The sequence below is a fragment of the Vipera ursinii genome (genome assembly GCF_947247035.1).
Source record: "Vipera ursinii genome assembly, chromosome: 6".
In the NCBI taxonomy this organism is placed as follows: Eukaryota; Metazoa; Chordata; class Lepidosauria; order Squamata; family Viperidae; genus Vipera; species Vipera ursinii.
In genome coordinates this window covers 41107700-41246538 of record NC_139515.1, presented here as the reverse complement: position 1 = coordinate 41246538, position 138839 = coordinate 41107700, and the positions used below count along the sequence as shown (strand labels likewise).

Sequence of the window (138839 nt, the reverse complement as noted above, 5' to 3'; positions counted from 1 at the left end):
TGAGATAATGTACTGCTGGCACGTAATAAATTGATTTTAACTAGAAATACTTTTCCTTGGTCCTCTTTTCTTCCAATAGTGTTCTACTTTTACCAACATAAAGCAAATATAGTTCTTAATACTATCAATACATACAAATTTAAATATAAACATTTTCTGATATTTAACAATAACATCAGTACGTAATGTCTTTTCTAAATCAGTTTATTTTACAGTTGCATTTGCAAAACAATCATCTTATATAAATCATTATAGTCCTGTTTTCAGAACTCTTATTTATGCTTAGTTTCCCCTCAGTAATCAAAACATTTCTTGACAGTTATAGTTTTCCCAAGATTGATTACATTTAAATATCCAAAATATTTCATACGTTTAAATCATTCCAATATTTTTACATTTCCCATATCATAATAAGAAACAAATAAAGAAAAAATACTGTACAACTAATAAATCACATTTCTCTTACTGTAAAACTCCTTCATTTCCAAAATTTAACTATTCTTTTAACCATATTTAGATAAATGTTTGGTCTTATAATACTCCGTCTGGTATGTCAAGTCATCTCTCTTAAGTCTGGTTCTCACCTGTTCTTATTTAAACTTAGGTTCCCTTCAGTATTCAGAACATTTCTAATCAGTTTGTCAGAACCCTCTTCAGCCCACATCTTATCATTCTGAAAAATGAAATGTCTTCCATTTCCAATATTATAACAAAATCTTAATTTTTTCTTTATCTGTGTTAAGTTCTAGTTTTCTTCATTTGTAGCCTCCATCTTTGAATCACTTTTGTCTAGTTTTTGTTCTATTATCTGATTTGTTTGTTCAGAGAGAGCTGTTGGATATCCAGCTGATCCAAATCCGACCGATTGCGACTAAGAACCTATATTAGGTCTTATCTTGCAGCAATAAGGGCAGCGAGGTCTAATCACTTCGCTACCCTTATCACGTCCGCAGATAACCGCCTGGCTGCCCTGTTCAGGGTGACCCGCTCCCTCCTTAATCAGGAGGTGAGGGAGGAACCCTTGAAGGGTCGTGCCGAGGAGTTTAGTCAACATCTGTTGGACAAAATCGCTCGGATTCGGACCGGTCTGGACTCCGACTGGGCAGAGTCGGACGATCAGGACACGGGTGGTCTTGTCGATGTTATCTGGGAGGAGTTTGATCCTGTGACGCCAGAGGAAGTGGACAGGATTATGGGGAGGTTGAGCTCCACCACATGTTTATTGGACCCGTGCCCTTCCTGGCTGGTTTATGCGGCTCAGGAGGGGACACTTGGCTGGTTCCAGGCAGTTATATCTGCCTCTTTGAGTGAGGGCAGTTTCCCCGCCGTCTTGAAGGAGGCGGTGGTGAGACCTCTCCTCAAGAAGCCTGCCTTGGACCCAGCTGTGTTAAATAACTTTCGTCCGGTCTCCAACCTTCGCTTTCTTGCGAAGGTTGTTGAGAGTGTGGTGGCGCATCACCTCCCTCTGGTTCTGGATGAAGCGGATTATCTAGACCCGTACCAATCGGGTTTCAGGCCCGGGTACAGCACGGAGACGGCATTGGTCGCTCTGGTGAATGATCTCTGGAGGGCTCGGGACAGGGGATATTCCTCTGTCCTAGTCCTATTAGACCTCTCAGCAGCTTTCAATACCATCAACCATGGTATTCTGCTGCGGCGTCTCAGGGGATTGGGAGTGGGAGGCACAGTTTTTCAGTGGTTCTCTTATCTCCTGGGACGTTCGCAGTCGGTGTTGGCAGGGGGGCAGAGGTCGACCTCGAGGCCTCTCGCTTTTGGGGTTCCTCAGGGGTTGGTCCTCTCGCCTCTCCTGTTCAACATCTACATGAAACCGCTGGGTGAGATCATTCATGGTTTTGGAGTTGGGTATCATCAGTACGCTGATGATACCCAGCTTTTTATTTTGACCCCAAACCACCCCAGTGATGCCCTCGACATGATGTCCTGTTGCCTGGAAGCGGTTCGGGTCTGGATGGGGAGGAACAGGCTTCAACTCAACCCCGACAAGACTGAGTGGCTGTACGTACCGGCATCTCGGGATATTCAGCATATTCCATCTCTTTCTATGGGGGTGAGCTATTACCCCCCGTAGATAGGGCTCGCAACTTGGGAGTCCTCCTAGATTCACAGCTTACTCTGGAAGACCACATAATAACTGTGACTAGTGGGGCCTTCGCCCAGGTTCGCCTGGTGCGCCAGTTGCGGCCCTATCTAGACCGGGATGCCCTGCGTACGGTCACTCATGCGCTCGTGACCTCTCGTTTAGACTACTGCAACGCTCTCTACATGGGGCTGCCCTTGAGGACCACTCGGAGGCTCCAACTGGTACAGAATGCAGCCGCGAGAGTTGTGTTGGGAGTCTCCCGATACTCCCATGTTACACCTCTGCTCTGTGAGCTGTATTGGCTCCCAGTTGCCTTCCGAGTGAGATTCAAGGTTTTGGTAATGGTTGTCAAGGCCCTACATGGCATGGGTCCGGAGTACCTTAGGGATCACCTGCTGCCGGCGTCAACTTCCCTCCGCCCTGTGCGTTCCCACAGAGAGGGCCTCCTCAGGGTGCCACCGGTCAGAGAATGTCGTCTGGTGGCCCCCAGGGGGAGGTCCTTCTGTGTGGGCACCCCGGATTTATGGAATCGGTTGCCGGTTGAGCTCCGGATGGCGCCCGACCTTCGCTCCTTCCGACGCGATCTGAAGACTTATTTGTTTGAACAAGCCGGCCTGGCCTGATGGGGGATGGGTTGGGATTTTATTGTTTTAAATATATTTAACTTATTGTTGTAGCTTGGGCATTTCGTTTAATTCTTTTTTAACTTTTGTATTTTTGTACTTTTATATGCTTGCCATGTTCACCGCCCTGAGTCCTTCGGGAGAAGGGTGGTATACAAGTAAAATTATTATTATTATTATTATTATTATTATTATTATTATTATTATTATTATTATTATTATTATTATTATTATTCACCATTTTCTGAGAATTTTTTAATTGTGAGCTTAGGTACAAAATGTGTTTATTTATATCATCATATTTATTTTTAATGTCATTATGATTTAAATCCATTGTCTTTTGAATTAGTTGCAACATAGCATACATTTCCTCCTGGAAAATATTTATCTTATCTTGAAGTATTTCTCCTGCAGATCTCTGATGTTCCAGACTGGGGATTTTAGAAAAGAATATTGCATATGGTTTCTTACCACTTTTAGTTGTATATGCAACCTCCAATTTCATCAAACCAACTAGTCTTACATTCCAAACACTATAGTCTTATATATCTCTTATCTTTATAATCAATCCAAAATGTTCAGTCATTTAAAAACAATCCAGTAATTTGCCCCCCCCCCAGGAGAATAGCCAAAATGTCAAAGTTTTTCTTTCTCTGCAGACTATTCTTAAACTTAAATATCACAGCTCAGTAAGTATTTATAATCCAAGAAGGTCAGCAGTTTTAATAAACAATTGTATTTCTCATTCTGTGATAGATAGCACAGTGTGTTTCTTCTATTCCCAACTGTACTCTGTTTGGCTAAGAGTCTTGAGCATCAAAGGGATAAAAGTACTGTTTCTGGGCATCTTGCAAGTTTCTGAGGCAGGGCAACTATAATTCTATATTCTGTTCCACCACTAGATATGTGTCTGTTTATTTTCCAGCTTTTAAAATGAAAATATTATTTTCTTGTAATTCCATCAATATTCTTTAAAGTAGAAAAACTTAACAATTTCCATAATTTTCAGTTTTATCCAAATTAGAGCTTTACATTAGTCCATTTCTGTCCCTCATAAAAATTAATTCGCTGCTTCCATCTATGGAAGGATGGGATTATAGTCCCCTTCCTTCTCACTTTTAGAGGATTTTTTGCTTCTTGGGGATCTTTTCCAGGAAATCAGTTTCAAAATAGAGAAGAGAATGTCAATATTCTTATCCATCTCCAACACGCTGTTCAGTTGTTCTTAGTTGGTGCTTTTGGACTTTGGATGCCAGTAGCTTGGGTTAGTCACCGGAGTGCAGCTAGCCTTTCTCATGTTGGGTTGGAGGGCTTCCCCCAGATCAAACGGATCAACCACCATCATTCCACGATCATTGGGGCAACTTTAAACCCATTTAGGCTTCCCCAGGCTGGGAGAAACCAGCCGTGGGTTGCGAAGCTCTGCAACCCCTTGGCCATGTCGGAACGATGCAAAACTGGAAGCCCCACAACCCATTTTCAATGCCCTGGCTGAGGGAAGGAGGTTCTCACCCAAGATTTGACAGTACATGGCCCCGTCCATCATCCCTTTATGCAGTGAAGTTGTCCTGTCCCATTAGCAGAAAAACACCACCAAAGCATAAAGTTTCCACCTCCATGCTTGATGGTGGGGATGGTATTCTTGGGGTCACAGGCAGTATTCCTTCTCCAAACATGGCAAGTTGAGTTGATGACAAAGAGCTTAATTTTGGTCTCATCTGATCATAACACTTTCACCCAGTTCGCCTCTAAATTATTCAGATGTTCATTGGCAAACTTCAGGCAGGCCTGTACAAGTGCTTCTTAAACACGGGGACCTTGTGGGTGCTGCAGGATTTCAATCCTTCACGGCATAGTGTGTTACCAATTGTTTTCTTGGTAACTATGGTCGGGGCTGACAAGATCCTGCCATGTAGTTCTGGACTGATTCCTCACCGTTCTCATGATGTTTGAAACTCTATGAGGTGAGATCTTACATGGAGTCCCAGACCGAGGGAGACTGACAGTTGTGTTTCTTCCATTTGTGAATAATCACACCAACTGTTGTTACCTTGTCACCAAGCTGCTTGGCGATAGTCTTGTAGCCCATTCCAGCCTTATGTAGGTCTACAATTTTGTCCCTGACCTCCTTGGACCGCTCTTTGGTCTTGGCTATGGTGGAGAGTGTGGAATCTGACTGATTGCTTCTATGGACAGGTGTCTTTTATACAGGTAACAAGCGGAGATTAGGAGCACTCCCTTTAAGAGAGTGCTCCTAATCTCAGCTCATTACCTGTATAATTAATTTAATTTTTAATCTAATATTTTTTTACTAGGAGTTGTATTTTTATGATTTTAAATTTAGGATTTGATAGGATTAGGTTTTAGACTACGAATTCAAACATTTATCAATGAAGTGGAAGTATGTTTTAAAACCCTTTAAACCACCCAAGGATGCCAAAACAAAAGGCAACAGTAAAAGCAAAAAGGGACTCTAAAAGAAAGTCTAAAAGGAGGCATAAACTTGTATGTACAGTCAGTAGGAAACCCTAATCACAACATGGCAGCTACAACACCCAAACAACCAATTTCAGATAATGGACACTGCAACTCTCCTTTTTTCTCTTCACCCCTTGTAACCACTTTAAATAATCTCTGCTCCTTACTGGATTGGGAGGAGGATGACTGCCGTTCTGTGGAAAATGAGGCTCCATTAGGAGACAGAGGGGAGAATAAGGATAATATTAAGAGCAATTTTAAGACAGACTTGGACTTGGTTGCCAAGAATTGCCTCTTAACAGCACAAACAGTTATTGCTATATTTGTTCAGCTCTTGGAAGCAAATAAAAAGATTGAAGAATTAAAGTCTCTAATGGGAAACTATATCTCTAAATTAGATAAGGTAGTAAATTCCAAAGCCCATGCTCCAAAACTTACTTCTAATTCACAAACAGCCCACATGGATCAGGGGCCTCAAGATGGAGGCTAATTCTACAGAGGTATAAGATTCTACTCCATGTTCCTGATATTCCTTTGAATGGGCAGGTAGCATAACAGACAAGTAATACTGAACTCCCTTTCTCAATTTTTACACTGCAGGGTATATCCTAATGAACTAACAGATATTTCTTGGCTCCCCAGCAGACATGGTTGTAAAAGAATATTGTTAAACTTTGGGCAGATAGTTCTTCCATCAATGTTACTTGGATTTGAAACCTTTCTAAGGAAATACTGTATTCGGCCACTATAGGTATTTTATACCACCCAGATTCAGCCTTTGCTAAAATCTGGGCAGAGAGCGAAGACAGCAAGGAAGGCTGACTCCAACCTTGAAAATTCTAAAACATTAATGGCTAAGCAAAGAATGCCTCTATTAATTAACAAGGATAGAACAGCACAAACAGTTATTTCTATATTTGTTCAGCTCTTGGAAGCAAATAAAAGGATTGAAAAAATAAAGAATTAATTAATTTTTAAATTAGATAAGGAAGTAAATAGCAAAGCCCATGCTCCAAAACTTACTTTGAATTCACGGACAGCCTTACATGGACTGGGGACCTCAAGATGGAGAGAGGCTGGTTCTACAGAGACACAGGATACTACTACAAGTTGCAGATGTTCCCTTGAACAGGGGCAGGTGGGATAACACACAAATAATACTGAATTCTTTCCCATCTTTTACACTGCAGGGTATATATTCTAATGAACTAATAGAGATTACATGGTTCCCCAGCAGACATGGTTGTAAAAGAATATTATTAACCTTTGGGCAGATTGTTCTTCCATCTATGCTGTTTAGGTATGACAACTTTCTAAGGAAATACTGTATTCTGCCAATTTGGGTATTTTATGCCACTCAAATTCAGCCTCTGCTAAAGTCTGGACAGAAACTTAGTAAACACTAGAACTCCGCCTCTTTTGGCCTCCAGTCTCAATAAAGGAGATACAATCCATCATTAAAAGCCAATAAAGCCCCAGGTGAGAATTTTTTTACCAGCAGAATTATTTAAGAAATTCCCCAACTGATGGGATCCAGTACTGGCAGGTCTTTTTACACATATAAATAACACCTGCCATATACCAGATGGGTGGAAGACGGCAATAGTTGTCCCCATATATAAAAAAGGGAATAAAAAGGATCCTAGTAATTATAGGCCTATTAGTCTTACTGACCTTGTAGCAAAAATATATGCTAGGCTCCTTTTGAATAGAATTGAAATCTGGGTAGAAGAAAATCATATCCTCGTAGAACAAAAAGGTTTTAGACAAAACAGATTTACCATCAATAACTGCTTTGTCCTGGACCATCTAACTGCCAAATATGCCTGTAAGAGGAGACCCGTTTGCTGCTTTTATAGATCTTACAGCATTTGATACTGTAAACAGAAGTACTATGGAGTAAATTGACATCTCTTAAAATAGAACCTATACAGCTAGCTTTGATTAAAGCCCTTTACATAAGTAACTGGATAAATGGGGTTAATAGGGCCCTCACAGGATTCACACAAATAAAGGGGCAAGACAAGGGTGTATCCTGGCCCTATTATTAATAATAATTATTATTAATCTATACATTAATGACCTGCCAAGGCTAATGAAGGATCTCAAGGTCAATATGCTGATGATCCTAAACACATACTGTAGCAGCTTGCTCTATGCTGATGATATGATCCTATTATCGTATTCACAAGTAGGATTATGCAGGATATTAAGAAGGTTTAGCTCCTATTGCCAGGATAACTCCCTAACTATTAGTAAATCTAAATAAAAAAATCATCGTGTTTGGAAAACATCATGAGAGACATAGATGGCAATTAGATGTTGAACCAATTGAACAGGTTAACACCTTTGTATACTTAGGCATAACATTTTCCAGGACTGGATCTTGGATTTGCCATCATCAATGGAGCACGCTCAGAGCAAAGGTTCATTTGAATCTACTGCTTAAATTAAAGAATCAGTTATCCAGGGTCCCTTGTCCCATTAATCAGAATATATAAAGCTAAGGTTACTCCTCTGCTCATGTATGGAGCAGAGGTTTAGGGTATATACTCAATTACAACACTAGAGCAAATGCAGTCCCAGCACCCGAGATGTATTTTGGGCGTAGATCTAAGAATGTCTGCTGAAGCAGTTAGAGCTGAACTAGGAATCGATACAATTCATGCTCTATCCAAAATCAGAACATATAATAATAATAAAGTTGGAAGGAACCTTGGAGGTCATCTAGTCCAACCCCCTGCTCAGGCAGGAAACCCAATACCATTTCAGACAAATGTCCAATCTCTTCTTAAAGACTTCCAGTGTTGGAGCATTCACTACTTCTGGAGGCAGGTTGTTCCACTGATTAATTGTTCTGAGTGTCAGGAAATTTCTCTTTAGTTCTAGGTTGCTTCTCTCTTTGGTTAGTTTCCATTCATTGCTTCTTGTCTTGCCTTCAGGTGTTTTGGAGAATAGCTTGACTCCCCTTCTTTGTGACAACCCCTGAGATATTGGAAAACTGCTATCATGTCTCCCCTCATCCTTCTCTTCTTTAAACTAGACATACCCAATTCCTGCAACCGTTCCTTGTATGTTTTAGCCTCCAGTCCCCTAATCATCTTTGTTGCTCTTCCCTGTACTCTTTCTAGAGCCTCAACATCTTTTTTACATCGTGGTGACCAAAACTGGATGCAGTATATATAATTACTGGCATAAAATTAATGAAATGGACAGTGATAGACCCCCACGTTATGCCTACTGGAGCAGATAAAATTACAATCGCAAACTTCCTGGTTTGCTAAATTGATAAATTTTTAAGAAGCTGTGGCCTTCCTGTCTCTTGCGTAACAGAGGAATGATCTAAAAAAAGAGATACCCAAAGAATTAAGCACAAAATAAGGTGGGTAACTTGAAATGGCTGAGCAAATACAAACACACTTTTCAAGCAGACAGCTATTTGAAGTTACAACTGCGAAAACATCTTAGGTAAATATTCACATGAGCAAGATTTAAACAGCTTGGCACAATGGTCAGATGTGGGAGATTCTACTCTATACCCTATAATGGATGTCTGTGGAACGACAGAGGTTGAGGACCTGTCTCACATCCTATTTGACTGCTGCCTGTATAAGAGGGTGAGACCATACCTTGGACTATACACTAAACGAATGACCTATTGGGATCCCCATATCAAAATAACTTACCTTATGTGTGGCCAGAATTTGAAAAATACATTTAACACAGCACAGTACCTGAACAAAATGGTTTGGCTGAGATTGGTATATGTGAGACTGATTGGGGTAGATTGTAGGGTGATAATGAAATATAATTTTCTCATATTTTATCCATCTACATACTAAATTGCTGTATTTGATTTTAATTTCATTTTAAAAGGGTATTTTATCCCAACTTCATTTTAAATTGTATTTTATTTCTATTTTATTTTAATTTCTGTTTTAACCAATTCCATTTTGAATTGTTTTTACTGCATTTTAGTAATGTAACTCTGCACCTTGATATGGCCCATAGGCTAATAAAAAAATGCAAATCAATTTATAGCTTTTTTGAAATGCAGTTTTCTGCATTTTTTGTTATTATTCTGTCACTGTTACAATAAACCTACCATTAAAATTACTGATCATTTCTTTGTCAGTGGGCAAACATACAAAATCAGCAGGGGATCAAATACTTTTTTCCCTCACTGTAGCTGTTCAAGCCAGATTCAAATTAAGTTACATGTTGTAATAAATTCCATAGATAATATTATGGCTAAACTAAGGAAAATCTTAACTTTTATGCTAGAATTTATATATAAATATTAAACAAGTAGATTAGCAAAAAATTTTGACATAAAATTGCAAACTGTGCTAATACAGATAGTTATCTATAGAGATTCTCCATAGACAGGTAGTTCTCACTTAACGACTGGTCATTTTAAAACTTCTCAAAGTTACAATGGTTACAGAACCATTATGCACTCTTGATCATTGTAAATGGTTGGGCTGTCACTTGTGGTCATATGAGTTGGAAATGACTAGCACGCATGTGCGGGGGAACCTTTACCTTAAACTGTATATCCAATTCAATTTTTCGGAACGGTGATATTAACATAAGAAAGTTACACCAAATTCTCCACTTACTTTAATGAATATCCATATCCATATCTATACATATACAGAAGGAACTTACCCTATGGAATGAGGCTCCCCCTCCCCCCCCGATTTGAAATTTTCCCCAATGGTATCTCAAAAGACCCTAAAATGTGACTCTTCACACTCTGGCCTGGAAGGTGGAGGGAAAAGGAGGGGTGGTGGTGCAAAGTCTCAGATTGTAGCTTTTTGGCTTCTATTCTAACTTTGCTCAGGGACAAAGAACAAAGATAACTTGTTTAATATAGCTTATCCTTGTCATAAATGTATCATTTTCAGTTTCCCTGCTGCAGTTTGTGTTCAAAGCTTAGAAATGCAGAATCTATAACATCCTGTCAACCTTTTCCTTTTTGCTTGCAAAATGAACCTAACCTGATAATGTAACCCAGACATGTCAAACACAAGGCCTGGGGGCCAGATCCGGCCCGTGAAGTGGTTTCATGCGGCCCGCGGAACCATCCTGGAAACAGTGAGGGAACAGCCCCCACTTCCTTGGTCCTGGCTCAGAGACCCTCCTCCTGCCAAAGACCCTCAGATCTGTCCCACTCCTGCACAGGCCCCCATAGGCACCCTTGATGCGAATGATGTAGAGCTGGCCACGCCCACCCAGGCCATATGCACTTTAGCCACGCCCACCCAGTAGGCCACACCCACCCGGCCCCCTGAGGGCAACCGCAATGCTGATGCGGCCCTCAATGAAATTGAGTTTGACACCCCTGATGTAACCAATGACAACAGAGGTCTCCACTCTTGTTAAAGCTAAATATATTATAAAAGGAAGAACCTTAGAAAAATGATTTTGAATTGTTTTGCTTAGATGTGTAAATATTTTCAAAAAGTTTGATGCTCTAATTTCAGTCTTTCCATACACACATATATTTTCAGTACATTAACGCAGAATAACTTTTTTTCTTTTGTGAAGTTGCACTGAAAAAAAAGTTTTATCTCTTTATAAATGTTGATTCTGGAATAGCAAAAGCTGTGTTGAGCAAAAGGACTGAGCTAAAAAGAAAAAATCAGCTGATTTGAAACCTGCCCAGCTCTTAAGAGCACTGGGCTAATCTGATTAGAACATGAAGATACAGAATTACACATAAAGGTTCAGCCTGATTCTTTATGGATGTACATAGCAAAGTTGATAAGAAAGAGACATGTTGGATGTTGGAGAAGAGAATGTTAGTGGAGGCTGTAATTCTGGGCTCTGAGCCAGGCTAAGAAGGAGAAGACCCTTATGTAAAGTTTTGGAAGTTGGAAAGAAAGATTAAAAGTAAAAGGGAAAAAATTACGTAAAGTTGAGAACGCACATGGGAGGCTGAAATGGGGAAGGCAGGTACACGAAGGAAATGAATGTCGAGGGGGAGGAGTTATGTTTTGTTTCTGGCTGATGTTGTGGATGGTACACAATGGCTGGACAGATTGGGACATCTTAGTGGTGAGGCCACTTCAATACAGGACTCAACTCTAGAAAATTTGCCTTGTCCTGTTTGAAATGATGGATGGGAGACTTTTGTTACATGAGAGTTTAAGAATATCAACGAAGAAGAGAAGAATGTTGCTCAGTATTTAGATAATCTGGTGGAGATTTTGTCTATTTCAGTACAGGCCCAGGCTGCCCTACCACCTGTCTCTGACCATTGTTCTTGGAGAGTGGGTTCAGGTGAAAGAACTGTCACCTATAAATGAAGAGAAGGACTAGGAGTGACATGATAGCAGTGTTCCAATATCTCAGGGGCTGCCACAAGGAAGAGGGAGTCAAGCTATTCTCCAAAGCGCCTGAAGGCAGGACAAGAAACAACTGATGGAAACTAATCAAGGAGAGAAGCAACCTAGAACTAAGGAGAAACTTCCTGACAGAACAATTAACCAGTGGAACGACCTGCCTCCAAAAGCTGTGAATGCTCCAACACTGGAAGTTTTTAAGAAGAGACTGGACAACCATTTGTCTGAAATGGTATAGTTTTTCCTGCCTGAGCAGGGGGTTGGACTAGATGACCTCCAAGGTCCCTTCCAAATTATTATTAACCAGTCCTGAGTGGTCCCAACCAGTCTTCTTGACCTCAACTGCAGTGAGAGTGAATCAAGGTGCGAGTCCATGCAGAGTCCCATCATTCCCTCCTCAGTGACAAGCTCCACAGCTGGACGGCCTGAAAGTGAAATTTTCACCCGCCTCACCTGTTGAACTGTTTCTATCTAACTAGGAGAAAAGCTTCAATGGACTGGACTACCCTGGAACTTTGGTTCGTAATATCTAGACTGTGTATTGCTACATTTTTTTGCTACTGTTTCCCTCACACCTTTCTTCAAACCATGGGTCCAATACTTAAAGGAACAAAAAGGGAGTTGTGTTTATAACAAGACTACGTATTCTACTTGCAAACTAGGGGGCAGGGTCATTTGTTACGCTTCTGTCAATACAGTAAAGCCCTACCAACAACTTCAAATCTAGCCATATGGAAGGACACAGAATATACCTCTTGAGAATAACACGAGACTTATGGATAGTGACAGAGGCTCCTTTGATACATGTTAAACCTATTGACTATAATCAAGCTAAATGGACTAAGTATGGAGACAGGTTTACTTATTTAACGCAAACTACATCCTACCCAACCTGGTACAAACAAAGGAAAATTCAATATGATTAAAGGAGACAGCACTTCTCAGTGCAACGCTGATTCTTGCAACCTGGTGTGCTTTGAGATAACCAGACAAGCAGACTTCTCAGCATCATTTGGACCAGCTATCGATTAAACCAGAAACAAATATGGGTTCAATTTGACACTTTATATCACCATCCTAGAAACATTTTTGAGTTTTTTATTCTTTTTACAATGAACTGGAAACCACAATTGAAATTCTCTCAGCATCAAAGAATCTTTATTGATCTGGTCCAAAAGAATTGTTTCATCTCTGAATGTGACTGTTATATGTCTGTGGGTACTAACATGGGTGAACAATGGCCTTGGGAAGCACATGAAATAAATTTTACTGCTCTGACTAGTCAAAATCTCATTTGAAAAGCCACCAATAGACTCAATATGTGGACTCTAACCACTTTCATAGTGGGAAGTCTGTGTTTTAAAAACAGGTTTTGGTAAAAACCTTAGGGAGACTTAGATGTGAACATGACTTGTAGGTGAGCACTTCAGTATCCTTTTGGTGGATTACCACCAATTTGGCCCAGCCCCAAACTCCCATGGCAAACATTCCCAACTGTCTACCTTATGGACCAATCTAACAGATGCCCCCAACTGAACTGCCCCAGATGGACCTACTATGTGGCAAGAAGATGGAATGTATAAGTTATAGGACTCTTGTTTATATGCTTAATAGAATTGTTAGACTGCAAGCTGTATCAGACATAATTACAAATCAAGGGCATTTAGAATAACATAATGCTGTTTTGCTTCTCTATATTATGCTTGTGCAAGAACCTCCATTAGCCAGAGGCGAGACGTACATGTACAGAAAGATAAAGAAAATTAATTGGTTAAAATAACACTAAAAAAATAAAGTGGGGTATGGCTTTCCTTTTACATGTTGTTGCCTGTGTGTGGAGGAAATCCACCCAGCTTCTTCGGAAACCTGGACAGCTGCCATGGACACAAGCTGATCTTTGGTGATTGGTGAAGGGAAAATTTTCTGGTTATGTTAGCATTTAGAAGTCTTTTGGATTTGCCATCTTTTGATTCCTGTTATCCAAAGAAGAGTTACTTCTACCATCTCGGGGATGAAGGTCATGGCATCCTCTGTAAGTACTGATAAACCCCGTAAAGCCAGCCAAGGTCCTGATTATCACCACAATAACAAAGGAATACATGTCATTGGTCAATAAGTAACACAAAGCATTCTGTTACAAAAATTAAAGGGAGGAATGAAGAGTTCTGAAACAAAAGGAAATTGTTTAGTCTGTTGCTTTCTTGCTTTTTCTAATCGGCTTTTGCACCAGAAAAATTCATGCACGTGGGGAAACATGTACATGGATGAGATATACTGAACGAGGGAATAAGGGAGTGTACAGGAATGATTTATGTCTTTCTTATGATGTAATGGCTTTGTTGTCTGATTTTCATTGGCTAACAAAGTTTATAAAGCAATGCTACCAACTTTCTAATGCGTGGCACTTCTGGACGTAACTTTGCCAGTGTTCCAGACTGTTGGTCACCCAGCTACTTAATTTGATCAAATAAAGTGCTGCTTGATCAAGAAGTCTACGCTTGGGTTATCTGATTAGATTGATATGGTATCTCAAGTTTAAGTAAGGGACTGGGACCTTACATTTCTTTATGATTTATGAATCATGTTTCCTAACAAGAGTTTTACATTTGCACAATTGAATCTCTGTTCCCTTAGACTTCAACAATATTCCTGAATAAGATTAAAAGAGGTAAAGATAATTGAAAACACTTCTGAATACATGTTGAACAATAAAGATACTAAAACTGCATTGCATATTGTCTGCAATGCATACTTAGCTGTTTCATCCATAAACACCTGGTCAATATGCTTGGTTATGTCCAAACAGCCAGTTTTTCAAATTGCTTTTAAAAACATTGGAGATAGCTATAATAAACATGTCAAAAAGACAATTATAATCATATTAGTTCTGTAAAAACACAGCTGAGCATTTAGTGCTCCCCTTCTTTTACAAGTGTTTTATTACTGTTTCTAGCAATCTAGAAAAGTTAAAAGGAGGTTTTAGCAGAATTTAATTTTTTTATAAAGCTATTTAAAGCAGGTGTGGTTTACCTTAAAGCAGGATTTTGCATATACATATACAAAATTTTCTTAAAACTTCACTTCAAAAACCCTGAAAAATATTGCTATTATTTAGATTTTTCTTTACTATTTTACTAGAATCCTTATAATTGAATTATATCTTTAAACAGACTGTTCTACAATTTATAACTTTCTAACTCAATTAAAAATGATCATTTTTAATAAACATGATTATCAGTCCAAATACACTATAATGCACAACTTTTCAGATTTACTTTTATAATTTATGTATTTTACACATCTAAAATAGTATAAAACTAAAAAATATGGAAGAAAATATTATGAGCCATGACCTCTATTATGGTTGGGTAGTGAATCTTCACAAAGAAGTAACCCAATATATGAATTCTTTACTAAAAGCAAGTTGTAGAATTTCTTTAGTATTCATAGGTTAGGTCTTTCAATCAAATTTTCCTATAGTAAGTTTCAAAATGATTTAGAAAATGTTTACATGGTTCTTTTTTTATTTACCAAAGGTGAAAATATAGAGATCTTTATAAATATGGGTTCTGATAATATGCAAAAAGAATTTATTTTATGTTTGAATATAGTTTCAGTAGTTGTTTTAATTATCTTAATACAGTTGTAACTTTTTTATTAGTCTAAACTTTGAAATATAGATGCATGATTTCATGCAATTTTGATGCCATTAAACTTGAAAAAACTTGCAAAATGAAACAAAATCCTGAGCACTAATTTATCATCTCTTAATAGGAAGGCATTCAATATTAAAATATATTAATAAAAATAACTGTAGATCAGTGCAAAGTATGTAGTTTATACAGGACATATAATTAACATCAGAATCATTTAATGTCTATTAAACTACTTTCAATGTTCAGACTTCAGATGCTTTTATCATTCAACTATCTTACAGTCAGAATTAAAATAACATGATTTGAATCCTTTATGGTATGATTAAATATCAAATTTAAGATGTGAGAGAGAAACTATGAGGCTATCTTGTATGTATTCCCAAAGTACAAAAATATTTGCTATTTTAAATTTCTACCTATAATTAATTTAGCCATACTAATTACAATATTTCTCAGCATGTCATATGTATTCTGTTTCTCAAAGGCAATAAAAACTGTCAGGAGACTAGAAGCACCTACTCAGATTAAGATTTTATAAAAGGTTTATAAGCCTTTGTTATAGAATGTTTGTGCTTTTAAATAGTATTACACTGAAAAAATGCTTCTGATTGTTTTGCAACCATAAATTAACATAATTCTCCTAGAATATTCGCTGAAAGAAAATTCTTAAATATTTGTTTTTTCATTAAAGTTCCGGCAAATCTACGCATTCATTAACATTACAAAAGAAAGCCAAGTTGTGTTCCCGTCTTTTCCGAATATAATCCCTGGGAAAACAAAGGGGATTCCTGTTGTTATTGTCTTTATCTGCAGCTGATCATCACCAGCACTAGCAAGGCAGTAGCTTGCGCAGTTATCTCCACAGCGGGCAATATCACAACCCGACGAACAGCACAAACTACTACCTCAGCCAGGGTCGTGGTGCACCCGGCCCATCTTGAATTGGGAAGGGAAGGCGGGGGCGAGAAGGAAGGGGGAAAAGAGAGATAGAAAGCACGCATAACTTTCAATGAAGCTGAAGAAAAAAAGATTTTCGCCCCTTTATCTGCCGCAAACATCAGCCAGGTCTTGTCCTCGCAAAGCTACGAAAACCCCGCCCCGATCGCTGCTCTCCCCACCGGCTTTGCCATTTTCCTCGTCTGATCTGAACACCTCGTTCATTAGACATATTACAGGCCCAGCTGTGACCGTCGCGGGGCGCATAATAGCCAGTCGCCCGCAGCGCCACAGAGGAAAACTCCGAGGAAATCCACGGCGCTGCACCCGCTTTTTCCCCCTCAGCGGTTACTCGCCTTTGTCCGAGCAACGAGAGTACCCTCTTCAGGCATGCATCGCCTCATTTTTGGAAGAAAAGCACGAGTTCACAAAGAGCCACCCAGCGAGGCGCCATTCCGAGCGGTCCACGACTGCAGACACACGACGGCGACTGTCTCCTGCCCCGGCTGAGAGAATGAGAGACAGAAATGGGTGGAGGAGGGATGCCAGAGACCCTGAATTCTTGTTTTGTGAACAGCGGCTGCACCCCTTTTTTTCCTCCCGACTAGAGCTAAATCTTTTCAACGGCATATATGTCTTTGACGCTCCCACTGCTTTCGGTTCCCGTTCCCCTCCTCTCCCCCCCCCACGCGGCTTTCTCGAAAAGGATGAGAAAACTCGCTTCCGATGGCTGCCTCTCGCGCCCAACCGGCTGAACCATAGAGAACACGGGAGGTGAAGGGCTCGCAAATTACCACGTGACTAGACCTGTGTCATACAAGCTGTTGCCGGCGCCATTTTGAGCAAGGAGGAGGGGGGGGGGAATAAAGCAAGCCAGAGTCCTTTTTCTTGCTTATCTTGTCGAGAAGCAATGTGAAGATCGAACCTTTACGAATCGGAACCAAGAAGAATGTTGGAATTTTTATGGATTTCCATTGCAACCCACTTTTCCGTTCTGTCGTCACGTTAAGGGCCACTCAGCAGAAAACCAAAATCAGCGGGAAACTTGAAAGGCTACCCTTTTCGCGCTCTTGGTGAGGAATAGTGGGAATTGTAGTTCAGAACTCGCTAACTCGAACCAGTGGCTACAGTTTACGTGAAATAAGAACAAAGATTTGCCTGCAGAGTACACGCATTCTGAATAGCAGAGAAAGGTCGCGTTGCAACTAAGTTGCGGTCTGAATTGAGAGGAAACGCATTACCCAGAAAAATGCATAAAGCGTGCACGTTATTTTGTATGTAATGCAGAAATAGTGGCTTTCAGTTAAATAGGAACTATCGCTAGCTGTAATCCAAGCTTTTGTTCACCTGTTCAAGAACTTTTGTCTGTCCTCCCCTTTATCCTACTGTTTTAAATACTTGAAAGGAATAAAAGTATTATTCGGAAATTTCTAATGAGTCTAAAGGTTGAAGCAGAAGCCAACTGAAGATCAGAAATAATATTTTATCTAAGTATTGACAAGTACAAATGTGAAAAGCAGAAGTTACAAATTGTAAGAAGAAATATCGAAACAACTATAGGAGACAGACTGTGGTAACAGAAAATTAGATCAGCGTTTCCCAACCTTAGGAACTTGAAGATGCGTGGACTTCAACTCCCAGAATTCCCCAGCCTGCATAGCTGGCTGGGGAATTCTGGGAGTTGAAGTCCACGCATCTTCAAGTTCCTAAGGTTGGAAAACGCTGAATTAGATGATGAAAGATAGGATATGGACCAAGGGGCTTCCTGGAACACGGGAAGGACAGTGGTTTTAGGTGGTCTGGAAAGTTTATCAGATGATTAGGGAAGGGGCGTTGAGTGCAATAGGGGAGTGGGAATCTGCGTCGGGGTTAGGATATAAAAATGTGTCAAACAGCTCTGTAAGGTGTGGCTAAACTCCTTTGTGTGTTTCAGTCCACCAAGCCTTCGCAAACTGTTCTTTTGAAATAAAACTTTGTTGCTGGAATTCCAAGTGAGTTTGTTTTGTTTTGGATCTTGAGCCACGTTCCAAACAACTTGGGGGCTCATCTTGGGATATCCAAACGGTCCCTGGATCACCGGGAGTGGCCATCCCTAAGGGGACAGGCGCCATGTCTATTTTGACAGTTTCTTGAAAGGTGACCACCCCTGGCCCAGTACCCGTGAAGAACCAGATGCTAAATAGTGGATTCCAGGAACAAAGGAAGTCAGGTCAAATTTTTTGGGGGGTGTCTTGGAAGACTGGCAAGACATACATACACTAGGTGTGAATGTCCTGAGGGTCCGAAGGACTGGCAAGGCAAGGAAGTGGGTCAAGTACCAACTGCCAGGAAACTGTGCACAGACCCAGGTAAGAAAATCAGGGCATTTTTAGTTACCTGGGCGGCTGAGTGGGTAGGCTGGTGTGAATCTGAGAGCTGTGAAAAGGAGGAAGTGAGGTGATCTCACTAGGTTGGTAAGGAAGGATAAGAGAACCAGATGGTAACCACTGATGGGTAAGATCCAAAAGGCCACAAAAGGATCAAAGAGGGGAATCACAAGATCAGGGAAAAGGAGATAAAGATGTGGGAAAGGGAGAGAATGTTTTCATCCCTTCTCACAGTACCCTGGGAAAGATCCTGGCTGGATGGAATCATCCTCCTTGTAGTAGAATGGTAAAAGATTTAGATAAATACATGTTTCAGTACTTCAGTACTGTTATTTTATTTGGGGACAAAAACAAATAGATGAGGGAACTCAGTGGCCACAGTTAGGTAGTTTTAATTACTTCATTTGAGGGCAAGGTTGGCAGAATAAACTATATACTTGAGGTAAAAGTAAAAGTATTATGATAAAGTATTGCTGTTTTAAATGTTAGCAGGATGGGATGGAGTCATCTGGAAAATACACCTGGGATAAGAGTAAAGGTACCATGACTCAATATTGTTATTTTGAGTGGCCAAGAAATCCTATTAAAAGCACTAGTGCATTTTGCTCAAAATATGGAAGTTTTAAAAATTGGCTATGTCAAGCACTAAACATATAGGTTAATAAAAGTTTATATGCCTGTTGGATCTAAGGCAATATATAGTGCATTTTTTAGAGGAGTGTGGAGGTAGTGTCTGTGCTGTGTCTAATACTAATAATTAATAAAAAGGCCTTATTTACAAACAAAGAGATTAAAAAAACCAAAGGAGCTCATTGGCTTGTGAACAGCTCCTTGTAATTATAATAATAGTTATCTAAAGAGAATTGAAGGACTTTTAATTCAACCCTTGTTTAAAACGAAGGAGTTGAGAAAAAATTTGGGATTATAAATGAGCTATGTTGTTTTAAGTAAAGATTTGTGTGCAAACAAACTCAAGCAGAGTTTGGTGAGCATTCCTTTGTTGGCTCTTTACTAAGCAATTTGTTTGTAAATACAGACAAAGGAATGGCTAGAGGAAGGGGGTTTTACCTAGAAGTGGAGGAAAACAGGCATTTTTGTCTAAAATTGACATTTGGGGAAGTCTTGATGGTTAGCATTGTTGAATAAAGCAATAACTCGGACACAGAAGCAGCCACTGAAGGAGGGATGGTTGATACTTTTCTATGGTTATTATATGGTTGGTTATATGATAAGTATGATATGTAAACAAATGCATAAAATGCTCTATAATATCTAATGGTGAGGCTATTTCAATGCATTCAAGTTGATTTTAAATTACCTAAAGTGGGAAATTCCACATTATTATCATTATTATTATTATTATTATTATTATTATTATTATTATTATTATTGTTTATTTATTTATTTGACTTATATACCGCCCTATTCCCATAGGACTCAGGGCGGTTTACAGGGCAATTAAAACCATACAATACAAAAGTTAAAATAAATTTAAAACAATTAAATTTAAGCCCAAAAGTTAAAACTTTAAAACCCAATTAAAAACCCCTCAGTCTAGGCCAGACAGCTCAAAGAGCCAAGTTTTTAGGTCCCGGCGAAATGAACAGAGGTCGGGGGCAGTCCTAAGTTCCATAGGAAGTTGGTTCCAAAGGGCAGGCGCACCCACAGAGAAAGCCGTCTCTCTGGGAGCCACCCGCTGGCAATCCTTCACCGGCGGTACACTAAGAAGGCCCTCCCTGTGGGAGCGCACAGCATGATGGGGAGTTGTCGGCAGCAGGTGTTCCCCAACTAATGACATGTTTATAAAAAAAATAGATACTGGGGCTGTTTTCTGATTTGTCTTTTCTCAGCAAGCAAGAATTGTTAGCCCAGACACCTCCATTGGAGTTTGCTGTCCACAAGTTTCAGCCTGGTGATTGGGTCCTGATAAAAAGCTGGTGCGAAGAAAAACTTACAAGTCCTCTTAACAACTGAAACAGCAGTTCGAAAAAAAGGGTGGACCAAAAGAGTGGAAAATAATTCCTGGAGAAGACCCTCTTGGAATAAAAATTTACAGAAACCTGATGTGGTCATTGTGGAGTGAAGAAATAATAGCCTGGGTTTGTTTGTGATTTTTCTCATTGCAGGAGTAGCAGCTTTCTGGCTTTTTCAATCTGAGTGGTGGCCTATGTTATTCCATCCAAGGATTCCAGAAGAAGCTGTGGACCTCTGCATTCTACAAACTTCTACATAATGTGTTGGTTCTGTGATTGCAATGGTGTCACTGAATGTTCTTATCACTGTTGTGATTGTGGACAGTCTGTCCCTGTGAAGAAATTTGTGACATAGTAATAGTGGAGGATTGGTTAAAAATATGTAAAGGTCTGACATCAACAGACTCTTTAGCCCACATACCCAATTATAGGAGAAATTGAAATTTAGGCAGCAGAAACACAACCTAACTTAAATTCAGTTATATTGGGAGACAGTGATATTCAAATTCCACAGAATATAGAATGGATAGATTTAAGGTGTATACAGGCTAATCAAACATAAGAGGACTGGTACAGAGATTAATAGAAACTGCCATTACTAAAAGAATGTCTTTAGGAGAAACCGCCCCTACACCACATAAAAATGAGGAAATGTGTTTGAGGGATAACAAGGAAAAACAACATCCCAGACCTTTTTATAACTGGGATCATTATACCAACATATAAGTATATAACGTAGCTCATATATGCAAAGTGTATATTTTTGTTTGTTTATAAATTTCTGAAAGGATAAAGAAAGGGTGGATTGAAAGGAATAAAAGTATTATTCAGAAATTTCTAATGAGTCTAAAGGTTGAAGCAGAAGCCAACTGAAGATCAGAAATAATATTTTATCTAAGTATTGACAAGTACAATGTGAAAAGCAGAAGTTAAAAATTGTAAGAGGAAATATCGAAACAACTATAGGAGACAGACTGTGGTAACAGAAAATTAGATGATGAAAGATAGGATATGGACCAAGGGGCTTCCTGGAACATGGAAAGGACTGGTTTTAGGTGGTCTGGAAAGTTTATCGGATGATTAGGGAAGGGGCATTGAGTGCGATAGGGGACTGGGAATCTGCGTCGGGGATAGGATATAAAAATGTGTCATACAGCTCTGTAAGGTGTGGCTGAACTTCCTTTGTGTGTTTCAGTCCACCAAGCCTTTGCAAATTCTTCTTTTGAAATAAAACTTTGTTGCTGGAATTCCAAGTAAGTTTGTTTTGTTTTGGATCTTGAGCCATGTTCCATACATACTGAAACTAGGATCAAACATATTTTTCGTCTTTGGGAAACTATCTTCTAATGGTCATTGTAACTTATTCTACTACAAAGCTTGGAATATATAAAGCAGGGCTTTTCAAATTTGGCCCTTTTATGACTTGTGGACTTCAACTCCCAGAATTCCTCAGACAGGCACACTGGCTGAGGAATTCTGGGAGATTAAGTCCACAAATCATAAAAGGACCAAGTTTGAAGACTCCTGATATAAAGGTTGCTGTTTTTTTAACTTAAGCTTTTTAGTCATACAAGTGGACTACACATCATATAACATAAATAACAAGAAAAAAAGTCAAAGAAACAATCAGTCCACTACAGAGAGAACATGGCAAGGAAGTAACATGCAGTAGAAAGAAAGCAGAGGAGCTTAACTCATTCTTTGCATCAGTCTTCATGCAAAAAGAAACTAGCCCAACCTACCAAAAACATAACTGTAAAAAACAAACTAGAAATAAAAATTAAAATAAGCAAAGAAACGGTAAGAGAATACCTGTCTGATCTTGATGAATATAAATTACCGGGACCTGACAGAGTACATCCCAGGGTTCTGAAGAAGCTGGCAGATGTTATCTCAGAACCTCAAAAATCCTGGAGCATTGGGGAACTACCAGAGGATTGGAAAAGAGCTGATGTGGTTTCCATCTTTAAAAGGGGGGGGGGAGACCCAGAACCAGGAAGCTACAACTAATTAGCATAATATCAATACTTGGGAAGTAGGGGGGGGGAAACAGATCTGTGAACATCTACAAACAAAGTTAAAACAAGAAGCCAACACAGGTTTGTTAAAAACAGATCATGCCAAACCAATCTTATTTCATTCTTTGACAAAGTGGCTAAATTAGTAGAGAAATGCTGTGGACATAGTATACTTAGACCTCAGCAAGGCATTTGACAAAGTAGACCACAACCTACTTGGTAAACTTTAAAAATGTGGGATAGCATCATCACCAGGTGGATTTGTAACTGGCTGACAAACTACTCAACAAGTTGTCCTTAATGGTACTACACCTACATGAAGGGAAGTAAGAAGTGGGGTACCACAAGGTTCTGTCTTAGGCCCAGTACTCTTCAATATCTTCATAAATGACTTAGATGAGGAAATAGAAGGGGATCTCATTGCATTTGCATATGACACTAAGCCGCCAGGAATAGCCAACACCCCAGAAGAGAAGCTCAGGATCCAAAAAGATCTTGACAGACTTGAACAATAGGCCCTACTCAACAAACAACATGAAATCTAATGTGGAGATTTTATACCTAGGCAGGAAAAATCAAAGTTCCAAATTAGGTGAAAATAGAGGGACCTTGGAGTCCTAGTGAATGATCACTTAAACATGAGCTAGCAGTGTGCGGCAGCAGCCAAAAAAGCTAATAAAATCCTTGGTTGTATAAACAGAGGCATAAAATCAAAATCACATGAAGTATTAGTACTGCTTTATAAAGTCTTAGTAAGGCCACATGTGAAATACTATATCCAATTTTGGTCACCTGATAGCAATATTCCACTATTTGAGGGGCTGCCACAAAGAAGGGGGGGATTAGCTTATTTTCCAAAGCACCAGAAGGCAAGACAATGGGTGGAATCTGTAATGTTTAATACTACAGTACTACTTCTACCAAAGGCTTGCTATGATTATGGAAGTAGGCCTTCAAAAAAATTGAATCTATGGGACTATATAATTTCACAAACAAAAATTGAAGAGACCCAATTGGGTATAATAAAGCCTAGAAACTATGAGTTATTGTTGTGCCTTAGGCATGAAAGTTGGGTGGATGACTTTGGGCCAATCATTCTCTAAGCCTAACCCACCTCAGAGTTGTTTTCCTCTGTTTGACATTGGGTTGATAGTAAAAGATGACTTTAGACAATCTTGGCTGGTACTCATTGATCATTTGAGTTTAAAACTTTGTTCGTTTTGTTTGCTTCCCATTTCTCCATGCATTGCCCATCTCTAGCCTGCTGCTTCATCCACCATGAGCTTGCAACCAGAAGTCAGGAAAGCAGATCACAACATATGAGAGAAGCATAGCAGAGATTAATTTTTGTGTTCCAAAAGCCATCTGGCCTCCAGTTTGCTTGTGAAGGAGTGTCATCTCGATCTGTCCTTCTTCCAGATGGCTTACAAATCTCGATCTGGAGCATGGGCATTTTTTTTTTGCAAAGGGGTGTTTAGATGAGTTGGACTCCAAGAGAATTTTGGCAAGCTGCTTAAGGACTGTTTTGGCTTTTTTTATCCTGTAACTGAAGCTCAGCCTGGCCCATTGACAGTGGGCCCATGTCATCAGCAGTGGAAGAAAACAACAAAGATGAGCTAGGGTGGTAGAGTGCAGGCTAGAAAGGGTCCTATATAAGGCAACTGCAACTTTCTGAAGCATGGCAAGCAGCCCTAGATATTGGAGCTGTTTGCCATTCTGCAAAGGAGGGTGCAGGGTGGTCAAAGAGTTGGGGTGGGTGGGAGCTGGAGCATACCTGGGTCATGTGGGTAGGCTGCCAAGCATCCATATTTTAAATACATTTGGGCAAGGATTGTAAATCCATTTTTCAGCGTTGTTACAACTTTGAATAGTTGCTGAACAAATGGTTGTAAACTGAGGATCACTTGTTGAGACTGCCCCAATTGTGAGCTCTGTTCCAGATTAAGATTTAATATAATCTGATTAGCATGCTAACAGAATATATACTATAGCTATCAAACCTGTAACTTCAACTCCCTTCCAATTAACCAGACTGAGGGGAAGGATGGTGGTTTTACTCTTCCACAAAAAATGGGCAACATCAATTAAATAATGACCCTGAAATAATTCAACCTATTTGTTCACACAGAGACCTGGATTTGTTATTTTCATGGAATGTAGTTTACTATTAAAGAAAACATACCAAAATTGTTACATTTGAACAAAGAATTTGCATAATTTACACTTCACCATATTCAGAACTAAAATTATTTGAAAATACTAACATTTCCATTGTGACTTAATCAGCAGAATGTGAACCAATCAGTATCTGTACAACCAAAGTCTGTTGTCAACGTTGTGACAAACTGAACTGAAGCCATTTTTCATTTTGTCTTTGTTGCCAGTTTTAGTTTAGAGATTTTAGTTGAAGGAGGGGGAGGAGGGATGTTATGTTTCTCAGTTAGCCATAACAATACTTATGTGTAAGAATCAAGGTCAGTCCTGATATGAGTTTTGGCCGGCTGAAAAGCTGGGAGAGCCCACATTTTCATCTATCGGAACCATGACATTTGTTCTATTACTAACTATCATGGAGCATGTGCTATAAGTTGTGTCTAAAGATATCCTGAAAGATAGCCTATTTTTAATAGAAATATTGCCAATAATTCCGGAGTTTTTCCTTCTATCCCAGATCTTAAAGAGGGCTCAATTAGCTGAGGGAGACCTCTATGATGGCCCGCATGGGGATTGGCATTTGAAGGAAAATGGGAGAAAACAGGCTAATCTTGTTGGTTATCAGGAGACGCTGAATGGTCATGAGGCAATATAGTTAGAAGCAGGGTGTGGAATCTGCATCTTCTGAGTCTTCTGGCAAAGTTGCTTCAGGAGCCACATTTGTTATCAGTGCTACCAGGATTATTTTTCATATTCTCTTGTTCTAAATTCAGGGCACTTCGAAATATTTTAGGGAACTTAAAAGGCTCATTGAAATAATTTTTGAAGGTATATTGCTATAAAAAGATTTTTATTTATACATCTTTGCCTTTTCACCAAAACTCTTAAGAGGAAAAAAGAACAGCTCAATCTTATAAATGTACCTACTCATGCAATATTTGTAACAATATCCAGAGTACTCTATTACAAAAGTGAGCGACTTGAAATATCTGCTTGGTTTGAAATAGTTACTGCTTTAAGCAGGTCAAGCAACTGAAGTGATATGGTTAGGATCTCAAACAATTTATAGTAAAATGTATATCATATTAACATAATAATTTTATGACAAAATTATTCTATTAAAAATAACCTTGGGGTTGTTGTTTAGTTCCTAAGTGGTGTTGCTCTTCGCAACTCCATGGACTTTAACACGCCAGGCCCCCTTGGACTCTAAAGGGAAACAAGAATTGTACTTTGACAATTTACTGTATCACTAAATTATCTTCAAAAATGCACTTCTTTCCTTGTATCAAACACACATCATACCCAAAAAGATATTTTAGTTTGAAAAGATATTACAAAACAAAAGACTTAAGACAGCTAAAATCGTGACAATGACACACAGTTAAAATATTGCTGATACTTGAAAATACGTTGCTTTAGTTATAATTAATGGTGTTCAAAGCTGTTTAGGACCAAAACAAAGAAAACATACATTTCAAATGCAAGATTTTTTAAAAGTGTAGCATGAAAAGGTTAACAATTAGTTTGTGAAATGAGGTATGTTTCATACCACAGTATGATAGTGTTTTGAGTGTTACACAGCAATGTTCTGCCTATGCAGATCAATTTAACATAGCAGCTCACAGGCAACCTGTTTGCCACTATCTTTATTCACATGAGCTGTTAGTAAAATTATTATTCAATGGCCACAGAAAATATACATTTAAATATGCTAAAAAAGAAAGAAAAACCCTGTATGTTCAGATATGAATGTGCTTATTAAGTAAAAATGCATATAACTTAATGTTCATAATAAATATATTTTCAACCTTAAGCATTATATTTAAAAATAATTTAAATAATAAATGCAGGTTTTTTTACAGAACTGTACGATTTATTTTACACAGAAATACACATTCCCTTTGTTTACAAAGGCTGGTTACAGATAATATGGAATGTTACAGTACCATCTTGCATAAAATTGTAGTACAGTTTGTACTTGAAAAAAAGAGTGTAAAACTCCTGCCTAATAAATTGAACAAATCAGTTTCTTTCTTAATTACATCATTAAGTCATCCACAACAAGCTATACATAAGTCCACTTTTCAATCACCACTTCAAGTTACTGTAGCAAGTACTGTACTTTAAAATGGATTCTTCTCAAAGGCTTGTACTTTTTACCTCCACTCACCAGATTCAGATGCGAGCTTGATATGAATCAGAGTTCTGGTTATAAAGTTTAGAGGCCGTCAATGCTGCTTACTAAGTACAAGTCATGTCAGATTTATTAGAGATGTGTCAAATCGTAATAAACATTTTATTAGATGAATTTTTTTCTTGGTCATGACTCTCCATTCTGTACCTTGGATACTGGTGGATGCATGAAGTCCTTAAAGGGCACTAATGCTTCTTTGAGAGCAGAGCAGACTTCTGAAGATGAACAGGTGATACATTCTACTAATGTTGGGTACAGAGCAATAACCTGTGCCCATGTGTTATCATCAACTGTAACAATAAGTAAATTTATGAGATTTTTAGAACCTTTTTCACTGCCACAAGAATATTAATATTGCTTAAATTTGGGGAAAACTTTGGAGGACTTTTTAGTGCTTTTTACTTCTTGCAATTCTTAAGTGTAAGATTGGTCAAATTAACAAAGCAAGTAGGAAGTACTGGAGATTATCTTGACAGAAGACAGCTCTTGTTGTGTAGGGAACATGCTACTATACCTGATGGGAACCAGATAACATTTGGGCATTTGAATCTTGCCTGAATATATGTGTGAATGCATCTTACACTAAAGAACTCCTGTGATTACATTCCGCAGAAACCTATTTTGATGCCAGTCATGGCAATGTCTTTAGCCATTAAAGGAATTGAGTCATTCTGTCTAGATTTTTCTCTTCTTCTATTAAGAAATTAAATCAGAGTTATACTTTCAAGGAATAACGAAGTTCAGAATGCAAAACTATTACAACAGTCTTTCTCAAATGAGATGGGATGGATAGACAAATAAGCTATGTAAGGCAATGAAGGAGGCACGGGGAATCCTTCCTTAGCATGAGATTGCTTGCTCAGCAACACAAATCTCCAAACAATGCGGAAGAGTCTGCTGTTCCCAGCATTCTGTCTTCTAGGCTTTCAGTAGCCATGTGCTTACCTACTCTTAAGCTAATAAGATTCAGTCAATCTGTTTCTAGCATTATGGGTAAAACCGTAGTGATATTTGAAAAAAAAGTGTTTAAATTATTTGGTATTGGTTAATGCTACCAGAAATACAAGACTGTACAGAATTAGAGGTTATAAATAGATATTAAATAAATTGGCAGACAATTTCAAAATGTGAATTGGTTTTATGGGAAAATGATTCAAATGGGTACCAAGACTGAAATATAAAGTATTTTGTGCTAAATTTATTTCAGGACACATAAAACTAACATAACTTTCATACATGTTACAAGCAGCTCAAAAGCACATTAAGTACAGGTACTCCTCAAGGCACAATGGTAATAGGGACTTGAATTTCCATTGCTAAGCAGTGTAGCCATAAAGTCCAATGTCACAACTGTGGCTCAAGGACTTTTTGGCATGCCATGACTTTGGGGCTGCAAGAAGCCCCTGACCCACAGTGTAGTATGAAGCCTCAACAGCCTCTGTTAGCTGCAGCTGCCCTATCAACATGGTGCAAAGCTGCAGCACCTTGGAAAGCCCCAGATGCCCCATTGCATTCCCAGACAGTCACCAACCTGGACTCCTCAGCTGACTTCACCATCTTCTTGCTACCACTGTGACAACACATGTCCGTCCTGGTCCTTTTGAGGCAGTTGCTGACCATGAGACTGTCTTCCTCACGTTTCATGAAAAACTGCCATATGTGACTCTGGGAAGAAAGCCTTGTGTGGCCAGCAGCTGCTTCGTAAAGGACCAGGCTAGACCAGCAGCAGTAGCAAGAAGACAGCAAAGGTGAACACAGAGAATGAAGGGCCAAAAGGGGAAAAATTTGAGGAGAGGGGTGGATGGGGGCAACTGAAGCATCCCTTCGATTGTAAGAGTGGGCAGCTACCAAGTGCCCAATTTTGATCACAAGACTGCAGGGGTGCTGAAATGGCCTGATGTTTCAAGATTTGGCTGTAACTGCCTTCGTTATGCAATGCTGTAACCCTGAATGGTCACTGAACGATGATTGTAACTTAAGGACTACCTGTAGAACATCTGCATTTAGGCACTCTATTCGTGTGCCAGTTTTGAAGTGAGTATGATTATCCTTCATAATCCAACCCATTATATAAATATTCTTAAAAGAATCAAAATGTATTTCACACTTAAATCAAAAGATTTCACTTGCTTTTTTAAAGATTTTTTTTAAAAAAACGTAAGAGTATATTTTTCAAATTGCATCTTAGAAACATTTAAAATAATACCCAACTCTCTCTCAAATTATTTAGGATAAATACTTTAATCTTCCAAAAATTTATAGTAGATACATACTGCAGTAGGAACAAAATTGCTAACTTATATAACTTTATTTTAAAGCATTTATGTCTTAATAACTGCAAATTATGACTCATTGTGAAAGTCTTTACAATGTCAGATTTATACTATCAGAGCCAAATTTAACAGTCTGTCTTTATCTTACAAAACTATAATTAAAAGGAAAAGTTGATACCCTATAAGAAAATATTACTTACCGTTTTCTGGCTGAGTTTTTTTAAGAGAATCTATGAGAGTACTGACAGCTTTTAACACAAATATTATTTCTGTAACTTGTTGCCTAAAGTAGGAATAAAAAATAAGACTTGATGTTAAAATTCCTGAAAGTTATAATTAAAATCTGATTACTCTTATTTTGTAAAAGACACTTTTGTCATTTCTTTATATTCCTTACTGCACTGTAATTAAAATAAAAGCCTTGTATTTATCTATACTTTTCTCAAAGTATTACTAGTTTTATTTCCAGAATATTGGTCATTTCTGAGAATCTAATTAAAGTATCTTCAATAAAGTAGTGGAAGATAAGACTAGATACAGTGGGACAAAAAAGTATTTAGTCAGCCACCAATTGTGCAAGTTCTCCCACTTAAAAAGATGAGAGAGGCCTGTAATTTTCATACCTCAACTATGAGAGACAAAATGGGGGGGGGGAAGAATCCAGGAAATCACATTGTAGGATTTCTAATGAATTAATTTGTACATTCCTCGGTAAAATAAGTATTTGGTCACCTACAAACAAGCAAGATTTCTGGCTCTCACAGACCTGTAACTTCTTCTTTAAGAGGCTCCTCTGTCCTCCACTCATTACCTGTATGAATGGCACCTGGTTGAACTTGTTGTCAGTATAAAAGACACCAGTCCACAACCTCAAACAGTCACACTCCAAACTCCACTATGGCCAAGACCAAAAAGCTGTCGAAGGACACCAGAAACAAAATTGTAGACCTGCACCATGCTGGGAAGACTGAATTTTCAATAGGCAAGCAGCTTGGTTTGAAGAAATCAACTGTGGGAACAATTATTAGAAAATGGAAGACATACAAGACCACTGATAATCTCCCTCGTTTTGGGGCTCCACGCAAGATCTCACCCCATGGGGTCAAAATGATCACAAGAACGGTGAGCAAAAATCCCAGAACCACACGGGGGGACCTGCAGAGAGCTGGGACCAAAGTAACAAAGGCTACCATCAGTAACACACTACGCCGCCAGGGACTCAAATCCTGCAGTGCCAGATGTGTCCCCCTGCTTAAGCCAGTACATATCCGGGCCCGTCTGAGGTTTGCTAGAGAGCATTTGGATGATCCAGAACAGGATTGGGAGAATGTCATATGGTCAGATGAAACCAAAGTAGAACTTTTTGGTAAAAAGTCAACTTGTCGTGTTTGGAAGAGAAAGAATGCTGAGTTGCATCCAAAGAACACCATACCTACTGTGAAGCATGGGGGTGGAAACATCATGCTTTGGGGCTGTTTTTCTGCAAAGGGACCAAGACGACTGATCCGTGTAAAGGAAAGAATGAATGGGGTTATGTATCGTGAGATTTTGAGTGAAAACCTCCTTCCATCAGCAAGGGCACTGAAGATGAAATGTGGCTTGGTCTTTCAGCATGAAAATGATCCCAAACACACTGCCCGTGCAACGAAGGAGTGGCTTTGTAAGAAGCATTTCAAGGTCCTGGAGTGGCCTAGCCAGTCTCCAGATCTCAACCCCATAGAAAACATTTAGAAGGAGTTGAAAGTCTGTGTTGCCCAGCGACAGCCCCAAAACATCACTGCTCTAGAGGAGATCTGCATACCAGCAACAGTGGGTGCAAACCTTGTGAAGACTTACAGAAAACGTTTGACCTCTGTCATTGCCAACAAAGGGTATATACCATATTTTCTGGCGTATAAGACGACCCCCTACTTTTCTTGTTAAATTATAGGGTTTGGGCTAATAACTCAATATTTCACTTCCTGGCACACAATCTGCATATTAACAATTTTTTTACCGTTAGTACCCTTTTTTTATAAGTGCCACAATGTTGCTAAAATAAAAGAGGTAAACTTTGTGACCCTCCCAGCCCGTGCATAAAACAGAAATGAAAAGTCTTAAGCCTTTCCGTTCCCAAATACCAAGGTTTCCCCCAAGTTTTGCGCGGTTAAACAAACGGCTTTTGCGTATTAATGTTTCTCCACGGAGCACCGACAAAATTCGCCCAAATTAAGGAATGTGGGGACCTAAAGAATCTGGGGCTACAGGGAATGCCTCTGGCATGACGGGCAACCCTGGGAAACAAGAGGACTGTAGTGGCACCCTCAGTTCACACGTTCCGATCCGGGAAAGCGCCCAGACCCTCCTCCATTATTTCTAATGGAACGTCTCCACGCCCACGTCCCGCCTGCCTCGCCTTTTAAATCCCACTCCCTTTCCTCCCGTAACGTTTCCCTGCTCCGCCTGCTCTGTGCTTGGCCCAGCTTTTCTCCTTACCCGCCAAAGGGGCGCCTTGCCTCCTTTCCTCTGAGCTCTCTCGCCTAGTGCGCTGCTGCTCTCAGTTCCGCACTCCGTGACCAGGCAATTCTTCTGGTCGGCGCGGGTCAGGCGGTGCCTCGGCGGGAGCAAAGATGCTCCCTTCCTACTGTCGAGCAGCGCGCCTCTGGGGACCGCCTGCCCCTCCTCTCGTCGGGGACCTGACAGCCAGCATTGGAAGCACCAACATGGCCAGTCCTAGAGAGAGCAATGGCGGCGGCTGCAGTAGCCGCCCCAGGAGCTGACAAGAGTTTGCCCTCCATCACCCCTTCGCCATCTTAACCACGGGTCGCCATCGCCTACCTCCATTCACCCAGCAATCCCACCGTCCAGCAGAAAAGAGGAAAAGATCAGAGAGGTGAATAGTATTTTCCGGCGTATAAGACAACTGGGTGTATAAGACCACCCCCCAACTTTTGAGAAGATTTTCATGGGTTAAAAAGTTGTCTTATATGCCGGAAAATACGGTAACAAAGTATTGAGATGAACTTTTGTTATTGACCAAATATTTATTTTCCACCATAATTTGCAAATAAATTCGTTAGAAATCCTACAACGTGATTTCTTGGATTGTTTCCCCCCATTTTGTCTCTCATAGTTGAGGTATACCTATGATGAAAATTACAGGCCTCTCTCATCTTTTTAAGTGGGAGAACTTGCACAATTGGTGGCTGACTAAATACATTTTTGTTCCACTGTAAGTATAGTTTTGTTTTCATTATGCATACTAACAATTATTTGAGCAAGTACTGTCCATAGTATGTAGTCAAAACACGCCTGCTGACAATGGCAAGACCTGAATATACTGGGAAGGAAGGGGAGCCCAAGCTTTGCAGAACAACTGAAGTAAATTCCTTCCTTCTCACCATAAGGTATTCTTAGTATGCTCAGCTTGGTGTATATTTTGAAGGACAGAAATACCTGGGGTGGGGTGGGGTATGCAATGGTGACATTTTATTGCAGATCCTATTTGTTTCTAGAAATTTTGAACCCTGGCTATGTAAATAATGATGAAGCAAGAGGTTGTTGCTGAATTGTTTATTTTTCTTTCAGATACTGAGTTTTTAAGCTGTTCTATCTTAAGAAAGAAATCCCTAAAATTACAGTATAGGCATTTCAAAATCTGTTTTTTTGTATATATTTTATTAATTTTTGTAGGGTTAGAGTTAGGGTTAAGATTTTTTAAAAAACATTCTTAATATTTAGCAAACAGCATATTGTCTGGATTCATGTATTTAAAAAAACAATAAGTAAGAGTTAATTTCTATATTATCATATGTTAGTTAATCGCTCAATAGTCTTTTTCTTACTAGTATATATTCAATGTTACATAGTACATATCATGTTCCCTTCTCTCTAATTTGCTTTTCTAGCAATTGGTAAAAATTGTCCCATATTCTAAAGTACACTGAGTCTTCTTTCTCTTTTCTCTTTAATGTCAATCTGTCCATTTGGGCACAAACTAAAATTTTCTTAATTAGTTCTCCTTCCGTTGATAAGTTTTCATTTTTCCAATATTGAGCAAATACAATTCTTGCTGCAGTTAATACATGTAAAATTAAATATATATAATTTTTCTCGTAGTTTCCTCCTTGTTCTGTACCAGCCTACTACCGGCCCTGCAGATAAGGCAGGGACAACCCCTTTTACAAGAAGGCAAGAGGCTGGAACTAAGCCTGCCAAATTTATGAACACAAAAGCAAATAGAGCAAAACAAGACATGAACCATGAAACAGGAACTATTCAAACGGTTGCCTTCAGCAAACCAGCCCTCCCACGCATTCCCCTTTTAAACAGTTCAGGGCGTGGCTTCTCTCTGCCTCCTTCCGAGGTGCCCCATTGCCTTCCTCTGCTTACTCCTGATTGACTGCCTCCTGCGTCGGGCGTCCTTGAACAGGGCCAGCTGTGGATCATCTTCATCCACGCTGTCAGGCTCACACAGCTGGGTCTGCGTCGTAACCAGGTGGGAGGGGCCTGGCTGAGGGCTCTCATCAGCAAGCTCTCCAACCCTCTCAGCAACCTCTCCAACACCCCCCCTCCTCCTCTGAATCGTCTGACGCAAATGCTGAACCCACAGGCTGACCCTGAATCACAACACTATCCCGCACCGCAGGGCCCTTCCCCCGGGTCTGCCGATCCGGATGCAGTCGGGATGGAAATTGTTCATGAAAAGCAGTCACCAAAGCAGGGGCATGAACAGCGGTCGCATCTTCCCAGGTAAACTCCTCTGGTCCGTAGCCTTTCCATTCAATCAGGTACTGGAAACGACCTTTCAGCCAACAGGAGTCCCTGATGCTGGCGACCTTATACTCGGGGGTGCTGTCTCCATCACGAGGTCCTGATGGGGGAGGTTCCGCTCGGCGGAGTGGACAGGCCGGTTGCTCGGGGACCAACAGAGACCGATGAAAAACTGGGTGCACACGCAGGGAACGTGGCAGAGTTAAGCGATAGGCAACTGGATTGATGACAGCCTTGACTGGGAACGGTCCTAAATATCAGTGATCTAACTTTCTCACCGGCCGTGTTGATGGTACGTTCCTGGTGGACAACCAGACCCGATCTCCCACCGATAGTGGAGGCGTATCCCACCTTGACCGATCAGCAAACCTTTTGTAATCGGCCTTGGCCTTCTCTAACTGACGTCGCACCAATCGATGGATCGCCTGTAACTCTGCCATGAAGTCGTTCGCTGCCGGCTCCAGTGAAAACCGGGGGTGATATCCCACATTGGCCAAGAACGGTGTCATCTGTGTGGAGGTGTGCTGCGAATTGTTAAATGCAAACTCAGCTATGGCCAGATAGTCCACCCAATTGTTTTGCTGCAGACTGACGTAGCAGCGCAGATATTGTTCCAGGATACCGGTTGTTCTCGGTTCCCCCGTCAGTTTGAGGATGATGCGCGGACGAGAGGCAAATCTTGATATCCAACGCATGCATCAACTCCTGCCAGAAGCGGGCTGTAAACTGGACCCCCCTATCAGAGACGACTCTATCAGGGAGGCCGTGCAGCCTAAACACCTGCTGAATGAACATACGACTAGTGGCGCGGGCTGACGGTAAGCCGCGACAGGGGATGAAGTGCGCCATCTTGGTCAGCATGTCCACCACCACATACACTGTCATAAAACCAGAGGATGGGAGTAAATCCATCAAGAGGTCCATGGACACAGCCCCCCAGGGTCTTTTGGGTGTCGGCAAGGGCTGCAGTAATTCAGGCGGGGCCCCTGTCGCTGATTGACCTGCCTGCATGGGATGCAGAAGGTGACATAGGACTGGACGTCGTGTAGGACTCGGGGCCACCAGAAGGTACGAGAGACCAGGTTCATTTCATTTCATTTCATTTCATTTATTTGATTTCTATACCGCCCTTCTCCCAAGGGACTCAGGGCGGTTCACAGGGCATGTATAAATAGCTATACAAAAATTAAAAGAAAATTAAACCAATGACCAATTAAAATACAATGATAGAATAATAAAAACCAATTAAAAAACCCATATTCCCCCATCAGGCCAGACCAGCTAATTCAAATAAGTGGGTCTTCAACCCGCGACGGAAGGATCGAAGGTCCGATGCCATCTGGAGCTCAACCGGCAGTTGGTTCCATAATGTCGGAGCACCCACAGAGAAGGCCCTCCCCCTGGGGGCCACCAGTCGACATTCCCTGACCGGAGGCACCCTGAGGAGGCCCTCTCACAGGGCGGAGGGGAGTTGACGCCGGCAGCAGGTGGTCCTCGAGGTATCCCGGACACATGCCATGTAAGGACTTAAAGATCATAACCAAGACCTTGAACCTCACCCGGAAGACAACTGGTAACCAATGCAGCTCGCGGAGCAAAGGTGTAACATGGGAGTACTGGGAAACTCCCAAGACAACTCTCGCGGCCGCATTCTGTACCAGTTGGAGCCTCCGAGTAGTCTTCAAGGGAAGCCCCATGTAGAGAGCATTACAATAGTCTAGGCGAGAGGTCACGAGCGCATGAGTGACCGTACACAGGGCATCCCGGTCCAGATAGGGCCGCAACTGGCGCACCAGGTGAACCTGGGCGAAAGCCCCCCTAGTCACGGCCACTATATGATCTTTCAGAGTAAGTCGTGAATCTAGGAGGACTCCCAAGTTGTGAGCCCTATCCACGGGGGCTAAGAGCTCACCCCCCATAGAAAGCGATGGAACATTTTGAATGTCCCGGGATGCTGGAATGTACAGCCACTCAGTCTTGTCAGGGTTGAGTTGAAGTCTGTTCCTCCCCATCCAGACCCGAACCGCCTCCAGGCAACGGGACATCACAGCGAGGGCATCACTGGGGTTGTTTGGAGTCGAAATGAAAAGGTTCAGGATCTTGAACAGGCCAAAATGCCCCGCCACTGGGTTATCGTGACACTGGCTAAGGATGAGTCCCCTGAGTGGCCCTCCCGGAACGTAGAGCGGGTCACGATAATACAAGAGTCCATCCGTGACCGTCCAAGAAGAATCTGGACCCACATCCTCCTTCCGCTGAGCCACCCACACCACCTGCTGCTGTGCCTCCCGGATCCGAGCCCGTATATCAACTGGCTCCCACACCGCAGCAAAAGACTCGACGGGGATCACTGTCCTGGGCAGAAGCTTGTCTTCCACTTGGGAATATTCGGGCTTCCTTGACAGAGCATCCGCTCTTTGATTGTGCCCGCTAGGTATGTACCGAACTCGGAAGTCGAACCTCGCAAAGAAAAGAGACCACCGGATCTGGCGTTGGTTCAAATTCCGAGCGGTCTGCAGGCTTTCCAAATTCTTATGGTCCGTCCAGACCTCGATTTGATGCCGTGCTCCCTCCAGATGATGCCTCCAGGCCTCGAACGGCACTTAGATGGCAAGCAGCTCCTTCTCCCAGATTGTATAATTGCGCAGTGAAGGGTTCAGTTTTTGTGAATGGGAAGAGGGTATTGTGGGGCGTCGTTGCCTGGAGTAACACCGCCCCAATGGCAATGTCAGAGGTGTCCGCCTCCACGACAAACGGCCGTTGCGGGTCGGGATGCTTCAAGATGGGCTCCTTCATGAAGGCTTCCTTCAAAGTCTGGAAAGCCCGTTGTTCTGGAGCGTTCCACTGAAACCGAGTCTTCTGCAGGAGCCGGGTGAGGGGGGCTGTCAAAGCAGCAAACCCAGGGATGAAAGCTTGGTAATAGTTGGCGAACCCAAGAAGTCGCTGAACATCCTTCACACGACGTGGGGGTTGCCAACTCTGCAAAGACTCAACCTTACTCGGCTCCATGGCAATGCCCTCAGGAGAAATGCGGTGACCCAGGAAATCGATGGTCACCCGGTAGAACTGGCACTTCTCCAACTTGGCAAACAACCCATGTTCTCGGAGTCGCTGCAGGACCTGATGGAGATGCTGATGGTGCACCTAACGTGACGGGGAGTAGATCAGGATGTCATCTAAGTAGATCACAACAAACTGATCCAACAAATCCCGGAAAATGTCGTTCATGAAATGTTGAAACACGGCGGGGGCGTTGGTCAAGCCAAACGGCATCACCGTGTACTTAAAATGTCCATAATGAGTACCAAACACTGTCTTCCACTCATCACCCGGCCGAACCCTGACGAGGTTGTAAGCTCCACGCAGGTCCAGTTTGGTGAAGATCTTAGCCTCCTGGAGTCGGTCCAAGAGTTCGGGGATGAGGGGCAGCGGGTAACGATTGCGCACCGTGATGGCGTTGAGTTTCCTATAATCGCAGGAAAGCCACAATTCGCAGGACTTCTTTTTGACAAAGAGCACGGGTGCAGACACTGGCGAGGACGAGGGCCGGATGAAACCGTCATAGGGCCTATGCGGGGGTAATTGATCCGCCTCTGTCTCGCTGAACACATCAGCAAAGTTGGACAGTTCGGGAGGCAAGGAAACCCCTGGGGAACCCTCCACCTGGCCGGCACAGATATGGCGGGAGTGGTCCACGCACTGCAAGCTTGGGAAGGTGACCAGGTTCTGTGACCAGTAGATCTGTGGGTCATGCGCCCGGAGCCACGCCAGTCCCAAGACCACGGGGAAATGCAGATCTGAGGTGATATAAAACTGGATGACCTCCACATGGGAACTGATGGCCCTACATAATGGTTGCATGGCGGCCGTAATTGGCACAGACAGGAGCACTCGACCATCAATAGTCTCCACTAACATGGGCAGATCCACTGGGCACTGGGGAACAGCCCATTTGGCCACAAATGCTGAGTCCATAAAATTTGTGGTGGCCCCAGAGTCAATTAAGGCATGGACTGGAATCCCCTCTGGCTTGCCTGGAAGGATCAGACGTGCCTCCAATATCAGATGCCGTGGAGGTCCACAGACAGCATCGGAAAGACGTCGCTCAGTGTAGTTGTGGGACACCCGATCTATCACACCGTCTAGATCGGGCTCGGGGCGTTTCCCAACAGAAAAGTAGGGGACTTTCTCGGGGCAGACTTGGTCACTGATGCCCGCTGTCGCTTCTTTGGGCAAAAAGCAGCCAAATGCCCAGGGTCCCCGCAGTAAAAACACAACCCCCCCGATCGTCTGTTCATTTCAGTCACCGATAGACGAGACCTGGCGGCACCCAGCTCCATTGGCTCCTCCCTTTGAACTGGGGGCTCACGCACAACAGGGGCTGCAGGGGTCTGTGGGGTGGCACGGTGACTCCTTCGCTGCTGCAACCGAGCATCAATCCGCAGGCAGATGGATCAGCCCATTCAGGTCTGAGGGAATATCCACACGGGCCAGCTCATCCAACATCTCCTCCGACAATCCATCCTGGAAGGCATCCACAAGCGCAGCCTCATTCCAGGCGGAATCCTGGCTAAGTAGCCGAAAATCGCTGATATAGCCCTGTAGGGGGCGTTGACCCTGCCTCAGAGCTATCAGGCGTCGAGTAGCAGTCTGCATCTTTATAGGGTCCTCATACATCAGACGCATATGATCACAAAACCCCACAAAGTTGTCCAACAATGGACTAGGTTGAGCCAGGAGAGGCGTGCCCCAACGAGATGCATCACCCGAAAGAAGGCTTAACACAAACCCCACCTTATCCCGGTCAGTGGGGAAATCAGCTGCTCTCACGCTGATAAAGAGCTGGCATTGTCCCAGGAAAGCAGGAAACAGTTCTGGATTGCCAGTAAATTTATCCGGCATCGCAACTTGGCATTTTCTCCTGGGTGGGGGTGACGGTGGGGGTGCAGCATGGACCTGAGCTTGCAATTGAGCCACCTGAGCTGCCAACAAAGTGAGTTGCTGGGCAAGCTGGGCATTCTCAGCACGTAGCTGCTCCATAATAATAGTAAGGGGTGGGAAGCTGAAGGCAAACTGTTCTGTACCAGCCTACTACCGGCCCTGCAGATAAGGCAGGGACAACCCCTTTTACAAGAAGGCAAGAGGCTGGAACTAAGCCTGCCAAATTTATGAACACAAAAGCAAATAGAGCAAAACAAGACACGAACCATGAAACAGGAACTATTCAAACGGTTGCCTTCAGCAAACCAGCCCTCCCACGCATTCTCCTTTTAAACAGTTCAGGGCGTGGCTTCTCTCTGCCTCCTTCCGAGGTGCCCCATTGCCTTCCTCTGTTTACTCCTGATTGACTGCCTCCTGCGTCGGGCGTCCTTGAACAGGGCCAGCTGTGGGTCATCTTCATCCATGCTGTCAGGCTCACACAGCTGGGTCTGCGTCGTAACCAGGTGGGAGGGGCCTGGCTGAGGGCTCTCATCAGCAAGCTCTCCAACCCCCTCAGCAACCTCTCCAACACCCCCCACCTCCTCCTCTGAATCGTCCGACCCAAATGCCGAACCCACAGGCTGACCCTGAATCACAACACTCCTATTATGCCTAACGGAAACAGTTCTGGCTTGAAATCTATATGTTTTTTAGTCATTTTTTCCAACCATACGTGTATTTTTGACCAAAATCTTTTACCTTTAGGGCATAACCATCAGATATAATAATAAGTACCTGGTTTTTGTTTACATTTCCAACACTTGTTTGATGTACTTTTAAACATTTTCGCTAATCTCACCAGTATTAGATGCCATCTGTAAAACATTTTGTATAAGTTTTCTTTCTAAGCCACTGCTTTGGTTAATTTAGCATTTCTTTCCCATAAACTTTGCCAGTTTTCTAATTCTATATCATGTCCAAAGTTCTTTGCTCATGTTATCATTGCTTCTTTTACTTGTTCCTTTTCCATCTTTAAGATTAACAAATATTTATAGAGCTTCTTAATCAATTTCTCATCTGTTTTTAACAGCATCTGGTCAAATTCTGTCTGTTCTTTATAAAATCCCATTGATTTAGCATCTTTTTCATATCTCATTTGAATTTGCAAGTATGGCCATTATGATAGATCAATACCTTGTTCTTGTCAGTCTTGTCTGTCTTTCAGTTTCCCTTCATTGTCCAAAATATCTTTATAGGTCACAACTTTCTCATAGTTAATTAAATTTGGGTAAGCAAATGCTTCCATTGCTGAAAGCCATCCAGGTATTTTAATATAGATTTTTGCTTTTATTTTTTCCCATTCTAGAAGAAGTGCATTTCTTATAAAATGGTTTTGAAAGTATCTATGTATTTTATTCTTCCCATACCACAGAAAGGCATGCCATCCAAGTTGTAGGTTATGCCCCTCTAGGTATAATATTCTTTTAACTCTAAGCATTATCCACTCTTTTAGCCATGTTAATATAGTTGCTTGGTAGTATAGTGTCCAGTCCGGCAATCCAAGTCCTCCACTTTCTTTCACTTCTTGTAACATTTTCAGTCTAATTCTAGCTTTTTTTCCTTGCCAGATAAATTTCAGTATTGTTTTATTTAGTTCATGAAAAAAGCTTTTTCCCAGTCTTATAGGTATTGTTTGAAATAAAAAGAGTATTTTTGGTAAGATATTCATTTTCACTATTGCTATTCTCCCCAGCGTTGAAAGTTGTAATTTTTTCCACTTTTCCAGATCCAATTTTATTTGTTTTAATAATCTTACAATAGTCGTCTTCTTTTATTGTTCCACATCTTGCTATTAAATAAATTCCCAAGTATTTAACTTTTTTAACTATTTAAAGATTTGGGTTTTTTTGCTAGTTAGGATTTTTGTTTTTCAGTTAGATTTTTAGTTAGCACTTTAATCTTTTCTCTGTTTATTTTCAACCCTGCTGTCTTCTAATATGAAAACCAAGTCATCTGCAAATGCTTGTAGTTTGTATTGTTCATCTTTTATCTCCAGTCCTTTAATTTCTATATCTTGCCTGATGTTTCTAGTCAATACTTCGTGTTAATATAAATAATAGTGGAGATAGTGGACATCCCTGTCTTGTGCCTTTTTTAATGTCAAAGTTTTCTGTAAAATCTCCATTTACAATTATTATAGCTGTTTGTTTATGATAAATTGTTTTGATTACATTTGTAAATTTTTCTCCAAAATCCATTTCCTATAATTGCTGGAACATAAATTGCCAATTTACGTTGTCGAATGCTTTCTGTGCATCTAGAAATATTAAAGCCATCTGTTTCCCTGGATGAATTCATAGTACTCTAAAACATCTAGGATCATTCTTAAGTTATGTTTTATCTGTCTTTTAGGTAGAAAGCCATTTTGTTCTGTATGTATAAATTCGGTCAGAAATTTCTTTAGTCTTACTGCTATTATTGAGGCAAATATTTTATAGTCTACATTTAATAATGATATTGGTCTGTAATTTTTTATTTGCGTCAAGTCAGAATCTTCTTTGGGTATTAAGGTAATGTGTTAGCTTCAGTCCATGTATTTGGTATTTTAGCCTCCAAAATTATTTCATTACACAGTTCTTTCAATATTGGGCTTAGTATATCTTGTAATGATTTGTAGACCTCTGCAGGTAATCCATCTGGGCCCAGGGGTCTTATCATTTTTTTGCCTTTTTATGGCCTCTGTTATCTCCATCATTGATATTTTCTCATTTAATATGTTTTGAATATTCTCTGGAATTTTTGGTAAGCCTGCTTTTTTGGGTAATGCTGTATTTTTTCTTTTCAAGTTTCCTCTGCACTGTAAAGTATCTGGTAAATCTTTAATATTTTTTTTAAATTGTGTCATTTTGAAACTGTAATTCACCTTTTGGGTCTTGCAACTTGTTTATCAGTTTTTTTCTCTTTTTCGTTTTTCAATCTATATGCTAACCATCTCCCCGGTTTATTGACATTTTCAAAAAAGTTCTGTTTAGCCTTTTTAATCTGTTGAGCCATTATTTCCGCCTCTGCTAAGTTTAGTTTATGTTTTATTATCTCCATTTGCTTTTTTAAGTATTTTCTTTTGTGGGTCTATTTGTAGTTCTAATTCTAATTTTCTAAATTTTTCCTTCAACTTTAATTATTGTTGTTTTCTTTCTTTCTTTTTCTTTCTTTATTCTTTTTAGCAGTATAGGTTATAGCCAGCTCTCTGAAATATGCTTTAACTATGTCCCACACATTTTGAAGCGACGTCTCTTCTTTCTTATTTATTTTTATCCTTTGTCATTAGTTGTATAAATTCTTTTTCTTTCAATATAGATTTGTTCAAGGACCATCTTAATTTTTTCTTGGCTCCTCGCCAAGTCATCTTTATTGGATTGTGATCTGCCCAGATATTAGTTTCTATCCCTATTTCTTGTATCATTGCGCTACGTTCCGAGGATGTCCATATGTCTTAAATACAGAGTACTTCTGCCATTTAAAAAATGCTTTAGGTAATATATTTCTTCCTTTCTTCCCTTGCTTAGTGCTTTTATAGTCCAAAGTTCCATCTATTATTGCACTGAAGTCTCCCATTATACAAAAATTTTGATAGTCCAATTCTAATATTTTTTATATACTTTTTGGTAAAATTGTTCTTGTTTATCATTTGGTGCATATATTGCTACCATCAGTATCTGTTTTTGGTCCACCATTATTTCCACCATTAATATTCTTCCCTCTTCATCCACATAAATTTGTTTAGGGTTCATAGTTTCTTTAATATATAGGGCTATTCCTCTTTTCTTTTGTTATGCTAATGCAAAATGGAGTTTACCAATTTTTGGTTGTTCTAACAATTTATGGTGTTGTCTCTTAATATGTGTTTCTTGGAGGCAAACTATATTTTCAATTTTTGTAGTTGTGTAATTTTTTTTCCTTTCTGAGGGAGAATTCAGTCCATTTATATTCATAGACAGGATCCCACTTTCCTTCTCCATCTCTTTCAATTACATCTAGGTCTTAATCTTCTAGAAGATCTTATCTGTCTCTTCTCTTGGTCTTGCCCCTTCTTCTGTATATGTAATTTTAATTTCTTCTTCCTCTCTTGGTTTAGTTGCTCCTTCTTTGGCTATCACTTCCTGTTTCTTTGTTTCTCTCGTTGTACCAGATTCAAAATCACCTCCTTCCATAAACACTTTGTGTTTATCATAGAATTCCATTGCTTTAAGTGGCATGTCCAATCTATATCTTTTCATGTCATAATAAATTATCTGAAATTCACTGAAATCCGATTACCACCAGTCGCCTAGCAAGGTGTCAAAAACTTGGATGATCCTGTCCCCCCAAAAGGAAAAAAGTGATGAAGTATAGGTAGTCCTCGACTTACAACAGTTTGCTTAGTGACTGAAGTTACAGTGGCACTGAAAAAAGTGCCTCCCAAGCCACAGCCGAACAGGACACCTGCCTGCCTGTCCAGCGGTGGTCCTTCTCCTGTCCGAGGTTTTCATCGTTGTGAGCATTTCTGTTGAGGATTGGCAGCAGGGGTGGGGGGGGGTGTTTGGTTTTTATTCCCCCCATCTGCTAGGTAGTTGCAGCAGGTTTTGGTCACTTCACCTGACCCAGGGACAATGTGACCGTCATAAATATGAATCAGTTGCCAAGCATCTGAATGTAAATCACAAGACCCTGGAGATGCTGCAACATTCCAGCTGATCAGCGCTTCTTCTGGGCTCAGAAGTGCCAGGATCAGCGCCGAGCTCCAGCTGGAGCCTGGCGCTGATCCTGGTGCTTTCGCTGAGCCCTGACAGCCCTGCAGCTCCAACCGTCTCTCACTCAGGCTTATGCGGTGCTGCAACCAGTTCAGCTCATTCCCCTTCCCCACTACCACTTTTCTAGGATGGTTGCGTACCACCTGCCAGGTGCCAATATACCACAGGTGGTACCTGTACCACTGGTTGAAAAGCCCTGTCCTAGGGATTTGTTTGAGAACTACAATTTCTTTGTATTTCAAAGGTTCATCTCTTACTCTTTTCAAAATTTCATCTCTTATGGATCTTTTAAGAAATCTAATCTCTAGGAACTTTATTTCTTCTAGCATAGTTTGAATTGACTCGGTAGATCTGATCCAATTCTCGTTCCATTTTCTGTTTCCCAATTTCTAATGCGTCTGCCAATAATTCTGTTATCAGGTCTAGAAGGTCCTCTTCCTTGTCTTCCATTATATTTTGAAATCTTAAGAAGCCTTTTCCATTTCCATGACGGCTATCGAGTATTCTAATTCTCCATTTATTTGCATCAATGACTGGTTTTCATCTTTTAACTTTTCTAATTTCTGGTCAACCTCACTTGATTTATCTTCCATTTTTTGAATTCTTTGTTGATTTTTTGTGACCATCTGTTTAAATTTTTCAAATTGAGATCCATGTTATTAAATTTTTTGATTCATTTTATCAAGATTACTTTTCATCTCCTCATGATTTCTCGTAGCTGCCATGTGAGTAGCAATTGTCTCTTGGATTGCTTGTAGTGTAGCTTGTGTTTCCTTCTGGAAGTTGTTAGCCTTTTCTTGTTGGAGCATTGTATCAATTGATCTCTGATAACCTGCACTTGCAGAAGCAGAGGAGGGAGCAGAAGTTACTTTGGGGTGCTCATCTTTATCTTTTAGTCATACATTGTAATCCACCATGTAAATCAAAATTTGTAATCCAATCTTCTTCTGTTAGAATCTAAGAATCTATTGTCCAAAGTGAGGGGGAATGCAAATGGATACTCTTTGGATAGTTGCCCATATTAATTTCAAAATGTGCAATCTAAGGATTACTGTGCATGTGATTTTTTGCCAACCCTATTCATAGAAACATTAGAATCATTCACAGATTTAAGCATCTTTTTTCTAAATTCTAATTTTAAGTAAATCAAATTAAAACTTTGTTTAGCTAAAAAAAGAAATCTCAGCCAAATATTATACAGAACTATTGCCTAGGTGATTACTTATTGGAGTAATATTTTTAATGTAATGAAACAGCAAGAAAGAGACTATTGTAACCAAAATATTGTTACTGCAAAACACAAACTTTTTCCCCAGAAATTTTAAATTCTTAGCTCTTAGTATCATATACTAGAAAATTATAATAGCTGAACTAATGAATAGAACAAGATAATCAAACCCAACTTTAACTTAGTGTTTATATATAATTAAAATATAGCAAATAGCAAACATTTTCAGCTGTCCAGCCATAGTCATAGCCATCTTTTACCTACAGAGCTTTTATATAAATCTAAGGGCTAGAAGGCATTGATTGGAATTCCATCAATAATTGAGCTTACAAAGCTCAATGGGGCCAGTAAGGCAGGACTTTACAAGTTCAGGGCTTGCAAAAAGAACTGGAACAATGTGCCATTTGCTATAACATTCTTCTCTTCTTTGCTTTTGTAACATTTATATCCAGAGTGTCTGGCAAGATACGTGCAAATTTACACATGTTCTTTTTCTTTTAGTTTATTTTAAAAGTATGAAATTCTTTGTGTGCTTATTACTGTCAAATAAATTTATTTAGAAGTGGAAGCAAAGTCTACTCTTATAATCATGATGGTATATTCTGAAAATATTTCTTTAAAACCAGAGTTAGCAAATCATTTTGTTATTGTGCAATACATGTTTGCTTAAAAGAACCCTACATGAACATTAATTCTAGGGTCTAAAATTAACTGATCACTAATGGATGAGATTAAGTAAATGAACATACCTTGGAAGTGGACACTTGCCACTTAATCTTTCATCTTCTATGTAACGATAAAGTACATCTTGAGATCGTTTTAATAGAACAGAAAGTGCCATTCGTGAAATATAGCCTTCTTGAGGAGTTGTTACTTTGTTACTGAATGAAAACTGAAGCAGTGTTTCAAAACACATCTTGGAAAATTCCTCTCTCATACGAATATCAATCTCTGCCTCTGTCAAAATCAAAAGCCATCCTTGTTTTAAGAATTTATTTTAAAAGTAGTTAGTGGAATGAATAGTAGGACACATAAAGAAAGACAAAATATCCATAATGAAAATTAATCAGAGCAAAGTATAACAGGCATAATATAAAAATGTATATGAAAGGATTAACACAAATCTGATCAGTCAACTTCAGCCATATCTACATTTTTAATGATTTAAATTGTCAAGTAGAGAATCATTTTTTTTCTATTAACAGGAAGCATTCCAAAGAAACTAGTGGGGTATCAAGTTTTTTTTAAATCAATAGCTTAAATGAGATATAATTTCTGTAATAATGGTGAGACTTAAACATGACTTAATTCTATCAGTTTGCTTCTTACCTTCCTTTGGAAAATAAAGATAATTCAAAACAGAAGTAGAAATCACATATTTAATCAATCCTATATCACTATATATTTGCTAATTAAAGTATTTATTCAGAGTATTCAGTAGCTATATTGTCAGACATGTTACTGTACAAAGAAAGGGCCCATTGATTTCTCAATTTGTTAAGTTTTACCTACAAGTAGAAATATATATTTATATATACTTAATTTTTAAGAACAGTCATTAAAACTATTGGGATTGTGAATATTTTTTTAAAATATGACTGCTATGTGAACATAGGAAAAGGCACACTTTTAATAAGTTATGTGATTACATGTCAGCCACCTTAATGTTTCCTTAATTCAAACATATTTTTTTCTGAACCCAATACACTAGAAAGAGGACGTCCATGTTGTTGTAATCATCAGGCCATAAAAAAGAATAGCTAAAATTATGTCTTTAAAAAGTAGCAAAATTAATCCCTGAGTTACAACTCAGCCCATGCTAGCTTCAATGCCCACCCCTTTTTTGTTTTAGATCTGAATATTGCACACTACTGTTGAACATATTAAATCTTTTGCACTGAACTTTGTGCCTGAATATATATCTTTATATTCTTTTGATTGACATACCTGTAAATGAAGAGGACTGGGAATGTATTGAACCTTTATTAAGCATAGTCATGATCTGGCTAACAAATTCCTTGGGAATAAAATTAGCATATGGCAGTATCTCTGTACTGATGAGCTGCACCACCTATAGCAAATGAAAGATAAGGTTTTGAAAGTAATTTAGCAAATACTCATAACAAGACTGAGTCACAAACTGCAAAATTAAATGAAATTATGTTGGCCACTTTGTTTAGTATGTAGATACAAATCTTCTGCAAACAGATATCACAATTGACAGCAAAATCTATATTTTATACAAATTTAGCAATTATTATTATATAGTATTTTGTTATGCAAATATTTTTGGATGCTAAGAAATATATACTCACTTCAACATCAATATTTTCATTTCTTTGAAACTCTTGAATAGAAAGATTATCAGGAGGTGCACTGAAAGGCAAGTAAAAATAGCCTTAAGGGATTGGAAAACCTTTTGAAAATACTGAAGAAACATTATTTTCATCATAGTAAATATTTTATTAGGAAGGTGATTTTAATTGGGCCTCAGAATATATCAAAGGTTTACAAATCCACAATTAGTTCATTATTAGTTTTACTGATGGAGAACTGAGACACATTTGTGAATCAATGGTGGAGTTGATATAATTTCTCTTTCACTACTTACAATATGAAGGAAGTATGTTTTAAAAACATATTACTTTCCCAAAGCAAAAAAGCAAACCAAAACAGTGAAAACTGGGCTTCCATATCACACCTATTATGGTATTAAACCTTTGCAGCAGCAAGATAGAACCACTATGTAAATTATGGGAGACAGAACCACAGCTCCTTCCAAATACATTTTATGATTCTTAATTTTACTACACAAGCTTTATGGTGCTCTTTTAACTGATTTTGTATGAAGGAAATATTGGTTAACATGGTATTGTCAGATAATTAAAAGATGCATAAAAATGTGTGGGACAACCTAGAGAGTCTACTACTTGTTGTGTAACAGAGTTACTTTTACATGGTTATTGTATCAAGCAAGTAGCAAATGTTCATTTGTTTATACTTCTTCATCCACACAGGGTCACAATTGTTTTGGATAGGTGATTATTTTTTTGTATCTCTCTTTTAGCACTGTTGAAAGATGGACCACACCTTGCCATGGTAAAGGCTCTTCTATGCTATGAGTAAATCAGTTCTGTTAGGTATGAGGCCAGTTTTATGAAGAACATTATGTGCTGGTCCACTGGCAGTTTAGGAGCTCTACCTAGATCAGTTTAGTGTTCCACATCCTTAATATGTTACTGAACAATATAGTATCTTGTTTAGTACTTTTTGTGGAGAAAGACTTATGTCTATATTTTGGAAATAACAGAACTCATCTAATAACGCTTATAGCTTTCTGACAGCATTGATATGGGAAAGCCCCTCAGGTAATCAGACAGGTTTTAGCTACAGTACTGCAATAAGACGCTTGTTAGAGATTGGCAGAAATCTTTCCCTTCTTACTTAGGGATTTTAATATAATGCAATAGGATGAAAACCCCCAGCTACAACTACAACCTAAGGGAGCACCTGCGGCCGGCATCAACTTCCCTCCGCCCAGTGCGCTCCCACAGAGAGGACCTCCTCAGGGTGCCACCGGTCAGAGAATGCCGACTGGTGGCCCCCAGGGGGAGGGCGTTCTCTGTGGGCGCGCCTGACCTTTGGAACCGTTTACTCGGCTCCCGACCTTCGCTCCTTCCGACGTGATCTAAAAACTTATTTATTTGAACAAGCCGGCCTGGTCTGATGGGTTTGGGGTTTTAATTACTGTTTTTAAGTAATTTATTGTATTCGGGCACAATGGTTTAATCTGTTTTTTAATTTTTGTATTCTGTATTTTTGGTATTTATTGCCCTGTACACCACCCTGAGTCCTTCAGGAGAAGCGCGGTATACAAATAAAATAAATAAATAAATAAATAAAACTGATTTTAAAAAGCCAAAAACAGCTGCTCTAAAAATCACTGTCATTGTTTAATACAAAGGAACAATGTGGAAAAATTCAAATTATTTTATTTCAAATCACTTAAACTTCATCCTCCCTGCATTGCCTCAGAACTATACAATTATACTTTACCTTTTAGTAAACAAAAAGTTTTCCAAAGTGTTGGCTAACTCTGGCCACATACTGTCAAATTTTCCAGAGGAGGCATGCTGTCTAGCAACTGGTAACCCAATCAAGAGAACTTTAAGGAGTGAAGAAACTGCGAGTTTCCATGTGCTTTCTGAAGGGCAAGCATATTTCAGACTAAGAGGCATCCTTAGTGTCTGTTAAAATAAAACATTTAGATTCCTTTCAGTAAGATTTATGTATATGAAACATATATGAAACTGCACTACTTGCATTTAAATCCCACTTATCAGCAAGGAAGAAAACAACCTATAATTTTAGCTGGGCTTAAATGTATAGAGTGGGTATAGAACAGGGGTAGGCAACCTTGGCTCTTCTATGACTCGTGGACTTCAACTCCCAGAATTCCTGAGCCAGCTATGCTCACAACGTGTAGCCTTCATGGGAATGAGTGAAATCTGGGAAAAATTTTTTTTAAGGCATTTCATGTTGGTTCTGCAAATTATTGATAGGAAACCATCTCCAATAAATGGACATGCCATTCAGTACATACACTGATTCACATATGTGGATATTATAAATACTATTTTTCAGGTATTCCCTAAATATGGTAGAAAAACTGCTGGTTGTCCACTGTGTAGCTCTGGGAAATACATGCAAAGTTTGAAGGGCATATGTGAATAACTAACAGCCACATACCAAAAAATATAGTGTCCATGGCTTTTCTTTCATCATTCTCTACATGGACCAATTATACATTTATTTTTAAACATTAAAGAGTGCTAAAAAAAGAATATACTTCACATTAACCCTACCAGTTTATGTGTGGATAGGCTTTTATGTTACCTCACCTCAGCTTTACAAAACAGTAGAAAGACTTAAGACATCTGAACACTTTAATCAGCCTCTTCTCTTTATTATATATAGTATGCACGGCAGATGAAATAAAGACTTGAAAGAATTCTGAATTGCAATGTTCTTCAGTCTTACATGACTGAAGATTTTACTTCATCCCCCATGAAAAGTAATTAAATTAATAATTTAAAACAAGATAATGTATTGTTTTTGATTACTGTATCTTCATATCCTCCAAATAATACTTGCTATCAGAAAAGGGTTACAAAGACATAACTAAATGTAATCCACACTGATAATTGACAAAATTATTTATTCTCAAAGAACAAAGATATGGGAGAGTGTAATTCTTGAAATAATCTTATAACTGCAAAAATAATACTAATAAACTACTCTTAGGCCTTCAGGCAAGTTTCACAATCCAACCTTGGGAAACAACAATTCAGCTCATTTTAAAGAGTAAACTTAAAGTCTATATAAAATGTTTACCTTGATAATATTTTGAAGGACTCTTTCATTTACCACAGCTTTGTGACAAGCAGTCTTTTGGTACAGATCTACCACAACTTCTAAAGATCTTTCTGCAAATGGTACATAATTAAGTGCTACCCATTCTGCCTAAAACAAACAAAGAGATTGTATAAAAGGAAATAAATAGGCCTAGTTTGGTTATGTGCACATTTTTTGAAGATTACAAAAAAAATATATCTGATCCAAGAAAAAAAGTTTTAAAAGACATTCCCAATCCCATATATATTTTGAACGGGCAATTACATGTTTACTCAAAGACACTTTTAAGCATGTGCAATATTGCAGTTTATGAAGAAAGAATTCTAAGCATGATCTTTAAAGAATTTTAACTCACCGGTGCAAACAGTTGTATCTATAGTGATTCCATTGTGTTGCATAATAAACAGAATAAGGAAAAATTAATATATTTTTACACATTTTACCTATCTCATTTTTCTTGTTGAGTAGCATTACTAGTGCAAATGCAGTCAAATCACTGACATTATGTTTGAATTGCATAAAATAAATTATTAAAAGTAAAATATGTGATTTAATATGCAAAAGAAAATGAAAAGTTAGTTAAACCATCTTTGTTAAGTAGGACATTTTTCGTAATTTCTTATATTACGAAAATGTCAATATCAAGTAGGAAAGTGACAGAAAAAAAAAGAAAACTGAAATAAAGGTAACTTTACATATTTAATTAGTTGATAACATAAATATTGGCCAAACTCAGTTGGTCGATAATATAAATTCATGCAAAACTATACATATTTTTCAATCTAAGCTTTTTACAATAAAACAGTTACATCTCACCTGATTGTATTTTGCATTGGCAATGTGTTTTGTTTCTAGCTGTCCATATTGTGGTGGTTTACAGGAAAATTCAACAAAAGCTAACAACTGATCAAAGATAGCAGGATACATTACTTGCATGTTTTCTGAACCTATACATATAACCTATAAAAACCAATTAAAAAATTAATTTTCCAGAAAATATTTAATTCATAGCAAAAATATGACATTTGCATATAGTTTTGTGATATATATTTTAAGAATGTGAAATGCTGTAGGCGTTAGGTTTCTCTAGCATGAGAAAGCTTCATGGTCTACTATTACTCCTACAAAATATGTTTAACTGATAAAGCAGCCCAGTCTGCTGAACTGATGCAAAGGGTAATTACTTAACCTCTAAACTTTAAATTAAATACATTAATTAATACATTACTTAGCATGGTAACAATTCAGAAATCAATGAAACTCTCAGCTTAGCTAACATTTGATTTACTTAGATACAATAGTAACAGTGCAAAATGCAGATCAGACACAAAGATAGACATAGTATTTTTGTCAAATTGCAAAAAAAAAGTTCAGGTGATGAGCAAGGGCCACCCCCACCTGATCCTAGAGCATGGAGAGTAGACAGAAGGAGGGAACAACACAGGTAGGCTCGATTACTCAGGAGGAGAGCGTCCCGCCTTCTCCACAAGGAACAACCGGAGATTGAGATTTAAAGAGATGCTGTGGGGCGGGGCATTTGTCAGGAACAAAAGCTGAATACTTGGAGTGTTGTGTATTGTTGCTGACCTGTGACTTCTGTTTGGAAAACCTGGAAACTCTGACTATTGGACTGACTGACCACATTGCTTGAAGGTTTAAAGACCTCAGACTGTATTTCAGATTCTCTCTTTGGAAAACTGCTCAGGCAAGCTTGGATTCAAACAGACTCATTAAGTTTATGTTTTCTTCCTTGTTACCTCTATGGCCTTGAGTACTTTCTTATGCTAATTAAACTGTATTTGAACCTACTTTCAGCCAGAGGCTGCTGGAGTGTGTGTGTGTGTGTTCTTTTGTTGGAGGCTTGCCAGCAAATGTGGGAGCATTTGGGGAAAATTTGGAGCAATAAAAGAACTGTTTGAATTGCCAGCTGACTGCATTGCCTCTGTGCTATGCCCTGGGTCATCACAGTGTCCTTGGAACTAATGAGAGCATCAATCTTCTCTCTTCTATCTTTTAACTGAATCCTTGAGAAAGACCCCTAAAGGAAGAAAACCTCTGAAAGTGAAGGGAGGGGACTACATCCCCACTCCCTCATAGACAGAAGCGACGAATTAATACTAAGGAGGAAAGAAATATATTGAAATTAAATTTAAAATACTACAGTCTGGACAAATCTAGAAATTAAAAAACCCTGTTAAGACTATACCCTAAAGGGTTTGGATGAAATTATAAAAATACAAAACAATGACTGCTGCTGGTTTTGGGCGTGGTGGGCGTGGATCAGGTGGAAGGAAAGAAAAAGGAGGTAAGAAAGGGGGGGTGGGGGTGGTTGTGTCAGAGAGAGACCAGGTGAAGTCAAAGGGGGATTGGGAGGTTTTAAGCTGATCCCTTTCTGTGAAGGAGGGGGGAAGCAGAGAGTGAGAAGGTGGAATTTTACTGCTTTCTTTTGCAGGGTGGATATCCAAAGCGGAGGCAAGAGAGAGAGAGAGAGGAGAGAAAGTTGCTGGGGTTGCTAAATTCAGATTTTAACAATAAAGGGCAGCGGGGGGGGGGGGGAAGGGGGTTGGCACTGACAAGACCTGAGACTGTGAGAAACGACAGAAGAGAAGGAGAGGATGGTTGTTGCTGCTTTGGAGACTAGCGGCCATCCGAACTTTGATTATTGCTACTTGTGCAAGTTTTAGACATTGTGGGGAGTTGCCCTGAGGGACGAGATGTTACTGCAGAATGTTGACTACCTTTGTTTGTGTTCCTATCGCTGCCTGGAGCCAGGGTTTTCCCCACCCCACTTGTTTCCAAACAGTCGCTGGGAAATCATTGAGTATTGCTGACATGACTGCTGGGGCTGTGAAACACCACCACATATTGACTATCGGGGCCTAGGGGCTGGTCATCTTTGTTCCTGAAAGCCCCCCTTTTGATGACAAGAGTCTGCCACCTTCTCACTTTGTGTGAGCTTCTGCTAGAAGAGACACTTTACTAACACGTTGAGAGCGCAGCTGCAGAGCACGATGGAGGGGACCGGGGCTGTGAGGACCTGGGCTCTGGCAGCCTCTGAGGGGATAACGCTACAAATACATAAATAATAAATTAAAAATGTAGCATTAATCTATGTTGTGACAGATCTTTTGAATAAAGAATACTCAGCAGACACTTGAAACAGTATTTCTTTCAAGATGTAGGAAAATTAAGTAATTAAAGCTAATTATGTTTACTAATATTTAAGGCCATGGATGACAGCATTAAAGAAACTGCATGCTTTTCATAAAGTATTTAAAAATTGTGTTACCTTTTGTAAGACATCTAAAGCCATAAGAACAGCTTCTTGTAAACTTGTTAGAACTGCCTCAGTATAAGATGGTAAGATGAAAGGAGATGCATCTGAACTGATTGGAACAGAGATTGCACCATGTAGAATGACACCTAGTTTTTGGAGATCATCCATGCTGAAACCTGTTTTGATGTGTTGATAAAGGGCTGGAAATATCTGTATTAAAGCTGTGAGAAAAGGCTGGCTGGGAATAAAAGTCATTTTATCAAAAGAAAGTGGAGGTTTTGTACTTTCTGAACCAATTCTAAACCAACTGTTCCATGCAGCCCACCAAAGATTCAAGTCTTCAATTTCATCAGTTATCAGAGGGGGCTCAGTTGCACTGTATTTTCCAATCCTTTCTCCTATAGAATCAGTTCTCATAAAACATCTTCCAAGGTCAGTGGTAGTCACTGATCCTATGAGGACAGGCACAGAAACATTAATAGCAGGAGGTGTATCAGGTTTTTCAGTTTCTCTAACAGGAGATACAATTTGTAAGATTTCTTGAAAGCTTTTCAAAGCAGCCAAAGAAACCTCACTGTTTTTGCTGAGTGCAGCTGACTGAATGTGATCAAGAAGAACATCCCAAGCTTCAGAAAAATCTCCTATTAGGAGAAAAGAAAGCTCAGTAAGATACTGCATGCTTCATCATCACTGATACATATTTTAAAAAGCTCACTGGTAAGAGATAATATTGATTTGTTATAAAGTATACAAAATAAGATACATTACACCAGAGGTCTTCAAACCTGGCCCTTTTATGACTTGTGGACTTCAACTCCCAGAATCCCTCAGCCAGGCATGCCTGGCTGAGGGATTCTGGGAGTTGAAGTCCACAAGTCATAAAAGGGCCAAGTTTGAAAACCCCTGCATCACACTATTCGTCAAGGATATGTGAGATTTCAGTAGATATTGTACCTCTGTGGACAACATCCCAAATCTACTGCCCAATCCACTATTAAACAATACTGTGCAAATTCAAGTTAGGAGACCATTTCACGAGAAGTCCTCTGTTAAAGCAGAATGTCAATTAAAGCTTAATTTATATCATTTGTGTCATTTCACCCCATTTGTATCATTACATAACTCTGTGTGTGATATAAACATACAGGTAGTCCTTGCCTAATGACTACATGTTCGACAACCATTCAAACTTATGCTGGTGCTGAACAAGTGGTGGTTGATTAATCCTCATGCTTATGATTATGATCCAGGTGCTTGGTAACTAGCTTACAATACTGCAGCATCTTGCAATCATATGATTGTCATTTACTACTTTTACTGCTGTCTTCCTACAAACAAAGTTAATGGGGAATCTGGCAGGTGGTTGCAAATGGCAAACACATGACATTGTGCTTAATGTAAGAGCCAGAACCTCATCACTAAGTGGTCAGTTTTATGAAACGACACTTTAGAACTGCATCACTTAGCAACAAACATTCAGTCCTAATTACCTTTGTTAAGTGAAGACTACCTGTACATAAATGACATATTTTATGTCATTTCTATAACTGTAATTACACAAATAATGTTTAAAAGAATCATTTGAACTAATTCAAAAACAGTGGATTCTGGTATCTTGGGATGCTGTTTTGATAGAAAGTTGTTTGGTTGCACTTGAAATTCATTTAATTTAGATTCAGTTAACAATAAGAAAACAGGGTTTTTGTCATAAAAGAGATTACTTCTCAATGCAGAATCAGCAAGAAAATCTTATGACATAATGAAGTAAATAAATTAACCAAATAAGAAAAATAAATTTCGTATTCATGCAAAATACATCTGCAGAAGAAAAACATCTATATAAAAACCCTGAATTAAATATAAATAAGAATCCACTGTACCTAAGGACTGTAACAAATACCGCCTTGTGTTGAATATTCTGGCTACTCCAGCCAATGTTAGTACCCATGTCTCAGCCCACTGTTTCTCTGCTGTATCTCGTGAATGGTGAATGAGAATGTTACCACCACCAGATTCAATCTTCTCTTTATCAGCAGTTGTAGAAGATTCCCGCACTCTATCCAGCAAATTAAAGAGAACCTATAAAACATTTAAGATCTTTAAACTAGTATCTAATTATTAAATAAAAACATTGGCAAATGTCTTTTCTGTGATGAAGAATTTGTAATTGGTATTTTATTTCATTTTATTTCAAGTCGGTTTTGACTCCTGGCAACCACCTGGACTAGTCCTTGCAATTTTCTAGGCAAGATTTGCAGAAGGGATTTGCCATTTTCCTTCCTAGGGCTGAGAAAGAGGGACTGGCCTAAGATCATCCAGTTAGCTTCATGCAATTCAGGCTCACTGTCTCACAGTTTCTAGCCTGATGTATTAACCACTACACTAAACTCGCTCTCATTTTAATTTTACTACAATATAATTTTAAACTGAGTTACCACTTTTGTTACAGATTTAAGTGTTACAACAGAGCTAGCTTCTTTAAGTGTTTTTCTTTTGAAATAGAGAATTTTTAAACATTAATTATAATAAAAACAGTTGTTGCTTATATAGTAATAAAGAATTAGAATATTAGGCCACTTTCTAATTTCACTTAATTCTAAAAATATGCTCAATCAGAATATTGATTCTATTAACTAGGGATTCAAAACCAAAACTGATTTAGATAGTAAAACAATGAAAGGAAAAGTGCTGTTCTTTCTATGAAATTATGACATCAACAAACATTGGCATACATAACAAAAGCCATATTTAAGGTGCTTAACAGAACCAGCCAGCTGTGATTTTGTGGTTTCTTAAATAAGCAGGAGAGGTCCTGAATAAGAACATCTTTAGCTGTGAATATAATTGCATTCTCCCAGAGGTAGTCTGAAATTTGGAGGTTTTCTTGGACCCATAACTCAGGTTCAAAGAGCAGAAGGAAGCGGTGGCTAGGAAGGCTTTTCTACAAGTTCCTCTTGTGTACCAATTGTTCCCATTTTTAGCATGGGAGGCTTACTTACAGTAACTCATAGCATTGTCACTTCTCATCTCGAGTAACATAATGTGCTTTACATAGTTCTGCCCTTGAAAAGCATTTGAAAGCTATAACTTGTTCAGTATGCAGTAGCATAAGCAGTTTGGGGCATTTCATGGTAAGCTAATACAGAGAGGGAAAAATATTTGATCCCCTGCTGATTTTGTACATTTGCTCACTGACAAAAAATGATGATAACAACAACAACAACTTAATTGTCAACATCAGCTTCAAAACCTCAATGACTTGGAGAGGATCTGCAAAGACGAGTGGGACAAAATCCCTCCTGAGATGTGTGCAAACCTGGTGGCCAACTACAAGAAATGTCTGACCTTTGAGATTGCCAACAAGTACTAAGACATGTTTAGGGAAGGGGTCAAATAGTTATTTCACTCATTAAAATGCAAATCAAGTTATAACTTTTTTGAAATGTGTTTTTCTGGATATTTTTGTTGTTATTCGGACTCTCACTGTTAAAATAAACCTAACATTACAATTATAGACTGATCCTTTCTTTGTCAATGGGCAAATGTACAAAATCAGCAGGGTATCAAATAATTTTTCCCCTAACTGTATAACACTATTGCTTCAGGAGCTGCTGTAACTTCTAGTGAGCTTTCAGGTATAATTCAAATCCCTAGTTATCATCTATAAAGCCCTACAGGGCAAAGAGCCATGTTATCTGCAAGACTGTCCAGAAGAACTGCAAAGATGGGCATATTTGCTCATCATACTAGTACCCTTCTAATAAGCAATGTCATCTTATGGGAACCAGGAATTATACCTTCCCTGTCACCATATCTATCCTATGGAACAGCCCCATTTATCTGAATGGATCTCTGTAATTAAGATGAATGTTTTACCAAAGATGCTTCTTCTGTTCCAGACATTACCAATACTTGCAATTGAAGCTCCATTTAATAAATGGCAAGGGGATATTTCCAAGTTCATATGGCAAGAATTAGATATAAGTTATTGCAAGACGCTAAGGAAAGAGGGGATTTGGATTTACCAGATGTAAAATTGTATTTTGATGAACCTCCAGAATAAGAGGCAACTTGATTTGGAAGGTCATGAATTAAGGTATGGTTGGCACAGTTATTTATGTTATGATAGTTATTGTTGATTTTAATAATCACTTTGTCAGATGTGCCATACTAAGAGTATGGAATAAATATAAAACAAGATTCTCCACAAAGTTGCCTCTTTGGGTGTCCACACAGGAAGCTTTTTTTAAGAAAAGAAATGGTTGCGAAGCCGGACTAGTAGACTTATGGTAAAATAATACTTTTCAGTTCAGGTGACCCTACTCTTAAATCGAAGGAAGAATCAGAGGGTCATGCTTGTCATTGGTTTACATTTCAACAACTGAAAGAAATATTCAAATTAGATAAAAGGAGTTAAGGGTTTGATTTTGTTAAAAATGAATGAATTTGAAACATTATTATGTGGTAGTGATGAACATATTACTAAGTTTTATAAAATGCTATTGATATTGAATTTGGAAAATGAACACGTAAAACTTTGTATGATATAGTGGGCAAGGAACTTTGGATATAAACTGATGCTGGAACAATGGGAGAATAAGTGGACAAAAAGCTTAAAATGTACACTGAATTACAATTTAAAAGAAAATTTTTATAAGATGATGTATCACTGGTATTTAACACCAGATAAGCTATCTAAAATGTACAAAGAAACCAGCACGGCTGCATAAAGAACTCTCTGATAAACTGAAAGATAAAAAGGACAAGTATAAGAAGTGGAAAGAGGGGCACATAACTAAGGCAGAATATCAGCAAACAGCCCGTGCCTGCAAAGATGAAGTGAGGGAAGCTAAGGCTCAAAATGAACTAAGGCTTGTGACTAAAGTCAAAAATAACAAAAAAAAGCTTCTTTCAACATATAAGAAACAAGAAAAAAGTTAAGGAAATGATTGGTCCATTAGTGGGGGAAAGTGGCAAGAAGGTGACAAGCAACAGGGAAAAAGCAGAACTATTTAACTCATTTTTTGCATCTGTCTTTACACAAAGGGAAAAAACAGTCCAACCTACCAAAACCAGTGCCATAAAAAACAGAATAGAAACGCAAGTTAAGATAGGCAAGAAAATGGTAAGTGAGCACCTGTCCAGCCTAGATGAGTTCAAATCACCAGGACCAGATGGATTACACCCCAAGGTTCTCAAGGAACTGGCAGACGTGATCTCAGAACCACTGAACTATATTTTTCAAAGATCCTGGAGCACTGAGGAACTACCAGAGGACTGGAAGAGAGCTGATGTAGTTCCCATCTTCAAAAAATGGAAAAAAATAGATCCAGGAAACTACAGACCTATCAGCCTGACCTCAATACCTGGGAAGATTCTGGAAAAGATAATCAAACAACAAATCAGCGAACACCTTGATGCGAACAAAGTTATCACTAAAAGCCAACATGGGTTTGTCAAAAACAGATCGTGCCAGACAAACCTTATTGCATTCTTTGACCAAGTGACAAAACTAGTGGACCAGAGGAATGCTGTAGATATAATTTACTTGGACTTCAGTAAGGCATTTGATAAAGTAGATCACAACCTACTACTTGATAAGATAGAAAAATGTGGGTTAGATAGCATCACCACCAGATGGATTCGTAGCTGGCTGACAGGCCGTACTCAGCGTGTGGTCCTCAATGGAACTGCATCTACATGGAAGGAAGTGTGTAGTGGGGTGCCCCAGGGCTCTGTTCTGGGCCTAGTGCTCTTCAACATCTTCATCAATGATTTGGATGAGGGGATAGATGGGGAACTCATCAAATTTGCAGATGACACCAAACTGACAGGAATAACCAATACTCCAGAAGATAGGCTTAAGATACAGGAGGATCTGGACAGACTCGAACACTGGGCGCTATCTAACAAAATGAAATTCAATGGTGAAAAAAGTAAGGTTCTACATTTAGGGAGGAAAAATCAAATGCACAGGTATAGTATAGGTGGTACCTTGCTCAATAGTAGTAACTGTGAGAGGGATCTCGGAGTCCTAGTAGACAATCACTTCAATATGAGCCAGCAGTGTGCTGCAGCTGCCAAAAAAGCCAACACAGTGCTAGGCTGTATTATCAGAGGGATAGAATCAAGATCACGTGAAGTACTAATACCACTTTACAATGCCTTGGTAAGGCCACACCTGGAATACTGCATCCAGTTTTGGTCACCACGATGTAAAAAAGATGTCGAGACTCTAGAAAGAGTACAGAGAAGAGCAACAAAGATGATTGGGGGACTGGAGGCTAAAACATACAAGGAACGGTTGCTGGAATTGGGTATGTGTAGTTTAACGAAGAGAAGGGTGAGGAATGACATGATAGCAGTGTTCCAATATCTCAGGGGCTGCCACAAAGAAGAGGGAGTCAAGCTATTCTCCAAAGAACCTGAAAGCAGGACAAGAAGCAACAGATGGAAACTAGTCAAGGAGAGAAGCAACCTAGAACTAAGGAAAAACTTCCTAACAGTTAGAACAACTAACCAGTGGAACAACCTGCCTCCAGAAGCGATGAATGCTCCAACACTGGAAGTTTTTAAGAAGAGACTGGACAGCCATTTGTCTGAAATGGTATAGGGTTTCCTGCCTTAGCAGGGGGTTGGACTAGATGACCTCCAAGGTCCTTTTTAACTTCTTCTTCTTCTTCTTCTTCTTCTTCTTCTTCTTCTTCTTCTTCTTCTTCTTCTTCTTCTTCTTATTATTATTATTATTATTATTATTATTATTATTATTATTATTATTATTATTGTTTTGAGTATACTGACAATGAAGGAAATAAGTGATAAGATGGATAGATAATTCAAAACAAACTTTGTTCAATATCCTCTATCTAATTCCTAGAGAAATAAGAAAATCGGAAGTTTTTCTTTTCTTAAATCATTATTTATTCTACTAAGATAAGCAGGAAGATGACATAGGTAATCAGTTTATTAAAAGTGTTGTTTGCATGTAAATTTTGTCTTCTATTGAGAACACAATGTGGCTAAAGATCAATAAAATTTCAAACCATCTGACTGCTTGATTTGTCTTAAATTAAAATTAAGGGGTGCAATGGATTATACTGCTGTGACATAAAATATAAACCAAATTTCTTTTCATAAAAGTAAATAAAGGTAATTCTTATTTAGTGACTGTCTTGCATAATGATTTGGATAGTGACTCTTCACACAATCAGCAGTAATAAAAAACGTGTTTTTCAAGCAGAACATATATTTATGACAACAAAAGCCTTTAGCGTGATTAAGATCTACTCAGTTTCAGGCAGCAGCTGTAGCTGGCCAGATGATTCTAATCAATTAGTTAAGGCCAAGGAACTGAGTTTGTTAACTTGCAGTTAGCATTTTTTAAGGAATGCTTTGCCCAATGGGAAAAAGCAGCTAACAGACAGTTCGTTTAGGCAATCTCTCCACACGGCAGGGGGGGGGGGAGAAAAAAAGGGAAGAGGACATTGTATGAGAGATCTTTAACTGAATGAAAGGACAGCAATCAGTGATCTTTGTAATCTCTCTAGTTCAGTCACATGGTTTTCTTAGTTGCTATGTTGCTCAGCAACAATTTTACTGGAACCAATTGTAGTCACTTAATGAGAATTACCTGTATGTGGTTGGTTTTCATAAACAGTATTTAATTGCAATCCAATACAGTAATTTGATGATGAACAAGAAGCAGTCCACATAGTTTGACTTTTCTTTGACATTTCCAAGCAAAAGCTTCAATTTTCAAAAAAGCAAATAGTTGCCTTTTCAACAGTATGACTCAAACTTCTAATTCTAGAAACTGTTTTGTCTTATATTTATATAAAAAAGAACTGGGATCAAACACTGTAAGAACAATATTATTACATGTAAACGTCAGTACCTTCCATATAACTGTATGCCATGTTGAATGCTGCAGTAAAGTTCCATGAGCACCAATTGTAGAGAATAGAGTCTGTCCAGCACTCTTTCTAACTGCAGGGCGTGGATCTACACAGAGTTCACCGAGCTTGGCATATAGGCAAAGCCAGAGGCAATCGAATGGTGGTGCTGGATGGAAGGGACGGTTCAATGTTATCCCCTTTTCTTCTGCTTGCTTCTGTAACACCGATTCTTCCTTGTTTAATTCCTTTTCAATAATTTCACCTCTTTGGAAGAAATAGTCTGAAATATTCCACTACAAAACAAAAATGCTTCTTTGTAAATGATTTCTGAACACAAAGAAGAGTGGCAATCCTGCATTGGAAATGTAAAAAGAAAGCCAATGAAAATGGACAATATATATTTTATAAATTATGAACGAATTGTTCTGAACACTTGGCTATGTTTTAGCTTGGTATTATTTTTAGCCACTAGTTATGATGGATTGATGCATGTAGGCATTTTGAGGAAATATTGTTAGCTATATTCCTTCTTAAATACATGATTTTTCGTTTGAATACTTAAAAATATTGTAGAACACTCTGGTTTTTCCCTTTTTAATGAAAACCAGTAAGGTGAAAAAGCAGATCTTTTAGCCATATTCTTACAGAAATGGAACTTCATCAAACAGATTTTGGTTTAGAAGTGAACTATTTTCTTAAAAAAAAATCACTAAGGCATTTATACACATGCTTTAAATGGACCAGCTACAATTTTAATCAGGTTACTGATATTACACAAAGTATGTCCTACTTCATATAGTAACAAATAACATGTAATATGGCAATTGTGTCGGCTATTTTTTTACAAAACACCATATTTTATACATTATATTTTAAAATCAGTGAATTTTATTTCAATGATACAGGTATATAGATACCCTATTATATTAACAGGTACAACACGGAATAAGTAAAGCTTGCTTAAAATAATAGTCCATAGCATTAAACACATGGTTACTATGAGTATGATATAGTGTATCATTGTATATTAATGATGGATATGTTAGTGAATTCCAAGTTAATTTCCCTTTAATTAGATCTAAAAATGTGGCACCTAACTCTATTGTTAGGTTCTGTACTCTCACTGTATTAATATGCTAGTGATATTTAAAAATGGCAGCTGAACTATTATATTCATTTTTTTCTTTTAAGCTGGTGCTATATAATATTGTAACTTTTATACAGGCTCCCCGCTTACCATAATAATAATACTTATTGTTAATATTTATTTACTAATGCTTTTATAACTCCATATTTATTTAGAAACAATCTTTAACATAATTTAATTGGGTTTATTTATAGGAAAGTGAGCACTGAATGTCAATTTAAACCTTCACATAAAAACCTTCACATTTAGGGAGTAAAAATAACAGAATAAATTAAGCCTCACCAAAAGACCAATTGATGTTAAACTGATGTTTAATTCTTGGTTGTGAAGCCCAAAACTTCCAGCGACATCTACTACAATCTGTAGGCAAGTACATGGCATTGTTGGCAAAAAGTCAGTCACAACCAACTGGAGACACTGGAATGCAGTCCGGATTAGAGACTCTCTATTAACAAAATCAATAATTATTTATAAATAAGAATTATGATACAGGTGGTCCTAAACTTATGATCAATTGTTTAATGACTGTTTGAAGTTATGATGCATTTAAAGAAAGCTACCCATGACCCATCCATGAGGTTCCAACTCCTGGTCCCTCATGGTCACATGATATTTATTTATTTATTTAAATGTATAAAGACTGAAACAAGTCCATGGGTTTGCATTATAATATACCGTCTCAAACTACTGTTCTTCCTTATTCGTTTGAACCATCTGCTTATTAAGGATAAATATAAATCCACATGGATTAAGACTATTTCATTAAAACTCCAAAATCTTGGCCTCTCCAAGGAAGAGTTCCTTATGATGGACTGTGAATATGTATTAGTCATCTAAATATAGTATTAAAGATCAGGAAGTCCAATAGGAGCTGTCCACTTTACCCAGGAATTTTCTCTTGAGCAGATAGGCCTCCCTTCACAAACCAGCAAGATATGTAACTGTCCCTAAATTCTGGAGGGCAAAATTAACTCTAGCTCACTCTGACTTGCCCACAGGAGTTCTGGAGGCCCAGTACAAAAAAGTTCCATATGAGTTGAGACTGTGCCACTGTAGACAATCCACGTCCTGCTATATCTCACCCTTTATAAAGACTCAAGGACTCATTTTATAATGCCTTACCTGACACAAAATATGCCAGTAATTCTGATCCTTTCCTTTTTTATGTACAACTACTATCGGATCAGTATGATGCAGTTTCTTTGAACGTAGTTAGGTTTTGCTATAATGTCTGTAAAATTAGGCAGACCCTGGTTACCCATTAATACTTTCATAATTACTAATAATTTCACCATCAATTGTAATGTATTACTATGTCCTGTCCTATTTTGTTTTTATTTTTATTCCAATACTAAACTTCTATTCTGGTCTACAACTGTAATTGACTGATTGATTGATTAAATGTATATGCTGCCCACCTCACTCTGCAGAGACTCTTGCATTTAAGACAGGATGCATTATCTGGCGGCATGATAATGCTTGCAACTTTTTTCTTGGATTTCGGCAAAAAATGCCATTTGGAAGAATGGATTTGCTTAATGACTATCAATTGGTTTAATAACCACATGATTCATTTTACAATTGGGGTCACTCATTTTATTGTAAAAATAGTTGTAAAATCGAGTTTAGTCACAAGATGCCTCGACTTACAACTGCAACAACTTATAACTGAACTTTTGAGCTCCATTGTGGCTGTAAGTCAAGGACTACCTATAATATAAAACATAGCTATGTCTATTTGTGTAGCTGTATGTCTGGCAACTTGAATGCATATTCAGAAAAAAGTTATATAGAAAACTAGCATGACTGTTACATAAAAATTATTAAGTTGTAAGCCGCTCAATTTTGCCTCACACTGAGAAATGAGCAACATATATAAATAAATTTGATAAAATAATTTCATGTCATTTAAACGTAAAATGCCTACCATGTTTCCCCAAAAGTAAACCCTACCCCGAAAATAAGCCCTAGTTTTGGGATAAGGCACACGCCTGAAAATCAAGCTATGGCAGGGGTAGTGGGGTAGAGCTGCCCCATAAGATGATCAGCCACTGAAGTATTTTAAATTAAATAAATAAACAAACAAACCAAACAAATAAAATACAGTTACCCTTGATCACTTCTAATTGCTCCCATAACTCCAAGCACCAAGGGCCATCCAGGCCCTAGACTGTCCCCTTGGCTTTGCAAAATCTGTAAAACACATTCCAATTGCTTGAGTCTAATATCAGGGTGACTAATATTTGACAGCTCTTTCAGTGGGTTTAGTAACAACAGCTGAAGCCTCTGGAAAAAAAAATCAAAATATTATTCAAAGTAACAAAATAACTAGAAATGGTAAGATAGTTACTATTATCAGTTGCAAACATCTTCTGTTGCTTACTAACATAAAATTAGAAACAACATAAAATAATGCTTTAGTTGTTCCATGAGTGATCAACATCAAATTCTCTACCATCATAACTTTGTGATTAATCTCCTGCCATGCTTGGAAACACTAGCACAGGGGTGTCAAACTGGTGACCCGTGGGCTGGATGTGTCACGTATAGGCCACACCTACCGCAAAGGCAAAAAATATCCCATACGTCACGTAACACGATCGAGTTTGACAACCGTGCACTAGTAGATATAAACAAATGTGAATAAACCACTTCTAAGTGTAGGGAAGATGCTTTCCTCTGGGACTGAAAGCAAACAAGCGGGGAATAGGGCGGTATAGAAATCTAATTAAATAAATAAATAAATAAAATTTACCATACTAATGACCAGACTGATCTACACCCAAACTTGTTCACTATTCTATAAATTTTATTTAAGGAGACTATCATATAAATAGCAATGAGTTGACTTCATACCTCTGAATTATGGAGACTATAATTTATAGCTTTAAGACATTTTAACCTCCCCTCATGTAATATTAACATATAGAGCTACATCTTCTAACATATCTGGTAGCAATATAATCACTAGTAAATTGATACCATGATAATAAATTGTATATGCCATAACTTGCTCACAATCCATTTTTATCCTATCTGGGCTGCAATCCTCTGTCAACTAAATGAGATTTTCTTTGGAAAAGACATTTACAGGGAGGGAAAAAAATATCTGATCCTCTGCTGATTTTGTACATTTGCCACTGACAAAGAAATGATCAGTCTATAATTGTAATGGTAAGTTTATTTTAACAGTGAGACATTTCAAAAAGCTGTAAATTGATTTGTATTTTAATAAGTGAAATAAGTATTTGATCCCCTATCAATCAGCAAAATTTCTGGCTCCCAGGAGTCTTTTATACACGTAAGGAGCTGAGATTAGGAGCACTTTCTTAAAGGGAGTGCTCCTAATCTCAGCTTGTTATCTGTATAAAAGACACCTGTCCACAGAAGCAATCAATCAAACAGATTCCAAACTTTCCACCATGGCCAAGACCAAAGAGCTGTCCAAGGATGTCAGGACAAGATTGTAGACCTACATAAGGCTGAAATGGGCTAAAGACTATCGCCAAGCAGCTTGATGAGAAGGTGACAACAGTTAGCGTGATTATTCGCAAACTGAAGAAACACAAAATAACTGTCAATCTCCCTCAGTCTTGGGCTCCATGCAAGATCTCACCTTGTGGAGTTTCAATGATCATGAGAATAATAAGGAATCAACCCAGAACTACACAGGAGGATCTTGTCAATGATCTCAAGGCAGCTGGGACCATAGTCAACAAGAAAACAATTGGTAACATATTATGCTATGAAGGACTGAAATCCTGCAACGCCCACAAGGTCTCTCTGCCCTAACCTAACCCTACCATTAAAATTATAGACTGATCATTTGTTTGTCAGTGGGCAAACGTACAAAATCAGCAGGGATCAAATAATTTTTCCCCCTCACTGTACAGGGCTATTTATCAGTGCACCATTATTTAGTCCAATAAACAGATAATTTCCTACGAAACCTACTGATTAGCAGAACATTATAATCAAATAACATGGCATTGAAATTCTAGTTCTATTCTATAACTAAATTTGAATACAATTGTAGAAAACAATTTATGCTTCTTACTCTATATTATTATTTTTAGCGTGCTAATTTACCTGGTTCTGAGAGAGCGAAGGGTCATGGTTAAATGTCAATCCCGCTTTGATGAGAGAAGTTAAAGCTTCTGCTCCCCATTCTCTCATTCTTGAGTTTGGATGTTGACAGACCTATAGTCAAAATGCACATTAATAAATATTCACCACTCTATATTGCTTTTTAGTCTATAAAATCATTGAAAGAATACTAATGTCTATACTGAAAATTATAAACCACTCTGTTTATATATAATCATAGTAGTTGCATTACTAGCAAACAAAATGCTTCATCATATTTCTTATTTTCAAAAACCACATTAAATAAAAATGGTAAATTAAGAGCATATTTATCAGTGGAGTAATAATACCTTTACATGTTTCATATTTTACTATATTCTCTACCCAATTCTGACGACTTGCATGGTTGTAGATTTATGTGTTGTGCCACCCTACCTTATAAAATGCTCATTCTGCTTATATTAAAATTCATCTCTTTCAAATCTCAGTTTGGTTTTATCTATTATTTTCCAACATCAGAATGTGATAATTCTACATTAGAAAAAGATCACATAGTAAATAAGTAAGACATACTTGCAAGGCATGCTTACCTTCTGAATTTAAAAAAATAGGAAGCAATAAAGGAAAAGGGAAATAAATGAAAAATATGAAACTAAGGCAACTCAAGCAATAAATATTAAATAACAAAACTAAGCTTTATATAATTCTAGTTCTGATGCATAATATTTCCAGAAGTAATATACAGTAGTGGTTGAAATGTCAGCCTTGTCCAGAATGATCTGAATTGAAATACTGATTCAGTCATGCTGCAATGAACTGTCATAGCTGCCAAGTCTAACCTATTTCCCAGATTTGTTCAAAAAAGAAACTGGGGAAGATAATATCATTTATTAACAGCATATAAATATTAAACAACAATACAAAATTTTGGTGTAGCTTTGTAGTTTAAGATATGGAACTGAACTATTTTTTAAAACTGAATTCTATTACTCCCCCACTTCCTGAGCTTGCCAGCCTAGAAATTAATCATTTTAATGATATATCAATGCAATAAAATGAATTTTGTGAAGAGAAAAATGCATAGTAGAAATGAAAAAAACTGACAATGAGGTGTGAACATCTATATATTCCAATGTTATAAATTTTATTACTGCTACCGGTATTATATTTCATAATTAGCAATGTTGTCTTGAACTGAAATTTAGCAACTTTAAAGGGCTACCTGGATTTCCATGTCTGCTAAGCAGAATAACTACATTTCTGGTTGATATGAATTTGTAGATTTTCAAACATTAATATCTAATATTGTACGTGCAGCACAACAAATCCTGGTAATATTTCTAGCTACAGAACTTTTGGGGCTGTGTAAATCCTTTCAAAGATGTGTATTATAACAAGCAGAAAGAAATGCAAAGTAGCACTCTTTGTAGCAATTAAGCAGCTGCACATTTTCCCAGGGCAACATAGCTGCTTTTAGAATCTAGTTTTGGATTATCTGCAGGAATATGTATGATCAAACATAAGCACTTCTCTTTGGTAGGGAAAAAACATATCTATTTTGAAAGACTAGTACTCAAGCATATTTATTAAAAACAAAGTTTCTAATATAAAATTTCTAATGTATAACAAAACAATTCAGCTTTAGCATTTTTATGTAAGAAGCATAAACAGCACATGTACACAAATATCCACATACTTAAAAGCCTTTTGTAGGTAGCTAAAACATTATAATGTATATAATCCAAGTATACCAGTTCTGCTTTTCAGCTAAAGCAGAATTATAATTTTAATTTGCAATAGAGTATTCTGGGCAGCATTATCCTGATTTAAATTATGTAAAATAATAACAGCCCAACTGATAATCATGTTACTTTTTACCATATAGTTGTAAAATTTCTGGCCCATTAAGTGTTTTATGGGGGAAGGATTTGGGATTATCAATAAAGGCACATATTAACAGGCTATTTAATATTCCAAAATTTAAAAAAAACCCACTGGTTAGTATTGGATAGGAGATGTCAAAAAATCCCAAGTTTTTAAGATAGATTAGAAAATTAGAAAAAAAAACCATTTTGTTTGTTCCTTATTAAAGAAAAAGAAAAAAATACTGTTCCATACTGCTACCAGAAAACCTACAATGGATACATCCATTAGTCCATGTTATCAGCAGAAGCTGGTCTTGGGTCAAGGAATCCTTACTATTTTATATGCTAGTACACAACTGTATGGTTTGTTTATTTATTTACAAGTTATGACTATATATGAAAAGGTGATTCTCTGAATCAATTATGGTGGTCATGTGGGAAAAATGTGACTTTGTTCTCATCCAATCCACACAGGTACAGAATTCACACAGTACACATTAAGCAGGGAGTTGGATTCAATAGCCTAATTAGACCTTTTAATTCCATGACTCTACAGTTAATAAGGAACAAAACAGAATAGAAACAGGAAAGCAACTAATATTACGCAACATTACTTGCTTTTTATTTTATGCCTTCAAGTCTTAATTAAAGGGAAATACTGTGATTTTTCAAACATAAACACTGATAGAAGATTATAAAATGATTCGTTACCTCTAAAAGATGACCAGTCAGTGGTCTCCACAGAATTTCAATCCTATGCATGTTAACCAGTCCTGTTTCTAACAATTTAGCAACAGCAAACAATGATGGTTCCTAAATGAAATGGTATTTAAAATGATTTAATTCACCAGCTAATACATTAAGTTATTATACTGAAGAACAGTGATGTAAAGTGTTCTCTTCAAGGTTTGTTGTTATAGCAGTTTAAATTTTATTTGTGGATACCCAATATGATAAAATTCATACATCAACATTCCATATGAAGTTCAGGTATATATTTGTTAGAGTACAGAGGCTGGATTTGTTTCACACATACTTTTAAAGTACCTACTTTAAAGTACCTACATGGGAGATCAGTTCATCTGCTTTTTAATTTTAAAATCCCCTCATGATGAGAGTGAAGTATTCTTATTAAATGATCAATACCCATACAATTCAAAGGCAGTATAACTTTTTTATTAATACCCCTAGCTTACAGAATCCATTTGGTGCCTTCAATGAAATGTTAACTTTATAGGGTTCTTTCTTTTTATATACGTATGCACTATATACATTTACTTATGCATGCATTAATGGTGTGCTGCATTTTTAGATTCTGTGACTTGGTGTTGGACCATAAGCACATCACTGGTCTACAAATTTTGGGAAATTATTGACCTCCAAGATAAAATGTGTTAATTGCTTCATATTTTGATTAGGTTAATTAGAAAACAGGTGGTAAAGGTGCTGGTTGGCTAAAGTTTTCAAGATATTTCACAATAAAGATATATACACAGGCAAGTATATTTGCACACAAGGGAGGGAGGTATCTAATGATCATGATGCCTCATAACTTCTTGATAAAGTACAGTAGAACAATGAAAATGGTATCACATGGAAGTGTATAAATTTATCTTCACTTTGAGACTAAAGATCATTACCTAACTGTAATTTATTGTTCTTTAATTGCAAGGCACATTTGTCTTGGTCAGATCTACGCACCATTACATCTGGTGGCAAGTGTCATTGCCTAATATTTCCAAGGAACAGTTACGTGATATTTTCCTTCAAAAGCCAAGATGCCTTGAAACTGTGTAAACAATGCAGATATCTTCTGCTACAGTTGTGGTGAGGTTACATTTGCATCTCAAAAGTGCAATAAAATGGCAGTGGTAAAAAAAAGGCATACCAGCTATATTTTAGATGCAAAATAGGGGATCAGGACAAGAGTTGGGCCCCTTGCATTGCATGTGCAACTTATCTGCGTCATTGTCTAAACAAGAAGGAAAAGTCTACGCCTTTCATAGTCCCAAAGGTGTGGAGGGAACTCACCAATCATAGTAGTGACTGCTATTTTTGCATGGTTCCCCGAAATTGCAAAAGAGATCTGAAGAAAGAAGTGGACCATGGAATATCCAAACATTCCATTCACACATCTAATTTCACAGAATCAACTAAATGACATGGTCAGGGATTTGGAATTGCCTAAGAACAAGGCAGAGCTACTGGGCTCCAGATTACAACAGTGGAACTCTTGCAGAGTGAAAAAGCATGAAAATGTTACATGAAAAACCAACAAATGAATGGAAGGTTATGTTACTGGTATCAAATAAAATATAAATTTGTAATGATTGGTATGGCACCATTCTCATTGCTATATCACATTTTGTAGAAAAAATTATGGAGCATAATCACACATCCCCCTCGTAATTTTGAATTATTTTGATGCAATTCTGACCTGAAGCTATATCTTGGAAACTGGGGCCAATTAATACTCAGGACTTAATTTTCCTTTATTAGTGACCCAATTCTGGTAAAATATAGCTACTTTCATTTCCAAGGCTTTCTCCTTCTAGACCAGTGATACCTACATATTTTTGGAATTCACTGATCAGAACTTAGTTTAATAAATTAAGTTTTGCACAAAACTTTCCCTGTGCTCTTTACTTCTCTATTTACTGCCCCAAAGACTATGATTACAAATTGTGTAACAAGCTAGGATCAATTTCAAGCTTTAATTTAACATATTAAGTTTTTCCCAATTAATTAACAATTGCTTCTATATCTGAACTAAATACTTATTTATGAACAATTATACATAATTAAAGAATACCAAGAAAGGAATATATGGGCAAAAGACTAAAACGGGTATGTAAATTCACTAATATGTAATGTTACATAAAATCTGTTTTATTGCTGATACATGATGAATAGATGAGAAAGCCAAAGAATGCCCAAAAAAAGTCACTATGTGCTTCATAGAAAAGCCACTGATCTTGTTGATCATGTCAAGCTGTGGAATGTGCTTTGAAAAATGGGCATTCCAGAAAACTGCTTTGTTGTCATGCAAAACCTATATACAAGACAAGCCATAGTACAGACTGAACAAGAAGATGGTGACATTGTGTGGGAGGTAATTTGGGTTAGAAATGTAAAATTTACTCAAGCTCAAAACTTAAAGAGAAATTTTTTATAAAATGTTTTATAGACGGCATTTGGATCCTAAAAAGCTGTCTTGTATGTATTCTAATTTACAGCCCAAATGTTGGAGATGTGGTAGTTTGGATGCTACCTATTTTCATATTTGGTGGACTTGTAGAAATATAAAAGCTTTTTGGATTAAAATTTGGTGGAACATTCAAAAGATTTTTAAGAGAAAGATAAAGTTTACTTCACAATTATTTTTATTGGGTGTTATTACAGACTGTGACACTAAAAAAATTAATTTGATGCTGAATTTGATAACAGCTGCGAGGTTACTGATAGGGAAATATTGGAAGAAGGATTGTCTGCCTACTATAGAGGAATGGACGCTTAAAGTGTCAAACTTAGCAGAAATGGCTAAGATTTCTGCTTACTTGAAAGATCATTCACAAGAGAGATACATTTCGGTTTGGAGAAGATGGATAGATTATATTCAGAAAAAATATGGGACTAAAAAGTACCATTTAGCTTATGAGTAAATTTTAGATTGTTATTGTTATAATTTTATTTTTTTCTAGAAGTTGGGTATTTTAGAGTGTTGGTAATTATGTTAAAGGCGGGTTAAAGAGTATTATGTATTTGGTTTTTTATATAGTTGATTAATGTTAGTTAGACTATGATTATTATATATTTGTAACCCTGTAATCAGCTTTGGAAAGTGAGGGGGGGGTTTAGGGGGGTTTGGGAAGGGGATAATATTGTAACTTTTTATAAAACTTTTCAATAAAAAAAAAAGATGGTGACATTGACTGTCTTCAGGTTAGCAAACTACTGAGACCAGTTTGTATATTCTCCAAGAGTGTTTCCGGTGACGTCATTGCAGGATGGGCACTGGGGAATGAATCTTCCTTCCCCAAGCCTGGTTTCTACCAGCTGGGGAGTCCAATAGGATCAAAAGTCACCCTGTAGAGGCGACTGGCCAAAGGGTGAAACTTTGCAAATCGTGAGCCAATGGTAGCTGGTCCACTTGATCCAAAGGAGCCCTTGGGACTGGCAGGAAGAAAGGCTGACCACACCTATGCGGTCTGACAGAAGCAGCTGATCGTCAGAGACAACGAATTTTAAAGCGGAAGGCAAAACAGCCGACCTGGGTGAGACTACTTTCCTTATCTCTCTACAAGTGGAAATATCGGTTCTGGGAAACAGCATCCAAAAGCAAAGCCCCAAGCTCGGGGGGGGGGGATTTTTTCCTTACCCCTCCCTCCTGAACTATAAGCGGTGGTTTAAGCTTTGGGGAAATTAAAACTGACTTATAACAATACTGTGAAGATGACTGAGGCATAAAAGAAGGATATCTTGGAAAACTTGGTTTTATAAAAATTTTTTTGTTTATTTCTTGTTTGGAAACTATCTGGTTTTTAACTTCTTAAACCAGACATGTCAAACACAAGGCCCGGGGGCCGGATCCGGCCCGCGAAGTGGTTTTATGCGGCCCGCGAAGCCATCCTGGAAACAGTGAAGGAACGGCCGCCAGCCACTGCCTTGGCCCTGGCCCAGAGACCCTCCTCCTGCCAGAGACCCTCAGATCTGTCCCACTCCTGCCCAGGCCCCCATAGGCACCCTTGATGCCAAGGATGTAGAGCTGGCCACGCCCACCCAGTAGGCCATATTCACTTTAGCCACGCCCACCCAGTAGGCCACGCCCACCCGGCCCCTTGAGGGCAACCGCAATGCTGATGCGGCCCTCAATGAAATTGAGTTTGACACCCCTGTCTTAAACTTTCTCAAAGTATGTTGGGAATGAACATCTAATGACACCTAGTGGCAAAACTGAGAACTACATGCAGTTTTGCTTCTTTCTTTTTGTTTTTATCTTACTGAGTTGCTCTGATTGGAGTAAAACCTGGCTGTATGCCCAGACATTGTTTATAGTTTAAACATTTTGGTGTCCTTGGAATTTAAAGTCCTGAAGATTGTGGCTGGAAAAGAAAGAATCTTTTTGGATTGCCCTGTCTTACAGGCTGGATTACAATTATAAATAAAAACTGTGTTTGAAGTTATTGGACTTTCCTGGATTACAAATTCCATTTCTATATTTAAACCATTTGCTGAACATATATTAAGGGAAGATAGATTTGAAGAAATTGAGTGTGGTTTAAAAACTAGAGGAAGAAACATTGACAGTTGTGGGTTCTGTCTACAAAGGAGTTACATCTTCTTTGCAATGGGCCTTTTCTGCCATGGCACTTTCTCTGTGCAATGTCATCCCTTCCCTGCAATGAGATTTACCACTTTCATTCCATCCTTCCAGAAATCCTGCAAAATTTGGCAGTGTCTATAAGCCTGGGGGACTCAAGGGAATGGTGGGTTCATAATCTTTTTATTTAGCCTTTTTAAATGTTTTAATTGCATTCTACTTTAGCACTGCTATTTTATGGTTTATTGTATGCCACCCAGAGATGAGAGACCATATAAATAAGATTTATGGATATATAATACATATTATATGTTTCACTTCATCCCATCTAAGATGGCGGTGCCTGGAATGGCTGCGGCTGCATTGGCTCTTGAAGGCAAATAGTTTTGGGAGGGATAGTAAGGGCTATAGGCCACATGATCAGGAAGATTTTAATGTGTTTGAGCAACATGGTGGAACTAAGGTAACATACGACATACGACCGACAATCTTTGCTGGCATGGCAAGTTTCTAGTTGTTTTGGAACTGTTGGTGAGACTGTTAAAAGTCGTTGGCACTGTTTGAATTTGTTCTACCAGCAGCAAGATCTGACTGCTGGCCCAGTGATGGATTGTATTGCAAATCAGGGCTGTTTCCAGAGGAGGCAGAGGAGAGGACCTGGAGCTTATGGAGTGAAGGAACTGGATGAGGCTGTCGGCAGGCCCAGAGGAAGGAAGTGGGGCTTTTGGAGGAGTTGGTGGCAGCAGCAGTGTGCTCCAGGGGCGAAAAGAAGCAAGGCCTCTTTAAGGAAAAGGTGGAAGAGTCAGGATCAGAAAAAGGAAAGAAGGTGAGGTTGTCAGAATACAAGCGAATTTGAGGGCTAATCCACATGGAGCCCCATTTCCATCTGTCCTGTGTGCCATCGTTCACTCCCTAGAGACTAAAATGGACAATGTGAAATTTGAGCGGGCCACGAACAAGAAGTATATATCGGAGGTGGTGACCCTTTGAGAGCTGTATGCAACGAAATATCATTTTGATGTATGCCGATTTGTGCACATTCAAAGTGACACTAAAGTTATCATCATCATCATCATCATTATATGCCCTTGACGTGATGTCCTGGTGCTTGGAGGCAGTGTGGGTCTGGATGGGAAGGAACAGGCTCAGGCTGAACCCCCCCAAGACCGAGTGGCTGTGGATATCGGCATCTCGTACTGTCCAACAGGTTCCATCTCTTCTGATGGGGGGGAGCTATTGCCCCCCTCAGAAAGGGCCCGCAACTTGGGTGTCCTCCTGGATTCACAGCTTAATTTGGAAGATCATCTAACTGCCGTGACCAGGGGGGCTTTTGCACAGGTTCACCTGGTATGCCAGTTGCGCCCCTTTTTGGACCGAGATGCCCTATGCACAGTCACCCATGCCCTTGTCATCTCTCGCCTGGATTACTGCAATGCTCTCTACATGGGGCTGCCCTTGAAGTGTGCCCAGAGGCTTCAACTGGTGCAAAATGCGGCTGCGCAGGTGCTTATGGGAGTATCTCGATACTCCCATGTTACACCACTCCTGCGTGAGCTGCATTGGCTTCCGGTTGCCCTCTGGGTGTGATTCAAGGTGCTGATAATCACCTTTAAAGCCCTACATGGCTTAGGCCCGGGGTACTTGCGAGACCACCTGCTGCCAATGTCAACCTCCCATTGCCCGGTCCGCTCCCACAGAGTCGGCCTCCTCAGGGTGCCATCGGCCAGGCAATGCCGGCTGGCGACCCACAGGGGAAGAGTCTTCTCTGTGGGCGCACCGACCCTCTAGAACGAACTGCCCCGGAGCTGCGGATGGCCCCTGACCTTTGGTCCTTCCGCCGTGACCTAAAGGCCTGGTTATTCCAACAAGCGGGCCTGGACTGATCATAGTTTTTAAATTTGGTTTTTTATTGTTTAAATTGTTCTTATTTCTTATATTGTTTAATCCTCTTTTAATTTTTGTATTTATATCTTTTAACGTTTTATTGTTGTGAGCCGCCCTGAGTCGTCAGGGAGAAGGGCGACATATAAATTTAATAAACCTTAAACCTTAAATATAACCTGGGCTATGCTGATGGCCCTACTCTAAAAATGCATAGAAACAACACACTATGAAATAAATTCTTCTACTTTGGACACATTATGCAAAGACGTAGCTCTCTAGAGAAGGCTATAATTCTGGGAATGAGAAAAGAGATAAGGATGACCAGCAGTAAGATGAAAGGACTCAGTGGGGATGGTTGCACTGCTCGAAAACCTGAAGTACCAGATTAAGGACAGATCATCACAGAGAAAATCTATGTAACTGATTAAGAGTCAACAACATTTGATGACATATAATTAATAGCAAATCTGATGTTTGGGCTTTATATATATGGGATATATAAATCATGTTTACATAATTCATGTTCATGTAATTCATATGTAAACTTAACTGGATTAATCTGGTTGATTTATATAAGAAGCTTAAACATATCATACCTTATTATTTCCATAGGCCATATCCATGGCTTCCAGAGACAATGAACAAAGTGCATTTATTAAATGATGTAATGAAACATCATCCAGATATCTGTGGGGAATGAGTGGAGGAGAGAGATCAAGTATTAAAACTATTTCAAAATGAGTAAGAAAAAAGAATCCCAAAGGAGGCTGTATGCAACCAAGAACAGTGATTAAAATTATAAAAAATAGATATAATTGTTAGAGACGGAACTTTAGAACTGTGTATTTAAAATTTTGTTTGCAAAGTCAATTTCTTACTGTGAACTTTCAAAAAGTCTGGAAAGAATGTTGGAGATAACTGGCAAATCCGTCATAACAGCCGTAGTTAGAACCTAAAAAAAATAATTGCAAACTTTGGTAAATGTATAATAAAAACATGATATTATCACTATTCAATTCAATAAGGTAGTATATATCTTACTGTGCTTGGTCCTTCTACAGCTCTTCCAGGCTTTAAAGCACCTCCAATGCTTGGTTTCAAACCAAGAATCCATACAAGATGCTAAAATGCAAAGAAACACTTTAAAATTTGAAATATCTTTGTAAAATATTTACTTTAAGAATGTAAGTATGTTTTTCTGTGACAAAGTGTGTGAAGTTCATATCACAATTTAAAAGCTTATACAAAATAGCAAAAGATCATTATAGCCCTGTATAACCATTCCATTCATGCTGTTGATTAAACCATGTGGTTACATGCATGGTGTGATAATCATATTTGGATACCTAAAGTCAAGATGACTGTCATATAACAATAAGTCTGGCAAATTGAATAGACCTGATTTTTAGCATAGGAGAAATTTCATTGCTCAGTCACTGAAAATTATACATCCATTTTTATGAAAAGTTTAAAAAAGATATAAATCAAAGCAAAGTCTCTTAAAATTCACCTGGAGTGTAGCTAAGACAAGTTGCCATGATGTACCAAGGACGGCTCCATGACAATGAGCCAAGCTAAGTAATGTCCTCATGCACTGTATATTCTTTGATGTAAGCTAAAAGAAAAATTTTAAAGTCAGCATTTTATAGACGTAAGCTAAAAGTTTTATAAGTGCAAAACTGTTTCAACAATATTAATGAAAAATATAATCATTTAAAAAAACACTACACAATTTATTCTTAGATTTTTCTCTAATTTAGGATTGTGGGTGAGTGATATTTTACACTGGATTTCAGTGACAACATCTGACATAATCCTTAAATCATTATGGCAGACAGCCTTTTAATTTGATAAAATATTGATCAAATATTCAAACATTTTACTTTACAAAACAAGTAAATATTAGTACAAGCTGGTACAATTAAAACTGAAGCAGAAAAGAGAGAACCCAAAATATACTTGCTCCTTTTGATACAACAGTATTTAAAGTCTGTTCTACTTGTTTATTGACACAGACTTTTTCAGCCAACATCTCTGAGAGTGACTGAGCTGCTTGGTGGAGGAACTCTGCCCTGCACAGGGCAAAATGAATTTGGCAGGTAACCCTTCCACTCTCTTTGAGAATGGGTCCCAATGGACCTTTTTCAGCCAGACTCCAGAAATCAGAGGAAGTCCTGTCAGCAGGTGGCAACAGTTTTCAACCTTCTTTAATGACTTCCCTTTTGGCTCTCGGAAGCTAGCAGGAAAGATTTCAAATGACGATTACATGATCATGGGGCATTGGCAAACTATTGTAAATGAGTTACCAAGAACCCAGATTGCAATCATGTGACCGTGGGGGCATTGCAATGTCTTTGGGCATAGTCATAAATTCCTTTTTTCAACACTGTCATAATATTGAATGGTTGCTGAATGAACAGTCATTAAGCGAGGACCACCTATAGTGTTCTCCTGCAATTATTATTTGAAACATACACAGAACCATTTTAAAAAATTTCATCAGATTTATTCCACAATAGAACTAATTTATATTTATAACTGACAAGTAGCAACAATAACTAGAAAAAAACCTCATTGTGCACTGTTCATTCAAGTTCATTAATATTATCCTTTTAGTAGTTTTTTAAAATAACAAAAATTAAGAAATGAATAACCAAACCCTTTCTCAATTTACTGCAAGGTGATATATAAATAAAGCTGGAGGATCTTACTAGATCAGATATTCTGACCATAAATTCACAATTGTCATTCAGAATGAGATGACAGAAAATGAAACATGAAAAGATGTAGACGTAGCTCATGCATCATAGGAACAAAGTAGAAGCCATCAAGATAGAATAATAAAGTACAATATTAAATATCTTTATCAGGTAAAGGTGTTGCTGTAGAAAAATAAAAGTAAAAGGAACCCCATATCTGGAGCAGCTGATAGGATACTGATATAAAGGGAGCAGACACAGTAACCTACTTCACGAGGAATAGGTACTGTAAAGCTACTGTAAAAATTTTCTAAAGAATCCCTCTGTCAAGATAAGATTCCTCCTGAGGGCAAGAAAAAGTAAAACGGCAATGAGTTATCCTTAAAGAATTTTTAAAAGTATAGTGAGAAACATTTTTTTTCATGGAAAAGAACGTAAAATACTATGAACTTCATTTCAATTATTTACAAGGCTGCTCACCATACATGAGATGGATAAGAATAGCTTATCTGTTTAAAGAACTTCCTGTTTTTATCAGGGCAGGGATGAGCCAAATGAATAACCCACTGTGACAAGGAAAGCACCAAGACCTGCAGAGTGCCTCCTTAGTCCTCATCCAAAATGGTGACTGGCAGGATACCTGAGTATGCAGGTGAGTAGGTGGGTTCACACTTCTCTGCATGCGGGGAAGAGGCAGGAAAGGAAGGGAGAAGAGCTGATGCAAATTTTGCTTCTGCTGGATGGCTGTTCCACTTAGCAGACTGGCGAAAAATGAAAACTAAGAGGGAAATCACGGCCCAGAGCCTCTCCGAGGCAGATGGCCCGGTAAGAAATATGAAATATAAAATAAATAAAGCTTGCAGAAAAATGGTAAAGAGGAAGAACAGTTGACAGACACAAAGGAAGTCTAAATTTACAAGCCATCATCTAATTTTAAATCATTTCAAAATCAGATTACATTTTACAATAGCCATGCAAGTGAAACTATAATGGTGCCATGAAGATAGAAGAAAGCTCAGGAAGATTTAGTCCCCAGCTGCAAAGGTGTTCCTTGGCTATTTTACTTTCTCTTACATACAGTGAGGGAAAAAATTATTTGATCCCCAGCTGATTTTGTATGTTTGCCCACTGACAAAGAAATGATCAGTCTATACTGGTAATGGTAGGTTTATTTTAATAGCGAGAGACAGAATAACAACAAAAACATCCAGAAAAATGTATTTCAAAAAAGTTATAACTTGATTTCCATTTTAATGACTAAAATAAGTATTTGACCCCTTTGCAAAACATGACTTAGTACATGGTGGCAAAACCCTTGTTGGCAATCACAGAGGTCAGATGTTTCTTATAGTTGGCCACCAGGTTTGCACACATCTCTGGAGGGATTCTGTCCCACTCCTGTTTGCAGATCCACTCCAAGTCATTAAGGTTTTAAAGCTGATGTTTGGCAGCTTGAGCCTTCAGATTTCCTATGGGATGAAGGTTTGGAGACTGGCTAGGCCACTCCAAGACCTTAATATGCTTTTTCTTGAGCCACTCCTTTGTTGCCTTGGCTGTATGTTTTGGGTCATTGTCATACTGGAATACCCATCCACGACCCATTTTCTTTTCTTTTTTTATAAATATTTTATTAATTTAATTATGTGATTTAATTTGTGCTTTTCTGTTCTGTTCTTTTCACCATGCTATAATAGAAGTCCTATCCCACAGGTCGCCAACCCGTGGCTGCGGAGCTGCATGCAGCTCTTTGAGCCATCTCCTGCGGCTCCCAGTCACCCAGTGTGCACGCACCTCTTCGAACGGGCGGAGGTGCGCGTGCACCTCTCCACACCTCCGCCCGAACGGGCAGTGGCGCCGCTCGTTGGGAAAGCTGCCGTGGCCCGTTTGCAGAGCTGCCGCCTTCAGAGGATGGCGGCAGCCTGTAAATGGGCCGCGGCAGCTTTCCCAATGGACGGCGCCACTGCCCGTTCGGAGAGGTGCGCGCGCACCTCTCCGAACGGGCGGAGGTGCACGTGCACGTTTCCAAACCTTTGGAGAGGTGCGCGCACACCTCCGCCCGAACGGGCAGTGGCACCGCTCGTTGGGAAACCTGCTGCGGCCCTTTTGCAGAGCTGCCGCCTTCACAGGAAACGGGCCGCGGCAGCTTTCCCAATGGACGGTGCCACTGCCCATTCCAAGAGGTGCGCGTGCGCCACTCGTTGGGAAAGCTGCTGCGGCCCGTTTGCAGAGCTGCCGCCTTCCTCCGAAGGCAGCAGGTTTGCAAACGGGCTACGGCAGCAGGTCTGTAAACGGGTGGTGCCGCCGCCCGTTCGGGTGGAGGTGCGCGTGCACCTCTCTGAACGGGCGGAGGTGCACATGCAGCTCTCTAAACCTTTGGAGAGCTGCGCGCACACCTCTCCGAATGGAAAGTTGCCACGGCCCGTTACTAAACTCTACATAACTTGCCAGTTATGCAGAGCACACATAACTTGCCAGTTTCTAAGGAAACTGGGCAATTTTTCCACTCAAAATGTGGCGCTGAACTAAGCGATGGCAACGGAAATGCTATGGACTTGCACTTCCGTATTTCATTGCGTTTAAGAGGCAGGAGAAGAAAGGCTGGTTTGCTTTTTAACGAGCGCCAAGCAGCTCCAGAAAAACCAAACCCGTCGGCTGTTTAGCTGGGAAAATTAAGTCCCGGGAGTTCTTTCTATAGCCACAAAGCAGTAGGAAAGTTCAGAGTAGGCACAGTTGGGCCTCTCAGCGCTACCCTTCACGTAGTCGCGCACAGAGGTCCCCTTTTTCTGCTTGGGAGAATGCGAGGCTTCAGTGACCAAGGCCGCGATCGCAATCGTGGCGGGTAAGGAAAAGGGTTTGTCGTATCTCTGCCACCCCCCTCCACCCAGTCTCGCCCCTTGTGTTCTTTCTGCTGCATGGGAGGCAGAAATACTGGGGCAGCCAGCGCTGCCTGAGGGCTGATCGTGCTAAATTTCTGCCTTTCTCGTAGTTATTAAAGCATCGAATGGCACCAAGAAGAGGGGTGGGGTTCTGCCATTTTGTCGAAATGGGAAAACGTCGAAGTTGGGGAGCAAGTTCCTCGGAACTCTCCGGGACTTTTTAAATTAAATCAGCACAATACTAGGCTGTGTGGAGAGCTGATGCAATGGAGGAGGGCTGCCAGTTTGTAAGGTTTGGGCTTTTATGTCGTGGGGAAAAGAGCACTTTAACAACAGGATCTTTTCTCGTAAAGAAAAAACAAAAGGCTCACGCTCTGTGTTGCTTTTCTTTCTTCCTGTATTTCTAAGATTACGGAAGCTTTGCCAGAAAATTTTATGCGGGTGGTTGAAAGATGGCATCACAATAAGGAGGTGACCGTTTGACTGGGTGCCAGATTAATGTCGGCTCTGCAAACGGGCCGTCGCCGCCGCGCAACCGGTTCCATCACACATAAAAATAGTGGCAACTGTGCACATGCATCTGTGCACGCGCGTCTGTGCATGCGCAAGAAACAAAACATTTTGCTCATGCGCAAAATGTTTTTTGTGCATGCGCATGCATGGACGCACGCACGTGGCTCCCACTTTTTTTTATGTGTGATGGAACCGGTTCCCAGTGGCTCTTTTGCTTTTTCAGGTTGCCTGTCCTATCCTTACACACACACACACACACACGCATGCACACACACCTGAAGACAATTAAAGTTTGTACAAAAAAAGACTAAACAAACAATTAGCATTCTGCTTTAACAAGACATTAAGGAAGCTTTCCAGTTAATGAAAATATACATGGGTTTAATTGTGATGGGGGAAATGAGAAAAAGAGATAGGTAATAATGAAGAAGAAAAGGGATATTTACAAACTGTATTTTACCATTACTGTTCCCTGCGGTTGAAGAGCCAGTGGTTGCCCTACTGCTACAACTTGCTGATGAGATTCACTTGAGGGACTGATCATTTGCACATTTTGACCTTGGATAGAATATGCTGGAAAGCAAAACAATATTTAGATATGAACTTTCATAAATATTATATTTTAATTCAAATATTACCCATATACATACATGTTTATTAAATCTATGTAATAGTTACAACAAACTATTAGCAATAGATTTTAAGAAAATCCTTAAAGAATCAGTTTGCTACTAATAGACATTTTAATGTAGCCTTCACATCTAAAATTATGCTGTACAACTAAAATAGCAATGAAAGTCTTCATAGGCACGTTTGCAAGTTTGTAATTTCTATGGACCATTCATAACATTCAACCAGTGAAGAAAAGACTGGTGGGTTTTCAGAATCTGGCCATGTATAACTCGTTATATTAGATTATCATTCACTTCTTACAGTTCCACAGAGCCACATGTTATTCTGACAAGTACTTGCGTCTAATATATATTAAGAAAAGTATATTCTTTCAAAATGCAGAGCATTTTTGAATTCAAATTATGTAAAATAAGACTAAATAATATCCTTACTTTTACTGGAAAGAGCAGCACTAGTTGTATTCAGTACTGTCAAGGCATAGTGAGGAGGCAAAGAACCTTTGCAAATAGCAGTAATAAAGGCATCTCTTGAAGTTACAAGACTTAATTTTCCACACAATGCAGCCATAGTTAGCTCTGCTTTTAGGATATTTTCTGTGGCAGCTTCATCAGTGCTGAAACAGCACAAAAATTATTAAAATAATCCATACATATTAAAAGTAATTTTGTTTAAAAACAAAGCATAAATATCCATATTATTGCATTGGAAGTAAAATACATAGAAGGAAATATTTATGTAAGAATTAACCGGGGTATCATTAAGACATCGAAGATAACTACTAGAATAATTCTGAAGAGACAAAATAAATTTAAAATAGAGCTCTTTAATAATATGAGCTGATTGTCTTTCAAATGTACATGCTTTGAAGATGTACTGTACATTTTGTAAAATCTTTCTGGCAAATCATTTTGCGTATTGTGTTACAAAAAAAGTACAATAAAGCATTGTGTTACACTAAAGTAACAAAACCCTTTATATTAGCTCCAATCTTGTTGCTGTCCAGATAGGAAGATCAATTTTACAGAATTCTCAGAAGTTAATAATTCTAGCTAGAAAAATCTGAGATTTGATGAAAGTCAGTGCATCTGAAGGTCTCTGCCTTATGTTATAATTTATGTATTTCCAGTAATTTAATGATCTCTGGTGGGAGTGGGATGGGTGTAGTGCATCCATCCTTGCTCTACTTGACTTTTCGGCGGCTTTAGATATCATCGACCATGCTATCCTTCTGGAGCAGCTTCAGGGATTGGGAGGGAGGGGGCTTGTGCTATCCTGGTTCATTTTCTTCCTTTGTGGCCACTCTCAGTGTTGATAGGAGGTGAGAGATCCAGCCCTCACCCACTGCTTTGCGGGGTTCCTAAGGGCTCGGTATACTCTTTCTGCTCCTATTTAACATTTAGATGAAGACGTTGGGTGAGATCATCTGTCACCATGGACTGAGCCTGCATGCTTTTATGCAAACCTCAGTGTGCACACAAGACAGCTCTCCTGTGGGAGCTGCATTGGTTGCCGATTTGCTTCTGGGTGCAATTCAAGGTACCAGCTGTCACCTTTAAAACTCTTCATGGCTTGGGACCAGGTTATCTGAGGGACTATCTCGTCGGTCACATCTACCCGACCCACTAAGCGGGGAGGCAAGGAATGTTGCGGGTCCGTCCCCTAAGGAGATGCATCTGGCGGGACCCAGAAGGGCCTTCTCTGTGGTGGCTCCCTCTCTCTGGAACATCATTCCCTCAGATATTAGACTGGCTCCCACTTTAGCACTCTTCCGGAAGGCGCTGGTTCTGCCAGTGGGCCTGGGGAACCCAGAGTGAGATAGAGCCCAGCAAATGGCTAGTTTAATGTGTGTGGTCGCTGGGGGGGGTTATTATATTATTTTTCCTTGTTATTTTTATAGGATGTTTTTAATTGATGTAAGCCGCCTTGAGTCACCATGTGCAAGTAGGAGGTGATATAAATTTTCTAAATAAAATAAAATAAATAAAATAGTTATATTATCATCTACCTGGTACCAAAAATGATAAAGATATGACCATATTTATGGACACAGTATCTTAATGTTAAATAGATACAACACAAGTTTTCTCTATAAGAACAGAAAAGCTTAGTATTGCTTAATTAATCAGTTAAATTGCAACAATATCCAATTCTTTATAGCTTTTTGGCCACAAATATTTTTGCATAATTTTGTCTCTTTTAGCTCTTCAAAAATAAGTTACTTAGTTGATGTGTAATTTGCTATACAAAGTCTCAGCTTGCCTGTAAAAAAGCAGTTTTAAAAAATGAAACTATTTAAAAATGATTTAATACCTAGCATCCAGAAGTAAAGACAGTGCAGCAAGAAGACCACACCAGCATGCATTCACCATTTCTTCCCAAACAACTCTGTGATCTTAAAGAAAACAAGTTTAAAATACTATTAAATAATACTTAGCAATTCAATTATAGAAGATACATTTCTTGGTGCATTTTTGTTTTCACTTAATATACAGTGTCCCCACAGTCTTGGGATCACGATTTCTGACATCCTTTCAGCTATCCACAAGAAAAATCAATGGGGGAGCTGGCAGGAAGTTGCAAGTCATGGTCATGTAAAGTGCTTGCTTAAAGACCCACATGATCCTTGCTTAATGACGACAGCAGGGACTGTTGGAACTGCCGTTACAAAGTGATACAATCACAGGATGTCATGCTTTACAACTGTGTTGTTTAGCAATGAAAATTCCAGTTCCAATTGCAATTGTAAACTGGGACTATCTGTATTTTATTCATAAGAGTAAGTAAATTGTTAATGCAAAGATAGTCACATGCAATTCCAAAATAATTATTCAATTTTCATAGTTTCAATCTGCAGTCAATTGCTTTAGGGAAATATACTTCATCTATTGTCCGCTTATGAGGTAATGCAGATAAGAAGTATACCCAGAAATAGTATTCTAACTTTATTATAGGTTGACAGTAACAGAATCCTGCAAATCTGAAAGTACATCTCTCCCTCCTCACAATTACAGTCAAAGAAACTAGAGAAGATCCATGTGAGATGCTTGCCAGGTCCCTATTTCTTCTGCAGGTTAAGCTGCCTATTATCATTGTCTAGACCAGGGGTCTTCAACCGGTGGTACGCGTACCACCTGTGGTACTTTGCTACGTGGCAGGTGGTACGTGACGGCTAGCCAAGTGTAGCAGGGGAGGGGAATGAGCCGAAGCGAGCCAAGCCTGAGGGACAGGCAGCTACAGCTGCAGGACTGTCTGGGGTCAGCAGAAGCCCCAAGAGCCAGGAAGACTCCAGCTGATTAGTACTTCTGGAAGTGAAGCTGGAGGTGAACTGAAGAAAAAGGGGGGGAGCAGAGGAGAGGCTATAAATGGAGGTGGTTTGGGCAGGAAAGGGAAAAAAAGACAACAAGGAAAGAGAATGAGAGGTCAGCTGGCAGGGAGGAAACAGGGACAGAGAAGCAGCAGCTTTTGATAGAAAAAAGGGCCCCTGGTTTGTTTTCTCCAGCCAGGAGAATGCAAACAGCGCTGATGAAATGAAAAGCCGGCATGTCGGAAAGGAAGTAGGTTTATTTAGTTCTGGATCAGTTGGCAGCTTGATTGAGTTACCATAAGGATTTTTCTACAGTTTTTACAGCGTTTTGTAATTCACAGGCTCCTTTGTGTGCTTTTATTATTGGAATATTTTAGTCTGTATTTTAGGCTAGCAATGAGTCCAAAGTGTTGACTTCCATAGGTTTAATCCCTTTAAACAAATGTAATTAGTTTTACCTCCTTATCTTGAGTCTGTCTATGGCTTTTAGAAAGTTTTATTTGAAGGTAAACAGGTTTAATTTTAAAGCTAAAGCTTTTCGCAATTGCTGGAGCCTTTCAGTCTGGGTTGCAACATTGTGACATGTGACACCCCTGAGGCAGCTTAAAGAAAAAAAAGGAGTTTATGTGTTTCTTTATTTTGTGAGCCTTTCTTGCTTTGCACTTGATTCCTGTGTCTTTAAGGGTACAGGGAAGGGATTGGGGTGTGTGTGCATTCTTACTACACTGTGGAAGGAAAGCTAAGGAGGGCCAACCAGATAGCTCAGGGGTCTACAAACTTAGCAACTTTAAGACCTGTGGACCTCAACTCCCAGAATTCCTCATCTAGCCATGATGACTGAGGAATTCTGGGAGTTGAAGTCCACACATCTTAAAAGTGCCAAATTTGAAGACCCCTGAGCTAGCTGATAGTGGTGCATATTAATAAACATGGATAAATTCATCATACTTTTGTCAGTGTGAAGGGAAAGTGATTTAGCAAAGGAACAGCCACCAAAGAAATTAAAACTGGTACTTTTTTCCTTTTTTCCTACAGTTTGTAGTATTTTATTAGATTATAGAATAAAATACAAAAATACAAAAGCAAATAGTAGGACACAGTGGGGAGGAAAAAGGGGGAAAAGTGAGGGGGAGAAGAGAAAAAGAACAGAGTTCCTCTGTTGCAGTAGAAGGAAGCATTAACATTGAACCTCAACTTTTTATTTTTCCATAATATTATAAACAAGCCATTTCTATAACAACAAATGAATCTAATCAGTAAAACCCAAAATCCCCCCCTTTTTTTAGTCATCAAGTTTTTGATACCTTGATAAGCACTGGTGGTACTCAAATATTGTCATGTCCTAAAAGTGGTACAATCTGTGATAAGGTTGAAAAGCCCTGGTCTAGATTGTGTCTCCTCCTCCTGTCTCCCAAGATTAGTCCCACATTCCATTATATCTTTAATTCAAGCCTGTAATAAACAATCTAAAATGTTATTAAATATGGCTATCTGAAGTTTGGTAATAGAGTGGGATTTTTTTTAGTAAGATAATACATGCCTGATTATAGGGCAAAACTAATGGAATATTTCAACAGAACTCAATAAACAAAATCTAAAGAACTAGTTTTGTACATTTAAAAAATATTGAATAAATCAAGTAAATATATTTAAATCAACGAAGTTTGGTATGAATAGAAAGCGCAGCTCATTTAGAGATACCTCCTATCAGCTCCTTAATGCCTTCTTCCTGTTATCAACCCAGTTTTGAATATCATCATATACCTGTATCTTTGTCAGTTTGATCAGATGCTGAATGAAAATCCTGGCGGTACAAAGATGGTGTCGGTGAGGACTGTGCATCAACTGTTGATACTTGATTGTCTATTTTACTATGTCCCAATTCTTCTTCAATCATGTTAGTTATGCCACGGACAAGATCCAGCAAACAATGAAATGCTACTGACATAGCATAGCCTTCAGGAATTGTTGGTGGCTCAACTTTGTCCAACATTTCCAGACTAAGATATGAAGAAAAACCCATCCAAAATCAATAATATGGAACTGCAGATTTATGAATAGATTAATGTCACTGCAAAAGACCAGCATGCAAGTCCATACTCAAAAGAGAACTAAAACATATTAATCTGGGTCAATAAGACAGCTGAAAATAAAACTGGCTAAATTGTTATTTTTCAAGCTGGATGATTTAGGGAAATGGAAATTCTCTAGACCAGCAGTCCCCAACCTTTCTGGCTATGGACAGGTGGTGGCGGGGAGGGGAGAGAGGGGATGGTTTCAAGTGAGCGCATATTGCTTGCGCAAATGCAGCTTTGTGCATTCACCTGCCGCTTGCACGGGTTGATTTCCAACAGGCTGCAGCCTGTCACCAGGCTGCGGACCAAGGCTGGGAACCCCTGCTCTAACCTGATTAAACCAAATAAGATAAGATCAATATTTAATGTTCTGAACATCTGTATATTGAAAGAATTAGCCTCTGAAGCTTTCAAATATTTTTCTGATGCAAAGGCTGATGCCATAAAATAGCTTGTGTTATTTATTGCTTTTTTGTTCTCGTCTTTCATTAGATACGTTTGTAAGGCACACAGAATAAAACCCATAATTTCAAATATAGTAAAATGAAATAATCTAAAAGTAAAGGACAAATTAAAACACATGAATAACAATGTAATTAATTAAAACGTCAAATAACAACATGTAATATCTGTGTGATTTTATGAAGATAAAACAGTGATGGGAAATATTTATCTGCTGCCATCACTGTGATGCAACAAATCCTAAAATAGTCTCTAGCCCAAAATTAGTTATAGTTCTACATTCTTCTTTAGTTCTATTCTACTTCTTATAGGTTGTCATTGATTTATGACCATAACTGAGCCTGGAATTACAGTTGTGCCAGTTGTTAAGCATGTGTACATGACAATGTTACAGTTTTTGTGGCAATTGTTAAGTTAAGCAAATGGGAAAATCATTAAGTGAAGTCATTGTTCATAATGATTTTTTTTGCTGGATACCAGAAATAAATGCCAGCCTAGCAAAAAATGTAAATCGTACTCCTATGACCATGGGACACTGCAAATGGCTGTAAATGCAGGGTAGTTGTTGAGTGCCCAAAATGTGATCATGTAACTGCGGGGTGTGTGGGTGGGCTGCAAATGTTAGAATTTCAAGTCTGAATCGTAAGTACCTTTATGGGGGTCCTTCATAACTTTAAATGGTTGCCAATCATTACGAAAGGACTGTCTGTATATTTATCAACCCGAAGTCCATCCAAAATGAGGGAGCTTGTTAGTTTGCCCAAAAGTGGAAGAATGTGCTCAGTATTAAACAATCAGATTTTTTTTCTATTCTAAGTATTGACAGTATTTCAATCAACCTAAACCTTATATGTGTTTATTTAAGTTAACTTTATTTCATTCAGTTATTTTAATTATTTGAATCAAGTCAAATAAGAATATCCATTTATTAATTCAAACATTTGATCTTCTATTCTAAAAATACGATATATTTAGCGCTACAACATTCATTTCCATCGAAAGTTTTTTGAGTCAATTGGAGGCTGAAATATACCCAGTTTTAGTCTTTGACTTATGACCACAATTGAGCCCAAACTTTCTACTGCCAGGTGAATCAGTTGAGTGAGTTGTGCTTCATTTTATGAACTTTGCCACAGTAAGAGAATCACTGTAGTTGTTAAGTGTATCATCTTTAAATGAATTTGGCTTCCCTCATTGACTTTGCTAGTCAGAAGTCAGCTGGGAGGTTAGAAATGGTGATCACATGACTCTGGGACAGTGCAACTGTTATAAATACATGTCAGCTAAGTTCCTAATTTTTTATCATGTGGTCATGACGATACAACAACATGTGAAGAAAGGTCATAAGTCCTTTTTTTCAATGCTGTTTTAACTCTGAGCGGTCACTAAATGAATGATTGCAAGTTGAGACTACCTGCATTATAAATTGTCATAATTAAAAATTACATTTTAAATTACAAAGAGAACTAGATGTATATAGTAGTTTAAGGTTATGGACTAGGACCAGGGAGACCTATGTTCTAGTCCTCTTAGGGATAGAAGCCAGCTGGCTTACTTGGGCTAGCAAGTTGCTCTCATTCTAATCAGCAACAAGTGATTTTTATCAAGTAGTCATATTGTCCATTATAATTGTTTATTTAGAAAATTTGCATAACTGCCCATCTCACAAGTGACTGTGATTTACAAGCAAAATAACAATTAAAAACCATTAAAACAATTAACATTTATGTTTGATATAAATTAAAAAAATAAAAACATAAATAATACATAAAAGTACCATAAAAGACAGTGGGAAGACAACCATCATTTAACCGTATTCAACCAGTCCAAAAGATTGCCATAGGATCCCCAGCATTGATGAGGAATCACATTTTTAAGGCTTTCCGGAAGACTAACAGAGCTGGGGTCAACCTCAGCTCAGGGGGAGTGATGTTCGGGGGGAGGGGGTATTACAGCATTTTTCATTCTTTCATAAAATTTCCAAATAATTCTAATTGGTGTTTCCTTACACCATCTTAGTGTATGATTTTTTTATTAAGACTTTTTTAAAAAAATAAATGGGATTGAACTTCCGGTGGCTGCGCGGCGCCGGAGACAGCCTTCCCGGGCTGCCCGCGGCTCAGCTGAGTAATTTTCACCCGAAACAGCGCCGATCAGCTGTTCGGGTGAATTTGAAGCCCCCTCCTCGGGAGAAGAGGAGGGGGTGAGGCCCCAGGTAGGGGTCGAGTTCTCCGGGGCCGCCTGAGCTTGTAGCTTGGGCGGCTGAAGGATCGAACTCCCCCGTAGCCTGGGTTGCTCCCAGCTGGTCAGCGTCTCTGCTCCGGATTTCTTGGAGCAGAGCCAGGCGTTTGCGACCACCCCTGCCTGAAGGAAGGACTATGGAATAAAAGGAGCAGGCAGAGCGGTACAAGAGGAAAAGGTGAAGAGGATTATTATATTTTACTCTCGAGCTTGATGGACTTTTTAAACTTAAAGTGAAAGTGCGTCACAAGTGAAAGTAAAAGATGGCGGCTAAACCTCCTTCAAAAACTCTTCGGAGTGCTGGAACTTCTCCGGTGCAACAGACATCGTTGCAAGCCTTGCTTCCTCCTGCTGCATTGACATCGAAAGATTTAGAAGATGCCCTTGAAAAGCATGCCCAGGTAATTTTAGTAACATTGAGTGATAAACTGGCGAAAATGGAGGAGAGAATAGATGAGAGGATGGAAGAGAAATTTAGTGCGATGAGGGTAGACATTCTGTCTACAGTGGAAAGTGTGGCTGAATGTGTACAAGGCCTGGAAGAAAAAGTGGAAGATTTGACTCAAAAAAATGCTGTACTAGAAGTTAAGGTATTGGAGAATGAAGACAAAGCGGACAGAGAGTTAAGCCTTGTTCAGTTTTACCAGATGCAGTATGCTATTAGAATTAGGGGCTTAAAAGAAAATATTAAAGAAGATTTAAAGCAGCTGATTTCTGAAGCCCTGGAAGCAGTATTGGGTCAGCCAGCATCTGAAATAAAGGCATGTATGGATAAAGTTTTTCGTGTAAACTCATGGATTGCCAGACAGAGGAAGCTACCCAGAGATGTGGTGGTTTATTTTACAAAAAGAGAAATTAGAGATGAAGTTATTCAAGCTGTCTATGATACTAAAGTAGTGGTTGCTGACCAAGAAGTTTTGGTTTTAAAGGAAATCCCTCCAAAGATCTTAAGGAGAAGAAAGGACTTTGCATTTTTGGTGCAGGAACTTAAACAACGCGACATAAGGTTCAGATGGGAGATTCCAGTAGGGCTGGTGGTAATGCATGAAGGTAAAAGATACCGTCTGGTAACTGTGGCACAGGCGCGTGAATTCTACAATAATGTTTTAAAAGCAACTCCACTATCACTTCTGGAAGCAGCAAAGGGATCTGGAGAAGGGAAACCTCAAGAGGCTGAAGATGGACAGACAGAGGAGAATGATGTAGGAGTGGATCAAACTATAACTTTGTTGGCTGACGCTGGAGAGCAGAGGGTGACGCGTGCTGCTTTAAAAAGAGCAAAACAAGTAAAAGAACAAGACCAGCAGAAGTTTTTGGAATCTTCAAAGTGCACTTACAGCGAGGCAGTGGGAGGAGCGCGGCCTAAAGACGGCAAGGCCATTGGTGAGGTGCTCCAAAAGCTTCGGGGCGATAAGAATGGCGACTAAATTTTTGACTTGGAATGTTAATGGTTTGAACTCACCTCAGAAGAGAAAGAAAGTTTTTTTATATTTAAAACAATTTAAGACTGATGTTATATGTTTGCAAGAAATGCATATTAGGGCTATGGACCAAAAGCTTTTATTGAACTCAAGACTGGGTACGCACTTTGCTGCCTCTGCAATGAATAAGAAAAATGGAGTCGTTGTTTATATTAAAAGTGCCATAACAGCGGACTTAATTGAAGCAGACAAGCATGGAAGATACGTAATGATAGACTTGTTGCTAGAAGGCAAAAAAACGCTTTTAGTTGGACTGTATGCCCCAAATCAACAACAACAACAGGCTGACTTTTTTAGTTTACTTCATACAAAGCTTACCCAGTTGGATTACAAATCGTTTATTTTTATGGGGGATTGGAATGGTGTAGTGGACGTACAGATGGACAAGGCTGGCTTTTTTAAGCATATTCCGTGTCATGCCAGATTGCCAAAGTCTTTTTTTGAAATGAAGGATGACTTGGAATTGCGAGATATTTGGCGTGACATACACCCGCATGAAAAGGATTATACTTTTTTTTCTGATAGACATCAATCTTTTTCTAGGATTGATTTTATTTTGCTGACTAATGATTTTTTTTCTAGGATTAAAAAGGTGAAGATTTGTGCAAGAGCTATTTCTGACCATAGCCCAGTATGGTTAGAGATTAATAAGGATAATAGAGATAGGCGCTCGTGGCGCGTAAATGAGAATTTGTTTAGAAACCAGAAAAATGTTGAAGAGTGTAAACAGCGAATGAAGGATTTTTTTGAACTTAATATGAATAAGGATACCTCTATGGATATGGTCTGGGATGCTAGCAAGGCCTATATGAGAGGAGTGTTGATATATATGAACAATAAATATAGACGTATTTTGGAAGCTAGAAGGAAAGAATTGGAGAATGAAATTAAGGAAAAAGAGAATGCTTTGATTCTGAATCCATTGGATGTGAAGACTAAGGAGGCTATTAAGCTATTAAGAGGACAATTTGATAAATTAATGGCTGATCAAGTGGCAACCAATTTGAGGTTTGCCAGGCATAATACTTTTTGCAATGCTAATAAGCCAGGTAGATGGCTAGCTTATAGACTAAGGAAAAAGCAGAGGGCTTCTAACATAGACAAAATTGAACACAAGGGAAAAATGGTGTTTCAACAGGATTTTATTAAGAAAGCCTTTGTGGATTTTTATTCTAAATTATATGCTAAGGAGAAGATTAATGAAAAAGACATTGATGAATATTTGGAGAATGCTAGCATCCCGGTGCTTACACAAGTACAAAAAGAGGAGATTAATCAACTGATTACAGAAGAAGAAATACTTACAGTAATTAAGGAACTGAAGGTAGATAAAGCGCCAGGTACAGATGGTTTGACGGCGGCCTACTATAAAAATTTACAATTAGAGATGGTTAAACCGTTAAAGGAACTGTTCCAGACAATCCAGCGAGGGGGAAAGGTGCCTCCATCTTGGAGAACTGCTTTTATCTCTTTGATTCCGAAGGAAGACCAAGATGCTACTCAAGTAAAAAACTATAGACCGATATCACTATTAAATACAGACTATAAGATATTTGCTAAGGTGTTGGCTAATAGATTGATGAGGGTTCTGCAACGGGTGATTCATGGGGATCAAACTGGGTTTATTAGTGGTAGGCAAATGAAAAATAACGTGAGGCATATAGTAGATGTGTTGGAATTTTTGGAAAGGAACAACCAGATCCCTGCGGCGCTAATTTTTTTAGACGCTGAAAAAGCTTTTGATCAATTGAATTGGCAATTTTTGATGAAAGTTTTAGACAAAATGAATTTTGGGGATAAATTTTTGCAACCAATCAGGGCATTATATCAAAAACAAACAGCCCGAATAATAGTTAACAATAGTCTGACAGAAGTATGTAATATTGAGAAGGGCACAAGGCAAGGGTGTCCGTTATCGCCCTTGTTATTTGTGTTAACATTGGAGATATTATTGGTAAAAATACGTAATTTGGAAAGAATTAAGGGTATACAGATTAGAGATCAGGATTATAGATTGAGAGCGTTCGCAGACAATCTGGTTGTTACAGTGACCCAGCCGGAGAACTCTGTTGTGGACCTGATGGAGATAATAATGCAATATGGGAAGGTTTCTGGATTTAAAGTTAATGTACAGAAAACTAAAATTTTGGCTAAAAACATGACAGCATCGCAAAAGGCCCTTTTAGAAGGGTTAACTGGATTTGAGATTGTCAAAAGGGTTAAATATTTGGGGGTGTTTTTGTCGCCCTCTAATACAAAATTATATAAAAATAACTATGAAAAATTATGGGGAAAAATCCAAAAAGAAATGGAGAGTTGGGAAAAACTGCAATTGTCTTTGTTGGGGCGAATAGCAGCAGTAAAAATGAATGTCCTGCCTAAATTTTTATTTTTATTTCAAATGATACCGGTTCTTAAGAAAGATTCCAATTTGGAGGAATGGCAGAGAGGTATCAATAAATTTGTTTGGGCAGGGAAAAGGCCACGAGTTAAACTTAAGATTATGCAGGATACTCGTGAAAGAGGTGGTCTTAAAATGCCTAACTTTAAATTATATTATGAAGCTGCTGCGTTAGCAGGTATAAGTGATTGGATTAATTTGACACAAGAGAGATTATTAAATCTTGAGGGCCACGACTTGCTGTTTGGCTGGCATGCATATTTGTTGTATGATAAGAAGGTAGATAATGTGTTTAGAGTGCATATTTTAAGACAGGCATTGCTGAGTGTTTGGAAGAAGTACAGACATGTTAGATTGTAAGATACCATTGTGGGCAATTCCAAAACACGCAATAGAAAATATACATGCTGGTTTCAAACATGATGTGACTACGTACAAGGAGATTTTAAGCTTGGAAAGAAATGTTTGGTGTTTGAAGCCATATAGTCTCTTGCGAGACGAGAAGATTGTTCAAAATTGGTTTCAATATACTCAGCTACGGGCCAGGTGGAAAGAAGATCAGAAAAATGGTTTTACAATGACTGATGAAAATCTGATGAAGCAAATTAGAAATCAGGGACCAGCACATATTAAACGGATATATCTTGCATTGATAGAGATTGATTCAGAAACAGAACTCGTTAAGGATTGTATGATAAAATGGGCCCAAAACATCCAGGAAGTTATCACAATGGACACGTGGGAAAAGATTTGGGTGAGGAACGTAAAATTTACACAAGCTCAAAACTTAAGAGAGAACTTTTATAAAATGTTTTATAGATGGCATTTAGATCCTAAAAAGCTTGCAAGTATGTATCCGAATTATCAGCCAAAATGCTGGAGATGTGGAGATGAAGATGCAACATATTTTCATGTATGGTGGACTTGTAAAAAGATCAAGGTTTTTTTGGATAAAAATTTGGTGGAATATGCAGAAGATTTTTAAGCAAAAGATAAAGTTTTGTCCGCAACTCTTTTTGTTGGGAATAATTACGGATGCTACGGTTGTGGACACTAAGTTGATGTTAAATTTAATTACGGCAGCAAGACTTTTGATAGGTCAGTATTGGAAGAAAGAGGAACTGCCGACCATAGAAGAGTGGACTTTAAAGGTCTCCGACCTGGCAGAGATGGCGAAGATTTCGGCTTATTTGAAAGATCACTCGCAAGAACGTTATATTATGGAATGGAGAAAATGGATTGAGTTTATCCAGAACAAGTATAGGGTTAAGAAGTTTCATGTAGCATTTGAATAAGTCTTCTTTCTTTTTTTTTCTACTTTAGTTTCTTTATATATATTTAATATTACTAAGGTTTGTCTTATCTTATATAAGCTAGAGAGTGATGGATTTTAGAGTTTATGGTTGTTAGTATATGGTTGTTTATGATTGTTTCTTTTTCATATATACCTTGTATTTAGCTCTGGGAAGTGGGGGGGGAGGGGGGAGGGGGGAGAGGTAGGGGGGAGGGGGGAGGGAGGGGGAGGGGGGATTCTTAAAGAAAAATTGTATGTTAAAACTTTTCAATAAAAATAAATAAATAAATGGGATTATAGCAACATCACTACCAATTTTCTATTACTCTAAATACTATATGTATATGCTGAGGGAACAGAGGATATTTTACTCTGCAATTTTGAGAAGATGAATTAAACAAGTTTATAAAAACAGAGAAATAAATTATTTCACTTACTAGGTAGCTTTAGCACTACCCTGTGTGGATATATTGAGGATAGGGATCCAAGTACCTCTATATTCAAAAGCAGGTAATACAGTCACACCCCCACCAATACCTAGCATTCCAGGATTAGACTGTGCTGAGTTTGTACCACCAGGAACATTGCCTCCTATATAAACAAATGAGAAAAATGTGATATATTGCTTTATGTGATAAAACAAAAGACTGAGAAAAGTTAAATAGTAATGATTCAATCTTCACTTTTTGTAGTCCTGCAATATATAAATAATTCTGACATGAGCCAGATGTCAAAGTTCTGACTGACAACTCTTCAAAGAACTCTGAGGCATTGTTTACCTTAAAAGACTTTAATAGAGCAATATAACATTGGCAATAATCTGGATTCCCCTCCCCTGAGCACAATAATATTAAGGCATAGTTTCCTCCTTTGCTTAACCGTCATAAATCACATTCTCCAATTAGGTAAGTTTTCCCTCCTTAGCTTATCGACTGGTTACATACAACCTTGAAAATGCTCTGCTACTATGTTATTATGTCTAATTGATCCTCCATGCACATTCTTCCTTCCCCCTCCCATCTTCATCTAACTTTAACTCTAAAAGTGATACACAAGTAGAAATGTAAAATAGCTGCTTCTTCATCTTTTGTCAAAGAACATCTGAACTGAATTAGATAATAGGTTTTAACAGTGAAAAGTTTAATTTATTGATATATAAGCACTCAGAGTTCTAAAAATGTAAAGTATATTCTAAATATCAGACTTCCCTCTTATCAAATATGAATTTTCTTTGTGCAAAAATGTAAATGAACACTCATATAAGTAAACAAGTTATACCAGAAGAATTATAAAATAATAATAAAAATAAATACATACTGAAATAGGTTTGGTCCTTGAATAAACAATTTAAACAATACATTCCATTTACCTGTTTGGTTTATTATAGCTGAGGCACTCCCTGTGTTTGGTACAAGAAACAGTGACTGAATAAATGATCCCAAAGCATTCACAATGTCACGGAATACTTTGGTAGAATGCTGCTTCATATCATAAGATTGACAAAATGACCTGGTAAAAATATGAGTAAAACCACCATTAGTTTTATTTTCAAACATATGCTGAATAAACAATTTGTGGCCCTATATTTTAAAATAATTGTCCTTAAGTTTATTAAAATTAGGAAAAGACCTCATGTTTTATATCAAAGCTTTTAAATTCAAGAATTCAAAATTAAAATCAGGGCATCATAATACTTTCTGGCACACCTAGTAAGAATACTAGAACATGTCCATCTATATAAGTATTTTATTAAAAAATCATTTGATACATAAATTCAGGAAAAGCTTCTACCTTAGCAATTGTGGTTGCACACAAAGTCTGTGTATGGATTCTGCTGCAACAGCTCTTAGCCATTGAGGTTTATCTGCATCCAGAAATTTTACAAGTAATGACAGAAAGATTTCACATTCGGTTACCTAAACAAAAAACACTGTATTAAGAGACAAATACCGTAATTCTAATTTACACTAATGTGTGCAATAGATTACTATTGGTTACATGTTACATTTAGCTACAACCTCAGTTTTAAAGGGAAACAGGATTAAGAAATCTCATTTCTAAACAATTAGAAAATAATTGAATACAATTTTTCAAGGCCATAAAGTTTTATTATAATTTGTACAAACAATGGCCTACAACAAAACCCTCTGAAATTGACTTTTGAATAGGCTTGCATAGATTTGTACTGAAAATGACCCAAGGTGATTTCCAGTATACAGAACAGAGGTAGCACAAGTATCACATTTTGGTGCATAAGATTATTTAAGATACATCATTTGAACAATAATATTAAAACTGCATTCTTACCAACAAAGTATAGAACTGCTTAATTAATACAGAAACAACTCTCAAAAGGCGCATACAAATAGGAAAATAAGGCTTTTCCAGTGGTGCAGGTGAAGATGAAGTACCAGAGCCTTGTCTGAATTTGATATTTGGTGAGAAGAGCTTAATCACCAGCGGACAAACTCTTTCTTTAAGGAGGAAACTAAATTCTTGATGCTGAAAGTAAAAAGAATGTCAACATGCTACATTTTAATAGAAAAAATAATAGTAATCTTTAGGAATGCTATCTTTATATTAGCATTCTAAAATAGCCACAAATACATGTTCCAATATTTTTAACCTTCAGAGGCATAGGTGTACCCAAAACACATGATCTTATCTAAAAATGTTATAGGTAAAAAATGAAATCAATGATTTCATTTCATTTCTCCTAGTAGATTATCTAAACATGATTAAGATTGCCAACAATTGAATGTTAACAGATACTTTCTAACTTAATATCTTTTCCAGCCTACTCCTCTTTCGAAGTCTAAATATAGTTTGTTAAGCTTACATGTGAGAAATCCTATCAGCTTCTTTCTACAATTAATAAATAAAAGTCACCTGTAAAAATACTTCTGGGAAATCATTGAGGACTGATTCAAGTAACTCCAAACCAAATGTTCGAGTCATTTCTGTCATACCTACAAGCCAGTAAGGGGCATCAGCATTAACTAGTTGACAAAGATCCTAAAACAAACAAACAAACAAACAATTATCCTGTATCTTTGTTACTGCAATCAGTCTGGAAAAACTACAAAGTTCTACTCCTTTTAAATAGGAAAGAATGACTAAACAAATTTACTTATTAATAAACATAGTATGATATCTGCAATAATAATTCTGAGCCTGTGGATAATTATATAAAATAATTCATGCTGATTATAAAGCATATAATCTGCCTTTCATATCTTATAATTACCTTGTAAATAACAACTAGAAGCCATGGGTTAATAATTGGTTGCCAATTCAAATTAAGTCATAAATTAGTTTCCCTCAAACCAGGAAAAATAAAATAGTTAGAGTACGTATATCAATCTAAAGATGTCTGTAGCACCAAAATGACTGAGAACTATCATATTATAAATGCAATAAAATTGCTTTTATTCAACTGTTTTTTTTTTCTCTCTGATGATATAAACCAGAGGCACCCAACTTTTTGGACACCAGGGACCGGTTCTATGGAAAGATTTTTCCGCGGACCAGAGGGGGCATGGGTTTGTGTACTGCCTGCATCCCGTGATGGGGCTTCACTTGTTTGTGCAGCCCAGTTGCTGGCATGCTGCAGTCCAGTGCCAGTCCACACACCGGGGGTTGGGGACCCCTGATATAAACTATTGATTCGTTTCTTTTACACTTAGAGAAGAACATTCTGTCTGTTCATTAAGGCTTTTTGTTTATATATTCATTTTTAGCATGTTAACTTGCTTTTATAAAACCTTTTCAATTTGACAAGTATCTTTAAATATGGCACATTTCCTGAGTATAATGAGTTCTGAATGTATCCTCAAATTTAAACAAATAACAAGTCTGTTTATCTTAACTAATGCTGCAATCCTACAATATAGGGAAGACGTTTTATGACTAAAGGGTTAATTTGATTTTCCCATCCAGTACCTTTCTACCAGAGGAGAGAGAAAAAAAGTTCTGTTCTCTACAGTTACTTCAATAAATATTATTTTATTATATTGGGATATGAATATTGGACAGCGGAAAACAGAATTTGACAGTGGATGTTCTTGAGTACTCCATGACTTCCCAAGAAAAGTTTACATCAGAAACTGATAGGCATAATGAATATCTTTCCATTGGTAAGAAAATAAAGGAATATAACTGCTCCTAATATTTTCATGGAATTATAAAATACCTTTTACTAGACCATCAGTACTTCCTGACGACTGCTTGGACTAGTCTCTGCAAGTTTATTGGTAAGATTTTGTAAAAGCGGTTTGCCTTATTCCTAGGGCTGAGATATTTTTTCACATAAATTAGTTTTCGGATAAAAGATATTTTTTAAGTATCTATTTATTGTAGTTAAATTCCATTGCAATTAATTCATCTCCAATTAGCTATATAATTTAAGTGGAGACCAATTTAAATGAACAGGCAACAGTCAAGGGAAAACATAAATTATAAAAAATTGAAGTGTCAATACCTGAAAAAGCATATATGCATCTTTACCACATGGCTTTAAGGTGCTTACAGATCTTCTGTTACTATTTCCTTGATTTCCTACTGGTTCTTCAATAAAACCTATATTAAATATAGATCCAATTCAGAAAATCTAAAGTGAATAGTTGGATTATCAAAACTAAATAATACTGCATTCTTTCTCCCTACATTGATTCAATGACTTAAATGTTTTGCAAGAAGCTCTGTGGTCCATATTATCCTTACAATTGCTTTGTTCTCCTGCTAAGTAGGAAAAATTATACATATCTAGCAAAAAATCAGCAATCAATAAATGAATTCTCCAGCTAATCACAAAATGAAATATATGTATGACAATTGCTAAGCATATATAAATGCATGTGTGTGTGCAGTGTGTAAAAATTAAACTATCTTTATTTTTGTAAACTAAGAAAATAGACTGAATGGACTTCTGTCTGATCTAAAGACTACTTGATTGTCCTAGATCAGGGATGTCAAACTGCCTGCCCGCGGGCCAGTTCCATGATACAGAGGTCGCACCCACCCCTGCTCTGGCAATGCAAAAAAAGTCTCAATACATCACGACACATCACGTAATGCAGCGAGTTTGACACTGGTGTCCTAGATAGTCTTCTCTATTAATATTACTACCTCTACTAGAGTTGCAATAAGTTGCTTTCAAAGAGAAATTTAGCATACGCCTAAGACAAAATTAAATATCTACTATATTATAAGACATACGCACCTTTATAGCATTCATCCTCAGCAACCACTCTTTCAAAAACAACAGTAACTACCTGCCGGACTGTGGCTGCTGCAGTATTATTGGTGATATTATCTTTTGTAAAGTGTAATCGGAAACAAAGAACAATTGCCTAAACAGTAAAAATTAAAACATTCTCATTACTCAACAGAAAAACATTCTCATTACTCAAGAGAAACATCATAATTCTTGCAATTTATAATTTTAATGCTGTAAGGTGCTGAGTCAAATTTGCTTAATAAATAAAATAAAATGGTTTTCTGGAAATGATTCCAGAAACTATTGTTAAGGAAACATGGTATTATGTGTATAATGATCTTCCTCACCTTTATGAAGGCTTCCTGTTTCTCCCTTCCTTTTAATCCTACCCTGTGGAAGAAAGCGCCTCAATGAAAACCTCAAAGGACGCCCCTCTCCTTACCCCCATAAAACTTCACAAGTTGAACCAGATGGCCGGCATTGCCAATACTGTCCAGTGCCCCAGCAGCAAAGGAGGACTGAAGATATATGTGAAGTTGGTGACATCGGTGCTTAAAACAAGAAAAGAAAAAGGCAGCCCCAATGTGCAATGGGAAAGCTGAGGTACACAAAGAGGATAATAGGAAAGCCGAGGGGGAGGAAATGTGGGCAGTTTCTGTGTGCTTTCTGCACAGCCAAGTTATTTGCAGATTGAGGGCACACATGCATGCATCCACTTATGCTTTTTGTAAAAAAGACACAAGCTGGCACCAAACACTAGCACTTATTTTATTAGACAATATACAATACCAGGGGGGCTTTTGTTCAGGTTCGCCTGGTGCGCCAGTTGCGACCCTACCTGGACCGAGATGCCCTACGCAGTCACTCATGCGCTCGTGACCTCCCGTTTAGACTACTGCAACACTCTCTACATGGGGCTGCCCTTGAGGACCACTCGGAGGCTTCAGCTGGTGCAGAATGCGGCCGCGCGAGTTGTGATGGGGGTTTCCCGATACTCCCATGTAACACCTCTACTCCGCGAGCTGCATTGGCTTCCAGTTACCCTCCAGGTGAGATTCAAGGTGCTGGTGATGACCTATAAAGCCCTGAATGGCTTCGGTCCGGGATCATCTGGCGGACAAAATCGCTCAGATCCGGACCGGTCTGGACTCTGACTGGGCAGAGTCTGATGTGGAGGAATCGGACGGTCTTGAGCATGTTATCTGGACTGAGTTCGACCCTGTTTCCCCTGATGATGTGGACAGGATCATGGGGAGGCTGAGCACCACCACCTGTTTGTTGGATCCGTGCCCCTCCTGGCTAGCTTATGCGACCCGGGAGGAGACACGAGGCTGGTTCCATGCAGTAATAACTGCTTCTTTGAAGGAGGGTGTCTTCCCTGCCGCCTTGAAGGAGGCGGTGGTGAGACCCCTCCTCAAGAAGCCTGCTTTGGACCCGGCTGTTTTAAATAACTATCGTCCAGTCTCCAACCTTCGCTTTTTGGCGAAGGTTGTTGAGAGTGTGGTGGCGCATCAGCTTCCTCTGTTCCTGGAGAAAACTGATTATCTGGACCTGTACCAATCGGGTTTTAGACCCGGACACAGCACGGAGACGGCATTGGTCGCGCTGGTGAATGATCTCTGGAGGGCTAGGGACAGGGGTTGCTCCTCTGTCCTGGTCCTATTAGATCTCTCAGCGGCTTTCGATACCATCGACCATGGTATCCTGCTGCGGCGTCTCAGGGGGTTGGGAGTGGGAGGCACCGTTTTACGGTGGTTCTCCTCCTATCTCCTGGGCCGCTCGCAGTCGGTGTTGACGGGAGGGCAGAGATCCGCCCTGAGGCCTCTCATTTGTGGAGTTTCTCAGGGGTCGGTTCTCTCGCCCCTCCTGTTCAACATCTATATGAAGCCGCTGGGCGAGATCATTCGTGGTTTCGGGGTGGGGTATCATCAGTACGCTGATGATACCCAACTTTTTCTTTCCACCCCGAACCAACCCAGTGATGCCCTCGCCGTGATGTCCCGGTGCCTGGAGGCGGTCCAGGTCTGGATGGGGAGAAACAGGCTTCGTCTCAATCCCGCCAAGACTGAGTGGCTGTGCATATCGGCATCTCGGGTCAACCAGACTATTCCATCTCTAACGATGGGGGGTGAGGTGTTACCCCCCGTTGATAGGGCTCGCAACTTGGGCGTCCTCCTGGATTCACGACTCAATTTTGAAGACCACATAGGAGCCATGACCAGGGGGGCTTTTGCCCAGGTTCGCCTGGTGCGCCAGTTGCATCCCTATCTGGACCGAGATGCCCTACGCACAGTTACTCATGCGCTCGTGACCTCCCGTTTGGACTACTGCAACGCTCTCTACATGGGGCTGCCCTTGAGGACCACTCGGAGGCTTCAACTGGTGCAGAATGCTGCCGCGTGAGTTGTAATGGGGGTCTCCCGATACTCCCATGTAACACCTCTACTCCGCGAGCTGCATTGGCTTCCGGTTGCCCTCCGGGTGAAATTCAAGGTGCTGGTCATTACCTATAAAGCCCTACATGGCTTGGGTCCGGGGTATTTGAGGGAACACCTGCTGCCAGCATCAAGGTCCCTTCGTCCAGTGCGCTCCCACCGGGAGGGTCTTCTCAGAGTCCCACCGGTAAGAGATTGCCGGCGGGTAACACCCAGGGATAGGGCCTGCCCTCTGGAACCAGCTGCCAGTGGAGCTGAGGACTGCCCCCGACCTCCGTTCATTCCGCCGGGACCTGAAGACGTGGCTCTTCGAGCTCTCTGGCCCAGGCTGAGGATTAATTTATTTTAATTGGGGTTTTATTTGTACAGGGATAAATTTAATTTTTTTAAACTGGTTTTAACTTTTGTATTTTTGGTTTTTTAATTCCCTGTAAACCGCCCTGAGTCCTCCGGGAAAGGGCGGTATATAAATGTAATAAAATAAACAAATAAATAAATAAATATCTGAGGGAACACCTGCTGCCGGCATCAAGCTCCCTTTGTCCAGTGCGCTCCCACAGGGAGGGTCTTCTCAGGGTGCCGGCGGTAAAAGATTGCCGGCGGATAACACCCAGGGGGAGGGCCTTCTCAGTGGGTGCGCCTGCCCTCTGGAACCAGCTGCCCGTGGAGCTTAGGACTGCCCCCGACCTCCGTTCATTCCGCCGGGAACTGAAGACGTGGCTCTTCGAGCTCTCTGGCCCAGGCTGAGAATTTTAATTTTAATTTTAATTGTTTGTTTTTTTTTACTTTTTCAGGGACTGTTGTAATTATTTTTAATTGTTTTTAACTTTTGTATTTCCTGTTTTAAATACCCTGTAAACCGCCCTGAGTCCTGCAGGAAAGGGCGGTATATAAATCCAATTAAATAAATAAATAAATAAATACGAAAGGAAATATGGATGCTAGATTTATGGAAAAAACTTATTTACGAAGAATTATTATTATTATTATTATTATTATTATTATTATTATTATTATTATTATTTAATTTCTATACCGCCCTTCTCCCGAAGGACTCAGGGCGGTGTACAGGGCAATGAATACAATAAAAATACACTATACAAAAGTTAAGATAAAATTAAATATAAGGCCCAATTACAATAAAAATTAATTAAAATTAATATTAAAATACCCCAAACCCATCAGACCAGACCGGCTTGTTCAAATAAGTAAGTTTTCAGGTCACGGCGGAAGGAGCGAAGGTCAGGAGCCGTCTGGAGCTCAACCGGTAAATGGTTCCAAAGGCCTGGCGCGCCCACAGAGAACGCCCTCCCCCTGGGGGTCGCCAGCCAACACTCTCTGACCGACGGCACCCTGAGGAGACCCTCTTTGTGGGAGCGCACTGGATGAAGGGAAGTTGATGCCGGCAGCAGGTGCTCCCGTAAATAATCCGGACCCATGCCATTGTTCTGTACCAGCCTACTAGCGGCCCTGCAGATAAGGCAGGGACAACCCCTTTACAAGAAGGCAAGAGGCTGGAACTAAGCCTGCCAAATTTATGGACACAAAAGCAAACAGAGCAAAAACAAGACACGAACCATGAAACAGGAGCTATTCAAAAGGTTGCCTTCAGCAAACCAGCCCTCCCATGCATTCCCCTTTTAAACAGTTCAGGGCGTGGCTTCACTCTGCCTCCTTCCGAGGTGCCCCACTGCCTTCCTCTGTTTACTCCTGATTGACTGCCTCCTGCGTCGGGCGTCCTTGAACAGGGCCAGCTGTGGGTCATCTTCATCCACGCTGTCAGGCTCACACAGCTGGGTCTGCGTCGTAACCAGGTGGGAGGGGCCTGGCTGAGGGCTCTCATCAGCAAGCTCTCCAACACCCTCAGCAACCTCTCCAACACCCCCCTCCTCCTCCTCTGAATCGTCCGACCCAACTGCCGAACCCACAGGCTGACCCTGAATCACAACAGCCATTTAGGGCTTTATAGGTCATCACTAGCACCTTGAATCTCACCCGGAGGGCAACTGGAAGCCAATGCAGCTCGTGGAGTAGATGTGTTACATGGGAGTATCAGGAGTATCACAACTCGTGCGGCCGCATTCTGCACCATTTGAAGCCTCCGAGTGGTCCTCAAGGACAGCCCCATGTAGAAAGCATTGCAGTAGTCTAAACGAGAGGTCACGAGCGCATGAGTGACTGTACGCAAGGCATCCCGGTCCAGATAGGGCCGCAACTGGCGCACCAGGTGAACCTGGGCAAAGGCCCCCCTAGTCACCGCTCCTATATGATCTTCCAGGGAGAGCTGTGAATCTAGGAGGACACCCAAGTTGCGAGCCCTATCTACGGTGGGTAATAGCTCACCCCCCATGGTTAAAGATGGAATAACCTGAATTTCCCGAGATGCCGGCACGTACAACCACTCAGTCTTGTTGGGATTGAGCCGAAGCCTGTTCCTCCCCATCCAGACCCGAACCGCCTCTAGGCAACGGGACATCACATCGAGGGCACCACTGGGGTGGTTTGGGGTGGAGATGAAAAGCTGGGTATCATCAGCATACTGATGATACCCGACCCCAAAACCACGAATGATCTCACCCAGTGGCTTCATATAGATGTTGAACAGGAGAGGCGAGAGGACCGACCCCTGAGGAACTCCAGAAACGAGAGGCCTCGAGGCCGACCTCTGCCCTCCTGCCAACACCGACTGTGAACGTCCCAGGAGGTAGGAGGAGAACCACTGCAAAACAGTGCCTCCCACTCCCAACCCCCTGAGACGCTACAGTAAGATACCATGGTCAAATAAGGCTTTGAGCATATCAAAAATAAAATCCATATGCACTCTAATTATCATTTGCTGCCTGGCTTACCTACCCCTTTCCTATACAGAGCTGAGTATATCACACTTGGGCTGCAAAAATATGGGCATCTATTAGAGGGCAGAAATACTTACAGTTTCTATGTGTGTGTGTTTGTGTGATAGTGGCCATTGGGATTGTTGCAACCCAGATAGTATGCCTAGCAAACACTGCTCAGATATTAAATTAGATATTAAATGTGCCTGGCCCTGCAGACAGTTCTGGAGTTACTGTGCAAAAGCTCTCAAAGGCATCGAGTTGGGTAAGTGTTAGAAAGCAGTTACTTTCTGAATTACATCTGAGAGGGACTCAGAATTCAGGTAGAGCAGGGGTGTCAAACTCAATTTCATTGAGGGCCACATCAGCACTGTGGTTACCCTCAGGGGGCTGGGTGGGTATGGCCAGGGTGGGCGCGGCCTACTGGGTGGGTGCAGCTGGAGTGCATATGGCCTACTGGGTGGGCATGGCCAGCTCTACATCATTGGCATCAAGGGTGCCTATGGGGGCCTGGGCAGGAGTGGGACAGATCTGAGGGTCTCTGGCAGAAGGAGGGTCTCTGGGCCAGGGCCAAGGCAGTGGGGGGCGTTCCCTCACTGTTTCCAGGATGGCTTCAGGGGCCACATGAAACCACTTCGCGGGCCGGATCTGGCCCCCGGGCCTTGTGTTTGACATGTCTGAGGTAGAGTAATAGAAATGGGATTTCAGATTTTTTTAACTTTGCTATTGCTAACAGCAACAACCCAGAAACCACATCCTTTTACTTAAGGAAATAAAGTAGCTAAGGTAGAGTGTACTAAACATTTACAGAGTTATTGGATTTAGACAGTTGATGAGTAAAAGGTTCATATAAGGTTTTTGAGAATAGAAAAAGAAAGATGTGAAACATTTTAAATAAGATTGCAGCAGTAGTGAAAAAAATGTATAATGGTATGTAATTTTCCTGTTGATTCCCCTTGCTGTGATTGTACACAAAAACATGGCTAGAGAAATTCAGGGAATGAGTCATTCTGATACAGATAAAATTAGTTAATGTCATTTTGTCATTAATTCTGAAGAGCATAAAATCATTACCTTAGAAAGTGCTTCATCATGGACAACGGTATTGGTTGTTAGTAATACAAGAACAGTTTGAAGCAGCTTAAGTTCCTCAAGGCTATTTTCCATCAGTTGCCAAAGCATATTAATAACATTTCCAGCAGCAACCTTGGAAGAAATTGAGACATTCAATTACTGTAAATGCCTAGACACAGAGGGCTCAGTTTTTAAATCACAAGAACAATAGATACTGAAAATATTTTGCTTCCTATTTTTATTTTTTATATTTTCACGTGTACGTAAAGATAACGTTAGGTGAGATTTCTACAGATGGTCCTTGATTAATGACCAGTTGTTTAGTTACCATTCAAACGTAGGAGGGCACTGAATGAGTAGTAATGATAGGTCCTCACACTTACAGACAATTCAACATCCCTGTGGTCATGTTACTGTTATTTGCAATCTTCCTTGCTAGCTTCTGACAAGCAAACTCAATGCAGAAGGTGGCATGAAATTAAAGTCACATGAGATCCTTGCTTAATGATTCACACAGTTCTTATTCAATGACAGCAACTGGGACTGCTGGAACTGCCATCGCTAAACAATGCAGCCACGTGGGTTTTTTTTTCCTTATGAGTACATGGCCCTGAATTTTTCATACTTAATTCCTTAAAGATGTATGTACAGGTGAAACTCAAAAAATTAGAATATCGTGCAAAAGTTCATTTATTTCAGTAATGCAACTTAAAAGGGGAAACTAATATATGAGATAGACTCATTACATGCAAAGCAAGATAGTTCAAGCCATGGCGTACAGCTCATGAAAACCCCAAATCCACAATCCCAGAAAATTAGAATATTGTGAAAAGGTGCAATATTCTAGGCTCAAAATGTCCCACTCTAATCAGCTAATTAAGCCATAACGCCTGCAAAGGGTTCCTGAGCCTTTAAATGGTCTCTCAGTCTGGTTCAGTAGGAATCACAATCATGGGGACGACTGCTGACCTGACAGTTGTGCAGAAAACCATCATTGACACCCTCCATAAGGAGGGAAAGCCTCAAAAGGTAATTGCAAAAGAAGTTGGATGTTCCCAAAGTGCTGTATCAAAGCACATTAATAGAAAGTTATGTGGAAGGGAAAAGTGTGGAAGAAAAAGGTGCACAAGCAGCAGGGATGACCGCAGCCTGGAGAGGATTGTCAGGAAAAGGCCATTCAAAAGTGTTGGGGACTTTCACAAGGAGTGGACTGAGGCTGGAGTCAGTGCATCAAGAGCCACCACACACAGACAGATCCTGGACATGGGCTTCAAATGTCATATTCCTCTAGTCAAGCCGCTCCTGAACAACAAACAACGTCAGAAGCGTCTTACCTGGGCTAAAGAAAAACAGACCTGGTCTGTTGCTCAGTGGTCCAAAGTCCTCTTTTCTGATGAGAGCAACTTTTGCATCTCATTTGGAAACCAAGGACCCAGAGTCTGGAGGAAGAATGGAGAGGCACACTTGCAAGATGCTTGGTCCAGTGCGAAGTTTCCACAGTCTGTGTTGATTTGGGGAGCCATGTCATCTGCTGGTGTTGGTCCACTGTGCTTCATTAAGTCCAGGATCAACACAGCCGTCTACCAGATTTTGGAGCACTTCATGCTTCCTTCCGCAGATGAGCTTTATGGGGATGCTGACTTCATTTTCCAGCAGAACTTGGCATCTGCCCACACTGCCAAAAGCACCAAAACCTGGTTCAATGACTGTGGGATTACTGTGCTTGATTGGCCAGCAAACTCGCCTGACCATAGAGAATCTATGGGGCATTGCCAAGAAAAAGATGAGAGACATGAGACCGAACAATACAGAAGAGCTGAAGGCCGCTACTGAAGCATCCTGGTCTTCCATAACACCTCAGCAGTGCCACAGGCTGATAGCTTCCATGCCATACCGCACTGAGGCAGTAATTGCTGCAAAAGGGGCCCAAACCAAGTACTGAGTACATATGCATGCTTATACTTTTCAGAGGTCCGATATTGTTCTATGTACACTCCTTGTTTTATTGATTGCATGTAATATTCTAATTTTCTGAGATTGTGAATTTGGGGTTTTCATGAGCTGTACGCCATAATCATCAAAATTATGACAAATCACGGCTTGAACTATCTTGCTTTGCATGTAATGAGTCTATCTCATATATTAGTTTCCCCTTTTAAGTTGCATTACTGAAATAAATGAACTTTTGCACAATATTCTAATTTTTCGAGTTTCACCTCTATGTACGTATGTATGTATTGTATCAATTAATCAATCAGTTTGGTTACCTTAACCTTACCTCTGAAACAACTTCATGAGACATGAGCCTCTGGATAGCAGCTAGACATAGCTGAGTGATCTTTGGTTCTTTTGTTCCACAACCCATTAGAAAAGGCTGAACCACTTCTGAGCTATTCTCTTTCAAAGCTTTGAAATTGAGAAAGAAAGCAAAAGCAAGCAAATAAAAAACCAATCAGGAATTCTAAAGATATCTTAATGATAAAATTTGACATTTGATAACCTATTTAGACTAGTACCCTATTTAACCTATACAATAATTAAGCAGCTTCCAATTAAACAAATAAATTAAAGTAAATAATAGTAGAAAAACAGTAATAACTTAATATCTATGATGAAGCTGCAAATATAACCAGTTATCAAATTATTTAAGGTATCTTCTTGTTCTTAAAATGAGGAATATCATAGTGTTATATAGCTGTCCCCGAGACTATATTTTCTTATCTATTAATGGATGTAATGAACACAAACATAAAAAACCCTAGTGGATGTTAAAAATAGTGAAAGTAGAAAAAAAGTTACAACTGACAATATTTTTGTACATGATTTTACATAGTTTTTCAAAATTTAAGTAACAAATATATACGTAACCTCCTTATTGGTTTTGCTACCAAAGAATATCCTGACATTAACTTATAGTACAATAAGTTAATTGTAGAATAAATAATTTTATTGCTAGTAGTATTAGCATTTTATTTTTGAAAAAATTCATCTATAAAAAAGTTCTTAGTTTTAGTTCTATTACAATAAATGATTTATTTCAGATAAAAGATCTGGTATATTAGATAACTATGGTAATAGTCTACTTTTGATTAAAATGGTCCATTTATGATGAAAATGGAAATTACCTTTGCTGAAAATACAGCATTTCTAGAAATATATTGGAGTTATAGTATTAATAATATGATGATGACTGAATTCAGAATTAGACAAATTGGGAAAATGGATAAAAGTCTTATTAAATCTTGTATAAAAACTAATTTGTTCTCAAGAAACTTTCTTAAAAACCTAATATGTATACCATGTATACGTTTTCAAATACATAGTTTACACCTATTTCAGTTTATTAAAACATATCTTCATTATCAAGTAAAGATTGTAACAACCAACCAACTACTGTAGTGCCAATTTTTATTTAAACTCTGCATTCCAGAATACATTAAAAATAATAAAAAATAAAACAAAATACATTAGTGCTAAATTACAGCCAATTATTTTTCATGCTGATAAACGAACATGCAGAACACTTGGGCTAACATTTCATACAGCAAGCGAATATTGCCATTCCAGGTAAATTTACTCTGCACATATTTTTTTCCATATTATAAAAGCAAATACTGTTTTTTGAAACTTGATTATGTTATATATCACTTTTGATGAGCTGTAATTTCAAGATTCTGCAATACTATTCCAACATTTTATGCTTATTAGCTTAAGATATAGTAATAGACCATCATAGACCTAAATAATAATATTAACAACAACAACATTCATCCACTTATTATTGAAGGGAATTGTGTGGAACAGGTCTCGGCATTTCGATTTCTGGGAATGGAGTTAAGAGATGATCTGACATGGGGAGCAAACACCAAAGTTGTGATGAAGAGAGCACAGCAGAGGTTATACTTCTTGAGAATTCTCAGGAAGCATAATCTCTCAAAGGACCTGTTGTTGGCATTCTACCACTGTACCATAGAGAGCATGTTAACCTATGGCCTGTGTGTGTGGTTTGGGAGTTGTACAGTCAGGAAAAAACAATGCTGTCCAGGGTCATAAAGACTGCGGAGAGAATAATTGGGTGTACTCTTCCTACTTTAGATCAAATCTATGCCTCCAGGTGTTATAAGAAAGCTGTGGAGATTGTGCAGGATTGCACGCACCCCGAAAATGATCTCTTTCAGCTTCTGCCTTCTAGAAGGAGGTATAGGGTCATAAAGACCAGGACCAGCTGCTTGAGAAATAGTTTCTATCCAAAAGCGGTTTTGGCTTTGAATGCAACAGAATGCAGTTTCTGAGAGAACTTCTGTATTTAGTTTTTAGAGAGTTAGAGTGTTTCTAGGGGTTAAATGTGTACGTATATGTGGGGTGGGTGGCATGTTGATATGTATTTTGTTGTTTTTTGTTGGGTTTTGTGGGGTTGATGTGGATTTTTCAATTTTGTTGTTCTGTATAGGACAATGACAATAAAGATTATCGTATCATATCGTAATATAGTAATAGGTGCCTTGGGTGCAATCCCAAAACAACTGGAGCACCATCAATCAATTGCAAAAGATGGCTTTACTGGGAACAGCTTCAATCCTGCAATGATATCTGTAACACTATCAAACATCCACATCTGCCTATCCCAGGTCCTTGGTAAGGACTCAACAGGTAGACAAAATGCCAAACACAGGTTGGCTGTGCCATGATCAATCATAATATAATACAATAGAATTCCCCTTAACTCTCAATGACTCGCCCTATTAAATTTACTTTATTTACATAAAGCACTCATCCTATTTTTTAAAAAAACTACTAAATTATGTAGCATTAAAGATAAGTTTCTTTTGTATTAGTATGTGGGACATCAATTAATACAATTTTATTAGGTTTAGCTAGAAGTCACTCCAGCAAACTATTCAACTGAGTTAAAAAGTTAAAACCATTACTTCCAAATTCTAAAAATAATGACACTTAATTTCAGATCAAACATAACAGATCTGACTCATATCACTTAATAAAACAAATATTTTTATTTGTTCTGTTTGCAAATAATTACCTGCTAGGATGTCAGTGTGCCGTGCTGCTATTGTTTTTACTTTTATTATTCCTGACTCAGCAGCCTGTGAAAAAATAATTAAGAAGTCATTGTTTATTTTACACTTTACCTACAGTAAGTAATTATTTGTTTAATAGCACCTTAAAAGGTTAATAGCACCTTAAAAAGTTTTGTGTAAAGATGGGCTTTTCAGAGCTTTTCAAGTAACACTTTGAATAACTTCACCTGTTCTTCCATCATTTTGGTGTAAATCAAAATGTCATCTAAATATACCAAATCCCTTTGTACAAATGTTTGTGCATGACTTCATTTATCAACTGCATAAAGACAGCTGGGGCCCCTTGCAGTCTGAAAGGCAATACTCAAAACTGGTAACAACTCAATGACCAATTAAATGCCATTTTCCACTCATTGCCTTTCTTGATTCTCACTTGATAATATGCCTCCCTTAAGTCCAATTTTGTAAAAATCCTCCTCTTGGCAAGGTCTCCCAACATATCTTTCATTAAGAGGAATAGGTACACGTTTTCCATGCAAATGGTGTTTAATCTGTGGTAGTCCACACATATCCTAAGTTTTTTTTTTCTCTCTGAAGAGCATGCGGGCTGCCATGCATGACTTTGCCAGTTGAATAAAATCTCTGGCTAAGTTTTTGTCAATGAATACTTAGAGTTCCAGGGACGTGGTGGCTCAGTGGGTTAGGACGCTGAACTTGTCGATCGGAAGGTCGGCAGTTTGGCGGGTCGAATCCCGAGTGGCGCGTAGCAGAGTGAGCGCCTGTTACTCGTCCCAGCTTCTGCCCACCTAGCAGTTCGAAAGCACGTAAAAATGCAAATAGAAAAATAGGGACCACTATGGTGGGAAGGTAACAGCGTTCCGTGCTAGTCATGCCGGCCACATGACCACGGAGACGTCCTAGGACAAGCGCTGGCTCTTCGGCTATGAAACGGAGATGAGCACCGGCCCCTAGAGTCAGAAACAACTAGCACGCATGTGCGGGGGAACCTTTACCTTTACCTTTACTTAGAGTTCCTCCATTTCTCTAGGTGCCATCGAGTACAGCTTAGATTTTGGCAGTTTGCCCCCAAGGACAATCTTGATGGCACAGTCCGTGGGGCAGTGGAAGTGAAGTACGTCATACTACTTTTCACTGAACATCTCGGCCAGATCCCAATATTGTCTAGGAAAGGATGGATCTGCCCCCTCCCCCGCCTGAGCTTTTCTCACACCTTCAGCTTTTGCTTTTCTAATTAGTGGCTTGTAGGCATTTTTTAGCACTTTCATGCCAAATTCATGGTTTGAGGTTTTCTTTCTCATCTTCACTCTTTTCGCTCCCAGTCTATACAGGGGTTCCACTTTTTGAACCACATAAACCAGGATCAGTGTTTCAATCATTTCCTTGTCAAAATGAGTCGGAGTGTTTCTACATGAGCCCCTACTTCATGTCCACCACTTTGGTTAGGAATGTAGCTGGCACCCCCCCTGCTACTGATCCATGGATGGCACTGGAGAAAGCTATGGGTCTTTTCAGTTCCCTTAGTCACATCCCCAGTTTTCCCACATCAGAGCTAACTAGACACCTGGTGCACCCTGGGTCTAGCAGAAATATCAGGTGCCCTTTTCACCCTGAGGAAGCCACCATTATTTCTACCCTAGGGATCATGACCACCTTCTTCCTGTTTTGGTAAGTTTTTCCCCTTCTCTCATTGGCCCCAGGGTTGTGGAGCAGTCATCAAGTGTGATGTGGGATACTTGGCTGCTCTGTGCCCTTCCTCCCACCTGGAAAGGCCTTGGCATATTTTGAACATCTTAACAGGGGCCGCACTCCTCTTCCTCTTCTTGGGGCCCCTCACTTCTTGAGTAGATGGTGGCCTTGGTTCTCGCATTCTGCATGCTCATGGAACTCTCTGATTGATTTTCACATCAGTGGTGAGACGATTCCACTCTTGTAGGATTTACGGCATTCCCCGGGATAGGCAGGTGTGGTACATCTCCTTTCTCAACCCTTCTTGGAAATGGTTGATCAACAGGCATTTAAGACAGTCTCCCAGGTGGCTGGCCAGTTGGCAAAACTCTTGAATGTACTGTTACTGGCTACTTCACCAGCTTAATGGCCCGGATGAGGGTCTCTGTGCGCCAGGCTGCAAGAGAGTCTTTGAAATGCTCTTGCCAGGCTCACATAAAAGCTTTGAGGTTGATTAACTGTGAGGTGTCCCCATCATCTAGCCATACCAGTCACTCTGAGGCATCTTCCTCTAGGTTGATGGCAATGGCATTGACACAGGCTGCACCAACTGGATACAATGTTTCGTAGCACTCCATGTGGTGCAAAGGCTAAGAAATGGGCTAAGCCAGAGGTCCCCAACCTTTTGGGCACCAGGGACTGGTTCCATGGAGAGAGGTTTTTCCGTGGTCCAGAGGGTGCATGGTTTGGTGTGCTGCCTGTATCTCACAGATGGGGCTTTGCTTGTTTGTGCAGCCTGGTTGCTGGCATACCATGACCTGGTACTGGTCCATAGACCAGGGGTTGGGGACCCCTGGGCTAAACGCTTTCGCCACCCATCAAAATGGGCTGCAAAGGGAGATGGCTGATGCTCTTCGTGAACCAGGTAAAATCCTGGAGCCAGGGACCTGCCAGCCATCTGTGCTACCGGGGACACTAGCTGAGTGACTGGTGGATGACTATGAGTAGCATGTGGCGCCTAGGGATTCAATGTAACTAAATATAACATTCCCCTCCTGTCTATTATACTATAAATCATGTTATCCAATGAAAGTAATTGGCGGTCTTTGCAACTTGTCTTTGCTCCTCCTTCCAGCATCTGTGGGAATGACCTTGATTCCCATGGAACCACTCTGTATTTAGTTTAGCATACTTTCATTGTCTTTCCCCTTGCCCCCCCAACCCTTTGTGGCAACTTAGAATAACAAAGATGGCTTCAGCCAGGCTTGCTTAAGAAGTTGACACGTCAGACTCCTCAAAAGAGTAGTTCCTGAAAGATGACAAGCATAGCTACATATTAGTGTTTTGCTTATCCTCTATTCTATTTCCTTTTTTAAAAAACAAGTTTTATTAATTTTCTATTTTCTATTTTTACATCCAAATATTTATAATCAAGTCCAATAACAATTTTTTTTGTACATAGGTCAAGGTAAATCAACATAAATTCCCTCTCCAATTCCCTTAATCCTCTCGCCTCTCCTGTTCAACATCTACATGAAACCTCTGGGTGAGATCATTCGTGGTTTTGGAGTTGATTATCATCAGTACGCTGATGATACCCAGCTTTTTATTTCAACACCAAACCACCCCAGTGATGCCCTCAACGTGATGTCCCGTTGCCTGGAGGCGGTTCGGGTCTGGATGGGGAGGAACAGGCTTCGACTCAACCCTGACAAGACTGAGTGGCTGTACGTGCCGGCATCTCAGGATATTCAGAATATTCCATCACTTTCTATGCGGGGTTGAGCTATTACCCCCCGTAGATAGGGCTCGCAACTTGGGGGTCCTTCTAGATTCACGGCTCTCCTTAGATCATATAGGAGCTGTGACTAGGGGGGCCTTCGCCCAGGTTCGCCTGGTGTGCCAGTTGCGGCCCTATCTAGACCGGGATGCCTTGCGTACAGTCACTCATGCGCTCGTGACCTCTCGTTTAGACTACTGCAATGCTCTCTACATGGGGCTGTCCTTGAGGACCACTCGGAGGCTTCAAATGGTGCAGAATGCGGCCGCGCGAGTTGTGTTGGGGGGGGTCTCCCGATACTCCCATGTTACACCTCTGCTCCGCGAGCTGCATTGGCTGCCGGTTGCCGTCCGGGTGAGATTCAAGGTGCTGGTTATGACCTATAAAGCCCTACATGGCATGGGTCTGGATTACCTACGGCAGCACCTGCTGCTGGCATCAACTTCCCTCCGTCCAGTGCGCTCCCACAGAGAGGGCCTCCTCAGGGTGCCTCCGATCAAAGAATGTCGATTGGTGGCCCCCAGGGGGAGGGCGTTCTCTGTGGGCGCGCCAGACCTGTGGAACTGCTTGCCGGTTGAGCTCCAGATGGCTCCCGACCTGCGCTCCTTCCGGTGTGATTTAAAAACTTATTTATTTGAACAATCTGGCCTGGTCTGATGGGTTTGGGGTTGGATTTAGTTTTAACACACTTTTAGTATTGTATTATTGGGCATAATTATTTAATTCTTTTTAATCTCTATTTTAACTTTTGTATTTACATTTTGATATTTATTGCCCTGTACACCGCCCTGAGTCCTTCGGGAGAAGGGCGGTATAAAAATTTAATAAATAATAATAATAATAATAATAATAATAATAATAATAATAATAATAATCACAATATCAAAATCAAAATAATACATTTCTGGTTGTAGCAGAATCAATTTGAACAATTATCTATACATTTTCACATATACTCAGGGCTTTTTCTCCCATAGAACGCCCAGAATGGCATTCCGGCAACTTTTTTTGCACACACACACAAAAAAAGCTGAAGGAAACTGTTTTGGAGAGCCAAATTCTCCTCAGCAGCACACTAAGGAGGCAGCCAGGTTGCAGAGCACCAGAATGCATCACAGCAACGGGCCTTCAGATGGCTCAAATTAAAGGAAATGCGATCCGTACGGGCTAATTCAAAAGTGGGAGGGTAAGAAGGGCTGAGTGTGAACAGGTTGCCTAGCAACCTGCTTAAATAGTCTCTGTAACTTTCAGCTCCCGGTACCTTGCCTTTTTTAAGCTAGGAAGTTAAAAAAAATGCTAAAAAGAAGGCAATAGAGTGCTATCAACTAAAAAGTATAGATATAGCCAGCAGACATTTAGGGAACCTTTGTTTTTCATACACTGTTCGAATTTTGTTTTAATGCCATGGTGATACACAATCAAATGTAGTCAGTCTTTTTTTTTTAATCCCAAAGCATCTGTTTGTTAAATACAGTATAACAAAGTTTTGGATGATGGACTTATTTTTAATCTAAGGATAACTAATGATAACAGCTCTTAAATCTGTTGTTTTATTTTTGTACAAAAAATTGTATAATTTGCATCTGCATTCATTTACATTCATAATATGTTGTTAAAATGTATTGGTGTTGAAATAATTAGTGCACACATATACCTAAAACCAGTTTACTGCATTTGGCAATTGTACTAAGAAAAAAATCTCATTGTCAACCAATATAATTCATTTAATTTGAAATCAAGTGAAAAATTGATTTAAATTATTTTATTAAAACAAATTAATGGCAATTCTTTTATAAGAAGTTGCCTCAAACAAAATGAAATTTAAATACATCGTGCATTGTGAATGCTTTCTGTTGCGTTCCTTAAATACCATACTTATTCTATCTTATACCAAGAGACCTTGAGTATTTTTATGGTGATCAATGTAACAGGAAGATAAGGAAGAATGCTTTGGAAGCATAAGAACTTAACTGTGTTTCTAAATGTCCTATACTCATGCAAAGAAATAGTGCATTACAGAGAAATCTGATTTGTGATGTGTGCCATGTGTTCAATTAATGTAGCTTGAAAAATAATGGCAGTTGCATATATACAGGTGAAACTCGAAAAATTAGAATATCGTGCAAAAGTTCATTTATTTCAATAATGCAACTTAAAAGGGGAAACTAATATATGAGATAGACTCATTACATGCAAAGCAAGATAGTTCAAGCCGTGATTTGTCATAATTGTGATGATTATGGCGTACAGCTCATGAAAACCCCAAATCCACAATCTCAGAAAATTAGAATATTACATGCAATCAATAAAACAAGGTGTACATAGAACAATATCGGACCTCTGAAAAGTATAAGCATGCATATGTACTCAGTACTTGGTTTGGGCCCCTTTTGCAGCAATTACTGCCTCAGTGCGGTATGGCATGGAAGCTATCAGCCTGTGGCACTGCTGAGGTGTTATGGAAGACCAGGATGCTTCAGTAGCGGCCTTCAGCTCTTCTGCATTGTTCGGTCTCATGTCTCTCATCTTTCTCTCGCGACGTCATGTGACCCTGGACTTAATGAAGCACAGTGGACCAACACCAGCAGATGACATGGCTCCCCAAATCAACACAGACTGTGGAAACTTCACACTGGACTTCAAGCATCTTGCAGTGTGTGCCTCTCCGTTCTTCCTCCAGACTCTGGGTCCTTGGTTTCCAAATGAGATGCAAAAGTTGTTCTCATCAGAAAAGAGGACTTTGGACCACTGAGCAACAGACCAGGTCTGTTTTTCTTTAGCCCAGGTAAGACGTTTCTGACGTTGTTGTTCAGGAGCGGCTTGACAAGAGGAATACAACATTTGAAGCCCATGTCCAGGATCTGTCTCTGTGTGGTGGCTCTTGATGCATCTTTTTCTTGGCAATGCCCCATAGTTTCTCGATGGGGTTCAGGTCAGGCGAGTTTGCTGGCCAATCAAGCACAGTAATCCCACAGTCACTGAACCAGGTTTTGGAGCTTTTGGCAGTGTGGGCAGGTGCCAAGTCCTGCTGGAAAATGAAGTCAGCGTCCCCATAAAGCTCGTCTGCGGAAGGAAGCATGAAGTGCTCCAAAATCTCCTGGTAAACAGCTGTGTTGACCCTGGACTTAATGAAGCACAGCGATGTCACATGACATCGCGAGTTTGACATGCCTGCTCTAGATAGTTGAATGCTCCAAAACGAATTCTAGACCAGGCCTGTACATGCAGCCTACCAAGCACCCTTGGACAGAGCACAGACTTTTTTAAAAAAAAAGTAATAAAATCACCACCACTGCCCTGAAAGTCATGTTGCCTAGTGCCTCCATGGCTTACCATGACTATGAGCTCCAACCCTGTAGATGCTCCTCTAGTCACCAAATCACTGATTAGCCCATCAGCATTCCTTTGCAGACCACAAAGATTTTGAATTTATCAGGGAGGGTCTTTCCCTTCTACAAGTTGCACAGACCTGTTCTAGATTTTCTTCTTACCTTTCCGAGTTAACTCCTTGGTCTATCACTGAGCAAGAATTGACTTTATAGGGAAGCATATTATCATTTGATGTATATTTAACATATGTTCTACCTTTATTTACCGATTATATAACATTTGTATGCAATCTACATGGCGAGGTTTGGGACAACTTACAATAGAAAAAAATATATTTTTAAAATCGTAAGATTAAAACATAAAAACAGGGTTTGTTTTCTCATAGAACGCTCAGAATGGTGTTCCGGCACCTTTTTTTGCACCAAAAAAAAAAAGCTTTTGCCCAAGCTATGCTACTCCCTTTATTGGCTTTCGAAAGCCAATAGGAATTGCTACTGAGCGCGCCAGAAGACCCGGCTGGCAAACGTTGCACCGGCAACTTGTCTACAGCAAAGGTGAGTTGGCAGGAACTTTACATCCCTCCCTGCTGCCCAACTACACCATCTCAACTAGGTAAGTGAGGACAAGGTGTGGGAGGTGGGTTCTGCAGAGTCCATGCACACTCCTTCCTTGTGCTCACCCATGTCAGCCAGGCTGGTGACTTAGCCGGTGCTGGACCTGCACCACTGTCGCCTCACATTTCCCCTATTTCTTTATAAAGTAATTATCATATCTGAAATACATACACTGTTCATTTAAGTGTATTCTTATTATATTTCAAAAACATATTCTATTTGTCATCTTTGCAATTTATCTATAATTAACAAAGTATGTTTTATTGTGTCATTCCAAGTTCTATAAATAATTCAAAGTTATGCTCTAGTAGCTAATTTTCATTCTAAATATAAAGTCAGTTTATATCTTTTAACAGTTCCCCTTGGCCCATTAAAAGAAAATTTAAGCTTTATTATTACAAATCCCAACATTTACAACAACAAAAATAACCCATTTTTAAATCTGACTCTAGCTTACTTGTGCCAGGCAGGCTTCCGTATCATTGCCTTTAATTTCTCAAGTGTGTCTTCCTTTCTTCCTACATACGTTGTTTGAATCCAGGGAGACCATCCAGTTATCACTTTTTCAAAGAGAGTAACCCCTTTATAGTCATTAAATTTTCGTTCTAATAAATCAAATCTCCATGTTTGGCATAGTACAGTTGTCATTAATTCAGTCTGGTCTTCTTGTTTCAATTCCATCTGGCTTAGGTACGAGGTCATGTCTGGTGTTATAGTTAATGTTTGGTTGGTTAGATTCTTAATGTATTGTATTTGAAGGCCTTTGGCATCCTCCATCTTAGTATTGCTTTCTTCAGCTTCTGTTTTGTTGAATTGTAGGTTTTATAGTTGAGATCAAAGTTTGGGCATCACGGCTCTCAGTAGATTGTACTTGTAGTTCTTTAAAGTCCCCTATTTTGTTGTTGATTTTCTCATCCTCTGTTAGTTTTTGGGTTGTCAGTTCGTCAATTGAAGTCAGAGTCTCATTAGGTGAGTTTATGCTGTCAGATTTGTCTTTAAGTCTGGGTTTCATTTCTTCGGTATTGCCAAAATTGTTTCAAGTATGAGTTTATAGTCAAGTGGTGGAATATATTCTTCCATTTCTTTAGTATTTACAGATAGGCCTTTAGTGGAGGCTATTTTATTAAAAGTCAGTAAATGTCCACCTCCACTATTTCTAAAGGTTATTTTCAGTGCCAGGTGTTCCCAATTCTTACCTTTAAAGATAACGTCAAAGGACAAATCTGTTACAGCCATCTCTCAGAGTAAAAAAAAAGGTTTATTTGCTATACCAGGTTTTCACCACAAGATGTCCTCAATAGCATGTAAAATCCTTTTCCAGACTTAATATAAGGCTTTTATCCAATTAATCCATTTTTAGCAGTAAATATGGTAGTAGGTCCCCGCAGAAATAAGGAATTAAAAACTTTGTAGTGGCCCCAAAATTCCAGAAGTACAAATAAGGTTGCTTAGTTATTTAACTTAGTCATTTAATTTCTTTTGAGGCTTTAAGGTTTTAATTCCCCAAGTAGGCAGTTGCCAATCTTTCAAGAAGGGGAGAGAAGAATTTCAGGAAAGTCCCACAAGGAAGTAATTAGGGAAGTAAGAAAGGTAAGGTATCACCCAAATCCTCCAGATTGCTTCGTTGTGCTTGATAGTGATTTTGGCTTTCGGCAGGGAGTGATCTCTTCATCTTCGGGCCAGAGGAGATGCTCTGGATCAAACAGAGGGCTGCCACCCTTCTGCGATCGCGGGTAGAGCCTCCTCACGGTGGTTGCCCCTCCAGGGTAACATTTGACGCTTTTCAGGGTTCTCCGAGGAAGAAAGACCGGACGACGGGGAGAGGCTTCTTCCCGCACAATCGCCAGCACCGCATGAACAAACCAGAAGCCCTCTATTCTATTTCCTGATGGTTTCTTAGGCTTTTGGGTATGTTTGTCATGAAACTTTTTATTAACCTCTCTGACTTTACCTCTCTACTCTTCAATCACATAGCTTCTGACAAAGGGTAACCCTTCCATTGAGCTAGATACTACAATTTCCCTTTATACAGTCTGGAATTCTTATTTCATAATGGGTGTCACCCTCCACTATAATGGGACCTGGGGTGGTTCAAGATATTGGTCTCATGGTTGATTCTATAACTGGTTTCAACAAACTGCAATGAAAAACTGGATGTACTTTTCCCAATAGCCATGGGAGCTTAGCTCAACTGTTATAGGGTTAATAATCTTTACAATGGGGAAAGGACCAATAAATTTAGATCCCAGCTTTTTACAAGGCAATTTTAATCTTAAGTATTTGGTTGATAGACTTTCTCTCCTATATGAAAGGGTTTCTGGTGGGATTGCCTCTTATCTGCTTGCTCCTTTTGAATCTTTGTGGCTTTCACTAAGGCACATTTAATATTTTCCCAATCACTCTGCAGCGTGTTTACATACTCGGTTTGTGTTTGTGAGGAGGGGGGAGGTTCTTGAGGATATTCAGGTATAGGTACGAACTCCCTGCCTGTAACTATTTTAAAAGGAGTAAGTCCAGTACTGCTGTGCATAGTACTGTTGTATGCCACTTCAGCAAAAGGCAGGAGATTGCCCATTCTGCTGATAGTTAACATAGCTTCTCAGGTATTGCTCCACCATTGTGTTTGCTCGTTCCAATAGCTCCATTCGTACTTGGATGAAGAACTGAGCTGAGCAAATGGGTGGATCGGATCAGCTTCATGAACTCCCTCCAAAATTTGGCAGTGAACTGGACCCTTCGATCTAATATGATTCTTCTTGGCACTCCATGGAGGCGGTAGATATGTTTTAAAAACAGTTTTGCCAGTCTCTGAGGCGAGAGAAGAGCAGGGCAGGCTATAAAGTGAGTCTGGTTTGAGAAAAGGTCCACAGTCCAAATTACGATATTTCTGCTATTTTCAGGGAGTTTCTGCTAGCTGCTGTAACAAACCGGGGGTTTTCCTGGTCTTTTTTTCATGGCGGCACAAATCACACAGCTTCTAACATAGCTTTCAATGTCCTTTTTCATCCCAGGCCACCAGAACTGCCGCCTTACTAAGTATAAAGTTTTTAAAAATCCAAAGTGACCAGCTTGCTTAGCATTGTGGCTTTGTTGCAGGGCTTGTACCCTGAGGGTGCTAGGAAGCTACAACTTAGAACCTTTCCATGTTCATCCCTATAAATTAACAGTTGTCTGTTGTCTTTGAACTAGGGGTCAGATTTCAGTTTGGTTCTGAGTTTCTGGGTTAAGCTGCTGTCAGGGCTGATGCATTGCTTTCTGGCTTGATGTCTAATGGTGACTTAAGAAACTTGTTGAGGAGGGGATGACAGTGTTTACCACCTCCTCCTGATAGCTTTTATACTGTGGCATCCTAGATAAGAAATCAGTCAGGAAGTTTTTTCCTCCAGGAATATACTTGAGGGAGAAGCTGAAGTGATTGAAATGTTGCACCCATTAAACTTGTTTGGGGGATAATTTGTGCACACTTTTTAGCGCCTCAAGGTTCTTATGGTCAATTCACACTTCAAAGTGTATCTTACTCCCCTCTAGGAAGTGACACCAGGTTAGCAATGCCCACCGCACAGCAAATGCCTCCTTCTCCCATACAGCCCAATGGTGCTCCATGTCGGTGAGTTTTCTAGAGGTATATGTACACAGTTGCAGTTCTCCCTTATTTTTTTGAAGAACTGCACTCACTGCAACATCGCTTGCATCAGCTTGGATGATGAACTGTTCCTCGGGGTTGGGATGTTTGAGGACTGGTGCTACCACGAATAACCTTTTGAGTTGTTCAAACATTGCTTGGCATTCTTTAGTTCATTTTAAAGGTTGACTAGAATGGGGTCCCCCCCCCCATTTTCAAGAGTTTGATAATTGGCAAGGCAATTTTTGCAAAGGAAGGGATGAATTGCCGGTAAAAGTTAGCGGACCCAAAAAAAACTCTGTAGCTGCTTGCAAGTCCGAGGGGGCTGCCATTCCAGAACAGCTTTAATCTTTCCTGGGTCCATCTCCACCCCTTCGTTCGAGATTTGGTATCCTAAATAGTCGAGGCATGTTTGATAGAACTCACATTTAGACAGATTGACATAAAGATTTGCTTTTAGTAATTTCTTAAGCACCTCGTGAACCAGGTTCACATGTTCCTCCATTGTTTCTGTGAAGATGAGGATGTTGTCAAGATAAACTAGGAATCTCCTTGTGGTCATGTAGCACCTCATTTATCAGTTGTATGAACACAGCAGGAGACCCATGGAAACAAAAGGACATCACCTTGAACTGGAATCTTCCCAGCGGGCAATTAAAGGCAGTTTTCCATTCATCTCCCTCCTTAATTCTTACTTGGTAGTAAACTTCCCACAGATCTCCAGGTGTACTGGTTCAGTTAGGTGTGTTGCAGGTGACCTCCAATTAATGACCCGTCGACCTGCTCAAACTTCATGGCTAGGGACAGTCACTTGGCTTGGATTCCTAACTTAAGCACAGTTTGGAGGTTGATCAGGCATCAGGTGCAGCCTGAATTTACTAGGACTTCAAATTCTATTTAGGCCCCTGTTTTAGGTACTGTAAGTTTAGCAGAGATGGCAAAAAGAGGGATGGCTTAACTTACCATTGGATCACTCTTGTCTTCATCGTCACTGCCATACAGGGCTGGTAGTGGTTAGCATTCAACCAGAGTTCTCTCTCTCACCCTTGGAGGGGAGGAGACCTCAATGGGTTGGCTTTGATGTGCTCAGCTCGATTTCTCTCGGCCTCTCCATTGTGGTTATTTCAGTGTTGATGTGGGGGCTGGGGTGCTCTTCCCCTGGGCATTCAGCCGCCTGATGTCCTTGCTTGATAGGGGGCCAGTAGGAGCTCTGGGAGCACTGGTCACTGAAGCCACTGCTGGGTGTCGTCCAAACTGGTGTCCCTCCTGGCTTCGCCTGGGCTTTGATTCTGGGGCACTGGGCTTCTTGTAGCGCTTATGTTTTATATCTAAGGTCACTGCCATCCGTACCACTCATGGATTTGTTCATGAATCTCCCGGTAGGAGCAAGCCTGATATAAGCCCTCTTTAAAGCACTGGATGAGTAATCGCTTCAGCCACTGCCTTATTCTACCTGTGACCCTTCAAACCTCTCATACAAATTCCTAAACTGGTTGGTCTCTCTGCTTTAGTGCGCGTATTTCCACTTGGAATTCATCTTCAAACCTAGCTGTCAACTCTCCAGGAAAAGATCTGTTTCCAAGTTCCGGTGCATCCTCATCGTGAAGACAGGTCACCTACTCTGTGGCTTCCCTATCTAGATTTGCTGCCACTGCATTCACCATCACTTTCTTATCAGGGTAGGCAGAAGCGTAGCAATCCAGGGAGGCTTACACCTGGTTCATAAAGAACGTCAGCCTATCCGAGTTCCCATCAAATATGGCTCTGATCGAAGGGGGATCCGCAGGGGGTGGAGGTGCCCAGTGAGCCAGGCACCAGCCAAGCTTCTGGTACTGAGGCCGTGGTTAAGGTTCAGCTGACCTCTGGAACTCTCTCAGTTGCCCTGCTGGATTTGTAGCTTGCTGTTGAATGTGGGGGCATTGCCCGTGTGCTGGGCTCAATGCTGCTGCCAACCCGGGAAGTAGGGAGGCTACACGGGCTATGACAACTGGACCTGGGCTGCGACAGGTAGGAAGCAGTTGTGTTGCTCTGGCCTCAGCTCTGGCTAAGATCTTGTGATCGGGGTCACTTCCCTGATTTTCAACCAATCAAATTTCTCCTTCAGCTTCTTGACTGAGTGACTGTCCTGTTCCAGCCTACGACTGGCTCTGTTTGAATGTCAGGGACAACCCCTTTGTATAGTGGAAAAACCCAACCAAATTTATTTACAAAGAAATCAAAAGTTCAAACAAGAGTTAAACCAAAAGTTCAAACAAGAGTTAAACAGGAATAACAGACCAGGACTCTAGCAAATCTTCAAATGGTTGCCTTCAGCAACCAGCACCTCCCACACCTTCCCCTTTTATTAGCAATCCCAAGGCGTGGCTTCTTATTGCCTTCTCTTCCTCTCACCGAGTTGTCTCATTGCCTTTCTCTGTTCTACTCTGCTGGATTGCCTCCTGCTCCTAGTGTCCCTGAATAGATCCAGCTGTAAATCATCTACGTCCAATACCTCGTGCTCACACGGCTGAGTCTGATGAGGAACATGATGGGAGGGGCCAGGCTGAGAGTCCTGCAGTGCATCAGAGCCTTACTCTGACAGCAAAGGCTCTCCAAACCCCTCCTCCTCCTCCTCCTCCTCTTCAGAATCATCAGACTCAGCTGCCAGTATCACAGGCTGATGCTGAATCACAACAGTGACCATGCACTGCCATTAGGTACTTCCATTCCCAACTCATCCCAACCAGCCACCCTCTTCACCCTGCACTTAAGCATAGGGGATACAGAATTATGGGTAGAGATCAAGGGGAACAGCCTCAGCAGCCTTGGGGTTGCTTTTGTGTGAGAAACCTTCCTCTGCACGATAAGATCCCCGATGGCTAGAGCTTCCTCCCACATCACTGGCCTGTCAGATTTGTCTGCATGGACTTTCAGTTGTGCTCCGGTCAGTGGGGCTCCGTCCCCAGCCTGGGCAGTCATCCATGTTCCATCTGCAGTGGCTGCACCAGATTAGCAGTTGCTTCCCCTTTCTTCTCCATCCTGGAATCTTCCAAGTCTTTACTGTCTTCCCAAAAGAATCGGGTAGGTGGTTGGGGCTCAGGACTCTTAAGATTGCTCCTTGATAGCCCTCTATCTTAGAGCAGTAAAAAAGTTATTGAGAGTTGGTTTAATGTCAAGGTTCCAACTAATGAAACCAAAGCTTGAAGTTTCCTCATAGCACATGTTTATTGAATACATAATATCGGCACAGTCAAAAGTGAAACCAACTCTAAATTTTTTCTTAGAGATTCAATGTAACTAAATGTAACATTCCCCTCCCCTCTATTATGCTATAAATCATGCTACCCAATGAAAGTAATTGGCGGGCTCTGCAACTTGTCTTTGCTCCTCCTTTCAGTACCTGTGGAAACGACTTTGGTTCCCACGGAATCGCTCCCTGTTTAGTCTAGCATACTTTTGTTTTCTTTCCCCCTTCCCCCCACAACCTATGTGGCAACTTAGAACAACAAAGATGGCTTCAGCCACTCTTGTTTCAGAAGTTGACATACAGAAGAAAAGCGAAGCCAATGATATTTTTGCATGCAAAAAGCATAATTAACGTTTCCTTTTTCCCTTGGTCTGCTCATAGTTATTATACACTGTTCAATCACTTGCATTCTTTTCTGTTTGGAGAACAGGCTCTTCATTCTGGCAGACATTCCCAAATGACCTTGGGTAGCTGGCATTATCCCAGGCTTCAAGTCGGCATTCTTGCCATTCCTTTACACCCCCCAGGATATTTTTTAGTATTTTCTCAGAAATTATTTGCATATAAAAAAATGTAGAATTTATTGTGTGAGCTGCCCAGTGATGATTTGGAGTTGGGTGGCTCTAAAATGAAATGAAATCATGTTAAGTGGCTTAACTATGGAGATAGTCCATTTGCTATTACCATTATGTAAGTAATAAAGTTGTCCTTAAATTAATTTCTGCTTGCGATTCACAAAATACACTTGGCAAAGTTATGGAAGTATTTTATAGAAGATGAGGAGGTAACAAACATTTCCTTGAGACCCATCATTTTCTTTAAAAGGCAATGACAGATCAGATTAGAATAACTTCTAAATGCATAAATTTTCTGGGAAATTAATGTTTTTCTAGGAAAAGACAAAGAAATAGATACACCTGGAAAAATTAAGAAGGCTTCATTTGATGATTTGTAAAACAAACTATTGATTGAACTGGCCATATTTTAATAGTAACTTTATTAAAACAGTAAAAACCAAACAAATTGAAAATGATAGAATAAAGAGAAGTGCAGAAAAGGAAAAAGAAAAAAAAGAAAAAATAAGAATATAGTAAAAACATATAAAAATGATGCCTACCTTCCTCACAACAAGTAAACAGTTTAATAACTTATCACTTTCTTTTACAATACAAGTTGACCTCTTTTTAATTATCTTATCTGTAAACAAATCCATAAAGCAATGCCATTTCAGGCCTGACGTCAGCAAAATCCATTAATCTATCCACTAATAGAGATAACATGTATTTTAACATTGACCAAATAAACTAACTTTATATTTCTTCCTTTTACTTTTAACAATCTTAATCTTTAATGTCTTCAAATAATGTCATAGAACTTTATTTCTTTTCATTTTTTTCTTTGTCCCTTCTTACAAGATTCTACAAAACTTTAATAAGCCTTTTGTAAATTTGTAAATCCAACATAGTACATTTATCCAACTCATTATCTTGGTTTATTATTTGAAATCCTTTTTAATTATTAAAACATCTGTCAGTTTCTTTTCTATATCCAGTGTTACAACTTTTTGTATGTCATTCTAGTAGTCTGTTACTTGTAAATCCACTTTCAACTCACTTTCAGTCACTCAAGGTTGACTCAATCTTCCATCCTTTTGGAGATGTGGTAGTTTAGAAGCCACCTATTTTCATATGTGGTGGACTTGCAAAAATGTAAAAGCTTTTTGGGTTAAAATTTGGTGGAACATTCAAAAGATTTTTAAGAGAAAGATAAAGTTCTCTCCGCAATTGTTTTTATTGGGTATTGTTATAGATTGTGATGTTAAAGAAACCAATTTGATGTTGAATTTGATAACAGCAGCACAGTTACTGGTGGGACAATACTGGAAGAAGGATAGTTTGCCTACTATAGAAGAATGGGTGTTTAAAGTATTGAATGTTGCAGAAATGTCTAAGATTTCTGCTTATTTGAAGGATCATTCACAAGAAAGATACATTTCAGTTTGGAGGAGATGGATAGATTATATTCAGAGTAAATATGGGACTAAAAAGTTCCATTTAGCTTATGAGTAGATTTTAGAGGGATATTGTTATTGATCTTAGTGTTAGTACTTTGTATGTATCTATGTTAAAGGGGAGTTAAAGCACATTATGAATTTGGTTAATTTTATATTATGGATAATTTTAGTTAGAATATGATTATTATATCTATAACCCTGTATTTAGCTCTGGGAAGTGGGGGGGAAGGGGTGGTTTGGGGTGGGTGGGTTTTGGGGATATGTATTGTAAAATCTTTTTTGTAAAACTCTTTAATAAAAAAAAAATCTTCCATCCTTCTGAGGTCAGTAAAATGAGGACCCTGATTGTTGGGGGCAATATGCTGACTTGGTAAACTCTAAGCAGTTTACTGAGTCAGTATATTGCCCCCAACAATCAGGGTCCACATTTTACTAACCTCAGAAGGATGGAAGACTGAGTCAACCTTGAGCGATTTAAAGTGGATTTACAAATGACTGTGAAGCAGTACAAAAGTCTAAGTGCTATTGCTATATACAGTCTAGCCATAGAGCCAGATAATATTAAAATAAACCTCTGGGTCCATGTTCAAAAATATTCTTCAATAATACCCAATGTTAGAATATCTTGCTTCATTCTGCAATTGTAAGTCAAGTTTAAATGTTCTTTTCCTTTAATTATAAAGTTTAGTTCCCTGTAGTATACAATTTTTAAAATCTTATTTTTAAAAAATAAAATAAAAACAAAAGCATTTTCCCACAGGAAGGATTCTTTATAATTAATTCCAAAATCTTATTTCAAATTTATATGGCCCTTTAGTCCATTTATAACTTTCTAAAATCAAAATTTTAATCATTTATAAATTTTACTATTTATTCCATTTTTTTAAAAAAATCTTAAACTTGTAGTTAAAAGTTATATTGCTAAGGATTGAAGGAAACTCACAGTGCTGTAAAGCTTATTAATCCAAACCATAATAGCTAAAAAGCAGCTTACAAGAAATTTCCAAGAGTGATTAGAAAAGGAAATATGCAAACTTGGTGTCCTTTCAAAGATGCCAATTATAATTTGAAGAAAATGGTTATTCTTTTATCTCCCAGAGTTCTAAACATGCCAGAGATTGGTAACTTGTAGTCTCCTTGAAAGGAACATCTGTCTGGAGCACTCATGAATGATCTAGTCCTCTCTTTGTCCAGAGAGGAATTTCTGAAAAGCCAGTCTACTCACCACAGTCATCAGCTCCACTTTTTGGAGCAATCTTCAATCTGCTATTTTTTTCCTCTGGAAGGCAAGTCAAATAGTGTAACGGTGATTATTTTTTCTGTCTTTTTGAAATGTAAAAATTAAGGTTATTAGTTATTTCCCATGTGATTATATATTATGCCACTCAATTTCACAAGGGTTTAATGAAAGATCAGTTTACAAACATCTCTTAATATTTTTTCTAAGATGCTTCTCATACAAATGTATTCCCCATATCTACATCATTTATGCTTGTGAATGAAGTAAAAAGAATGTTTTTGAGAAATGACGAAAATTGAAAAGATCTAGATGGAAAAATAGTAAAGGTTTGATAATCCTTTATTATACAAAAATAACAAGATTAATTCCATATTGCTTTGAGTGTGACAAGGAAATAATGCCCCAAGCCATAGAAATCCAGAGATTTCATTAGGCAGTAGTATAGCAGGCATGGGTTCCATACCTGTTGACATTGGGTAGAAACAAGGAGTCTTGAGAGTGAGATGGTATTCAGTTAAACAAATGTTCAGAGACTAAGGGGGGGAAAAACAGTCTGCTGGCAGAAAAGTCCTTTACTGCAAATTTTACAGTTAAAAATTCATGAGTTATAGTTGATGTCATTTCTATACTTTCTTTGTGGATTGTGCTTTAAGCAAACTGTTGAATGTAAAAATGTGCACTCTATTACATCTCCTTATACATAGGGTGGCTACACAGTTGGGCTGTCAGGCTGCCAAGTTAAAAAATGATGTCTTGTTTGCATGTTTATCTTTGCAAGCAGATTATCTAATGTAAAAAGTGTCAGTGTGCAAACATGCTCTAGGAAAAAATCTCAAGTAATCAGTCAAATAAATATATTTTTGCTATTCTTATATTGCTCAAAGACTCTGTTGAAACAAATATATAGTTGTTGCTTCTTTACTGAAAAGTGTCTATTTGCTTTAGCCAAGTCATGTGCAAAATACTAAGTTATTTATTTAATTTTCTTATTTAATTTATATCTCCTCCCATTTCACTTTTATGTGACTCCAGGTGAGTAGAATATAGATTACAATTGTAAAACAAAAAATAAAACACATAGCAGCCAAACATTATCTAACCCATCATCCTCACAGCCAGGAGATGAGTGCTATCCCCAGGCTTAGGCACAAGAGCAAGTTTTCAAGATCTTACAAAAGTCTAACCGTAACAGAAAAATCTAATCTCAGGAGTGGTGATGTTCCATAGGACAGTTGCCATGGCAGAAAAGATTCTCCTGGGCACCACCAGCCAACACTCCCTTGCCAATGGTACCTGAAGCAGGCTCTTCCTGCCAGATCGGGTAGGCAGAAATAATTAGTACATTATTATATAATGTAGTAATTTCCTTGACTAATATTACGGAGTGGTAAAATATCACTCCACGTAGACCATACTGCACACATTTTTGTGGCTCCAGGATGAAAATTGAGGCAGCAAGGGGTTGTTTTAGGTTCCACCATATTAAGTCTTAGAATGTTTAGAGGACTCTTACAACAAATGTACACTTTTTTTGCTTAGTAATGCTACTATACATGAGTTAATACTTGCTAAAGGTAGGTCTTTGTTTATGGGAACGAAATGAAATAAGAAGCTCTTTAATTACCTAAATGTTAGGCTGTAAAGTTTTAAGTCCAGTATTTAGGATCTTTACATATGGAGAGAGCTAAAATCACAATACTGTACAATTTGACAACATAACTGTCCTCTGGCAATTGAAGCTTTTAGATATTCTTAAAGGGTAGACCTCAACAGAGGATATCATAATAGTTTAAGCATGATGCAATCAAGGTATAAATAACAATTGGCAGATGGGGCTGATTCAGACATAGTTGCTATTCATCTAACAATATTTATTTTACTCTATAAGTATGATTTTACATAAAGCATGGCCTGCTTATATACAATCTAAAATGTAAGAATTCCTAATACAATTTAAGTAAAACCAAGTTCAATATTGAAAATGAAAAAAATCAGAATAAAAATTGATAGGCAGATAAGTGATATTTTAGAAAACTAATGAAATAATTTTTAAGAGATTTAGCTTAGTTCTTTACACAATGCTCCTCAAACATTATTTGCCTAAGAAACAGGCAAACCACGTAAAATAATACTACTTTACATAAATCACAGAATAGAAATTATAAAGAAATATTTGCAAATATCAGCTATGTGTTTTAAAGAATTATCAAAACACTTTAACTGTAAAACAATACTAAGCATTGGCAGGAGTCCAATGATATAATTAAGATTCTGCTAACAGCAATATGTCAATGAAATAAGGAACATTAAATAAAACTTTTCCTGGTCCTATTGTTTTACCCAGTCAAGGAGCAACCTGTTTTCCTAAGAATTCGGCTGGGAGGTCTTAGGATCATTTTGTATTTTATAAATTTACTGTTTTTGCCTTAGACCTTCTCTGCTTTACAATTGTAGAAACTGTTGGGAAAGTAAGAAGATGAGACTAATATTATTACATCCACCATTCATATTGTTTCTCTAAATTTAAGCTCTTTTTCTCTTTGAAGCTAGAAAAGGGAATCTGAATAATATGTCTGCTGGGATGTAGCAACAAGACTGGGACTGCATCCTAAATAAATAAAATTTTGACAATGTATACTTGGCAGTATTACAAAATTTATTAATTACACGCTGATATTATTTGATCCTTAATTAATCAGTAACTATTATATCCTAACATGTCAGGCATGGAAGAGAATAATATGTAAATGACATATGCAAACTTATCAGCAACTATTGTAAATACATCTTACAAATCTGAAATCTCGAAAATCTGTGTAAGATTACCATACTTCTGATGCCAGCACTGCTGGACAAGTGGGAGTATTAATATTATAGTATATAGAGATAAGTAAATCAGACACCTATTTATCTAAATAGGGGGGGGGGAAATAGTAATAGCCTGTGGCCTAGAAACTGCTGCCTAATGTGTAATCAGCCCAGGTTCGAATCTCAGAAGGGTATGGCTGACTGATGAGAACAAATAAGTTTGAAATGCATATCAGTCTCCCTTAATTGTTTGTTAGCAATCCAAAAAAAAATTTACATATATGTGTGTGTGTGTGTGTGTGTGTGTGTGTGTGTGTGTGTAAACAAAGGTCTCCTTTGATTACGACAACACTCCTATTATCAGATCATCTTCAAACAGAACTGAAAATTGCCCTATAAAGACAGCCAAATTAGGTACAATGTATTCTATATTGAGAGACAATTTTGAGCGGAAAAAGTTATCGAAAAGACATCGTGCAGGAGACAGAACAGTATCCTACATTCAGTACAAGAGACAGGAGATAAATTAATCTGAATAAGGCACGAAACCGACAGCGCGAACAATGTAAAGGAAAGCAATGCAATCGGACAACTGTGGCAAAGAGACCCACGCGTCTAAATCCAACTGTTTTCAGTTTACAGAGGAGAAAAGCGACGGCACTGTCATATCCAAGGACTTCGAGAAAATCCTTCCAGGACAAAAGAAAAAGAGAATCCAGCACAATTTCACACACGCGTCAAAAGGAACCTTAGTGCCATACAAACATCCCCTCCCCGTTTCCCCGCGCCAAGTCCCGCTCACCTCTTTGACCGGAGGGAATTTTTTGCGGCATTCCAGGCTCAAGGCCCGTAGGTCGCCTTGCATATTTTCCAGCAGTTTCTTCACGGCCTCAGGACTGCTGGTGCCGGCCATGGCTCTGCCGAGGGATGAGCACAGTAGCGGGGCAAAGAGAGAAGGCCCACAAGTGACCAGACCGCTGAGCAGCCTCACCCGTTTTTCGGTGGGCGTCCCGAAGTCAATAAATATCGAGGAAAGTATTGTTGCCTCAAGAAGGCAGTCCCACACGTTCTCCTCCTCCTCCTCCTCCTCCTCCCCCCTGCAGGGGCCGGTCCGGCCGTTTCCCAGTCCACGTCCACTTCAGCTCCCACAATGCCAAGCGTTGCGTACGTCAGCCCCGCTTCCGCCCGCGGGGCCTCGGGGGAAGAGGCGGAGCGGAATTGCTGGACGACGATAGGGCGACTCGGAGAACGGTCTCTGAAGCGGGCCTCGGGGTCGGGTGGGCTCCGTGACCTGAGAGTACCGTGACTTTTGGTTCCGCGGCAGGCGGAGTGCCAATATCGGGGCTTAATTGGTGTCAGGACTCAGTCATGACATCCGGTATTGTCTTCAGCTATAGCATCGGCTTTGGATGTGTGTGTGTGTGTGTGTGTGTGTGTATGTATGTCTATGTCTATGGTTCTAAGCACTCTTTTTCAGTTTGCTCTATTAAAGATAAGGCGCAAAAAGTGAATGGCTGCGTATATCTTTTATTTATAGTTCAGTAGGCTTTTCTCTTGGGTACAGTATAGGTAAGATTGCCAGCTAACGAATAAGATCAGCAAACAAATGCTCTTTATTAAGCTTTCGAAGTAAATCTACTTGCCTATGTTTTTACTTTCATTTAGTTAGATTTCTCTCTGCGAGTATTGTGGGCTTTGATCCTTCCTCATATATTTCAGCTATTTCATGCAGTATAATAATGTATTTCCATCACAGTTTTAACCTAAACTATTTTTTTCTTTTTTGCATTACCTACTGGCAGTCGTCTAATGGTCTATGGCAGTGGTCCCCAACCTTTTGGGCACCAGGGACCGGTTCTGTGGTTTTTCCGTGGACCGGAGGGGGTGTGGTTTCATGTACTGCCTGGATGCCACAGATGGGGCTTTGCTTGTTTGTGCTGCCCGGTTGCTGGCATGCTGAAGCCTGGTGCCAGTCCATGGACTGGGGAGTTGGGGACCCCTGGTCTATGGATGCTTCCCTTGTTTCAAATGGAAACCGCTTCAGGAGATTAATAAATGTTGCTATATGAAAATGCATATGTTGCATATTATCCTGCAACCTGTATTTAAAAAGCAAAACAATAAAACAATGTCTTCTTGGGAGATACCAAAATTTTTCCTTGGCTGAGTGTCTTTTTAAAGACTCTGCACTCTGGTTGAACTTCTATACCTGCTTCCCTGGAACAGTATTTCCTGTATGAAAATGTTTATTGTATTAGAGCAGGGCTTTCCAACCTTTTCACAGATTGTACCACTTTTAGGACATGACAATATTCGAGTACTACCAATGTGTAGGAAGAAAAGTGTTCATTATGGTTCCATCCAAGCTGGGGATAAACAACATGGAGACTGCTTTAGGAAGAAGGTTACAGTTTATTGTAGAGGAAAGCCAGACAGAAAGATGGATCCAGGATAAAAGGACTGAGCACATGTGGGTAGTGGGTTTTTATAGCCCCTGGACTCTGTTGTTGAGTTATTTCCTGTTCCTGTTTGAGGCTATTTCCTGTATCATGTATCCTGACCTGAGTCCAGGTGTGCCCTTCTAGGATTCTTGATGGTTGTGGGTATGTCCCAGCCCCTGCTTCCCTGGAGCTGGGGTATGTCTTTGTCTTCCTAAGCTTCTAGCTCCAGCCTTGATGGCTTACATTTGCATATCTATAGAACTTGGGGGAGGGAGAGTTAGGGCTATTAAGCAAACTGGGCATGCTTTTCTGTTTCTTCAATATCTTTTTAGGAAATATATTTTTCTGCCCTTTTAATATTTCCTTTTCTGGGGAGCTGACTACCCTCAAATGTTTAGCAAAGTGTCAAAAATGGATGACTGAAAAAAGGGGTGGGATTTTGTGTTTTACTGATTAGATTCATTGGTTGTTATAGAAATGGCTAGTTTATACTATTATGGAAAAGTAAAAAGTTGAGGTTTGATGTTAAGGCTTCATTCTACTGTGACAGAGGAAGTTGGAAGCCAGTGCCTTTTCTTTTCCCCTTTCTCCCCCTCACTTTTTTTCTTCCTTCTTCCTCCACGCTGTGTCCTACTATTTGCTTTTGTATTTTTGTATTTTATTCCATAATCTAATAAAATGTTACAAACTGTAAAAAAAGGAAAATAGTACCAGTTTTAATTTCTTTAGTGGTGGTTCCTTTGCTCTTGGGCCACGCGGAGGACCCCCAGTGGTGCAGGCTCCCCAGAGCCCTGGGCAGTGGAGGGCAAGCGCCCAGCTCAGCCCAGCCTTCCTCAAGGGGGTTTCCAGATACGCTTACCTTCTCCTCAAGGCTGCTGCTGCTTGGCTCACTCTCCTTGGCCAGGTTGCGCATAGTGTGTGCGGGAGGGCAAAATATGTGGGTCAGAGGGAGGCCCACTCCATGCGAGGAGACCTGACTTTGTAACCAAAGCATCCCCAGCGATAGGATGGGAGACTACCAGGAGATCAGGAGGAGGGGACAAGGGGATGGCAAAAGGGTAGCAGGGCTCATTGTGGCCAAGTGCTAAAGCATAACTTTCCTTAGGCTTAGACCCTCCCTCCCTCATAATCTTCCTTCCCTCCCTCCTTTTCTTCTTTTTCCTTCCCTCTTCATTCTCATCCTTTTTCTTCCTTCCCCTCTTTCCTTCTTTTCCATTCCTTGCTCCCTTCCCCTCTTTCCTTCTTTTTCTTTGTCTTTCCACTTTCCCTTTCTCCTTTTCTGTCCCTTCTTGGATGCTGAAATGCAAAAGGGGAAGTATTTCTCGATGCCTCCTTGCCTTGCGGTCAAATGCCACTTTTCCTAGTAGTTTGTGCTACTTAAAAGATTGAGAACAAACCAGCCTCAGTTTATCTCGTGCTTGCATTTAGTGGGGACATCCACAGACTACAGTACAGCAAAACTCTCAAAATGGTGGCTGTGATAGTTGATCAGAACTCCTCCATTTTTTATGCGTAAAAGCTTTAGTGTTTAGGAGCAGAGATAGTTTAGTTGCTTTTCTATTAATAAAGGTAAAGGTTCCCCCGCACATGTGTGCTAGTCGTTTCCAACTCTAGGGGCCGGTGCTCATCTCCGTTTCAAAGCCGAAGAGCCAGCGTTTGTCCGAGGATGTCTCTGTGGTCATGTGGCCAGCATGACTAGACGCCAAAGGCGCACGGAACGCTGTTACCTTCTCACCGTAGTGGTCCCTATTTTTCTACTTGCATTTTTATGTGTTTTCGAACTGCTAGGTTGGCAGAAGCTGGGACGAGTAACAGGTGCTCACTCTGCTACGTGGCACTCGGGATTCGACCCACCAAACTGCCAATCTTCTGATCAACAAGCTCAGCGTCCTAACCCACTGAGCCACCGCGTCCCTTATTTCTATTAATACATAATCTTTAAAAGGGATCTCTTGTAGGGACCCTGCCTTAGTCTAATTCAGACTGGAAATATAGCAAAGGAAAATATTGTCCCCCACTGCTTTGTCCTCTTTTCCCCCCTGGAAATTGGCTGTTAGCAAAACACAAGGAGGGGATACTTTCCTAAGAGTTCACAATTCAAGAATACCAATGTTAACTTGGATTGCCAACAAAGTTCTGTCTCTGACAAAAGAGAACACAAAATTGCTTTCTCCTTTGAACTGGGGCACTTCCAACCAAGTTGCCTTCCTTCCTTCCTTCCTGTTTCCCTCCCTCCCTCCTTCCCTGACTCCCTCCTTCCTTACTTCCTTCCCTTCCCTTCCCTTCCCCCCCTCCTGCTTTTTTTTTAAGCTGCCAGAGGCTCTGGGCAGAGATGGCAACAGCCAGGCAGCAGTGGGCAGAGGCTTCCCATTCTGACCCCTACCCCTATCGTTGCCTCTGTGTGGCTCTCAGTTCATCTCTCCCAGACCTGTGCACATGTTTGTGTGTGCGTGTGTGCACACATGCGGGAGGTCTCACCCCTTGCAGCCCCATGTCCTCAACAGAGACCTTCTGCAATGGCAGGCTGCAAACTAATAAAAGCTGTTTTTTTGGAGTACTTGTTTCTTTTTCTCAATGTGCCGACAATCACATCGCAGCCTGCCCCCCTCAGCTCCTGCCCCCAGCCCCGTGGAAGGCTGCAAGAAGCTCCCATCACAGTTTCTCTCATCTCTCCCGTTCTTTTCCTCCCCAATGTCACAGTGTGGGCTGCAAGAGGTGAGACACACACACCCCGCCCATACACAAACACGTACACGGGTCTGGGAGAGGTGAGCTGAAAGCCACGCAGAGGTCCTTCAGGCACAGAGGCAACAATGGGGGGGAGGGCTCAAAATGGGAAGCCTCCTGCCCGGAGCCTCTGGCAGCTGAAAAAAATGAAGCTGCAAAGCACTCAGAACGCAGTCCCTTTCCCAGCTCCTTCCTTCCTTCCTATTCCCATCTCTCTTTCCTCTGCGCTCAGGAAGGGATGAAAGGAGGGGGAGAGATTGCTAGCACTGCCGGTGGCCATGTTGCCGCTGGCCATAGCTATCCCACGCAGGCAGGGGTGGTCCCAGTGAAAGGGAAACCTGGTGGCTACAAGGCTAGGTCAGCGAGCAGGCATGGCGCTGATCTACTGGTGGGGACCATCAAAGCCACAACGCGCTGAACCTTAGATCCATGGGGCAGCCCTGGAGCCAGCAAGCCCCACCACTGCCATCTTTGCCCCGCCCTCTGGGGCTGCACATATGAGGCGGCGAGCGTGCGAGTGCTGGCGTCCTGGAGGAAAGGAAAGCGCTTCTGCCTATTTTCTTTCTCAGTGGCCAGCAGGGACGGTCAGCAGGGATGCCGGGTGCTCGCCACCTCCAGTGCGCGTGCCGGAGGGGGGCAGCCCCTCACTGGCCCTTTCCTGCCCAAACCTTTTATATCCTCTCTCCACCACCACCACCTTTTCAGGGCACCTCCAGCTTCCGAAAGCGCCGATCAGCTGGATCCCGGCGCTGATCCTGCGGCTTCCGCTGAGCTAAGCCCCAACAGTCCTGCAGCAGTCTCTCCCTCAGGCTTGGGTGGCGCTGCCGCCGCTTCAGCTCATTCCTCTTCCCCCCTGCTACCTCTTCTCTAGGACAGTCGCGTACCACCTGCCAGGTGCCAAAGCCTTGTATTAGAGATTGAGTTACTTGCATTTTCCTGATAATTGCACAAGATGTGTTAAAATCCCCTTTCTTCCTAAATAATCAGCCATGGAAATACAGTTAAATTATCTTGTTCTGCCAACTCCTCTATGCAAATTGGAACCCAGTATGAAACTTTAAAGGATTTTGC

At 39.6% G+C, this 138839-nt stretch overlaps 1 protein-coding gene across 6 annotated transcripts; it reads right to left on the bottom strand.

The window, feature by feature from the left end:
- Positions 1-25488: 25488 nt before the first annotated feature.
- MON2 (MON2 homolog, regulator of endosome-to-Golgi trafficking) lies at positions 25489-133741 on the bottom strand. Of its 6 annotated transcripts, none has more exons than XM_083366378.1 (36): positions 133403-133741; positions 112283-112346; positions 109523-109650; positions 107245-107376; positions 100905-101034; positions 100164-100261; positions 98573-98698; positions 97991-98185; positions 97475-97599; positions 97053-97192; positions 96121-96274; positions 87494-87729; positions 84736-84817; positions 82857-83038; positions 82253-82365; positions 77215-77319; positions 76746-76826; positions 76583-76656; positions 76301-76391; positions 69212-69313; positions 66639-66749; positions 64660-64835; positions 62832-62994; positions 61402-61695; positions 55388-55586; positions 53520-54148; positions 51047-51190; positions 50586-50603; positions 50210-50338; positions 48872-49062; positions 47131-47191; positions 46763-46886; positions 45565-45772; positions 29326-29408; positions 27000-27142; positions 25489-25864 (listed from the first exon to the last, which is right to left on the bottom strand). In XM_083366378.1, exons 1-36 carry the CDS (start codon positions 133511-133513, stop codon positions 25799-25801), a joined length of 5208 nt encoding a protein of 1735 aa, XP_083222504.1. In that variant the 5' UTR covers positions 133514-133741; the 3' UTR covers positions 25489-25798. The 6 variants fall into 6 exon arrangements, 4 of the variants coding, with proteins under 4 accessions (XP_083222504.1, XP_083222505.1, XP_083222506.1 ...); XR_014492923.1 differs by lacking the exon at positions 25489-25864 and adding an exon at positions 44279-44419 and having other exon boundaries at positions 27015-27142; XM_083366379.1 differs by lacking the exon at positions 50586-50603.
- Positions 133742-138839: the final 5098 nt, after the last annotated feature.

What these genes read in the sequence shown, in the direction of transcription:
- MON2 (XM_083366378.1), bottom strand. Translation starts at nt 133,513, where the DNA reads ATGGCCGGCACCAGCAGTCCTGAGGCCGTGAAGAAACTGCTGGAAAAT. An exon ending in TGACTGGTCATCTTTTAGAG is followed by an intron (nt 66,750 to 69,211) that starts GTAACGAATCAT and finishes TTTTGACTATAG; the next exon opens with GTCTGTCAACATCCAAACTC. An exon ending in TCCTTCAAAATATTATCAAG is followed by an intron (nt 49,063 to 50,209) that starts GTAAACATTTTA and finishes TTATTTTAACAG; the next exon opens with ACACTAAGGATGCCTCTTAG.